The 144179-nt window shown below is 42.8% G+C and overlaps 1 protein-coding gene across 2 annotated transcripts; it reads right to left on the bottom strand.

Annotated features, from left to right (window-relative positions):
- Positions 1–27271: 27271 nt before the first annotated feature.
- KCNU1 (potassium calcium-activated channel subfamily U member 1) lies at positions 27272–130385 on the bottom strand. Of its 2 annotated transcripts, XM_083480374.1 has the most exons (27): positions 130135–130385; positions 127123–127218; positions 123278–123339; positions 118868–118958; positions 114394–114505; positions 113282–113357; positions 110898–110973; positions 110608–110778; positions 109079–109170; positions 106331–106441; positions 104846–104951; positions 103206–103288; positions 100887–100956; positions 100348–100500; positions 98373–98485; positions 97804–97872; positions 96069–96155; positions 81329–81438; positions 76369–76474; positions 54313–54412; positions 47531–47755; positions 45120–45294; positions 36253–36339; positions 34736–34857; positions 31192–31392; positions 27943–28047; positions 27272–27482 (listed from the first exon to the last, which is right to left on the bottom strand). In XM_083480374.1, exons 1-27 carry the CDS (start codon positions 130315–130317, stop codon positions 27450–27452), a joined length of 3015 nt encoding a protein of 1004 aa, XP_083336500.1. In that variant the 5' UTR covers positions 130318–130385; the 3' UTR covers positions 27272–27449. The 2 variants fall into 2 exon arrangements, with proteins under 2 accessions (XP_083336500.1, XP_083336499.1); XM_083480373.1 differs by having other exon boundaries at positions 27272–28047; positions 130135–130361.
- Positions 130386–144179: the final 13794 nt, after the last annotated feature.

Below are 144179 nucleotides of genomic sequence, written 5' to 3'. Positions count from 1 at the left end.
AGGCGCTGTGGTTTAGACCACAGCGCCACCCGTGTCCCTTAAACCCTCATTAAATTAATGCAGAGGTAGCAACATGGTCTCTCCAGGAGTTGTTGGACTGCAATGCCCATCTTTCCAGACCATGGTCTTGGGTTAATGAGGTGTTGGAGTTCAGAGTATCTGGTGTATTTGTGTATTAGGAGTGATAGCATCTTTCCTCTGAAAGTCAGTTGAATACCAAATTGAGCAGACTCTTGTGTGAACCCAGGACAAACTGGGGACCAGTCATAGTATGGGAGCCCCTACATGTGCTACTTGATTCTTGCACTTTTAAAATGATGTCTTTTCACATCAAAGGAGGGCAGTGGTGTACCTGATTATGGCTACCATCTCAATGGTGCATGCATAGGGCTTGCTTAAGCTCAGTGCCGCCAATGAATCATGCCAAAGGATAGAATTACTTGCTTGTCCCTGTGCCCATAGATGCCAGAAACCTTTTGTGGCAATTCTGGCTGAATCATGTACTCCTATTATGGCTCTTGATTGTGTGTGATTGTCGGGTCTCTAATGGGATGGCAACATCTGAATCTGGTTTCTGGGAGGCAGAGAGAAAGGAGAATATTAACATAGCCAGTCAGAGTACATCGTTCAAGATTAGGGTTTGGTTTTGTGAGTGGTTCTGACACCTAAAGCAAGAGCCAGATGGCTTTGTTCTTATCCCATATGAGTAAAAAGAAGAAGAAGAAATGAATTACTTGAGTTCATTTATGTGGAAATCACTGCAGTCCTGCTAGACATGAACTCGGGAAGGCACCAGCCAACACTGGCTGATTTGATTTCAATATTTATTAGAATAGACAAATCTCCTTCCTCCTTTTCTGGTTTGCTATTTTACAAGTTCACATGGATATTTCATGTAGAATACTGGTCATCTAGACTCACTGGGTTTTTTATGAGGGGAGGGCTGTAGTTTAGTATTAGATAACATGTCTTGTGTGCAGGAAGTTCCAAATTCAACCTTAGCATCTCCAGGTAGTGCTGGCAGAGAGTTCCTGGCTGAAACCCTGGAGAGCTGCTGCCAGCCAATAATAATAATAATAATAATAATAATAATAATAATAATAATAATAATAATTTATTATTTGTACCCTGACATCTGGCTGGGTTTCCCCAGCCACTCTGGGCGGCTTCCACAGAGACCAAAAATACACTAAAATATCACACATTAAAAACTTCCCTGAATAGGGCTGCCTTAAGATGTCTTCTGAATGTCAGGTAGTTGTTTAGTTGTCAGGCAGAATGATGGGGGTGGAGATGCTCCTTCAGGAATACTGGGCCGAGGCCATTTAGGGCTTTAAATGTCAACACCAACACCTTGAATTGTGCTCGGAAGCGTACTGGGAGCCAATGTAGGTCTTTCAAGACCGGTGTTATGTGGTCTCGGCTTCCGCCCCCAGTCACCAGTCTATCTGCCACATTCTGAATTAGTTGTATTTTCCGGGTCACCTTCAAAGGTAGCCCCACCTTCAAAGGTAGCCCCACGTAGAGCGCATTGCAGTAGTCTAAGTGGGAGATATGTAGATATGTAGATAATACTGAGCTGGAGGGACCAATGGTCTGATTCAGTAAAAGAAATGTAAAGGTAAAGGACCCCTGGATGGTTAAGTCCAGTTAAAGGCGGCTATGGGGTTGTGGCGCTCATCTCGCTTTCAGGCCGAGGGAGCCGGCATTTGTCCACAGACAGCTTTCCGGGTCATGGGGCCAGCATGACTAAACCACTTCTGGTGCAACTGGACACTGTGACGGAAGCCAGAGCACACAGAAACGCCATTTACCTTCCCACCACAGCGGTACCTATTTATTTACTTGCACTGGCATGCTTTCAAACTGCTAGGTAGGCAGGAGCTGATGCAGAGCAACGGGAGCTCACCCCGTCATGGGGATTCGAACCACTGACCTTCTGGTTGGCAAGCCCAAGAGGCTCAGTGGTTTGGAACACAGCGCCATCCTCTGATTCAGTATAAGTATACTGATTCAGTAAAAGGCTGCTTCTTATGTTTCTCTGGTGTAGTTGGATAATTAGACCAGCAAATTTGGAATTAAGGCAACTGTTGTGCTCCAGGTTTTTGCTCTTGTATCCTGTGACATTTTAACCACATGGCGTACTCAGAACCTGGAGTAGTACAGGACAGGGTGGTCTACTTATTTTTTGCTTTTTTGCCCCCCCCCCCCCGACTCCCCAGTGCATAGTTTTGAGTTAGTGGGGTTTATCATCTGCAGACTGATTACAGAAATGTTAATCAATTACTCAATGGAAGGTTTTTGGTTTTTGGTTGTTGTTGAACAATTGATCAATCGATTGATCAAGTTTGAATGTTGGTAAGGCAATGTATCTGAAGCAAGAAGTATGTCCGGCTACAGTTGCTCTTGTGTGCTTTTAACAAATATATCCTCTCACTTACAATAATTCCCCAGCCACTCTGGGCGGCTTCCAACAAAATATTAAAAATACAATCAATCAATCAATCAATCAATCAATCAATACACAATCAGACATAAAAACTTCCCTAAACAGGGCTGCCTTCAGATGTCTTCTAAAAGTCTGATAGTTGTTTATTTCCCTGACGTCTGATGGGAGAGTGTTCCACAGGGAGGGTGCCACTACCAAGAAGGCCTTCTGCCTGGTTCCCTGTAACCTCACTTCTCACAGGGAGGGAACCGCCAGAAGACCCTCAGTGCTGGACCTCGGTGGGGCCTAGCGAAGGGGGACCAGTGGGGTGGGAAGGAGTGGTTGAGGTTTGAGGTGACTGGAGTAGCTAGATCTTGGTTGTGCAGAAAAACCTGCCTGGTGGAGAAGAACAAGGCTCCTCTTTTCAGATTGGTGAAGGGGTTTTTTTACAATGCCCACCTCTAGTGTCTCACATCCAAAACACACACACACATTGAAAAGGAAAGGGGACCTTGGATCTGTGACTTTCTGCCTCTTCCCCTCCACCCTCTTCAGGGTGGACAGGGAGGCGGATAGTCTAGACTGCTACTGCATGGGAGGGATGGGACATAGTGGTGATTGCTTTGGAGTCACTTTGACTCCAATTCCATGTGCTCCGATTTCCCCCGAGATTTCAGGGATCGGATTCACGCACACCCCAATCCTAGGTTCCTGCATTTCTGTACTGGTCATCTTTCTATCTGCCAGAGACTCACTCTGAATTTGTGTATTAACCATAGCAGCCCACTGCTTCCAGTTCTTCTCCATTTGTGGTCTCACCCTGCCCATTTATCAGAACCTGCTGAAATAGGCCAGTTCAGGTAACTAACATTATCTGTCAACAGATGAGCTGCAGCCAGAGGAATTTTGAACACATCTCTTTTTGCAGGGAAGAGCTACCCTCCCTAATCTCAAGCCTTCCCCATAAATGTGCAAGTGTTTGTGCTTGAACTGGCACAGCCGTCTTGTGCTGAAACCTTCCTTTCATCACCCCATATTAAGCTGAAAGTGCTGCCTCTTTGGTTATGTACACAGCGCATTCCAGATCCTGTCACCAGGATGACTGATGTGTCAGCCTTCTCAGAGGCCCGGCAGCACCTGAGGGGCACAGCAAAGCCGGCTTTTCAGCTAAGAGCACACACAGCTATTTTTTAAAGCCATCGGGGAACTTTCCCGGCCTCCTTTGGCCCCATTCTTCTCCGCCCCAGAACCTGAATGAGTACTTCTTTCAGTAATGGGTTTTTTCCACCTGGTTGACTTGATGAAAGGTTTATGAGTTGACATTATGCGCAAGCAGAACAAAGCAAACGGAGAGAGGAGTGTGAGTGTGTTTGTGTGTTGGGTGGCAGAGGGCGCCGGATGCAGCTGCTGAGAACTTTATTGCAAACTGGGGGCAATAAATCCATTGGATGTTTGCTGCTGACCAAAGGGAGATGCTGTTTCATTTCCCAAGGAACTGGAGAGCTGACATATTTAAGATCTTCATATCAGCAATGTGCACCCAAAGGTCTCGCTAACTCCCAGCTGAGATGAGCCTGGGGAAGAAAGAAAAAAAAGTGGACTGCTCATTTGGAACTGCAATGAGATTTGGTACATTTTTTTTAAGAAACCCAATACCATTATTGTTCATTTGTGTGTGTGTGTGTTTCTACTGTGATACCCAAATCACTGGATAAGAATGGGAAAACCAAATAGTAATTCATCAAACACTAATACAAGCATTTAAAAAAATATTTCTGGTCCCCTGTAGTTACCGCTACCAAGCAGAGGAATACAACAGAGAGAAGTGGCCAAACAGTTCTCACTCTTCTCAGTGGTGAAATTAATAGAGGGAGAACAAAACACTGATAGCACCATCAGAAAGGTCCTGCCCCAGACCTACATTGATCTAATCTTCTAAAAGGATGGAGTCCAAAGCAGAGCCTTTGCAGTTGATCTCACTGACTGGGGAGGAACATGCTGAAGAAGGAATAATAATAATAATAATAATAATAATAATAATAATAATAATAATAATTTATTTATACCCCGCCAATCTGGCTGAGTTTCCCCAGCCACTCTGGGAGGCTTCCAATTGAGTGTTAAAAACAATACAGCATTAAATATTAAAAACTTCCCTAAACAGGGCTGCCTTCAGATGTCTTTTAAAGATAAGATAGCAGCTTATTTCCTTCACATCTGAAGGGAGGGTGTTCCACAGGGAGGGCGCCACTACTGAGAAGGCCCTCTGTCTGGTTCCCTGTAACCCCACTTTCAGGTATGTGGTTCCTTGACCAGTTAGGACTCTTAATTTAGGCTGAAACTAATTGAACACCAGTAGGGACCATAGAGAAGGCTGATCGCTGAAGAATTGATGCTTTTGAATTATGGTGCTGGAGGAGACTCTTGAGAGTCCCATGGACTGCAAGAAGATCAAACCTATCCATTCTGAAGGAAATCAGCCCTGAGTGCTCACTGCAAGGACAGATCCTGAAGCTGAGGCTCCAATACTTTGGCCACCTCATGAGAAGAGAAGACTCCCTGGAAAAGACCCTGATGTTGGGAAAGATGGAGGACACAAGGAGAAGGGGACAACAGAGGACGAGATGGTTGGACAGTGTTCTCGAAGCTACCAGCATGAGTTTGACCAAACTGCAGGAGGCAATGGAAGACAGGTGTGCCTGGCGTGCTCTGGTCCATGGGGTTATGAAGAGTCAGTCACGACTAAATGACTAAACAACAACAACAACAAAGGGATGAGCAAGAATATTTATTTATTTCATTAAATTTAGTTGATAGTAAAAGGGCCTAAATGCCCCTAGAAACCTGCACCACTTGGTGCTTCAAAACCAAACATTATTCTAGGGCAGCTTCATGCTGCAATACCCCAGCACCACCACTATATAGCTCGCCAAAATGTATATAAGACATAGGGTAGCCACATATACATCGCCAAATGAGCGGGGACAAAAGCAGTCACATATTTGCGTAACATTTGCATATGCTAAAGTAAAGTTACAGGTTTAAAAACAATTACTGTAATATAAATAGAAATGCAACATATTAGGGAAGAAGACAGTGACCAGGTGACATGCCTGCCAGCTCAGTTTGTTGCCCAGTTGCTAAACACAGATGGACCATGTCAAGGTTTTCCTTCTTATACAGGTAGTTCTTTTTATCTTTAAAGTGGACTAGGAATGGGTGAATCTGTTGATTTTGCTTTCTCTGTTTCTCATTTTTCCCAATCTTAAAACTCAGTTCTCCATGCTTCCGTATCAGTTTACATTTTTTTAACGCTCTCATGGAAATTCATCAGCATTTTAGTGTGACCCCCCCCAAAAAAAACCCCTAACAATTCTCCCCGTGTGTATTTCTTCTAGGGATGTGGGATAAATGCACTTCACTTCACATGTAAAGATGAACCTACCTAATTGTTTTGCAAGAAATGTTTTATGTTCAGCAAAATCACATACAACCATGTATGTATTAAGATAAATTCACACTAAAATGCTGGTGAGTTTTCATGAGGACTTTTTAAATAAAAAAGTGCACACATATGTGGAAATGTGGAGAACTGAACTTAAAGGTGGAAAAATGAGAAAATGAGGGCAATTGAAACTCACAGATTCACTCAGCCATAGCTGTCAGCTGTCATCCATACTGGGCAGCATTCCCACCTTCCTCTGCTTACGGGAAAGCAGAACTGACTATAACATGGGAGTTTCATAAAAGGTGGACACCCAGGAAGGCTGCAGAGTGCAGGTCACCAAAGAGATGATTTGTACAATGAAAGAAACGACACATGCCACACAGGCAGATTATTGTAATTTGTTCTACGCAAGGCTGCCCTTGAAGCTGACCCAGAAACTCCAGGGGGTGCAGAACGCCATGGTGAGGCTCCTTACGAGGTCCTCGCCGCGGGGCCACATTCATCCAGTGCTACACCAGCTGCACTGGCTCCTGGTGGAGTACAAGGTCAGGTTTAAAGTGCTGGTTTTAACCTTTAAAGCCCTATACAGCCTAGGAGCCTTGTACTTATGGGATCGCCTCTCCTGGTATGCCCCGTGGAGGACCTTATGGTCCACAAACAATAATACTTTTGAGGTCCCAGGCCTCAAGGAGGTTAGACTGGCCTCGACCAGGGCCAGAGCCTTTTCAGCCCTGGCCCCAGTCTGGTGGAATGCTCTGTCACAAGAGACCAGGGCCCTGTGGGATTTGACATCTTTCTGCAGGGCCTGCAAGACGGAGCTTTTCCGTCAGGTCTTTGGCCGGGGTCCAGTCTAACCCCCTTCTGTCTATGGGACACTGTATGTAAGTGGCCTCTTTGGCTATTTCTATCGGCCCATATGGACCAGCACAAGTGGCCAGGCCTGGAGAAATTTTCATTCCTTACCCCTACGGTTATGATTAGTGGGTTCCCACTTAATTTCATTTTTATTTTAAATGTGATTCGAATTGTATTTTAAACTAATCGTTTGATTTTGTGTTTTTAATGTATTTCATATATTTGGTGTTAGCCGCCCTGAGCCCAGTCTTGGTCGGGGAGGGCAGGGTATAAATAAATTTTATTATTATTATTAATTTAGGGCAGCACAACCAGTTCCCCTGCACAGTGTACTGTGCCAAGGGGACACCTTCCTGCCTCCTTCCCAAAGCCTAGAAATTGTTTGCTTTGGGAAGGAGATGGGAGGGCTCTGACAGGGTTCTAGCAGTCTCCCTCCTCCTTCCTAAAGCCTAGCTAGCAGTTACCCAGCTTTGAAAAGGAGTCAGGAGGGCTCTAGGACCCTACCAGAGCCCTCTTGCCTCCTTCCCAAAGCCTGGTGCCTGGCCTTAGGAAGATGGCGTAAGGGATTGGTGGGGCATCAATTTTTGGCCTTGTACAGGGCACCATATTACCAAAGTTTGCCCCAGCTTACAAACACCCACTGCCCACTGCAAAAGTGAAGCAAGCATGGCAAGACTCTGCACAATACCCACAAATATTTCACCAAAAATTCTCTCTCCTTTGAATGTTATTTTTCCTCATTAATTGATGGAGAGCACTTGAAATAAAACACAGTACAGATTTTTTATTGGCACAGCACTCATTTGTATGAGCATGCCACACTGCTTGTGTTTTCCATACGTGGGGAAAGACTATTGAGAATGTCCTGCGCGACAGTTATTTCTCCAAAACAATCACGACCGCAAGGATAAAATGCTTCTATTTTAAACTCTAATCCATTACTTCTGCATAACTCTTGCAAAGCAGATGTCCTCGAAATGTCAGAGTGGAGCAACATGCTCAAGGGATTAAGGGAGTTCCACTTTGTAAATGACACTGCTGAGTTGCAACTGATGCCCCGGATGGTTGAAAGCAACAAGGAATGGCGGCAATGTCTCAGGGTGGTTGGACGGTTAATTTAGAGAAAGAAGTACTCAGAGGTCCTGGATGCCCTCAACCTCTTCCGTTGATTCTGTGCTCTGGGAACTGAGCCTACAAATAATGTTCCCAAAATGAAATGAACTTTTGTTTGTTTTTACACTGATTCCACTGTCAACACCACTCTATTTCTCGGGAGCTGTCCTCATTTGCGATTTGGGTATATGATTCTAACAAAGGCTGTACTTGTTCATTAGGGGAAAGGTGCATAATTCCCACTACATCCGCATGTAACTGTGGGTATCCTATATTTGAATGCATCCCTTTGAGCAAAGCTGCCTCTGCTCACAGGAAACTGGGGTATCAAGGAGGAAGGCTCCAAACTGATGTTCTAAGTTTCCTGAAATAAGGGCCTGACAATTTATGTATTTGTTACAAAAATGTGATCGTCTGTTGTTCACCCTGAAGTTTCACAGAGTCTAAGCAATAATAATAGTAATAATAATAATAGTAATAGTAATAATAATAATAATAATAATAATAATAATAATAATAACAACAACAACTCATAATTACTTGCTAACAGTCCTTATGGCAGCAACATTGTAAGAAAAAGTAATGGGTTAACCAAAGGCTGGAGCAAAGGAAAAGATATTAACTGCTGGAAAGCCATCATATTTCATGGAAAGTTACCCTCCTTGGGGAGGGCATTTCAAAACTGCAGAGGTACAATGGAAAAGGCCCAGCCATTGATGACTATCCACCTCACTTTTGATGGTGGAGGGACATTGGCAAATGTTGTTAAGGGTTTATGTTAATCCCAACAAAAGAACAATGGCAAGAGAAACTGACGAACTATGCAGAAATGGCAAAACTGACAGACAGAATACGAGAAAAAGAAAACAGGGACTTTGAAAAAGACTGGGAACCTTTTACATTATACTTGCAGAAACAAAAAAAGAGCATTGACTTTATGGGAGGATAGATACAGAACATTTAAAACAATAAAGAAATGACATAGTGGACTGGTTGAAACAGCAGTATATGATAAAGGGATAACAAACCAGAAATGGGAGCTGGGAGAAGCCCAGGAGGGATGGGGATGAAGAATTGAAACATGTATGTTACTGATATATTTGTTAAAATAGAAAATAAAGGTTTTTTTAAGGGTTTATTCTGATAGGTTCCTGTGTCAATTGATAATCCTTAATTTAGGGGTGGGTATGAGTAAATCTGTCAATTTCAGTTTATCTCACTTTCTTGGTTTTGCAATCTTAAATTCAGTTTTCCACCTTTTCACAATATTGTGCTATGCTTTTTAAAGGCCTAATGAAAAGTCATCAACGACTTTTTCCTAATATAATGCATTTGTGTGTTATTTTCACCACTATATGCATTTTTATGAACACTTTAGCCTAGTAAATGTATGTTTGCACACATTACGAGGGTGTGGAACTGCATTACAAAAATCAGGAAAGTGCAAATTTTGTTTTGTTTTGTTTTGCATACACTTTCAGAAGGTCAAACCAGGTAGGATCACCTTAAAATGCAAAGTGAATTGAATTTCTTGCCCTTCCCTAGTTACAGGGGAGTGAATATTTGTGCTCCGTGCATATTTGTTGTCAATAAAGAAATGTGCATGCCCTTTCGGGTTACATGTATAAAACTCCACAATACCTTTATTAGGCCCAACCAATAGGTCAACAGAATTATGTGGAAGCTGCCACATTCCCTAGTATTCTTTATCTAGCTAGATTTATTTTTTCTATTTAACAAGGTTATTAAACCACTGAATCAACAAAAAAACTTCAAGCAGTTTTCAAAAAAAAGACAAAATATTTATTTTTAAAATACATATAAACAGAAAAGTTAAAAACAAGTTGACATAAAATGTATCAAAATATAATAAAACCAGCCATTTTAGAACAAATATGCATAATAAAATGACATTTTTAAATTGCATGTCTGGATGTGTTGTCGAAACAGAAACAGGAGACGCCAAAAACAATACAGTGAAGGAGCTTGCCTGATATTGATGGGTACAACATTAATAGATGATAAGTAAATCAAGATAGGTCATTTTCATCTGAGACAATTGTCTTGGGCCTCACATAGGGAGGACACCAAATCAACTTCAGCAAAGGTGCTTTGTTGTCAACTCTCCCCACCCCAATCAATTAACTTGAGCTCCATAAAACTAGTGGCTAGAAAAACTCCCACTTTATTGTGAGTGGCCCTGTCCTTTTTCTCCAATAGCAAACTGATGGCTGCAGCTGCGGGAAGTGCTAATGGCTGCCTCCCAGCTGAACCATAGTCAGACCTGCCCACATGCTTTCCAGGCTCTCTGTTCCCCAAGCCGCCAAATTCTGGTTGGCCAACAGACTCAGAAAAGAGGAAGGAAGGTAGGGAATAGTCCAAAATAGATGCTATGAGCAGAAAGAAGAGACGGACCCCTTAGAACTGTTCTCTCTATTTTATCTGCTGCTTGTGTCCAATTGTGAAGGAGAAAGAGCATTTTCCAGAATTATCCATTGCTAAAAATAAATTAAGGTCAATAATGCTGCAGCCCAGACTGTCATCTGTTCTCCACATAATGGGAACTTCGGAAATAAATGTCTTTGTATAATCTCATATTTGCCTCCAATTTGCTGCCAAGAAAAGTGGGGGAAAGAACATGGTGTGCCTTTTGCAATAATCTGAGTGTGGTTTTTTGTCATTGTGTGCAAACATTATCTTCAACTTCATTGCTGTTTAGCTGACTTGATGAAACATGGAAAGAGGATCTGATCTGCAGAAAGGCTGTGTTCTGACTAGGGCCAGAAGGAGCCTGCACCAGAATGGAAGTTTCCCGGTCTCAGCCAACATTGATCTATCTAGCTCAGTATTACCCATACTGATTTGGTAGTGGCTTACCAGAATTTATGGCGTATGTCTCTTCCAGCCCTGTTGGGACTGAGCCTGGAACCTTCTGCATGCTACACCACTGAGCTGCAGTCCTTCTAGTAGTTACCACCTGGTGCAAATTACAGCTTTTGTCTAACATGGCCCTTAATTTCTCCATATTTCATTTAGGATGCCTAAGTTTGGTTCTCATTGCAAGAAGACTGAATCACCGTTCACTCAACTCCAGAATTCACTCGGAACCCATGGACAGAATTGGTGTTCCCCATCTTTGATTTTCCCAAACTCTGACCCACCTTCCTTTTGGTAAGCAGTCTGAATAGCTCACCTGTTGAATGGCAGAAACAAATTAGACCAGTTGCTGCTTCCTGACATCACCTTTCAATGGTGAGTTGATGGTGCAAACAAAGCATTTGTTTGCTGTCTGCAAACACTCTGGGGAGCATCTGCCTTTGCTGGAGCTGTCAATCAAAATTGTGTGCATGTTTCTTGGAATGGTTTTCAAAGGAAAGGGATGAGTTCAACCTGCAGCTCTATCACTGATGTGTCTATAATGTGATTTCCCCCTCTTTCCTCTCCCTCTCCCTCCACCATGGGGGCCAACTTACAGAACTTAACTTTAGACCTACTTAAAACAAATAAAGTTACATTCACTTAGTTGCATAATTTCTTATACTTGTCCCAACATAAGTATCTTAGATTACAAATATTTTGCATCTTGAGCTAAAAATCCAAGCTCCAACTCATCTCTGTTCCAGCCTCCATTAGACTGAGGTCGTTTACTGGAGAGGAGAGATTCACACATTCATTCTCTTCAATAACTTGAAACATAGACAGTACTCCATCTAAGATGGATGCCTGTAGATTGCACAATCCTTTGCATGTGATTTAAACATCTTGTGACTTAGCCACAGATATACAACACCACTTAAGATTAAACCTGTTAGGCTCTCTTCAACTTCAACGGAGATTTCCTGCCATGCTTCACAGTGCAATACAGGTATATTATATATATATTTTCCACTTCAATGTACATTAAACAATTATAATTAACACAAACAGCTCAGTTGACAAAGCCGGCATGCAGGTGGTCCCAGTTTCAGTCTCTGCCATTTCCAATGAAAAAGCTCAGGTAGCAGGTGGTATGAAAATATCTTCCTGTAACCAGCAGAGTGTATTATGCCATGCTAGGTGGATAAATTGTCTGACCCATTCAAAACTTCCTGTGTTCATGTGATGTATAGAGGAGCAGTCTGGGCAAGGATATCTGAGCCAAACCCTTTTGTGAGCTGGAGTATACTCTATAAATGTACGACATCTTCACTACCTTGGCTGACATCTTCTTCCCAGTGACTTTGAGGACAAACCTTTTACCAGGGCAGCCATGCATATGAGTAGTTCTCTCATCATTTTTTTTTTTAAGATTAAAAATAAAAAGGGAGAGGAAAGCTGGATGACAGCACAGAAATAGAATGTGCAGCAGCGGGAAAAGAAGACAAATCTATCCCCTTTCCATCTCGTTGGCATTGTCATAGGTCCATCCTGTTGTAGAACATTTCTGTCTTGTTTTGCTCTGCCGCATCATTTTGCATGAATTCTGTGTGCACCTTTTGCTGGTAACATGAGCATACTATTCAATGTAAAGGTAAAGGGACCCCTGACCATTAGGTCCAGTCTCGGACGACTCTGGGGTTGTGGCACTCATTTCGCTTTACTGGCTGAGGGAGCTGGTGTACAGCTTCTGGGTCATGTGGCCAGCATGACTAAGCCACTTCTGGCGAACCAGAGCAGCACACGGAAACACCCTTTACCTTCCCGCATGAGTGGTACCTATTTATCTACTTGCACTTTGATGTGCTTTCGAACTGCTAGGTTGGCAGGAGCAGGGACCGAACAACGGGAGCTCACCCCATTGCAGGGATTTGAACCGCCGACCTTCTGATCGGCAAGCCCTAGGCTCTGTGGTTTAGACCACAGAGCCACCTGCGTTCAATGTATGCATCCATAAAATGAATGTATCTTTTATGCAAAATGCATATCTTTTATGCACACAGTTTATGCAATGTCAAATCTTGCTGCATAATCTGGCAAGTTTGGGAACAAGGCTGGGTTAGTTCACTGTGGAATCAGACCAAACAAACCCTTCTCCCACTCAATGGCAGGAGAAAAATGAAAATCTGAGCATTTTCTAAATCATTTCCCTAGGTGCCAGGACTCAACCAAGAGCTAATTGACCCTGTACATGGAACATGTAGCTTGCTGCGTTCCACTGGCAGGGGGTATCGCTTCATTAGCAGGCAACAGAGTGTCTTTGATTCCTCTTTATCTTGTGCTACAGTTAAGTCCCCAGAACTGACCGATTCAAATTATAATTGCTGTTATTAAAACTATAAACTCTGAGGCCATTAAAATCAAGAGAAGGGGAAGCTGTAGAAGGAGACTGATTAACCCTTTGCTCTTCTAATTGCTCCTGTAGATCACTTGCTATTCCCAAATGCAACCTAGTCAGAAAATCACCACCACCAGTGGCAGACAGGCTGAACAACTGCAACACAGGAAGGGTGCTTCACAGGAAGAGTCATAGACCATCTAGGGTAGGTATCGGGAAGCAGTGGACAGCACCGAATATAGGGTAGTGCAGGCAGTCCCCCCAAAAAACATTTATTAAAGTACTCTAAAAGGTAAAGGACCCCTGACAGTTAAGTCCAGCCACTAACGACTCTGGGGTTGCAATGCTCATCTAGCTTTACTCACCGAGGAAGCTGGCGTTTGTCTACAGACAGCTTCCGGGTCATGTGGCCAGCATGACTAAGCTGTTTCTGGCGAAACCAGAGCAGCGCACGGAAACGCTGTTTACCTTCTCACCAGAGCGGTACCTATTTATCTACTTGCACTTTTTGCTGTGCTTTCAAACTACTAGGTTGGCAGCCAGTGTTGTGTAGTGGCTAAGAGCGGTAGACTCGTAATCTGGTAAACCGGGTTCGATTCACTGCTCCTCCACATGCAGCTTGCTGGGTGACCTTGGGCTAGTCCCACTTCTCTGAAGTCTCTCAGCCTCACTCACCTCACAGAGTGTTTGTTGTGGGGGCAGAAGGGAAAAGAGATTGTTAGCCGCTTTGAGACTCCTTAAAGGGAGTGAAAAGCGGGATATCAAATCCAAACTCCTCCTCCTCCTCCTCCTCTTCTTCTTCTGGTATAGGGTAGTATAGAAATGAAATGAAAGAATAAATAAATAAATAATATTTTTTTGGGGGGGCCCGCATTTTGTCCTTGTTCAGGCCACCATATTATCAAATGCACAATGCTTCTGTGCATTTCCAAATGTGGCTACTCTACCTCATATAAATGTAGTAGCAGTAGTAGTACCAGTAACAAAAACAACAATTATTACTACTATACAGTGCTTTTAAGAGGTGGGACAACTGAGCACTCCAGGCCCAAGCAATACCGGGAGCAAAAGTAAGATCTCTTGCCCAAATATCCCACAGTCTAGAACAGTGGTTGCATGCTGAGGTCCCCCAAAACACCCCTACCCCAATAACTCACACATCACTCATAAATTTTTGTTTAAGGTTTTTGGCATAATTTTGGCCACAACTTTATTAAACATACAAATTGTGAGTGGTTGCTTAGGCATTGGTTATGACTATCTGTCCCCCCCCCCCCCCGCCTTGGGGACAGCACTGACTCCCGGATTCCAGCGAAAGCCAGTGTGGAGGAACAAGATCAGGGATAACTGGAGCTGCGGCACAGACCCTCAGCTTCTCCCCGCATGCTCCCAGGGGCTTACGCGACCCAAACCCAATTCCAGGGGTTTGGATGAAAGGATGGTAAGCCCCTGAATTCCTTTAACAGAATTCCCGTGCAGCAGCAGCATTGCAGGGGCAGGCCCAGCCAATCCATACCCCTCCACCAACCAATTTAAACCAATGCCTAACCGCCAACCTTACAAGTTGTGACGATTTGCTACGCAGTAGGCAAAAACCAAATGGCACACACTAATCAGCCAAATGGAAAAATTCCTACCAGGCCCCCGCACCAAGGCGGACGACCCCATGACAGGCATAACAAGGTCAAAGCGCAAGCCCAAACAAGGGAGGGCGGGCGGGTGATCTGGTGCCCACAGCGAAAGAGAAAGGAATATGCTGTGAACCTTGTTTAAATAACCTCTGTTCCCACCCCTAAATTGGCAACATCAAATTTGCCCCAGCAACACCACCACCAATCCAAGCCAAGTCCCTTCAGTCTATCCTGCCTGGCAACTACGGGGTGCTTTGCCTGGCCCCATCCGCAACACATGCTCTCCTTTAATGAGAACACGCTTTCCCAACCTTTTTTGGGGGCAGGGGGACCTTGCCCCACCTAAGCATCTCTAAAATCCTAATGCCCCCCACCCCCGGTAACATATAATTCTCATTATTCCAAAAGGGAACTTTTATTCATGTGGAGGAAGCCTAAAAGGCCATTAGACGGCCCAGGGCAGTGGGCCACTCCAGAGCATTGGTGCTTCAAAGAAGATTGGCCTCTCATTTTGTGGATGTTGCTTCTGAAAGATGGATCAAAAGACACTAATTTAGCAGCAGCAGAAGCAGCAGCAGTATTGAGATCCTCTGCATTTAAGACTCCAGCTTGCAGCTCCTCTATGCTGCAATTGCCCATTCCTGCACAATTCAAACTGCTGGTCAAACTTTTGCAGGAGATCAGCAGCTGGTTTGCAGGAGAATATTTGACGGGCGATGAGATTTCTGAGTAAAATGTAATAATCAGTAAACAGTTCCTTAGCATTGTTAACTGTGCAGAGCTCCCTATAAAGAAGATGGGGTTGTGGGATGGGGTTGCTGTGCTGCTGTGAGCTCTTCACATGCCTCTGACCAGGGTCGGATTTAGGTTTGATGTACCTAAGCTACTGAAGGTAATGGGGCCCTTTATATGTCCAGCTGTCCTTTGTCAACAACAAATTGTCGCTTTATTTTGGTGTTGAATATATGCAATATGGTAATTTATGGACCTAATAGGTATCTAAAGCCATTTGCACATAACAAAATATGTATTTTATCAAAGTAATTGTTGAACTGAAATACAATTAAGAAGAAGTATATTAATAGTGATGGGGGGGGCAAGAGAGTGGGACCCTAAGCTATAGCTTGTTTAGCTTATACGTAAATCTGGCACTGCCTCTGACACCCATATGTTCAAAGATTGGATAGAATTCTATCTGCATACCAACATGTGCGTGGAGAACGCCTCTTGGGCCAGGTTGTCGCATTGCACGGATGAGCCTTTGTGCATCCATTGCTATGCATGGAAAACTCTTTCCAATGTACTTTCAATGCACAGATTTGTGCTAGTTGATGTGGCCTGACAACCCCCTCCATACCTTTAACAAAATGAGTTGTCCCCAGCAAAATCACTGTGCAAGCTGAACAGCTTCTGCTCACACAGAGGAACCTTCTCTCCCTCTCCTCACCCTGAGAACCCTCCATCTTCTCTGGGTTTTCTCCAACCTCTGGAGGGGGTTGTGTGAGCCCCCATTGTGTAAGCTCAGCAAAGAGTAAAATTTTAAAGCCTGGAGAGAACAGCTTTCTCAGTGAGAGTAAACTGCAGCAAAATGCTATTTGGCAAAATGTGAATGTTAGTTTTTCCCTCCCAGTGGTGGTGCTTTTCAAGTAACTTGATGGTCTTTTTAAATAAATAAATAAATAATAATAATGGACAAACTATTTGGTAGCAATTTCTCTGGAGAGCCACTGTGTTGCAGTGTAGAGAGGGGGTCCTGCTCAGCCATGAATCTCTTTTTTTGTTGTTGTAAGATATTTATTAAAGTTTCACAAATTATATAGACAAACACAATAATATAAACAAACACAACCAAAAAAACAAATATAATTTCAAACCCTTATTTTCATATAACTTACTTCTCCGACCTCCTCGTACCTCCCCTTTCTGCATTCCAATTTCAAATTTTAATTCAGCATATCCTCACCCTTAATTTTCTCTAATTTTTAACTTTTCTTTTGACTTAATCCTTACAGCTGTAATCAGCTTAATTTCTAAAGCCACATCATTCTAACATTCATTAATTTTACAATGTTTCTTAAGATAATTCTTGAATTTCTTCCAATCTTCTTCCGCCATCTCTTTCCCCTGGTTTCGGATTCTGCCAGTCATTTCTGCCAGTCCCATATAGTCTATCACCTTCATCTACCATTCTTCCAAGGTGGGTAGCTCAGCCATGAATCTCCCTGGGAGTAATAGGAGCAGATAAGCATGTCTAAACCCTTGAGCTCCTAAGGATTGGGGTTGGAATGATAACAATGAAAAAGTAAAATAAAGAAAAAAGATACATAAAATAAAAATAAAATATCTCAATAGTTTGTCATCTGAAAGGCCACCAGCCCCTGTGTAGACCTGCAAGCAAACTTAGAACTTATGTATCACCACTATCGTAAGTTCACTACGCCACTCTTCAACAGTGTGATGTGATGAGAGCCATCATAGTATAATGGTTATGCTTTGGAGATCAGAGTTCGAATCCCCACTCAGGCATGAAGCTCGCTGGGTCACCTTGGTTCAGTTACTGTCTCTTAACCTAAAGAATTAAATGGGAAGGGGGGAGGGAACCATGTACATCACGCTGAAGGTGGGGTATAGTTGTAACAAATGAATACTACAGGGGAAATCTACCCATGATACTGAACTCTACACAATATCATGGGGCAGTAACCTGAAAATAGGCATTTTCTGCTATTGCCCCTGTACAGTGGTACCTTGGGTTAAGAACTTAATTCATTCTGGAGGTCTGTTCTTAACCTGAAACTGTTCTTAACCTGAAGCACCACTTTAGCTAATGGGGCCTTCTGCTGCCGCTGCTGCATGATTTCTGTTCTCATCCTGAAGCAAAGTTCTTAACCTCAGGTAATATTTCTGGGTTAGTGGAGTCTGTAACCTGAAGTGTATGTAACCTGAAGCGTATGTAACCCGAGGTACCACTGTATTATGGAATGGTCTTCCCATTGCTGTACATGAAGCAGCAACCACCAGTTGTTTCAGATGTCTTGTAGAAGAATCATCTTTGAGTAGGCTTTCTCTGACCCATAAGATTGGAGCACAGATTTAATTTGTTTGAATTCTCCAAATTCTTGTTTTTATATGCTTTAATACTATTGTTTTACTGATTTTGAGTAGTAGTTTAGTATTAATGTTATTTACTGGTTTTTGTGTTTTACACTCTTAAAACATTTTTAAAATAAAGAAAGATCCAAGCTTGCACAAAAAGCTTCAGAATTTGAAACTGGTTCTTAATATTTTGAATGATTTCAAACCCCTCTTCTGAAATTTGACAAATGTCCATATTTCTGTGTTTTATGCTTAAATCTTGTGACATCCCACAGTGTGGAACGTTCAGCCCCTTGGGCGTTCTCTCGGGAAACTTCATAGCAATTTCCCACTTCATCTGGGATAATATTTTGGGTTTTCCAATGGTTGTGAGTATCAAATTTGGCACAGATATCGATGCTAAAACACCTTTCTGCATTTCTTATAATGAAAAGAGGAATGTGAAACAGAATCAAGACATAACCCTAAAAAGAAAGGAAAAAGCTGATTTCACTTTCCCTGCAAGCAGGTGGGTTGTTTGCTGTTGAAAGAAAATTCTAGCACCTTTGAAGAGTTCCCATCACAGGGCGGTTGTAGCTCATGGTATTTCCACAGGAGAGAGACTTCCGTGTAAACAGGGAGACACAACCCCTCCCTAATTACATAATAGCTGTGCCAGATGCAAGCACCCAGGTGGAGTCTTGCTTGAGACAGGTGAGAAGAGAGTGATGACAGAAATGAGATGTAAAGGTATTTTTGAAGAGGTGCCCAACCATAGCAGATCTCATCTCTCATCAGAGGAAAAGAACCCAAAATCATCTGTCACTCAGGGATTAGAACTTGTTCTGGGGGATTTCCAATCTTTCATTCTGACAGTGTGGGTGGCTTTGACTGTTCGCTTGTCAAGGTAGCTTTCTCCCCCTCCCATTTCTTCCCTGGGGTGTGTTTGGCTTGTTATATACAGCAGTTCCAAGGCCTGGAGAGACGTCCTCTTCTGGGCTTGTCATTTCCAATCATAGAGCAAAGAGATGCTGCTGATCCACGGAGGCAGTGTCAGAAAACACATTGCTAATCATCATGAGGTTGCTGTGTACTACAAACCTAATTGGAGACAATGAAGCTTAATGTTAAGAACAGACCCAAGAGCTCCAGACTATGGGGAGCCCAGAAAAATTAATAATTATAATTTGGTCTTTTTATTTTTTATTTTTGTTTTTAATTATGATGTGGACATGTTGATTGGCTGTTTTTATTGGAAAATCAATAAAAATGATGTATTTATTTATTTATTTTAAAAAGAGAACAGCCCCCAGAGTTTTACATCGCAGGGATGTTTGAGTGAGACTTTGGTTGGGGTTTCAAGTGTGTAACATTCCATGCTCAATGAGGACAAGATCCCTCCCACTGCACTGGTGATCACCACTACCACCCAGACTTTGCTTTTCCACTGAACCTTTGAGATATTTGATGTAAAGTGGTACCTTGGTTGTCGAACAGCTTGGCTCCTGAATAAATTGGCTCCCCAACACCACAAACCCAGAAGTGGGTGTTCCAGTTTGCGAATGCTTTTCGGAAGCCGAACGTGACTTCTGCAGCTTCTGATTGCGTGCAGGAAGCTCCTGCAGCCAATCGGAAGCTGCACCTTAGTTCTCAAATTGTTCCAGGAGTCAAACAGGCTCCCGGAATGAATTAAGTTCGACAATCAAGCTACCACTGTATAGTGTTGTTCATTGTATGTGGGTTTTTAACTTCTTTGGGGGTATATTACCCCAACTGTTTTACTGTTGCTTGTTGCATTTTTAATGCTTGTTTTATTTGATGTTGTTTATCATATGGTTTATTTTTTCAAAAAATAAATGTGTCTATATTGTTAACTACTGTGGACACCTTCATTTTAGGAGGGGTGATTGAGTGACTGTGTGTATTATTAACCCTTTCTCAGCTTGCCAATCTCTACTTCATTGCACCCAGCAGCTTTTCTTCAGACGTACAGTGGTACCTCTGGTTACGAACTTAATTCGTTCCGGAGGTCCGTTCTTAACCTGAAACTGTTCTTAACCTGAAGCACCACTTTAGCTAATGGGGCCTCATGCCACCAGAGCACGATTTTTGTTCCCATCCTGAAGCAAAGTTCTTAACCCAAGGTACTATTTCTGGGTTAGTGGAGTCTGTAACCTGAAGCGTATGTAACCTGAAGCGTATGTAACCCGAGGTACCACTGTACTTGTTCTCACTAACATGTGCATAATTAATTGGGAGAGGAGGCTCATTTGCAGAGCACATGGTTTGCATGCAGAAGGTACAATTCCTATAATTTTCATTTAAGAAGATCAGTGCAATGAATACAGGGTGTAATGGAAAAGGATACCATCTTGCATCCCTAAAACCAGAGAATATGGTCACTGCTTCACTCCCCTGCATGGCCTAATTCCTGCTGGTCTTGACATGCTGTCCTTCACTCTTTGCTAGCATTTGAAGTTAATAAAAAGTCATATACCACTTATTCTTCTCTGAGTCTCCTTTATGTGCAAAGGTGTTTCTGCTTTGCAAGAGATAGAAAATGTGGAAACACAGCTTAAGAAAGGTAAAAGCATTATTTGGTCAAGGGCTTTTTTGCATAATACTATTATCACCCTGAGGACTCGGAAATAATCGCGTTATGTGTGTGTGGTGGAGCATCGAAGTGAATGGTCTCATCTTACTTTTTGATGTTGGAAGGATTTAGGTTCTTCGCAGGAACAAGGTAGTTCAGACAGCTGATGGAGTCAGAATGTGCTTGATGGAGCAAAGCATAGGCTGAATAAATGGGATAATTAAAAGTTGTGTGTGATCAAAAACATGGAAAAGATGAGAAAGCTGTTTTTGCAGGACCAAAAAAATAAAAATGGTCTGTGCAGTGAAGGAGAGTTGAAGTGTGGTAGTGCACAGTTTGTTAGTCTTTGTTAGTCCAGCATAATTAAAAGATTAAGGAGCTACACATACATGAACTGCAATGCACTTTTATTCATTACAAAGCTAGTACTCCTTTCTTCCTTGGAATTCAGAGTAGCCTCCATGGGTTCTCCAAGTGATCTCCCATCTTAAACCCGTTGGTTGCATCGTTTGTCTTCACATCATGCCATGTTGACAGTGGAACTGCCCCCAAAGGGCTTGTAAGAGCCACGGCAACCACTGTCTAAACAAAATTCACAATAGCAACCAAAGTACAGGCTAGGCTAACATGGTGAGGTCTGAGGAATTGTACTTTATCAGCACCTACATAACAAATTTCTGTTTGAACACTGGGGGAAAGGTGGTTTCCTTGCAAAATAAGTGCCGATTTGAGGAAAGAGCTCCGAATCACCTGTAAATGGCGAATGACAGCTGTAAAGTAGCAGTGAGGTGCCTTTGGCCTTCCACTTGTTGGACTGCCATAATCCCTCACCACTGGTCATGGTGGTTGGGACTGATGGGAGTTGTAGTCCATCAACATCTGGGGGGGGGGGCAAAGGTTTTTCCAGTCCCGATTTAAAGGATCCCATTGACCAAAAGAATAATGATTGTACATTGTTAATGCTAAAAATATTTGGTGAGGCTCTCTATCTACCTTGTTGCCATTTTCAAATGCTTGTGCATACACCATTAAAAAGAAAAAAAGACTGCAGCATGCAACAGCCGACTAATCCATCAATCATAATCCTGGAGCTGCCAGAAGTCATGTAACTGCTTAAAGAATTTAGCAGCCCTCTGGCACTTATAGGGGGAGGAGGAAAGCCCCATCTAATTAATCACAGGTGAAACAGCTTGGCCTTACTCCAAAAAGCCTTGGAATATCTGCCAAGCTTTGATGGTAATTTTCTTTCTAAATAACCCCCTCAAGAAATTTACGATTAAGTAATTAAAGTGATGAATAAAGAGATACTTAGTAAATGGAAGGAGGTTTTGGGGGGAGAGAATAAAGTTCCAATCCATCTTCTCCCCTCCAGAATGAAATCCATTCCTTCTTTTTACATCTTCATTATGTATAGTATAGTATAGTATAGTATAGTATAGTATAGTATAGTATAGTAATCAGATCCTAATTCCCATAAATGTGTACACTCTAACACTCCCTGTTTACCTTACCTTACCTTAATTTTTTGTTTTCTGGTGATGCCAAAATTGGTGCTTGAACAAACATTATTGTCAGGATGCTGTCAGCGGCTCCCAGCTGGTTGCCCAGGAAAGTATAAAAACAAGGAAATGTTCTTACCGTCCTCTGTTTATTCAGTATTTACAGAGAGAGGCTGCAGAACCCAGCCTCTTGGGTAATGACATTGTCCCAAGTGAATCTCCACCCTCCGTCTCTCTCCGGGTGCTGCTACATACCCTCTGAGCTCTTTGCTCTCCTACTTTTAAGGCTCGCTGGGTTCTGGGAGATGGCGGGTCTGGAATGCTTTCTAAAAACAACATGTCAGCCAGCTGCCAGTCCAGTCCTTCCTCCTCCTTTCCCATTATTTCCCAACTTTCCCCCTCATCTGCTTCTGAGCTGTGACCTCCTGCAAACCCCTGTTGTAAATCTATAATGTCTTCCTCTTCCTCCTCCGTGGAAGGCTCAGGATGGGGAGGCGGTCTCCACCATTCCTCCTCTGCCCAGTCCGACAATTATCTGTCTTGGAAACAAATGCCTTGGAATGTAATGTGAAAATAGCCCTCTTCGTGCATATATGCTAAATGCATATATGCTAAATGCATGGAAAAGAGGGGCTGCTCCCTTTGGGCCCCATGCCAGCTCTGCCCCTGACACCCACATAGGCTGAGCTAAAGTTTGTGGATAGAGTATCTGCATGTGTTGCAAATGCGCAGGCATTCCATGTGACCAGAAACCCTGCATGATCTATGATCTCAACTCGGGATGGAGGAGAAATTCAGTTTGCACTTAAATGTGAATCTATCTGATTTGCACTTTGCAAGTTGTCTTCTTGGAGGTATGCAAAGTCCAAGGAGTCCAGACTTACTGTACATACGTGTCTTACTAAGGCACCCTCCATACTGCCCCATGGGCTCCTTTACATTGTCAGGCCAGGGTACTGAGACCATTTCCTAAAGAGGAGAATTTGTGCTTCGAGCCCCAAAACCCATCCCCCATGGAAATAAAGACACAGTGGAGACAGAATTTAGTTTAAATATTAATAGGCAAATTTTAGACACAACTTTATTGAAATACACACATGTGACTGATTTTGGCTTAGGCATTGGTATCAAACTATATCTGGCTCCTGCCCCACCCTGCAGGAAACCTGCAAGAGTAAACAACCAGCAGGGGGATCTCCGTCAGTGTATATTGACTGGTGCTCACCCCTGGGGTTCCCCTGGGGTCCTGGCATGGCCCTAGCCCCTCTCTGGGCTTCGGATGAGATCCAGAACCCCGGATTCCTTTAACGGAATACCCTACTCATTGGAGGTGCAGGTGATGGCCACACCTCCCCTCCCCACATTCCTCTAAACCAATGCGTAACCGCCAAACCTTACAAAGTTGTGATGATTGCTAAGAGGTAGGCAAAAACCAAGTGGCCACAGCCAATCTGCCACATTGGAAAAAATTTCTACCTGGCCCCCATTCCAAAACAGGCGACCAACCAAAGTCCAAAGCAAGGCCAAACACAACCTAATTAATGGGTGGGTGGGTGAGTGTTTCACGCTGCCAAATAGATACCCCCAACCCCCAACCTTGCCACGCTACTGATTGGCTAAAGGCCATTGGCATAACTGTGGCACCACTGGCTTGGAGTGGGGGCAAGCCTGACCCACAAGCCGGTTAGGGAAGAGTTTCAGGACCGAGCACAACATGGACCCTCTGTTAGGAGGATCTAACTTGCCAATCACTGCTGAGCTTTTTTAAACAACAACAGCACAAACTATGTCAGTTGCACTAAGTTGCCAATGAAATGAATGGGATAAATTCCAGGAAGGGATTACTTCCTCCCATCAAGGGTTGAGTAAGTTCCAGCTCCTCAGTCCCCTCCCTTGACTTGGAGGACAACATCAAGGAAGACCAAGATTGAGGGCAGGAAATCCATCTGAATAATCCAGTCACCATCCAGACAATTTTGTTCCTGATACCAGACTTGTATATCATTTTTGCAGCGTGATTTTTTTTTTTTTAAAAAAAGAAGAAACTTGCTTTGATAGCTTTTCAGGACTGTAATGTGGAATAAAAATATTATTTTAAAAGAAGTCATGACTTAAATCTCATTCATTTCACTGGGCACTCAGCATAACTAATTGATGATGGCATGAGGTTTTTATTTTGTCAAGAAGATATGAAGGAGATCTGGTGCATGTGTGTATATTTCTGGCAACAGCAAAATAACCACTCACATCAACTTCACACAAGGCAGTGCACATTTTATTTGTAGGGTTGTTTTTTGTTTTTGTTTTTGCTTTTGCAACATGGAAATGATTTTCATGGGGAGAAAAAATGTTGCATGTGAAGCAGTGAAAAGGTTGAAAGAGGGAGCGACTCTGAGACCCAATGGGATATTTTTTGAATGACATGGTACAAAGCTGAAATAACTTTGGGGATCATCTAGCCATCGCTTCCCTTCCAAATGAAATGAAGCCTGAGGATAGTTTGCTCACCTTGCCTACCCCAACGGAATCCCTGAGGTGAAAAGCTCTCAAAGACATTACGATGACTGTCACTAGTGCTTAATTAGAGATGAGTGATGATCGGAGATGTTTTCCCTTCACATATTCAGAATGGCTGTGGAAAAGATATGGATGATTAGGATCATGGACAAAGGGCATAGCAAAGGGGTGACCTTGATCTCTTGGGCCTGAATTAAACAGGAATCCAGGTAACAAAAATCCAACGGCTGTGTTGGAAAATTTAAAGGATTAATTATCTTACATGGGAATTATTTGGAAATGGAAGTTAACAGTAACAGACTTTACCAATCAGGTGTCTTCCAGATGTTTTGGACTAGGGTGCCCTGAGGTCCTTGGAGGAAAACCAGGGGGAGATGCCATTAATAAAGGGGGAATGCTGTCACAGGAAGGGTTGTGTCCCCTACTCTTGAGATTTTGTTGGCATCCATCTGTCTCGGAAGACTATGGAAAAGTGCACCCATGGAGCTGAAGTCAAACCACTGGAGAGTTACAGGGCCTGCTGTGGCTGGAGAAACTGATATGGGAGAGACATGTTTTGTTGCAGCTGAGGCAGATGAAGTCACCCAGTTTTGCTGCTACAGGTGCACCAGGGCACTTCCACTCTTTGCATTCCTCCTCTGGTCACCACTGTGGATTCACAACCTGTCTGTCTTGAGATTTAGTCTCAATATTTTCTTTGAAAAGGGGTCCATTTGCAAAGCAGGGGGAGACCTTGGCCTGAACCCTTGGAAAGATGAGGTTATGACCTATTGCTTGTCCATTAGATGTGTGAGTTGGGATGGGGGAGAATTTTGATTCAATCTGCATTTACATGTGAACCTATGTAATTCACTGTAATTTTCAAAACCATACAAGAACCGAAACACAATTGTGCTTCAAAATTGGCACATTCCTGAATTCTGCAACACAGTTCTCCAGTCAACTGATGTGCAAAAAAATCTGTATACTGGTAGAAAAATGTGCATAAAATGCGTAAATAAATGAAAATAACATAAAAAATGCATTTTTGGATAAATTGCATTGCAAAGCATGTATATTGGACTAAATTGCGTCAGACAGGTGTATCTGGAGAAATTCTCACTAAAATGCTGGTGAATTTATAATGACTTACCCCCATAATTCTCAAACTGATGTGAAAGTGTGGAGAACTAAACTGAAGATTGGAAAAATGAGAAACGGAGAGAAATAGAAATTGACATGTTTAGCCATCCCTGAAAAATAAGGCCTCTTCTTACACTCTCCAGCTTAGTCTCTGCTACGTCCAATATCTCTGTGAAATTCCACGGTGAAAGTCATGCTATTTATTTGAAACAAAGTCTAGTGCTTCCCCTTTTAAAGAGAAAGCAGCGCAGACCTTTGTCTCCAGCCTCAGGGATCACTTAATTGGCTCCCCCGTAAAAATGCAGTGAGCTCAGTTGCCTGATAATGATTATAAATGACAGAGACTATCAGATTTACCTTGGGACATCTCCAGGGAGTTTGCAGTTAGTTTAGTCTGAACTCTGCGTCAGCTGTTCAAGCTTCTTTCTTCTCAGTATGTGGTGGCTGGACTCAAGCTGCAGTCTTTCAAACCTAATTAGTGTTAAGGGAAGGAGGGGAACCCACAAACCCTCCTTTTCCTCCCCCCCCCCCAATCGGTTTTGCAGAACAAGGCCAGAGATTTATTCAAGGTACAAGCAACTTACATATTTGGAGGGATCTTGATATTACATAACAAAGGACTTCATCTGTGCTTGCAGATTTGAGACTTTAGAAGGGCAGCTAACATTCTTGGGCCTGAAGACTAAAAACACTCTGCTGGCAACAGGATAAGCAGGGACTGGGAGATGGCATCACTCTTCAGCTTATGGGGATGCAAATCGCCCCTTCCTGACTCGTGAGATGATCAACAGGAGGAACAGTGAGGAGGTGATGTGCTTCCAGGCCAGGGGTTAACCAACCCTTCACAGACCTTGTGAAATGCACTGGTGCACCAGAAAACACACACAAACTCCTAATGTCCTTGTTGTTCCATTCTGGCCTTGCAGAGAAGGGAGCATCTGGAGCAAGCAATTTGACCCAACAAAGGCTAGAGGCAGACTGAGGCCCTTTGAACCTCAGTGTCCAGTCCAACTCTCTGGCCTGTAGAGGGGCCTCCTGCCTGGTTCACCAGCAGGACCAGCAAGGTAGAGTGGGGGGTATTTGGTTCCTTGGGTCCATGGAAAGCGTCCCAGCTGTGGCTCTATGGGCTCAGGTGCAGTGATTGACAGAGAGCTCATTGTTCTCTTCAGGAGAAGTGCCTGGGAGCAGCAGAATGCAAGGAGAATGCAAGCGGACTCCAATCACACTCCCTTCATGAAATGTGAGGTCTCCCCAGAAGCCCCTGGAACAATCACATGGGTTTGTAGTAAAGCTCCGCTCGCCCCCTACTGCCCCTCCATCACCTGTCTTTGCTCTCCGGCCAGACCAGGTTTCTTGAGCAGGTTGGCGAGGGTTTTACTTTTCAAAAACACAGGCCGAAATAACACCGGTAGGGCTGCCACCACTCCCTTTTGTTCAGGGGAACCCAGAGACACAATCCAGGGAGAAGTGTGTGTCCCATTAACCTGGCAATTCCCCCCTCTACAAGCTGAATCCACAGACTTGCAGACAGAAATTCTCACGGTAGAGCGTAACTAAGCGGAAGGCTTGGATTTAGCTATTCCCTCGGAAAAGGCACAAATATCAAATAGGTTCTACTATAAAAGTTTATTTTAAAAGAATAACAGAATTTTGGATTTGGATCCTGGTATGCTTAACCTTAAATCATACCCCAGGGTAAAGGATGGAAGTGGGGAGAAATGGTTGCAGACACTTCATAAAGAACAAAGTATTTATTTGAAGGGAGATGCTGGCATATTTCATGATAAAAACACTTGGTCTGGCAGCAAAGCATCCTTTCGTCTGACTGTTCGAATGGACTTTACCACAGCTGTCAGGTCATTTACTAAAGTGTTGAATGGGACAAGGCAAAAGAACTGATCAGAGGCGTAGATCTCAAAATTGGTAGGTGGCCGAGCAATCACAAATCTGTTTTTAGAAAAAAAGAGTCAGCAATATCACAATTTGAAAAACTACACACTCAAAGGAGCAATTGTTTTTTGGACATATATATTAAGGGGTTTTGAATGTGTTTTTAAAAACTTGCATAATGGTGCAAAAGATCTGCATAAAATGGGAAGGGCTTAATGGGAAAGAGAAAATTTAATTCTTACTTGTGTAATAATACCCTAAAATGTATCATACATACATGATACAATCTTTTAATGCAGTAGTACAGTATTCCCATTTTGCATTTTTATGTTGTGAACCGCCCTGTGATCTTTCGATGAAGGGAGGTATACAATTAATAATAATAATAATAATAATAATAATAATAATAATAATAGGACCAATACTGATCCATGAAAATGTGAACTATTTTCTTATTTGTTTTGAAACTGACACACTCAAACGGAGCTGCATCTGTACATTTCAATTTGCAATATACTTTCCTATTTTCAACCAGACTGGTCTCATCTTTCTGACGGTAGAGGCCAAAGCAAAGGATTCCAAGCAACTCAAGTGCTAGATTGTAGATATCCCCAAAGAAGAGCTGTGAAGAGGGAGAAAGTGACAATATTGTCTTAATGCCGTATCAACATTCCTTGATAAGATTAATTTAATTGATAAGTCTGTTTGTACCTTCTTGGGTTGGTGGCTTTGTGGGCGGGCCCTGGGCTTCCCCTGTGAACTGGCCTATTGCAGTCCACATTGTCTTTCTGCCACCAAATTGGCCGATGGCAGCAGGAATGTAGAGGGCGTTTCCCCTGGGCATAGTGCCAACTGACCAGTAGTGGCGCTTGGCACTGCGCCCATGGCAAGGATAAATGCCTGGCCTGCAGGGCCTTTCAGCCTCTCCCTTGCTGTGTATGTCCCATAAACTGCTGGTTGAAGGCCCTGGTTTAAAATAGTAGTTTCCAAACTTATTACTCTCCTTGGCAGGGGAGGAAGCTAGAGCTAACTCTGAAACTCTCCTCATCCACTCTCCTTCCTCATTTATAAAGCATCCATCTCCCTCACCCAAAAAATGTGGAACACATAGATTAAGAATCATTTGTTATTCTGGTTTAAAATAAAATAAAATAAAATTCAGAGGCCTTTCTCCTGGGCATTGTCGGCCAATTGGTGACAAAGAAGGATAGAACTTTTTTCATGTATGCTACAACAGCAGCAAGAATACTCATCGCAAAGTATTGGAAGACGCAAGATTTACCCACTCTGGAAGAATGGCAGATGAAAGTGATGGACTATATGACATTGGCCGAGATGACAGGCAGAATCCGTGACCAACGAAAAGAGACGGTGGAAGAAGAATGGAGAAAATTTAAAAGCTATCTTAAGGACTACTATAAACTTAATGAATGTTAAAATGTTGTGGTTTCCAGAAACAAAGGGGTACAGGGATACAAGGTTAGAATATAAAAGAGGACTAACATGATAGAGATTGGAAAGTAACAATTGGGAGTTGCTAGTTGAATTATGGACATTGGGATGCAGAGAGGGGGGGTATGGGGAAGTCCAAGAAAAGAGGTTTATGAAAATAGGTTTGAAACTATACGTGTATGTTTGTCATTTTAAGTGTTTGTTTGTCTTTCTTAAAAAATTTGTAAAACCAATAAAAATTTTATAGAAAAAAATAAATAAAATAAAATAAAATAAAATTCTTAATTTTGTATGAATTCATATGCATGTGCATTTTTACCACAGGTTCCAGTCAGGATTGTGGTGGCCTCACATATAATGCATTGGTCAATGGGGTCAGGTAGCTGTCGAGTTCACCGGTGCCTCCACTGGCAAAGTTGGATCCAGACGCACACCTGAAGTATGCAGCCTTTCTCAACCTGTGGGTCCCCAGATGTTGTTGAACTACAACTCCCATCACCCCTAGCTAGGAAGGCCAGAGCTCAGGGATGATGAGAGTTGTAGTCCAACAACATCTGGGGACCCACAGGTTGAGAACTGCTGCTTTAGAGGGAGTGAACCTTGTAGAGAACAGGTGACCTGCCAAAGTCCTGAATCCAGGAACCACCCACTCTTAGGCTGTCAGGATTCAATCCCAGTATATTGGCCCTCATCCATGCCACAACTGCTTCCAAGCCCTGGCCTAGGTCCTACACCCCTGCTTAAATGATGCACAGAAATAGAGCTGAGTACAGTAGCAGAAAGAGGGACGCGGGTGGCGCTGTGGGTTAAGCCACAGAGCCTAGGGCTTGCTGATCAGAAGGTTGGTGGTTCAAATCCCCGCGATGGGGTGAGCTCCCGTTGCTCGGTCCCTGCTCCTGCCAATCTAGCAGTTCGAAAGCATGAAGTTCAAGTAGATAAATAGGTACCGCTCCGGCAGGAAGGTAAACAGCGTTTCCGTGCTCTGCTCTGGTTCTCCAGAAGAAGCTTAATCATGCTGGCCACATGACCCGGAAGCGATACGCTGGCTCCCTCGGCCAATAAAGCGAGATGAGCGTCGCAACCCCAGAGTCGTCCGCGAATGGACCGAATGGTCAGGTGTCCCTTTACCTTTACAGTAGCAGAGTTGGCAGCATGGGCACACAGAGCGGCAGCCATGCCATGCACTCTGGGGGGAGGGGCTCTGCCATGTGGGGGAGGGGCAATCCGCTGTGCGGGGGCAGGGTGATTCTCCATGCTTGGCAGCGGGGCGATGCTCTGTGCGCAGCGGCAGCACAATCCTTCTCGCATGGCTGCAGAGGTGAGATCCCTCGGGGGCGATGGGGCAAGTCGGGGGGTGCCTTTCTGTCACCCCATTCAGAGATGGCACCCCCCGCATCCCCCTTCCTACGCCCCTGGCTGAGTGTCACATTGTCTACAAACTGGTAATATCTAGCACCAGATCCCCTGATGACCACTTCCCCAGGGCTTCATACAGATCACGCCTTTCCAAACTGAGCTTCATTTGGATGAAACAAAATAATAAAAATTCCTTCCAGTAGCACCTTAGAGACCAACTAAGTTTGTCACTGGCATGAGCTTTTGTGTGCATGCACACTTCTTCAGATACCTTCATTTGGATGGTACACAGCATGTTTTTGAAGAATGGCAGATGTAGTGGCTGCACTTGAAAAGTGAGTCCGGTGGGCACAACAGAAACATCCACTGCATTAAAAATTCATATTGATTTGTAATTGTGCTTTTAATGCTTTTATTTCTTATATAGTACAATAAAATTTGATACTTAAGAAATAAAAGAAGCAATAAAAATACAACTAAGAATCACACAACAACTAGCAGTGCATTACAATTGCTACCACTAGCAGAAAAATCATTAGGGGGTCCACCAGGATCATCAGCATATTTTTTTTTTTTTAAAAAGGAACCAAAGATATAGATGTTAAAAGGCATTGGCACCAACATGGTAAGGATGGATGGATCAGACCAATTCTTATTCCATCCAATTTCACACCTTCTCAGCATGTTCTAAGCTGAGGTTCATCTGCCTTTGTCCCATTGTCTTCACTGACTTAAGCACTTCTTGTTGCTTCAAATGGACCTTTTTAAATGAGGTTATTGATATGAATGCTGATACAAAGCTCATGCATGTGATTCAAAACAGTCTATGGATTGCAAATCCAAGAAAACAGTAAACACAGCTGCCTATCTTCCTAATTTACTTGCTCATGATGTTTTGAAGCACATCAATGAGACTTAAAAGAGGTAGCTTGAAGGAAATGAGCTAAATACAACTCACCAGTCGTCCGTCTGCTACACTTGGAGAATCTGTCAGTGCTAAAAGTGCCAGTTTACACCTGTTCCTCGATCCAAAGTGCACCACATTGCTAGTACTGCCACTCAGTGAAGCCTCCTCTGCCAAATATTCTTCCAGTTCTGGACTGGTCCCCCCAGTCACCAGTGACTGCAGTAAAGCCAACACATGGTGATTATGGTAGGTCTGCAATGAAAATGTACAGAAGACAAACATTCATTTCTACCAGATGATACAAAAGACAGCAAATCCAATTGGACTTGATAGGGCACAACACAATTTGAGTGCACTTGCAATGCATTTTCCAGCAGGAATGAATAGCAGGGAAGGTTGTGGTGGACAGCCTCTCTGCCAGGTAATATATATGGCAGGATTAGGACTGCAGGATTAGGACCTCTGAACAATTTTGAGGGAATCTTGGGAAATTTCATCAAGCAAAGTTTGATTGCTACTCTAACTGATATCTCTTGAGTGTGCAAGGCATGCTGTATTGGCCATCAGCTTAATGTATGTGAGGATTCTGAATCCTCACTGGTCTGACACTGGAAATCTCCATATTATTGTGGAGATGTATGAGCAAGAAAATAGAGGATCAGCATGGAGACCAGTATAGGGCCACAAACTATTACATTCAGATGACTGGGTGACTATGATTATTTCCGAAAAATAAGGGGACACCAAATCTCTCATGACAGCCTTAAGCAGGGCCTTAAGCAGGCTTCCTCAACCTCAGCCCTCCAGATGTTTTGACACTACAATTCCCATTATCCCTGACCACTGGACCTGCTAGCTAGGGATCATGGGAATTGTAGGCCAAAAACATCTGGAGGACTGAGGTTGAGGAAGCCTGGCCTTAAGATTAGAAAATCAAGAACCAGCAAAGTACCCCAACCTCTTAAAGGTATTTAGGGAATCTGAAGGGATGATTCATATGACATGCAGATGGTAGCATTATTTATGAGTGTTATTTATTCATTTCAGAGAGGATGTACATGTTGGTGAAGTCCTTTCCTTTCAACCTGGCTTAGGTAAAGGTAAAAATAGAGGACCCCTGGATGGTAAAGTCCAGTCAAAGGCGACTATGGGGTTGCAGTGCTCATCTCGCTTTCAGGCTGAGGGAGCTGGCATTTGTCCACAGACAGCTTTCTGGATCATGTGGGCAGCATGACGAAACCGCTTCTGGTGCAACGGAACACCGTGACGGAAACCAGAGTGCACAGAAATGCCGTTTGCCTTCCCGCCACAGCGGTACCTATTCATCTACTTGTGCTGATATGCTTTCGAACTGCTAGGTTGGCAGGAGCTGGGACCTGACATATTGTTATTAGGATAGTAAAGTAAATACCATAAAACCTGCCAAGCATTTAAATAACTGAATGGTCCTTGCAAACTTACAGGCCATGCTGGTGAATTGCACTTCAATTTTACTTGAGCCTTTTCTGCCTTTTTGAGGAGGGATTTTTTCAGAATTATCATGTTCTCTTGGCCAAGCTTATCTAGCTCAGAGGGAATCAACATTTTACATACTTTGCTGAGCTCTTTAACATATCAGGGCTAAACTTTTTTGACATCAAAAGGATTTCATTTACATACTTGGCTTAATTAATCGGATTTATGTGTCACCTGCATTTTATTTGCTGAGTTATACACTGTTTGAGTTTGCAGAGTGAAAAGAAAGACAACTAAAGAGAACTGAGAGAACATCCCTGCAGTAAATGTGAGTACATTCAAGAGAACTTTCAGTCTCATTGAAAAGGATCGCACTCCTGCAAAAATCCTAATTCACCTAGACATTACTGATATGCTTAGGCACTGTACATTGATTAAACAGGGTAACAACAACAAAATCAGTATTGATGTAATTGAATGCATGATTACATCAATATTATTTTGGTGGTGTTTTACCCATGCTCAAGAAGTGCATATGCACAACTGTAAAAAACTGTGCGCACACCAGTGTTCAAGATTAGTTTTGGGCAGTCTTTGGGCCCTGAAAATGTTAAGAAATTGCACATGCTCTAATTCCAGAATGAACTTTAGAAATTCCTCCACCTAACACCACAATTCAGGAGTAGAATGCAAGACAGAGGCAAGTTATGAAACAGTTAAGCAATGAAATGGGTGAAATCTACTCAAACCTGGCTTTAAGATTTTTAATAATATGGATAATTAGTTACATATTCACACAACTTTGTTATCTAGTGCTAACTATCATTAGTACAACATTAGGTAAAGGTAAAGGTACCCCTGCCCGTACGGGCCAGTCGTGTCTGACTCTAAGGTTGTGCGCCCATCTCACTTAAGAGGCCGGGGGCCAGTGCTCTCCGGAGACACTTCCGGGTCACGTGGCTAGCGTGACGAAGCTGCTCTGGCAAGCCAGCACCAGCGCAGCACACGGAAATGCTGTTTACCTTCCCGCTATAAAGCGGTACCTATTTATCTACTTGCACCTAGGGGTGCTTTCGAACTGCTAGGTGGGCAGGAGCTGGGACTGAAAGACGGGAGCTCACCCCGCCGCGGGGATTCGAACCGCCGACCATGCGATCGGCAAGCCCTAGGCACTGAGGTTTTACCCACAGCACCACCTGCGTCCCTAGTACAACATTAGTCTATCTCTAAAGTCAAATTAGGATGGATTTGTATGGTATTCTGAGTGAGTGAATTTGCATTTCTTATTGTGTCCAACTCCATTCCAAAGTTCATTCCAGGATTCTAGAGATGTCACCAGGTTGTCCTTGCATCCTCTAGGACCTTTCAGGAACCAAAGAAAACTATCCTACACCATGTGAAAATCTTATAGCCACACAAGTAAAGACCTAACATTATACAGAGGCTCTCTGAGCTGCTCTAGACTTCGATGTACACATCCAGAGGTTTTGACTATTGCAGAAGAAGCTGTCCATTGCTGAACATGGTAGAGGTCTGGCCTTATATACTTACAGGAATACACTGCACCCTGGGCCCATTCTAGAAATAGTTCTGCCAAAATAAACCCTGCTCCTATAAACCCTAGTGATACATTCCACCAAATTTCAGAAAAGTAATTCCTGGCTTTAATCCGAAATAAATGCATGTTTTAGGTTAGAAGTGCATAATACATTTTGTAAACAAAGCAAACATGGACAGCAAGTCAAACTAGTTTCTGCCCATAGTAGAACTTTGCTGGAAGAGGTTAACAATTCAGTGGAGAATCATGCTGTTGAATAGTGGGTAGACATGGCTGAGGACACAGCGATTTCTCCAAAGCAGCTCTTTATTTTGTAAGCTGGAACAGAACTGAACAGCAAACAGCTCAGCCGGCCTGCTTTTATAGGCGGCCGGCTGTCAACATTGTAGCAACAACAACCCAGGGTTTCCCGCCTAAAATAACTGACGTGGACCTGAGTGAAAACTATCTATAGTATCCCCCTGCTGGCCCAGGGTGAGAACTTTAGTACATAACACATGCTTAACCATTTCTACCCAGCAGTCTTCTAGAGATGGGCGATTTAATATGAGACTCAAGTTGGAAGGTCTTGAAGGGACTTACAGTGCACATTACAGCATCCAAAAAGCTGTCAGAAAATACTGTTCCTCTGGATATCTGTTGCATTCCATAAACAGATTCACTTGTGTTGCTCTGTTCAAAGAATTGTGCATTGGAGGCGATCTCTGAAAGAGGACAAAGCAATAGCAGAAGCTCAGCCGCTTGCAAACATCAAGGTTGTATATAATCAATAGAAATTATCATAATTAAACTCAACAATTTCCTGTGCTGTAAAATAATGGAAATAATGTGAGAGAAAGGAAGGAGTGGTTGCTTTAATGGACTTGTATGACCAAATTATTTACTGAGGCCAGGAGTAGAGATCAGTCAAGAAATGAGCTCTTTTCACAATAAATAATGGTGATGGTTATCAGTAAGCAAGCAAGCTAGATGCATTTATAACTTGGTGGCACTTGATTAATTATATTATGATAGATCAGAAGTCTTTTGGGCTTTGTGACAAGGCTGAGTACTAAGACTCACCTGGTTTGCGAAAACAAACAAGTCAACATTTAATTACATTTCCCCTACCACACATGCCCATATTTATATTAATACAGTGGAAGACGCAGGCCAACAATATTTGGGAAGCAATATTTGGAAAGTAAGTAAAGTTACTTAAGTAAAAATAGTTAAAATAAGAAAGATGTTCTCAGTTGAGATAATCATTACTGGGGCAGAAAAGCCACCATAAAGTGACTTTTTAAATCTGCATTTTTCATATAAGAACATTGTGAATGTTTCTGATATCTCAGGAGACCTTGACTATTCCAAATCCCTCACTGCTGGGCCTCCACTGCCCCCAGCCTTCCCAGAAACCAAATCCCTCAATTATTGCATTTCATCCCTTTCTTTTCCCCAAAGGCGATCTTCCTTGAGCAGCAACTGAATGTGGAGAGTGAAGGGCTGCTCCTCAGGTCTTGAATGGACCCCTACACCTGCACAGCCCAAAAGTATCTTGAGGACCCAGTTGTTGCTGGGGAAAGTAACTATTTGGGGAAAGGATGGAGGAATATTTCAACAGACTGAGCTTCTGTATAAGCCTAACCCAAATGCAAAGTGGTTTTGGCTTGGAACATAAAAAGTTTGTTATTTCCAAAGTGGAGGTGCTGTTTTCAACCACCTCCAATTCTGAAATCCAGCCACATCAGTAGTTTTAATCATTACAAACTGTCAAAAGATCCAAGAACGGTGACTGAAAGGAATAGATGCTCACCAAAACTTAAAAGCACTTCCAAATCCTCCAGAAACATCCATGTGGATGTTGCAGGGATGAAAAAAAAAGTTTTGCTTTAGTTTCATGCTGAGTCTTTGTAACACTTTGTTACATATATTCTCCTTATAAGCTATTGAGACTTCTTCAAAGCCTGTGAATTAACATTTAAGTCAAATCTTTTTTATGTTCCTTGGACACGGCATGCTGTCATTTTCTGTCTTTGAATTCTAAAGAGGTTTCAGGAGTAAATAAATAATGCATCAGGCATAACACTGGTGAAATTTGTTCCCAAAGAAGAACTTACTCAGCTCAGTGATGATGGGAGTCCGCTTGGAAAGGATGGGCGCTGATGTACTATCAATTGTTCCCTGACTGATTTCCATTCGAGTAACTTTCAGTAACAATGCAGGCAAAAGAAAGAAGAGAAAGTCAGCGATCAAAGAGCTAAATTTTGAGACTGCCCAAAAGTGCTTATTGTATATTACTGTAACTATAAAATACACTTCTGTTTTTTGCATGCTGTTCTTCCAAGCTTCATTATCTTGAAAGATTTGAGATATCTACTTGAAAGCTCTTCCTGAAGCTGTTTATTGTCATCAGATATCAGTCAGTCAAACCAGTGGTCCTGAAGCTGTAAATGAAGTCAATCCTAAATTCTGTAATTCCTCTTCTCTACTAGCCTTCCAGAGAGGGTACAAAGTAATAAGATCCCTGATGGATCAGACCAAAGCCCATCTAGTCCCACATTGGTTGTATCCAACCATGTTCTACTCACAGTACATCTAGTGAAATTAATGAACCAAAGTTTGTCATATCAATTAGCTTCAATGGAGTAGGACTAATGTTGGATACAACCAAGAGTGGACAACTGGATTCCTATAGGAAGCCCCCAAGCAAGACCTGGGTGCAACAACAGTTTTCCCATGCATAATTTCCTAGTGACTGCTATGTAGAGGTATAATGCCTCCAATAGTGGCGGCATCTTTTTTATATGGGTTCAGCTGATGTGTTGCTTCAGTGCTGCTTAGATCCTGTGTGCTTTGCAATTTTTCTCCTAACTGTTTTAGTTATCCCTCCGTGTTGCCTTGAGCATATGGGAAAGCTGCTCAACAAATAGATTTAGCAAGACATCAGTTGAATTTATCTTAGTTATATTAATTGTTCAATGAAGACCAAAGCCAGTCTGCAAGAGACATCTTTCAGCAGTGTGTGTACGTACGCCAGTATGCTTGTGTGTATTGTCAGCACCCATCTATCTCAAGAGACAATGGAGTGTGCCTCAGTCCAAAGCTGTAGCCATTTAAGGGTTGTGAGTCATCCCAGAGCCATCCCCACCACCCTGCCTGTAAAAAAGTGACTTTTTCTCATGTAGGCCAGCAGTATTCTTCCCAATTGCTCACTTAGACCTCGATCTGCACTTTACATTTTAGGGTGCTAAAAGTTTTAAGAGGAAACCCTTATTCCCCTCACAAAGCTATGATACAAAAAGGGATTTAATATCAATCTCTTTTCCCAGGGAACTCTGGGAATTGTGGCTCTCTGAGCATAACAGGGGTCTCTTAACAACTCTCAGCACTATTAACAAACTACACTTCCCATGATTTTTTGGCACAATATTTATTTATATGCAGTGTGAACACAAGACTTTAGACATAAACTTGCTGGCTCCCATTTCCTATGTTTCTGGTCAGTGACTACAAAGGCAATAGAATAACCTGTGGGAACTAGGAGTGTTGGTCTTCATTTCAAATTACATACACACACCTGAAAAAAGACTCAATTTATGATATAAGAACAGTTTCAGTTTAAAGGATTGGTACAATCTGTTTGTAGATTGTGACATAAAAAATACACAGTCCTGTTTATTTGCTTGCAGACAAAGTAAAATAAAGCAAGAATTAACCCCCACCATTTCTCGATTTAAACCCAGGAAAGCATTTCGTGTATTTTCTTCTCCCACCCATATGCTAATGAAGAAAACAAGGTCACACTACCAAGGTGGAAATAAATTGGATTAAAAATGGAATTGGCTGTATAAGCAGGAATTTGGGTGGTATTAAACTTGTTGGTGGGATATTTTTGTCACGAGATAAAGGAATTATAAAATAGATTTCGGAGTGCACATAGACGAATACAATCCTACAGGATTCAAGGGGGGCACACCTTTGTGCAGCAGTTAATCCAATTTCAAAGTCAATGAGGCCTATAGTAGTCACTCAGCAAGTTGTTTAAAAAAAAAAACAGACCGGGAAGATGAAAATGTTTTCAAAGTGCTATAAGAGGCACCTATCTAAGACAATGAAATCTTCAATGTCTTAGAGAGCAGATCCACCCTGTTGAATATTATCAATTAAGTATCATATACCTTATCTGTAGGTACTTTACTGTAGGTATTTTACTGACTTCATTTCAGTTATTTGAGAATATCTAGGTAATAGACCAATGTCACACTCTGGTGCAATGATAGGACAAAACATCACTGCTAATACAAATAGGCCGAACGACTGAAACTGGAAAGTTATGGGGGCAGTATAATTAATTTGCCATATTGCTAAAGGAAGGTTTGTGCAACTGAGTTGTTCGATATCTTTTTTGAGGTTTTACTCAAAATGGCCACTGCCCTGTATTCCAGCCACAGCCTCCAAACCATCTTCAATGCTAGGTAGCAGCCAGGTTCTGCTGCCTATGAAGGTATGTGAGCTTGGCAGGACCCTCACAGCGTCCTGTAGGCGGATTTGCAAGACCTGGCAGAAGCCAGATGCTGCCTTTGCCAACTAAGGGCATGGCGCAAGCTGGACAAGGCAGTCCCACAACAGAGGGCCAGGCGGCAAAATGTGATAATAGAGTGCATTACATTCATATAACATGAAGGGGACCAGAGCATGGATTACTATGTCCAAGCTATCTTTAATCAGGGAATGGCTAACCAAAACTGGAAACAGTCACTCTAGACCAGTATTGGTAGCAGCTCTCCAGGGTCTTGCACTTTCTCTGCCACTGGATTATTTTAACCTGCTGTGCCAGAAATTGAACTTGGGACATTCCGCATGTGAAGCATATGCTAAACCACAGTTCCTCCCATAGGAGGGGGCAGATAGAAAAGGCCTGAAAAAAGGGGCAAAATGCAGCAAGTGAAAGAAGGATAGAGAAAGAAGTTGTTACACGAGGAGGACAACGTTCCTGCCACTCTCCACCTGGCCTAGGGTGGGGCCTGACAATGCCATATAAGAACTGCTGCTGTGGCTGCTGTTCAGCAAGGACCTGGGTATTCTGAGGGAAGTTTTGTTGGGAGTTTTTGCTGATGTTACTGATATTAACTTTTTGTATTTTTATTTCTACAGTCGTACCTCCGCTTACGTATCCCTCTGGATTTGTAAACTTTGGGATGCGAACGTAGCAAACCCGGAAGTATTTTTCTGGGTTTCATCACGTGCGAATGCGCAGAAGTGCTAAACCATGCCATGCACATGTGCAGAAGCGGCTTGCAAATTCCTTGGGATGCAGCCGGACCCCTGGAATGGATCCCCTTCTCAACCAAAGATACCACTGTATGTGGAAATTGTTCAGTTTGGTTATGTAGTTTTTAATGCATTTTATTTATTTTTATGAATACTTTGCTATGTTTGTAATTATGTAAATCTTTTCATATTGTGAGCCGCCTTGAGCATTATTTTAACTGTGGAAAGGTGGCACACAAATAAAAAATGATGACGACGATGATGAACGTAGTAGGGGCCAAGATGCGGCAAAGTCACCTGGAATCGGGGAAGAGAATCTGAGGCTATTGCCCACTTTGTCACCTACAATCTATCTTTTTGGCTGCTACCATCTCCATCTCCACTATTTGATGGACACTTCTCTGATTTCTAGATTAATGGTCCTTTCTTCTCACACAGCATAAGATTTAATGGAGGGAGAGAGAAAATCGCAAGGCATTATTTTGACTGAATGTGGCTATGATGATAAGGAAAACTGTGTATTAAGATTTCAGTGACATGGTTAAAGTGGTTATGGTGGGGGAGGGCATTTGACTGTGTTTGTGTGTCTGTGTGTGTGACACTCCATTGCTCATGCTTTTATGGAAGGTAATTCTAAAAAAATATATGTTTTAAAGGGGGGGAGGAGGAGGAGTGCCCTATTGAGGTTATTGGAGGCCATCGGTGGAGCTGGATCTTGACTTCTGTCCTTGGCCCCTTTTACCCCAAACTTGGGAGAGTGTTTGCACAAAAGCCAGATGAAGAAGAAGAAGAAGAAGAAGAAGAAGAAGAAGAAGAAGAAGAAGAAGACGACGACAACGATGGAGACAGAATGGTGATGCATCACATTTCAGAAACAAGGCCAGGTAAGTGAGACAGGTAACTATCCATGGTGGAAAACATGCCTTGGATGCAAAAGGCCTCAGGATTGATCCTTGTCATCCCCAGCTGAGTCTCAGGGGATGGAAAAGACCCTTCTCTGCCTGAGACCCTGGAGAGCTTCTGCCAGGTTGACGAGACAATCCTTGGCTACATACACAAATCATCTGACCAGATATTAGGAAGCTCCTTTAATAAGGAAGCTCCATACAACTCCAAAAACTGGTGGAGAAAATCAAATGAGAATTCCAGCAGTGCACCTATTCAGATGAGACAGTTTTTGATTTTAATATGAAGGTAGCCATGCCCTGGCTACAGTTTCCTTATGTCAATATTTTTGCTCCCCAGGAGTACACAGCCCTATACCTGAAATCTCTCATCTTGGCAGGCTGCTATTACAAAAGATTACCTAATTGCACATTTCTACTGTATGTTTGGATTGTAGCAGCATATTAAGCTGTCAGGCTTAATTATTGTTGTATGTTTAGATTATGCCACAGATTATTTAGTTCAGTACCTAGGTTTGCCAACCTGTTTGTGATGGAACATGACAGGATACTAATTACAGCAATGCTGAGAAATCTATCCCCCCCCCCCCATGGGAAACAATGTCATGTTTCCACCCCTATTAGGAGAGTTTCATATCCCTGTATTTAGATAACAGAAGGTTATCAGCTAACTGAGCCATATAAGATCTCCAATGAATGAAGTGTGTCTGCCTGAGCTCATTGTGAGTTCTGAAAGGTTTTTACACTGATGAAAAATCTTTAAAGAAAAAGATTTTATAAAGAACTTCAAAACATCAAACAATATTTGCACAACAAAAAAAAGATGGTATGAAAGCACAGAACATTTAACAAAAATCTCAGTGTAGCAGCTGAAATAAGTACAAGCACATTTTGAAAGCTTACTATGAATTCCTAAGGAAGTGGAGTTAGTCTTTCATTAGACATCCTAGTCATATGATCCCTCTGAGCTTTCCCAGTGAGGAAGAGAAGAAGCCTCATTGATGTGAGGGACTGAGTCAGGTGTGGGGAAGCTGTGGCTCTTCAGAACTACAACTCCCATCATCCCTGGCCATTGGAGTTGTAGATCGGTAACCTCTGGAGGTTCCCCACCCCCCACCCCAAAGGTTCCCCACAGCTGGGCTAGAATGTCATTGAGTTTCTCTGAACTGGGATCTAATATTTATACCCTTAAAACCATGAGCTTTGCTAATGATACCTAAGTTGAAAAATACCTTTGACACGCATTTTTTAACAACTGAGTTATTTGCATTACAAGCTATGACAAGAAGATGAATATAAGCTTCATTTGTATAGGTAAAGGACCCCTGGATGGTTAAGTCCAGTCAAAGGCAACTATGGGGTTGCAGCACTTATCTTACTTTCAGGCTGAGGTAGCTGACTTTTGTCCACAGACAGCTTTCTGGGTCATGTGGGCAGCATGATTAAACTGCTTCTGGCACAACAGAACACCGTGACAGAAACCAGAGCACACGGAAACACCGTTTATCTTCCTGCTGCAGCGATACCTATTTATCTACTGGTGTGCTTTTGAACTGCTAGGTTGGCAGGGGCTGGGACAGAGCAACGGGAGCTCACTCTGTCGGTGGGATTCGAACCGCTGACCTTCTGACTGGCAAGCCCAAGAGGCTCAGTGGTTTAGACCACACGTCCCTGATTCTATTACCCTGTTTGTTTGAACTTTCAAAATATCCTTATTCCAATTTTTGTCTTTTGAAGTTACCACTGAACAACAAACTGTGTGAAGCTCAGCTTATCACTAAACAATTTCTTGGCTTTAGGTAAGGTCTGTGCCCTACCTGTGATTCTCTCAATATATCTTTTTAAGCTCCAAAGTTATTTCCACTGTACCTTCATTGTATCCTGTAAGCAAGCGACATTAATAATACTAGCTGAGACCTAACTAGTTCAGGACCAGGTTATCTCCAAGACCAAATTTCCCTGAATACTCTTCCCAGTCCATTCCTTTCTGTTGGAGGAGAAAACTGTTAAAGATAAAAGTTTAATGTGCATAAAATGTACATAAAATGTTATGATTGTATGCACTAAAGAGGGTAGAGTTTTCAGTTTGAGTATTTAGGCTAACTGATGACTCATCCCTGGAAACCCAATCAGCAATCTCTCTCAGCAGAAGATAAAACCAGAGACAACCAACCACTCAGCTGAGCGTTCTTGAACAAGCAAGTTCCATGCATAGGATATCTTTCTGGGGCCAGAGAGAGGAAAGTTTTTGAACTGTATGAAGAACTTAAAGAAAGCTGGATCATGTTACCAAATAGTTTGTTTAAGAGCAATGTGTTACTTTGTATTTGCAACATTTATGTGACTAGTTTATAACAGTTGGCAGCAAAACATTTTCTTGCGGTGGAGAGCTCATTCATTTCTACCCTGCACAAGGTCCAGATCAGGGATTCCACTTGCAACAACCCTGACAAAAACTGTGTGTGCCACACAACCTGCCCTGCACCTCATAAGCTAGCCTACTGACCCTACTCCAATGCAGAAGAGTCGACTTCCAGTCAGGTTGGCCTCTGCATTGTGAAATGGAGGGAAATAGCATTTTGTCCTTCATCTTAGGCAACAATATGCCTTTGGCCAGCCCTGGAGACAGAATGCTGGGACAGGTGGATGGACTTTTGATTTGGACCTATTCCTCTTATTCTCTGTACCGTACTCCCTTTCTGTTCCATTTTCCTCCCAGCCAGTATGGAGCCTAGCAGGTGGGAAAAGATCTTTGACATTTTTTTTAAAATCACATCTTCTGCTAATGTAGAAATGGTTAAGGCATGCCCTCATTTGAAGGCACAAGTCTAGCACCACCACTGGTTGTTTTTGGCCCCAGAGACATCCAGATTGTAAGTGTGAAGATGTTTCTTGAACAACTGAGCTTCCTCTTCGATGCAACACACTCTGAACCCCTTAAAATCCCCATTCCTGCTTAGTTATTACCATCTTTTTTTTTAAAAAAAATGCAGACCCATCATTTCCTGATTACACACACACACACACACACACACACACACACACACACACGACTTATTCAAGGGAGTTACATTATGAGTCTACATCACATTCATGACAAAAAAAATGCATTTTTGGCAAAGTTTTTGATGTGAAACAAAGAGACTTTATCTACTGTTGCAAAGTTTAAAATAACAACTGAATGGGAACAGCAGGGTGGCAGTATGTCAAAACAACTCAGAAACTGGTCTGTCAGCAGCTGAGAAGAATTGTGTTTAAAAGGCAAGTTTTTAATTGTCTTTATTTTTTTATTTTATTTTTTAAAAAACAGATGAGAAACTTCTCAGCCTTACTAAAAAGCACATTAACAGTACAATCCTATGCATATTTACTCTGTTGAATGGGAAAATATCCACTGAAGGCTGCAATACCATACCCATTTTTCTTGGAGTAAGCCCCATTTAACTAAATAGGATTTACTTCAGAGTAGCCATGCATAGGAGTGCACCACTGATCTAATTTCCAGCTCCTAGAACTTTGCTGGATTCAACACTCAAGAATTGAGTCTGCTGCATTTATTCCCCATCATCTATCACAGTTAACCTTCTCTGTGGGAGACTTTATGGAATATTTTTTTGACAGGAAAATGTCACCTCATGACAATTTTTCTCTGTCATTGCACAGTTAAAGCTTTCTTATGAAGGTGCCCGCACACACTGTCAGTCTTATCGCCTGACTTACAGTACAAAGTGACTTCAAAACTGTGGTAAATTATCCACATGATCATGTGACGATGCCTTCAGAAACAAGTTTCTTCCTTTACCTAGGAAAATAACTACTACTTCCAAGTTATTGGGCTCCCTATTAGATAATATTCCTCCAGAAGTGGAGCTGATTTCTGCTAGCGCAATAGAGTGTTCAGTTCTTTGCCTTCACCCATGCACACCCTAAATATATTCAGTGCCGAATATATGTAAAGCTAAACAAGCTATAGGGACGCGGGTGGCGCTGTGGGTTAAACCACAGAGCCTAGGGCTTGCAGATCAGAAGGTTGGCGGTTCGAATCCTCGCGATGGGGTGAGCTCCCGTTGCTCGGTCCCTGCTCCTGCCAACCTAGCAGTTCGAAAGCACATCAAAGTGCAAGTAGATAAATAGGTACCGCTCTGGCGGGATGGTAAGCGGCGTTTCCTTGCGCTGCTCTGGTTCGCCAGAAGCGGCTTAGTCATGCTGGCCACATGACCCGGAAGCTGTACGCCGGCTCCCTCGGCCAATAAAGTGAGATGAGCGCCGCAACCCCAGAGTCGGTCATGACTAGATCTAATGGTCAGGGGTCCCTTTACCTTTAAACAAGCTATAGCTTAGGGCTCCACTCTCTTGGAGGCCCCACAAAAAATTAAAGGGAAAAACACCTGGATGTACATTTCCAAAATATAAGATAAAAACAAATAAAACAAAACCTACATACAGCAACAGTGTTTTGTGTTGTATAGGCTCCTATGATGTAAGTAATGGGCCTCACCTGCTAGCCTGCTCCCTAAAATATCACTGGTTTGCTCATTTCTATATATAGGGTGCCTACATTCTGCATGTGCAAATGGCTTTAGATATCTATTAGGTCCATAAATTACCATACAGCATATATCCAACACAAAAAACAGCGACAATTTGTTGTTGACAAAGCACAGCTGGATATATAAAGGGCCCCATTACCTTCAGTAGCTTAGGACCTCATCAAACCTAAATCTGGCCCTGAATATATTCTAGGGGGTCCCCTAACCCTCTGGAGCTGATGCGGGGAGAAGTCCATGCATCCTCTTTCCCTTTCTTACCTAATGATGAATTTGCTTTAAAATGTAAGGAACGGATGTTCAGAGTAGCCAGGATAGATTTTGTATCCACCAGGATTTGATCACCAGGACCTCTCGCATGGGCTGAGAGAATGGCACACATGCTACAAAACTGGATGTTGGCTGCTTTGAGATCAGCACAGGAAAGTGCACTGCCCTGGTAAAGAAAAAAGAAAAGGAGTGGAAGTCATGAGGGTCAAAGGACTGGCAAGACTTAAAAATCCAAGCTTCAGCTGAAACATCATCATCATTTGAATTTATATACCACCCTATACCAGAGGGTCTCAGGGCAGTTCACATAATAAAATCAAAATATAAAACCACAACATACCTAATAAAAATAAAAACAACAGCCCAATACCCTCCCCAAAGAAACACATTTTAAAAGGGCATAGGGTATAAACTGGATCAACCAAAGGCCTGGTTAAAAAGGAACGTTTTTGCCTGGCACCTAAAGGTGTATAACGAAGGCGCCAGGCAAACATGTATTCAGAAGCTTCGGTGTTTGTTCAAGAGAAACTTGAATCCCATAAAGGCAGGTAAGTCCCATTTCAGGGACACTGACTAAAACACATCTCTTATTTTCTGTTGAATATATGAAGAAAAAGGTGATGCTTCAGAACAAGGGGCAGATTTCAGATTAAGAAGGCTCTATCAGGAGGCCATCAGAACCTGAACAGGAAAGCCAAAAAGTAGAGAGCTTCTGCACAGAAGCAGGGCATTAATTGTAAAAAGAATTTCCTAAGGTGTGCTCCACTGATACTCTCAAGAGGAAGTCAAATGATGTTTCTCTTGGAATGAAAACCCAGGTTCCAAAGGAGAACCCAGCAGCTGTTGTACAAGGTGGTTGGGAATAACATGTTCCAAGGTTTTCTTTCTTCAGAGGCAAATCTTCTCAGACGTGATGAACAATCATAGCCAGGCCAGTGTGTGATCAGTTTTGTAATACAGTGGTGCCTTGCAAGACAAAATTAATCCGTTCCGCGAGTCTCTTCGCCTTGCGGTTTTTTTGTCTTGCGAAGCACGGCTATTAGCGGCTTAGCGGCTATTAATGGCTTAGCGGCTATTAGCGGCTTAGCAGCTTAGCGGCTATTAACGGCTTAGCAGCTTAGCGGCTTTAAGAAAAAGGAAACAAACTCGCAAGAACTCGCAAGATGTTTCGTCTTGCAAAGCAAGCCCATAGGGAAATTCGTCTTGGGGAACGACTCAAAAAAAAGGAAAACTCTTTTGTCTTGCACGTTTTTCGTCTTGCGAGGCATTCGTCCTGCGAGGTACCACTGTACTGACTTTTGTTCATCTCATCCAAAGGGGATCTTGGATAGGAAAGCTGTTCAGGTTGCAGCTGCTGGCTACATCTTTCCTATGCAAGATCTTCCTTCAAATTACACCAACCAGTGCTGTCAGTTAAATGAGAAAGTGACCATGCATTAGATTGGCTGAAATCGCTCATCACATCCAAAGAAAAGTAGCTGCCTAAATGGAATAATCCCATAAACCAGGAGTGGGGATCAAATTAGGCCTGACGGGTGTCCACACTCACTCATCTCACACTTGATGTGATATCAGGTGTGGAGCAGGTAGAGTTAAGTCTCCAAGGGAAAAATAATTTCTTGGCAAGTGGAGCTTACTGAAAACACTGATTGGCTCACTGGTGCTGACAGCAAGCTCCTCTGAAGTCAGGTGCAGGCTAGATTCAACCCACTCCTGAAAATGAATGTTTCCTTTTTGCAGACAGCTCTGATGATCTGCAGAGGAAATATATCTATTCGCAGGAATGTTCTGAATCCAAACTGTGCCTGCAAAATAACAAAGCTGGGCTCACTGTCAGAGCAAATCAGTGCTGACCGTGAGTCCTTTTTCCATTGTCATGTGACAGCATAATGACATAAAATGATTGGCAGGTGACCAGACACACCCATTTGTCAAAAATAACTCACAGACAGTAGGCCAGTTTTCTTTCTGACCCTTGGGTTAAAAAGGCTTACCCACCCTTACAATAAAGTAGATGTTGGGAAACATTAAGGCAATAAATAGAGAAGGTTTGTTTCATCTATTCATGCTGACCATGATGGGAAAGCACTCTGTTTATGTATTGCTAACTTGTTTGTTTCTTCATTTTTGACAAGGCTTTTACTCCCAAAGGCATAGCCTCCTTAAATTACGCCATGTGAACATGTTAACTCCTTTTGATCACTTTTTTCAACTCAATCCTAAATGCCCACAAAGAGAAGATATTATATGATTAATAATGTCAGGGATGTTTATATTTTGATGATCCAGTATCATTAGAGTTGCTCTGAGGAAGTTTTGAGTTCCATGATTTTAACATACGTAAATGCATTTTTAAGATGAGAATATTGGGGAGGGGTACGATATGTAAAGAATATGTATACCCTCAGTAAGAATAGTTTGGGGAAATTTTGGATGAATTCCCATTCTCTGTGGAGATAGTCAAGTGATCCAAGAAAGACAATATCCTTCAGCTCACTGAGTGTGAAGTTACTGGCTCGCAGAGGCATCACAAAGTTCCGCAGTCCGATCAGCGCAGAGGTAGCATCTCCAAAAACACAGACTACAATGTGATCACGCATATCATTGGATTGCCCCTTGCGTCGCTTCTAAACAGGACAAAACAGAACTATATGAAGAAATGAAACATTATTTTAGAAAAATAGTTAAAGGGAAAGGGGGCAATTCTCATGTTGGGAAAGGGATCCTTGACATAATGTCATATGTGCTGCTTTCAGATTTTGGTGGGCCCTTCAATATGATGCTTGCTCATTGCTGTCACAGCGACAACTACCCATTCATTATGACTGCAATTAATCCAAAATGCGGCAGCTAGACTGGTGACTGGGAGTGGCCGCCAAGACCATATAACACCGGTCCTGAAAGATCTTCATTGGCTCCCAGTACATTTCCGAGCACAATTCAAAGTGTTGGTGCTGACCTTTAAAGCCCTAAACACCCTCGGACCTGTATACCTGAAGGAGCGTCTCCACCCCCATCATTCTGCCTGGACACTGAGATCCAGCGCCGAGGGCCTTCTGGCGGTTCCCTCACTGCGAGAAGTGAGGTTACAAGGAACCAGGCAGAGGGCCTTCTCCGTAGTGGCGTCTGCCCTGTGGAATGCCCCCCCACCAGATGTCAAGGCAATAAACAACAACTTTACTTTTAAAAGACAACCGAAGGCGGCCCTGTTTAATGAAGTTTTTAATGTCTGATGCTGTATTGTTTTTAATATTCGGTTGGAAGCTGCCCAGAGTGGCTGGGGAAACCCATCCAGATGGACAGGGTATAAATAATAAATAATTATATATTATATTATTATATTATTTACCTTCTCCCCTTGGACTCAGTTCATACCATTATCGAGAGGGAGGGGAGCAAAGGGAGTGACTATCAAGAGTCTTTGGTTCCTTCTCCTTCCACCTAGTCCTACCAGTTTTCTTGGAAAGGGTAGGCGAAAGGATAGTGACAGCAAGGGAAAGCAAGAGAGGTCATGCCTGATGATACAGAGACATGATTTTAGCCAAGTTCACCACAAAGACTGGTGGTTGAAACAAACTGAGAAGGGGGGATACCAATTTAATTTCCCTGTCCAAATCTGAAGTTCAGAATGTATCACACTATCTCAAAATGTCTTTTTTCGCTTATGGGGGGGAAACCTCCTCCCCCTCCCCCTCCCTCTCCCCCCTCCCCTCCCCCTCCCAAGATCAGAATTACAAGTGTGATATTCTAGGATTTCAACTTCTGTAGTTTGAAAGGTGGATTTCAGTTTAAATTACACAGAAATTTTGGCACTTCTCTTCTTTAAAATACCAGTGATTCATAGGAAATCAAATTCATTCAGCTGATCAGCCACCCATAAGCAATTATCTGGGCAATGTACATTTAAAAAACCAGCAACGAAGAAACAAAAACCTATTCAAAATCAGTGTTATGATAAAACAAGTTAAGAAGCAGCAAATAAGGCAATTTTGAAATCAAAATAAATCACTTTAATGCAGAGATCAAGAAATTAAAACACTGCAGTACCAATTTGAACAGAAAGCTGAAATAATTAAAATATCACAGAGCTAAATAGCCATATGTTGCCTTTTTAAAAATAAATGTTAACATTTTAAAAGTCCTGCGGGCAGGGTGTGTGTCTTTCCCTGGTACTGAAAAGCCATTAAAGTAGGCAACAGTTAAGCCTCTCTGGGAAGGACATTTCACAACTGAGGAGCCACTGCTGGAAAGGCCCTTTCTGTTGTTGCCTAGAAGAAAGACATCATTTGATGATCTGAAGGCTTGGATAGGCAGTCTTTCAGATACAGGCAGAGCAATCCTATCAAAAGCTGACCAAATTTATGTCAGGTGAAATTAAACTGGAGTAATTTACACCTATTCCAGACATTTTTCAGGGGCTGGGCAACTGCCATGTGAACTCGCCTGAGTCTGGCACCCTGTTTGCCAGCATGGCATCCACCAGATTGCCAGGTCATGTGACTGAACTGAAAGAGGCTGTGAACAGGTGTCAGTCTTTCCTTGTCCCATCACACCCTTTCATACCACTTTTGGGGGACTTACATGAGCATATGTTCTGCCAGCTGAGCCCTGGCTAAACTGGGATGAGAGTTACACTGGCTCAACTGGGACAGTTGGATATCTGCCTATTCTAAATTCACTCATTGTGGTGGATCTTGGGTTTGTGTTGGACTTTTAGGCCCCATACCAAGAAGAACTTCAACGATGGGGGTGGACACTTTGTGTCTGGTACAGAAATATATGTTGTGCCTAGCACTGGTCTAGCATACACACACACTTTCACAATTCCTCCCCCTTTTCAGTGATGGCTCAGACCGGGTGGAATGCTCTGGCCCATGAGACTAGGGCCCTGCAGGACTTGATCTCCTTCCACAGGGCCTATAAAACAGAGCTATTCCACCTGGCCTTCAATTTGTATTAGCCTGATGCTCTATTCCCTTTTCCCCTTTCCTCTTCTATGAAGAAACCCTTTCTGGAACCCCACATTTAAATTATTCCCTGATCTCCTTGCTGACCCCAGTAGGACCAACTTGGCTAGTTAGCCCTGGTGATCATTTGATGTCTATGACTGGGTTGTTGTTTTTTTCTTTCCCCAAAATGACCCTGAATTTTTGAATTTTATTGATATTGATGCTGCATTTTATGTTGTATTTTATGCTGTTTTATGCTGTTTTTAAGTCACATTTTAATCAATGTTTTATATTTGCTGTTAGCCGCCCTGAGCCCGGTTTTTAAACTGGAAAGGGCGGGGTATAAATATATTATTATTATTATTATTATTATTATTATTATTATTATTATTATTGGAATTTTTCAATGAGAGATGTCCAGCAACATTTCTCAACAGCCCACTAAGCATGCCAATGAGAATAATGTTATGTCATGCAACTCAGCAGTATTCCTGGGGTAGATGCTACAATAGGAAGGATGCTATGACATGAGACAGTGTCATTCCTATGGGGCATTCATTCCACGAACAACAACAAACTACTTAGGGAAGCCAAACTGCCACCTCTTATGGTAACAAGGCTTTTTTGGGTGGGTGGGATGCATAGGTCTGATTCAACCTGTGGAATCAGTGCAACTGGAAATCAGCACAGGACGCCTTGTGGTTGGCAGCTGCCACTGGGCAAAACTCTTAGGTGAATGAGCATTCAGCCATGGCCATGTTCTTCACTGGTCATGAATGTATTCTGCAGATTAAGGACTTCACTGACACTAAGATCAATGAGTTTCACACTTAACTGAACACCACCAACATCCCAGTGGCAATGCCCTTTGAAAAGCACAAGGTACCCTGAGGCCTGCTAGCATAATTAAGCAATTCATAGGCTAACCAACAAAAATTGGTGTCCCTTCTTTGAGATCTGCTGTACTTCTCGATTTCAATACCATACTGCATCATACAACACAGCTCATTTTGGGATGTTTCCATCAATTAATGGAATATTTCCATGATTGGTACATAGTATATGCTAGGGACGTGCATCAGGTCTGTGGAAATCTAGCTAGGGAGCGTCTTTCCTTTCTTTTAAAAAAAACCCCTCCCCCCCAAAAAACCCCAGCAACGGAGGTTCTTTTTTAAAAAGGTAAAATGCTCTGCTTTGACAAAAGGGAACTGGAACTCTTCCAAATTCTACTGCTACCTCTTGGAGGTCTACAAGGCCTATATTGAAGGCCATAAGCAACACCAGAAGGGAAAGGTAAGTGCGAAGTAGCAAAGTTTTTATTTTTAAAAAACAAAATATGCTGTACATGCAAGGCTACACACCACTTGGCTATCTCTTGGTTATATTATGGTAGAAAGTGAATCACTTTTGCTTCTTGCACACACACACACACACACACACACACACACACAAACAAACAAAATGTTAGTCTGCAATTTGGCAGGCTTCATTCACTCTGGAGGGGTTCCTGTCCCTGTAAATTTCATCCACTTTGGCCAAAGGGTAAAAGGTTATAGCTTTTTTTATATTCTCTGTCATAGTGAATGGGGGAACATTCATTTTATATGGAGCAGCTCAGAACCCAAAATACAGATCTCAGTGGAGAGAGCACAGGGTGACTCAGAAACAGATTAGGTTTTTTTAAAAATAAAAATGCACAGATACAGATACAAGCCAAATCATGGAGACTATACAAACCCCAAGTATATGTCCACATTCCCAATCAAGAGCTGCCGAACTATTACATTCATAAAACACTCTCTTCACAATGGTTTTTTTCTTTTCTTCAGAGGGCAATAAAAGACTCGTGTCATGGGAACTTTGCTGATGAGTGATTAGAATCATAGCCAAATTAAATGATCATCTTAACTAATTGGATTAGTCTAAATTGAATAATGAAACCTCAAGCTGTATTTAGTGGAACGTGCCTTAAATCCAATTATTAGTCTGTCAAGTGGTGCTAAACAATGGAAATGATCCATTCTATAGACCTTTTAATAGGAACTATTGAACAACAACCTAGCCAGACTAGGATATGAGATGGTGAGGGGAAAGGCAGTTGGCGTCTGGGGGGGGGGAGGGGGAGAGAAGCACACATTGTAAGTGTGGTAGAAATCATTTGAACAGACATTTGCTGACCTGAACTAAAGGTCCCTCTTCTTTTTTAATTTATTTTTTATTAAAAGATTTTCATGAATAACAAAGGTACATATAACGTCTCTGTTTTCAATTCATAGACTCCTTTCTACATGTCAGCTACATTTGGTGTGAGACATTGTTATCATAGGCATTGTGAGGTTGGGGGGGGGAGACGTGGGGAGAGAGGAGGGAGACAGAAGAGGCGCTAAGGATGCTTCTTAAAAATAAAATTAAAAAAATTCCACTTTAGTTCATTTCCATATTGACTAGTTTTGTTTCTGAAATGAAACCAATGATTTAGGAATTCTCAAATGTTTTTCTTTAAATTTCAAAATTTGAACAGAGTACTGTGCATGGGTAGTTTGATGGTGCTTCCACTTCCTTCCTGATCCCCCCCCCCTTTATTGGATGTCCTCTGGGTTATCAACAGGCATTTGTGCCTTGAGAAAACTGGTTGTACTCAAGATTACCTTTTGTGTTGTATTTCATTAATCTGGAGAAGACTGAAGTATTACCCAAAGCAGCACATAAAACAAATCTTCATATACCGTACCTCCCATCTCCAGTGGGCCTTCGCCCTCCCATGAATGTGTTAGGATCTGATGCTATCTTTGTAGACATTGCAACATGCTTGGGAAGATGTGCAAATCAGTAAAGATGTGCAACTTAGTTTACAACCATAATCCATTCAGGAGGTCCGGTTGTAAACCTAAGGCACGCTTTCGTCAATGAGGCCTCCCCCCCAAAATTGGTTGTAATATATTAAAAAATGGGTTGTAATCCCAAAAAAGGGACACGCACTTCCGGGTTTGACGTGGTTGTAATCCAAAACAGTTGTAATCCAAAGTGGTTGCAAACCAAGGTACCACTGTACTTGATGATATGACTGTGTGGTCTTTCCAATTTCCCTGAGTTTTTTAAATGATAACTATTGTCATGCTCCTGGATTCTGACTGTCAGTTGGTTAAAAAAATCTCTTGTTTTTAAAATCATGGAGAAGAAATGAATAGGCAGGCACCTTCGCTATGTTGTTTCCGGTACCTGCTAAGCCAGGCATGTAATTTTAACATGGGATCTTATTTTTATTGTGCTTTTAAAAAAAAACACCTGACCATACTTACATTTTGCTAAATTTTAGGTCAGCTTATTGAAGATTTGATTTTCTCAGTATGCTTTGATGAATATTTTATATTGTTTTATGTAAACCTCTTAGATGTTTTTGGTGATTACGCAGAATAGAAATCCTGATAGTTAATAAATAAATAAATAGATCCAGCCCAAGTGTGCTGAATGATTCCTGACAGCTAAGTGTAAGTGCCATTTTAATTTCCAACAATACCCAAGATGTAAAGTCATTTAGGAGCATTGTTGGAAATTTAAATGATGGCTCAATCTAGCTCAGTGGTTCTCAACCTTCGGGTCCCCAGATGTTGTTGGACTACAACTCCCATCATCCCTGAGCTCTGGCCTTGCTAGCTAGGGGTGATGGGAGTTGTAGTTCAACAACATCCGGGGTCCCACAGGTTGAGAAAGGCTGATCTAGCTCCCCAGCTAGATATTGGAGAAGGGGCCTGGCTCAGTGGTAGAACACCTGCTTTGCATCCAAAAGGTTCAATCCTTTGCATTTCCAGATAGGGCTGGAAGAGAGCATTTTTTTAAAAAATGCTGCAGAGCGACTGCAAATCAGTGTAGACAATACTGAGCTACGTGGACCAATGATCTGATGTGGTAATAAGGTAGCTTCCCCTGTTCCTATGCACTCAGAGTATGGCTGAGGGTGCTACCAATGCTTATTGCTGCCTGCCCGCCAGAGTCCAACAAGTCCAACAATGACGGGGCACTTTCCCCACGCAACCCCTTCACACTTGGGGCTGGACATGGTGCCTTAGGAACTGCATTAATAACTCTTATTTGGCAGGCAAAGCTTTTCCCCAACATGAGGCTGCCTCCAGCTTCCCTTTCCAAATCTGTGCATGCCATGCAGGTGTTAGTGGCACAGGCAGCTGGCTAGAAACAAGTTAATAAGCTAACAGCCACCCTACATATAGTGCACCTACCAAGAGGGCCTTGTCAAAAGGAACAGCTTTACACCAATGGAACATTCCTGAAGAGTCTAGAGTGGTTTCTTCGTGTTCATCATCCAAGATTTCTGAAGGTCTGGATGAACAAAAAGGGACAAAATAACAGGTGATGTAATAATACTAGCAATAGCAACATCAGCAACATGGCACCATCTACTGTATGTGCATGACACTGTGCAAAGAATGTGAAGGCTCCGTTCTTTCCACCCAAAGGGCTTACTATCTGGAAATGGGCAAAAGGGGAGAAAGAGGGAGGAGAAGGTAATGGAGGAAGGGCTCAACAGGATCCTACTGGCACAATGGGGCTTTCCCCTTTCTCCCCTTGTGTTGCCCTGGGCGTGCCTCCCCCAAATCTGCTGGAGAACCCCAGAACAGCATCCAGAGAGAGGAAAGCAGGATAATTTCATCTAGAAATGCTTGCTGCAAGAACAATCAGAAGAGCATGTTGTTGCATCCCTCCAACAATTATGGTTAAAGTGTTGACATGCTGTCTGACAGACACGGTGTTGCTTGTCTGTGGTCACTGATTTATTTTTGAGCCTTCCACTCATCCAAGAAAGCAGCTGCAGGTTTCAAAATGACCAAAAACATGTACACATTATGTGCATATCGGTGTTTACTTTTGCAAGTAGGCAGCAGGGTGCAAGGCAATGGGTCCAGCAAATCATATTGATGCCACTAAGGGTGATGCTGTAGGAAAGAAATGTGATCTGGCTAGCATCACATTGACCTCATCCATAAGGACTTCTCCAGAAAAGCAGCTTCACTGATAAATGGGATAATCACAACTCAGAGCTGTTCTAGGGAAATAACATGTTGGATTGTATCTTGTATTTTCCTCCATCTTACTCGCTTCCTCGGAAAACAGATGTAGTGGCAGAACTGGTAAAAAAGGTAAAAGGGTAAAGGACCCCTGGACGGATTAAGTCCAGTCAAAGGTGACTATGGGGTGCAACGCTCATATCGCTTTCAGGCTGAGGGAGCCGGTGTTTGTCCACAGACAGCTTTCTGGGTCATGTGGGCAGCAGGACTAAACCGCTTCTGGCAGAACAGGACACCTGACAAGTGCCAGAAAGCATGGAAACATTCCCACCACAGTGGTACCTATTTAAAAACTTGCACTGGTGTGCTTTCAAACTGCTAGGTTGGCAGAAGCTGGAACAAAGCAATGGGAGCTCACCCCATCATGCAAATTCGAACTGCTGACCCAAAGATCAGCAAGCCCAAGAGGCTCAGTGGTTTAGACCACAGAGCAACCCATATCCTGACTGAAGTGGTATTCAGACTTGAAATGTTGCATCATACCTTGAACATAGGTATCGGATCCCATTCCAGTATCTCAGTGTTTGACCAAGCTATTGCATCACAAACCAGCATAAGTACAGACTGGTCCATCTATCTTAGTAGCAGCAGCTCTCCAGGGTCTGAGTCCCCCCCCCCCAAGTTCTGCTATCTGAGAACCTTCAGAAATAAACCAATGGGATGCCAACCACTTGGGTGAAACAAAAGGCTTCTCTTTGCTTAGTCAATGAAGTGGCAAACAGGGTGTTGTGCAAAACAAGGGAAATTTTCCTATGCTTCAAATGTCATGCAGGAGAGGGACTGAACATGTGGCAAGAACCACATGGGTGGAATGGCTGAAGCAAATATGAGGCAGAAGTAGGAGAAATAATGCCCCTCCAGTAATATTTAGTAATGGACCACTGCCCAGTGGTAAAGCATGAGCTTGGTTTCCAAAAGTGCACTGTTTCAATCCTCATCACCTCCAGTTTAAAAGGATCAGGTAGCAGTAGGGATACAGGAGGCATTTAGTTCAGTTCACACTGCAAGGCAAACCTATCTACTTTGCACTTTCTGATGAAATATGGGAACCAAAATGTAGCTTATCTGTTGAAATTTGCAGCTCTCCATATTTCATGATGGAATTTTCTAATCAATTAATGTGTACTGAAATACAGTTGTACCTTGGATCCCTAACACCTTGTGAGTCGAACATTTTGGCTCCTGAACACCGCAAACCCGGAAGTGAGTGTTCTGGTTTGCGAACGTTCTTTGGAACCCAAATGTCCAACACGGCTTCCAATTGGCTGCAGGAAACTCCACTGTACATATATTTGGAAATCAGAAGCTGCACTTTGGTTTCTGGACGTTTTGGAAGTCGAACTGATTTCCAGAACAGATTCTGTTCAACTTCCGAGATACCACTGTACACATATTATGGGAAAGTGAGCATCAAAATAAATATATCTGTGAAAATAAGTTGCAAAAAAATGCATTATGATGGGGGAAACTGAGCGCAAAAATTGTGTATTGGACAAAACTGCATACCAAAATTTGCACATTATGGGGAATGCACTCTGAAATGTTGATGAATTTTCATCAGGGCTCTTAAAAAAAATAAATGGGTTGCAAACGGATGTGGATATGTCGATAACAGAATTTACAATGGGAAATACAAGAAACTGGGAGAAACTGTAATTGATGGATTTGTCCATCCTTTGGTAGCAGGTTCCTTGAAACCCCTCTGCCAAAGAACTTGAGAACTGCTTTCAGTCCAAGAAGAAAGTGCTGGGCTAGACGGACAAATATCATGACCTATGTTCCTAAGAGCTATAATTCAAGCATTCAAAAGAATAAACAAAGGGCTTAAACCTGGAAGAAGAAGTGGGCCCATGCATGCCAGCCACGCCCCAAATATTCCTGAGCGTGTCTGCTGCACCTTTCCCAGAAGGTCTGATGGGAGTGTGTAAACACATTTGGCTAAACACACTTACAAGTTTCCTTGTGGTCAAGAACCCTGGTTTCCTGACCACAGGAAGGAGTGTAAGCACTTACAAGACCCATTCAGACCTTTCTACTCAAAGTACAAATATTGGAGGGGGGAGGTTAAACCAGTACGCTCAGCACATGTGACCCTCTCCCCAGTTTCAGTCCAAATGTGTTTATTTGAAAGCCTGAATGGGGTTATGGTTGCAACCTTATCCATGTTTAGCTGAAAGTAAACATTTCAGGTAATCATTTCATTTATCATTGTGAAGCTCAGTTCCAAATAAATATACATAGGGCTGAGGCTGCGTGTTTCATTTCTAGAAGAGGGCATGCAGATACACAGAGTGCCTTGTTGCCTTAAATGATTTCCAGGGTTTACAAATGCCCTTTCATCGTGAAACCAGCTCAGAGTTATACAAGCTGAGCCCTTAACGGCACCAGAAATTAATGACAGCTCTTTGCCAAATACCCTTCCAGCCATTAATGAATAGCTGGTGCTAGAATGTGTGTCTGGGTTCAAGTTTACAAAGCAAAAAGCAAAACACAGTAGAGGGGCATGTTCTTTGTCATTTCAAATAAGCTTCTTTAAAGGGAAACACATACAAAGCTGCCTTATGTTGAGTCAGACCATTGTTTACACTGATGGGCAGCAGGTTTCCAGGGTTTGAGGCAAGGGACATCCTAGACCTTCCTGGCGGTGCGGAGGATTGAAACTGGGAATTTCTACACGCAAAGCAGGTGCCCTACAACTGAATGATGGCCCTTGTCCATAGCTCAGTCGTAGATTGTATCGTACCCATAGCTGACAGGATGCTCAGATGGCCACTCCAAATTTCCCAACCCATTTTCAGCTTGAGAAACTTGAGGGCTGCTGCCAACCAGAACAGGAAATGTGAGGCTAGGTGAACAGTCTGCATGTAGAGCAGAGACTCTACAACGGAGCTACAGCCCTTCCCCAAATATCAGATACTAGTGGATAATATGGGAGAATATGTTAGCAGTGTATCTCAGTCCTTCCATGCCAAGAATAGACATTTCTGTCCATTAGTCATATGGCACCTCCCCAGCATTTGAAACCTCCTCCCTCCTGCCTGGATGATGGATCGGTCAGGTGGTGATTAAATTGTGTTTTGGCAAGAGGGAAGATATCTTGTTGCAAGCTCTTTTAACTCAGCCCAGCTCAGCAAATCAATCAGTGCACACTTTTCCATCATCATAAAACCATGATCTATGTACACAAGCTGTCACAGATGATATCTCCCTTCACTCAAAATGTTATAGGAAGCATCTATGCCCCGAAGGAAACACCTGTCAGAGCCCTGGGTAGGGAAATAAAAAGGCAAGACTGCTTGAAACGCACTTCATCAAAAAGGCACCCTTCTCCAGATATCATTGCGGGGGTGGGGGGGTGGGGAGGGGGCGAATGCTCATCTATCTCTCTGTGTCTTAACTAATGTTCCCTTCTGCCATATTCTCAGCAAATGATGTGAGATTTTCAGGAATCTACTTTTCTTGGGAGAGCAGTGAATCATTCTGGTGATTCCCCAGTATCTGCACTGAGGATCTCCAGGAAAACGAAGCAGGAAGAAGGTAGGCTTAGCAGAAGTACACACACAGATACAGGGCACAAGGGGATAACTGATGGCCTGGTCTTCCAAGGAAATTTCACAAGCCTGGATCTGGTTTTGTTAAAGCCTAAGATTGTCTTTGAAATCTAGCTCTTAAAATAGGAAGCTAGGAAACTGCCTTCTACCAAGCAGTGCCAGCTCTAGGTCCTTGGGCAAGGCGTGACCATTCACTTTCTTCCTTTCTTGGGACAAAATCCACACAGTTGCCCACAAAGTTATGGCAAAGCTAGTGCAGGAGACTGCTCCATTTTCCTGACTCTTGACTAGGGATTGGCAAATCTGTTGATTTCAGTTTCTCTTATTTTCTCATTATTCTGCTCCTAAGATCAGTTTTTTTCAGTTTCCCTTAAAAAACAACCCATCAGAATTTTAACATGCATTTCTCTTCAAACTGACAGTTTTTCCAGACATTTTCACTAATTTACTCTCTTTCTGCCTGTTATTTTCAAGAATGGATCCATTTTTAGGTGCCTCCTCTGGATTTTTATTTACATTAGTTACTTGGAGAACCACATTGCAAAATTCAGAGAAGTGCGAATTTCAAAAGATGGTTATGTTTCAGTTCACATACTGTTTCACTGTGTGAAACATTAGCTTTACATTAAAATTTATGTATTCTGAATTTATTCCTCATCCCTGCTCCTAACACTGCTCAGAAGGAGCAAGTGAAAAGGCAGAAACTTCAAGGAGCAGCAGCACCGGCAAGCCCAGCTGACCCTTATCTGGACAGGAATAGCCAAATTTTCGTTGTGTATGTTCTGATAAACTCTAGGTAATACTACTGTCTTATATGTGGGGCTGCCTCTGAAGATGGTTCAGAAACTTCAGCTGGTGCAGAATTCAGCAGCCTGCTTGCTCACCAGGGCAAGATGATTTGAGCATATAATGCCAATGGTGTCCCAACTTCACAGGCTGCCAAATAGTTTCTGAGCCAAATTCAAAGTGCTGGGTTTGACCAGCTCAGGACAGGACCACAATACCTCAAGGACATCAAGCAAAAACTTTCAAGCCTTTGACCTTTAACAATCCTTTCCTTTTAGAAGTGGATGAGATGTTTTTAATGTACAGTGGTGCCTCGCAAGATGAAAAGAATCCGTTCTGTGATTCTCTTCGTCTAGTGGTTTTTTCGTCTTGCGAAGCAAGCCCACTGACGGATTTAGCGGCTTTTAGCAGCTTATCTGCTGATCGGATCAGCTGATAAGCAGCTCAGCGGGTTAGAAAAGGGGGGGAGGAGGGAAAAAAACCAGCAGGAACTCGCAAGACATTGTCGTCTTGCGAAGCAAGCCCATAGGAGATTCGTTTTGCGAAGCACCTCCAAAACGGAAAACTCTTTCGTCTAGCGAGTTTTCTGTCTTGCAAGGCATTCGTCTTGCGAGGCACCACTGTATTTCTCTTTCCTCTTGGTTTTAATGTATCTATGTGGGGATTCTTGTATGTTTCTTTGGTTGTTACTTGCTTTGGGAAAGATAAAGTGACTGGTAAATTGAATAAATAGTGATGAGGTGGGATTGAGAGCCCATATATGTTCGACAGAACTGGGATACCCATGTTCAAACTCCTGTTTTGTTGTGAAGTTTATTGAGTGATGGTGGAACAGTTAGTCTTCCTCAGCCTAACCTGCCCTACAGTATCCTTGAATAGATAGAATAAGGAGAGATGGTAATATTCGACCCTGACCTCCTGTAAGCAAAAGTATATGATAAATAACAGGGCATCAGAGAGCCACCAGATGCAAACAAGGAGTGGGCCTCTGAACCATTCATAGTTGTAGAAGAGAGGGTTTTGTGATGGTTTTTCACCCTACCACTCCTCACAAAAGTTCACCATCCTCTGTACAACATGCAGTAATGTTTAAAGATCTTTTTCAGAAGAGCATATAGGGGAAGTGAATGTGTAGAAATACTCTTCACTTAAGCCTAAAGAAGTTTCCCTTGTCACTTCAGTGCTAGGGGTTTTTTTGTTTTTGTTTTTTTGAATCCATTGCCTTTTCTGCCACCTCTCACCATTGCCACAAATTAATGCCACTTGATTTAGAACAACTCAGCAAAGTGTTTTGCTACCCACTGTGCGAAACTTAATAAATTAGCACATATATAAAGGCGCTGTTTGTAATTGAAAAAGGATAATTATTTAGAGCATTCCAACCCCTAATCAGCAAAAAGCCTCTGTGGGCAGGTAAAATCAATCACAAAACCAGCTGCAATAATCTACTAGTGATTATAACCACCAAATCAACACTGCCTCTTTGTAGGAAGACTGAAACCTAGTGAAGACCATATGCTTCTATCTGCCTTGGGTGAGCTACAGCAAGCTTAAGCTTATCATGACTTCCTTTCTCTTTCACACTAAAGACAACCAAGACATTCCCTCTTACAGTGTTCGTGATGAAATGGGAGTTCAAAGGAAGGGATTGATATCAGTAGTCTTGGGGCTATTCTCTACCATTTATTGGTGAGTTGCCTACCTTCCTTCCTTCCAGATGTTGCAGAATTTCAACCCCATCAGCCCCAACAACTGGAGGCAGGAGCAGCTCACCAGTGCCATGGAGCCACAACAAAGCTCTCTTGCCAGCAGTGTCGCTACCACATACTGGGAGAGGTAAGGCAAAACAAGTTTGGGGCTGCAAGGCTGCACTTACAGAACCAATCTAATGCTCCTACCAGAATCACTACAGGGCTCCATTACCTTGTGTCTCTCCCTCCTGTTATGTGGCAGCGATGCCACAGATGGGAAGCTCTTGCTGCCCCTCTGACCCACCAGGGAAGCCACTCCTATCTGGATGGCTATAGGTTCCCCATCCCTGGTTTGCAAAAACTAGGTGCAGGTTGTGTATTCTTTTCATAGGGGCAAAGACTGTGACACTGTGATGTAGCACAGAAACTAGGCAAGCTAATTGGGATTAATACTGAAAAGAAGGAAAAGAAAGAGAGAGAGAGGGTGGAGTTGGTAGAAAATTACTGTTGCTCTAATAGGAGATGAGAAGGGTGCAAGGGATGTGGCAGGCTGTGCAATAAACACTATGGGCCTGAATCTATCCTGGCTGTGAGTCTTGCAAGACCTGCTCCCTGCCTTACTGCTCTTTCTCCACCCGGCCTTGACTGACTCCAGCTACAAAAGCTGAGGCTGCTGAAAAGACTCTTGGGCCAAAGCCTTGTTTAGGGGTGTTTCTTGTGTGGGGAAGAGTGTTGCTGTTTTTGACATTATTTCTGTAATTATATTAGATCCTATAATGTATGTGGAAATTGTTTGATTTGGTTGTGTACTTTCTATGTTTTATTTATTGTTGATGAATAGTTTTGTTATGAGCGTAATTATGTATTTTATTCATGCTGTAAGCTGTTTTGAGCATGATTTTAACTATGGGAAGGTGGAATACAAATAAAATTATGTATGTATTATGTATGTAATAGGAATACAAATGATAGCCAGGGACAATGTGGGTGGGTGGGGAGTCTGGGCACAAGAAGAAAAGGCAGACAATGAAGAGGGAAGCAGCAATGTTGCAGTGTGGATATTTATAGGGCTGGCATACATCTGGAATTTCCTGGACATATCCAGAATACAGCAGTTGGAAACAGTGTCTGGGCAAAAAAATCACTGAAATGTCCAGATTTTCACTTTTTAAAATATGGCAACACTAATAGGGCTACCGTAGATCCAGATTTTCCCAGACATCACCAGGATTTCAAAGGCGGAATTGAGGTCCAAGAGGAATTATCGAAAGGTGGCGCTTTGTCCTGGATTTTAGGGAAGTCAAATTGTGGGGTTTTTGGCGGGTTTGTAAAGAAAAGCTCAACAACTTTGGCGGCTTCCTTAAAAAAGCTTGACGACTTCTGGGGTTGTCTTGGTTTTTACTTTTTGAAATATGGCAACCCTAAACCCTAGATATTTACCTATTTCAGAAAGGAGAGAGGGTGACATCAAGTCATCTCTACTGACAGCATGTCATTTATGAGACATTTCTGACAGCTTCTCTATGTATTTGCACGGCTAGTTAGTAGGTTAATTTAATTAAAATTTTGCTTGTCAACAGGGTGGTGGATAGTGCTCATTACAGGGGTTGGGGGGTTGGGTGGGGGCAGCTTGGAGAAGCTGTTCTCAGTGGGACCTCCCCCTCCCCCTGTCCTCTCCCTCCTCAGTTTGTTGCAGTTCCCTATTCACTGGCCTCTTCCTCTGGGCCCAGATGGCTCCAATTCAGAGAGAGGGGGAGAGAGAGATCCATGTCCACACTTTGCTTCCCAGGCATTGGACAAGCAGACGTGTGGTTGAGCCCAGAGATTGAGAGATAAATAGAGAGGGTGGGGGGAACAAGGGGAACTCATTCATCTTACTGATTTTGCCCCTGGAGAGGTCAAATGACAAGGGAGGGAGGAATGGGGCTCCCGGCACTTGTGGTAGAGCCCCTATTGAAAGGTGCCCAGCTATGTCAGTCACATATGTGAGCACCTGAATGCGACAGCAGCCTTTTACCTTTTACCACTTTTCATTGAGCTATTAATGTAATAAGGAGGCTAAAGCCCCTTTATACATGTGGGAGGATAAGACTCTGCTTTAAAGGAGGAATAAAATTGAGAGTTGTGCAATTGTCCAGACTAAACTGCTAATCTTGAACTAAAGGGTTCAAGATTTGGTCCTACCGAAAGGCTTTATGTTTTGTTCTCCCAATCTAAATCGAGAATGCAGCCAGCTGCAATCCTTGGAGCCTGGGTCTCCTTATTAATCCCCTTCATACCTGTTTAACTCGAGTTCCCAGTCCAGCAATTAAATAAGGATCATTATGATGTGATTTATGGTATATGTGTAAATGTTAGAAATTAGTGTGGGTAATTAAAATATAAAGTGTGCACTGCCAGGAGGTTGAACCATTCTCCATGTCCTTAGCACAGAATAAGGAGCTGGCCAGATTATAAATAGACAAGTTTGCACAAGTTCACAGGGCAAAACCAATTAGCCAACTCATCTTTATGCACTTGGAGGAGGCAGGGTGGGTTCAGATAACCAGTTTATCCACAGCACGTGATTATTTGTTGGAGAGATCCTACCTAGATATTTAGCTGTTGAGATCCCCTATATTGCTATATATGGGCTTTGAAGTTACATGGGAGGCTCTTGCATGCCCTACATCACATCACATTCCTTTTTCCACCCCATTGCTTTGTTTTCTAAACTTCTCATTGTATGCTAAGGCAGGACATAGAAATACAAGGTGTTCCCATGTACATATATAACCCTACAGGCTGGAAGTCATGGAAATCCATACAATTGTCGGAATCAACATGCAATGGATTCTGTGGTCTTAATTTGGGGGGACGGGGCAGGGGTGTTAAACCACGTTTGCCAAATCCATGGTATAATCCAGAGGCCATCAGTGCAACTTGCAACATAATTTGACCAGGCTTTGGGTTGTATCAAATGCTAGTCTTACCCAAGGTATACCCAGCGAAGTTAAGGGACATGACTATTTAAGGTCCATAAATTCCAGTGTGTCTGCTCTAAGCAGAACTTACCGTATTTTTCGTCCCATAGGACGCTCCGTCCCATAGGATGCACCTAGTTTTTTGGGTTTCCTTTATTTCCCCCCAAAAAGCAGGTTGGGGAAACCGAACCAGGTCGAGGAACAGCGGGATGGCGGCGCTGTGCCTCCCTGCTGTCCCCCGAGCTTGTGGGGCTGGCCCATGTCTGCCCGGCGCGAGGGGCGCTCTGCATCAGGGTGCCCCGCCCGCCGGACGGCAGGCTGCTATCCGCAGCGTGGGGATACTCCTGCAAGGCTCCCCACGCAACCATCATTTGAAACCAGCACTTCTCTGAATTTTGCAGTGCCGTACGCTAGCCATATAATGTGTACAAAAATGCATTTACCAGGGTGAAGTGTGCAGGTATCATCCAGGATAACATTAAAAAGGCATTACAAATGCATTAAACATTAAAATGCATTATAAGATTGCTTTGTAAAAATGTGTTCATTAGGCAAAAGTGCACATAAAACCATGTGCCTATTAGGAGAAATGTTGATAAACGCGGGGACTTAAAAAAATAAATCCAAACTGATGTTGAAATGTGGATGACTGAATTTAAGATTGGGAGGGGGGGGGACAAGAACCTGAGAGAAACCAAAATTGACAGATTTTGCCCATTCCTAGCGGCTGCAGAGAGACATATAAATGGCAGAAGAAGCAGAGGCTAAGAGGAAGGAGTCCTGCGGCTCTATCTGACTGAAGCAAAGCAAGGCAAGGCAAACAACAGCAATGGAAAAAGGCTAAGCAAAAAAGCACAGCTAACTGAGCCAAGGCTGAGTCTACTGTATGGCTGAAATAGCCTGAGGCTTGTACTACCCCTCTCCTTACACAAAACAAATTATGGAGGAAGGGGCACCATTAGCGCCCTTCCTACATGCATCAGAGAAAAGAGCCAATGGCACATTTGATCATATCGGCTGCACTACAAATGGCAGTCATGATTTGGCAGACAGATTCCGTCCCAGAAAGAAAGAGGGGTGGGGAAGTGGCAAACCCCAGTTTCTGATGTGCCAGGTGTTGCCTTCTGGCCTGTTTTGCTCGCAATGAAGATTTTCCTCCAGCAAAAAAAGCAGGCAACTTGGATTTCCCAAGAAGCTCTGCTGTGGAGGAAAAGCCAGGTGAGGTCAGAAGTTAAAACCACCCTGTCCCAGCTGACAGGGGGGGGGGGGAGAGGCGGAGGGGAAGCTTTCTTTAATGTAACAACACATTCACCCACCCCTGCCTGTCTCCCTTTCCTGGAGAACAGAGTTTTACACTTGTCCTTCACACAAATAACCCGAGGGTGGGAATTATTCAGAAAGCTCATGTTTGACACCCCATCTGTTCATTTCTGACAGCGATATATAATGTAAAGCTATAAAAACTTGAAAAATAATGCAACATAAAAAGGGATTGACTCGGCTCCAAGAGGCCATAAACGGTAACAAATACCACTGTGTGATTTATTTTGTGCTGTAATCTTTACAGTAAGTCATCTTTCAGACATTTCCTTGTGACAGGTTTTAATAATATTAATGCCCAGAGCAATCCAAATCATCGCCAATAGACATATTTATCAAGCTGCCAATCCAAGTAAATGAAATTCTATAAGCAATAATGTAACATGTTAAAAGGGAGCTAATAAAACAAGTCAGCGGAGAAATATTACTTCAAAGAATTCTCCCTTCTCTCTCTCTAATCCGTCCCTGAATGTTATACAGCCAAAATGCAAATCTTTCCCCCCCTTTCGTGATTTATCGCTCCAAAAATATCAGTGACCTTTCTGCAGACTCCTGCACAGCCTCTCCTACGCATTCATAAAGAGTGCAATGCATTCTCCCAGATTAAGTGAATGCAGGAGTGCTTAGTATTATTACTTTTTCTCTCTCTCCCCACCCTTCCACCGGCACCCCCTGCCTTGCCTTTGGACCAGGATTTCATGGGTATCATCAAAGGGTGAGATCTGAGGTCCTGGAAATTTATTAAAGACTGACATGCTATAACTGTACCTTGGCAACTCAACAGGTATTTATGAGCAATTATCCAGGTGTTAGATAAGTTTCAATTAAGATGGAACACAAGTGTACTTTTTCTAACCTAGGTGTGGTTTCCCCCCCCCCCCATTTAAAAACAAAACAGTTTGGTTTGGTTAAAAGTTTTTGGGTTTTTAAAAACTCAAGATAGAAATCAGTGTGTGCTGCTGTAGCCAACTTTGTATGATTACTATCTTATGCAGCCTTGCCCAATCTGGTGGCTTCTAGAAGTTCTGGGCTATGGCTCTCATCAGCCTTACCAGCACGGTCATAGTCCAAGATATCTGTAGGGCACCAGGTTGGCAAAAGCTGGTCTTAATTAGCAAATGACCCCTCCTCTGCCCAGATTGTAAATGTAATCAAAATGAAATTTGAGACTTGATGGCTTCACCAAAAGGAGAGTAACCAAACATCTGGGGGGGGGGGAAGGTGCCAGCACAGCGGACCCTGGAGTACCCCCCCGGGGGGCAGTGGTTAAAAGTGTGGCACTTACTGGAACAACTTCATGGCAAGTATTGGCACCTTTTTCCTAGAAGAAAAACTTCCTATAACCAAATAAGATTTTCTCCTAGCAGTGCAAGAAACAGCTTGAAGATACACAAGGGGTAATAGTCAACTAAGTTTTATTCAATGTAGACCTGTTGAAATTAATGGACCCAACTTTGTCGTGCTGGTGCATATACCCTGAATAAGGCTTAGTTAAATGCCACCTGTGGAATTTGAGTGGAGGAATTCATCCCAGGGTTAAGTTTCCTGAAAGCCATTAAAAGATTATCCCACAACATTATAATTATCCCTGGAACAAAGAGAAAGTGTTTAATGGTTCAGAGATCAAAAACATATTAGCATTTAATGAATGCTTGTGGTGGGGGATAATTAGAGGTAGTTTGGTAGGCACTCGTGGGGGGGGGATGTCACATGACATGACATGATTTTGTCCATTGTATTTTCGGAAAAGATTTGTAATTATTAATTGGTGGTAATCCTTTGGGTTGTTTTTGTTTTATTGCTTTCTGATATTTTCTAGATATTACCTGTATATAAAAGAATTCCTGAATTTTATTAATTCTTTAGGGTGTTTTAAAAATTGTTATAGAACGGCAATGTGATTTTTGTTGTATGTTTAGGCACTTCTATGGGCTGTAACTTCTTGGGGGGAAAGCAATGACAAACCTAGACAGCATCTTAAAAAGTAGAGACATCACCTTGCCAACAAAGGTCCGTATAGTAAAAGCTATGGTTTTTCCAGTAGTGATGTATGGAAGTGAAAGCTGGACCATAAAGAAGGCTGATCGCCGAAGAATTGATGCCTTTGAATTATGGTGCTGGAGGAGACTCTTGAGAGTCCCATGGACTGCAAGAAGATCAAACCGATCCATTCTGAAGGAAATCAGCCCTGAGTGCTCACTGGAAGGACAGATCCTGAAGCTGAGGCTCCAATACTTTGGCCACCTCATGAGAAGAGAAGACTCCCTGGAGAAGACCCTGATGTTGGGAAAGATGGAGGGCACAAGGAGAAGGGGATGACAGAGGACGAGATGGTTGGACAGTGTTCTTGAAGCTACAAACATGAGTCTGACCAAACTGCGGGAGGCAGTGGAAGACAGAAGTGCCTGGCGTGCTCTGGTCCATGGGGTCACGAAGAGTCGGACACGACTAAACGACTAAACAACAACAACAACAACAACAACAATGGGCTGTAAGCTGCCTTGAGTATAGTACTGTAGAAAATGAGGTATGGGAAATGAAATCACCCTATTACTATTTCCGCTCCTTTTTCCAAGTAGCAGCCAACGAATGGAGGTGATGGCAGAGGGTGGTGTAGAGATACACTTACACAAAGGCGTTGTTTTTTATTACATGTTATGGGTTGGAGTGGGGAAGAGAGACTCTGGCTGCAGTGCTGAAACATCTCCCAATAGCATGTCCAAAATGTAATCTCATGTGCAGGGCAATTCTATATAAATTAACTCTGAATCAAATCCTAGTGAGGTCAGTAGAGCAGGGATGGAGGAAGCTGAGAATGTGCAGTTGTTGCGGAACTACAACTCCCATTATCCCTGATCATTGGTCATGCTGGTTGAGGCTAATGGGAGTCAGAAACCAAAAGAACCAGGTGGGTCACAGGTTCCCCAGCCCTACAGCCGAGCTTATGACAGCACAGGCAGAGTTTATGGTAGAAGTTTCTCTTCCAATTCATAGGAGAAGCAGAGAAAGTTGTGCAGAAACAAGAAAAAAAATCTTTAGAATTGCTGAAGATCTCAACAAGAAAGAGATGTTGTTAGTAAGCAACAATGATGCTCACAAGATGTTAATGGAAACAAACTATAAATCATGAGATACGAAACAACTCAGGTGTTGGACATCAACTCCCATCATCTTGGACCATTGACCATGTTGGCTGGGCTGATGGGCACTGAACTCCAAGAACATCTTGCATGTGCTTGGCTGGCTACCCTTGAACAAAGATTTCTCTCATTCTATTTACATTCCTATTTCCCAACTGACTCTGTCCAGTAGACTCCCTAACTCTCCCTAACTCTTTTGGAATACCGTCAAATGCAGTAACACGCAGTTTCTCACTAACATTCCAGTGGGTGAAGGCATTACACCTAGGGAAGTAATTGTGTATAGAATTGCAGCCTAAGGGAGGTTTCAAAAAGGAGAAGCTGGAAGTTGACCATATCTGGATTTAATGGAAGAGAGGTGTAGCCTTTGATGATTGCTACGGGATCATAATCAGATTGAAATTATAACTTTTAATATTGATGACACTGACCTAAGAGAGAAAGGCTTCTCCTGTATGCACACACCTGTACCTCACAAGTGGGGGACCTCAGGCCTGGGGGGCCAAATGCACCCCTCTAGTCCCAACTATTGGGCTCTCTGGACGTGCAACAAGACATGGTTCCTTCTCAGGCAACACTCCTCACAGCTCTTGGTCAGCACCTTCCTCAAGTGCTTCTGCAATGTGTTCTTGAACCAGGATCATGCCTGTTGCTTGCCTAGATGAAGGCTAGAGCCATGTGTGCATTTCAGAAACACTTGATTTTTGTATCTTGTTGTTTTCATCCATCTATCTTGGGAGACAACGGAAGAGTTCGTTTTCGGAGGTAAAGTCACAGCGCCTGCTGTGTCTGTAGAGACAGATATGGCAGAGACCTGTTTTGTTGCAGCTGGGGACAGGTGAAGGTGTCCAGTTGTGCTGGGGCAGATGCTCTGCATCCCTCCCTGCGTTCCTCCTTCCTCTGTTCGCTGCTGTGGATAGAAGACCTGTCTGTCTGCAAGCATTGCAATCGTTTGCAAGGGTTAATGTCAATATGGCTGGGTTAATGTCAGCCTTCATTTCACATTTGCAGACATCTTCGTAACACAGAATTGGTCTGCCAATAGTCCTAGAGCCTGAAACCTGCTTCCCATTGAGCAAGTCCTTGGGGATCTTGCCATCTTCCATTCTGTGTACATGACCAAGCCAGCATGGACGTTGCTGAGACAGAAGTGTGAACATGCTGGGAATGTGGCTTGGGAGAGCACATATTTGCTTGAGACTCTGTCCTGACATGTGATGCCCAAAATCTTCCTGATGGCATATGGAAGGCATTGAGGCGTTACTCCTGGAGTCTGTAAGTTGCCCACGACTGACTTCCAATAAAGCAGCTTGCTCAACATGCAAGCCTGGTAGACCTTCATCTTGGTATTGGTCATTAGCATCACATCCTCCCGTACCCTTTTGGAGAGGTCAGCCATTGCTGTAACTGTCTTGCCGATGTGCTTGTCCAGCTCAGTGTCGATGAAAAGCTTGCTGGATATGGTGGAGCCCAGGTAGACAAAAGTGTCTACCTTCTGGATAAAAATAAGAGTAACATCTTTTGCACTTGTATGACTCTGATCCCCAGCAATCCCTGATATGTTGTCCTCTGTGGAACAGGGCCTTGGGGCTGAAAAGGCTCCCCATCCTCTCTGTTCCTTGTGGTTATCTGCTGACGTCTTTTTCTCAGAACCCCCGATTCTGAAATTCAGAGACTAGCTATGAAAGAGGGTTCCTGTTCGGTGCCCAAACAAGCCATGGAATTATCTCTCCAGTGAAGTTCACGAGGGATCCACACTGTTGTCCTTTCAGTGCCACGCTAAGACTTCCTTGTTTTCCCCAGGCATTTTAGAATCTCATTATTTCAGTTCTTCTGCTATGGCATGTAGATTCAGCTCCTATATTTCCTGTTTGTCTTTTAGCTGCTGTGATTCAAGTTGTTTTATTGCATCAGTCTTTCCGTATTTCAGTTTTAAGTGAGGTTACATCGCTTAGAGTAATGGGTTTTCTGTTGTATTATTTTGATTGATTTTGGACAACGCCTTGTTTTATGAGCAGGTTTCACATATATTAAATAGTAAACAAATACCTTTGCATAGCTACTGGGTCATTGAGTTTTGCTCCAGGAATTTAGCAAACGAAATAATAATAATAATAATAATAATAATAATAATAATAATAATAATAGTGACATTTCAGCTGAAACCCTGAAGCAAAATGAAAGGCCAAACAATTTGGGGGGAAATCTGAGGACATACAGTTTTGACCTGGAGGGACCTTTATGGGAGTTGTAGTTCAACAACCTCTCGGGAGCCAAATGTTCACCACACCAGCTCTAACTGATTTCGTCTTTACACAATAACAGTTGCGAACGACTCTAGGGTTGCAGCACTCATCTCGCTTTACAGGCCGAGGGAGCCGACATTTGTCCGCAGACAGTTTTTCCGGGTCATGTGGCCAGCATGACTAAGCCGCTTCTGGCGAAACCAAAGCAGCGCACGGAAATGCCGTTTACCTTCCTCCTAGAGCGGTACCTATTTATCTACTTGCACTTTGATGTGATTTTGAACTGCTAGGTTGGCAGGAGCTGGAACTGAACAATGGGAGCTCACCCCTTCGCAGGGATATCGAACTGTCGACCTTCCGATTGGCAAGCCCAGAGGCTCAGTGGTTTACACCACAGTGCCACCCACGTCCTCAATTATAACATAGGAAGCTGCTTTTTATTCACTCCTGTCACCATGAAGTGGCAGAGGCTTCCCAGGGTTTCAGGCAGGAATTGTTGTCCTAGTCCACCATCTACAAAATATTGATTTTCAGTGCACATAAGCACATTATGTAAAGCTGGATGTTATCCAGTGTCCAAAAATGAGCCAGCTTAGATGATACCTGTCCCTTAATTTCAGTGCTGCTGCAATGCTTCTGGAACATCTTATTAGGTTCCTTCTTTGATTTCTTTTAGACAGAGGCTGAAACTCCCCCCCCCCCCCCGGCCGGGAGGGTTTGATATATACTTTTGGTGCTGTTTTAGTCCATCTTTCCACTGCTGCTTTTAAACTGGTGCTGTGCTTTTCATTGATTAGTTTAATGTTCAAATCTTCTTGTGTATTTTTGTGCTGTAAAAATACAGCACTCTGGGTACTGTATGAGCAAAAGAGCAGGCACAACAGCAGTACTGCAAATACTAATACTACTGCAATTAATAGTACTGCAATTAATACCACTGCAATTTTTAGTGGTAATAGGGAAAGGAAATTCTCTTCATCACTAGTCAATCCTAGATTTAGGCTGTAATCTAAACCCATTTTGCACTGAGCTGTAATCAGGGTTTGGATAGGGCGGGTGTGTCCCTCTTCCTAGCCCTAGTCACCTCTGACAGCTTCCACCCATGGAGTGATGCTTGCACCACTCCTCCAGTATGGCACACTGGCTTCTTCACTCCAGATTCACAGGTGGAAGTACCACTAGTGGAATCTCTGCTGATAGCAGCCCACAAAAATTCTTTGGAAGAAGCCACATGCTTTCAATGTATGGTCTAGATGTGACCACATCCTCTGAATGAACAGTGCCAGTGTGCAAATGCACCCACTGCATTCTGTCCAAAATGAAATAGCTAGCTATATATAAATATTTATTGAACTCTAGTACTGAACTGTAAGGAAACCAGTTCCCTATGTTTGGGACAGGCACTCACTGTACAGAACTCTGGCTATGGGGTATGTGATATCACAAGCCTCTTCTTCTTCAGATAAACTTGCAAGTGCTGTTTTCAGATATTTTAAAAGAGCAAGTTGCATGCCTGAACCATGGTGAGAGGGAGAGGTTCACATATAAAGAAGACAAGTCAGTCAACAAACACTATCTTAATTAATGAATAAAGCTACCAAGGGCATTGCAATGGTGCTGGTGGGGAGAAAACACCAGACTCATTCTGCAAAATAAAATAAAAAATCCAGTGAATTACCTTCTAAAGCGATTGAGAGGCATTGCAGTGTACAGGCTACAGTGGTGAACTTGGACTGAAAGGACTCCATTTGAGCCACAAAGCTCACCGAGGGACTTTCAACTGCTCACCATCTCTTAACTGATCCTACTTCACAAGGTTATTGTAAAGATAAAATGTGGGGGAGGAACCATATACACAGCTTGCCACCTTAAATAAGGCTTACAGCCAGCTAAACACCCCACAGAACTTTACCCTAAATATAGTAAATGAATATTGGCATGTTCTGTAATATATGATGCATAAAATATGGTTGCTTAGTGCTGATCTTTTGATGTTAATTGCAATGCTGTCCATATATTTCCAAGCGTCTCTGCCTATGATCACGAGGACTACCAACTTGATGTTTTTCAAAAACTGAAATTATGGAGATTCTCTGGGTTGTGGGGGAAATCAGAATTTAGTTAGGCTTCCTTGCCCTCCACTACTATTCCCCCATTTTTCTGTTCTTTTAAAATTGCTTATTTCTATAGCAGCCTACTGACACAGATCGAAATAACGGAAGGAAATCAGATCTTGTTACGTGTTGCAATCAGTCTATGTTTTATTGTTGATATATTTTTCTGTACTTGATTTGATTTTCTTTCATGCATATAGTATACATTGTGCAATTTGTGGGTTGTTGTTTTTCTTCTTAAGATAACCAAGATCAGAGCTAGGATGAAACATAACCAGCTGAGTGGAGCACTTTATAGAATCACTGGAATGCACCCAAATGGTCATCTAGCTAAAGAATCCTTGGCACATGGTCTTCCAACCTCTGTTTAGCAAAGAATTGAAAGAAACAAGATTTACCAACTATCGAAGAATGGCTGATGAAGATGTTGGACTATATGGAACTTGCCGAACTGACTGGGAGACACTGAGACCAGAGAGAAGAGACAGTGGAAGAAGACTGGAAGAAGTTTAAACAATATTTGGGGAAAAAATATTAATATTTAAATCTTAGAATAGCTTTGGAAGTGGATATAGGCTGTAGGGTTTTTTTTGTTGTTGTTGTTGTTTAGTTTTTAGTCGTGTCCGACTCTTCGTGACCCCATGGACCAGAGCATGCCAGGCACTCCTGTCTTCCACTGCCTCCCGCAGCTTGGTCAAACTTACGTTCGTAGCTTTGAGAACACTGTCCAACCATCTCGTCCTTTGTCATTCCCTTCTCCTTGTGCCCTCAATCTTTCCCAACATCAGGATCTTTTACAGGGAGTCTTCTCTTCTCATGAAGTGGCCAAAGTATTGGAGCCTCAGCTTCATGATCTGTCCTTCCAGTGAGCACTCAGGGCTGATTTCCTTAAGAATGGATAGGTTTGATCTTCTTGCAGTCCATGGGACTCTCAAGAGTCTCCTCCAGCACCATAATTCAAAAGCATCAATTCTTCGGTGATCAGCCTTCTTTATGGTCCAGCTCTCACTTCCATACATCACTACTGGGAAAACCATAGTTTTAACTATACGGACCTTTGTTGGCAAGGTGATGTCTCTGCTTTTTAAGATGCTGTGTAGGGTAGGGTTAGAAGTAGAATATAGTGTATTTTAAAATATTATTTGTAAGGGATAAAATGTGAAGATTTTTAAGGTAAAAGTAAGTGTGATAAAAAATGGTTCAAAATTAAGATATATGTAAACTGCTAAAGATGAGCTAAAATGAAAATCAGATAGGGGGTGACTTGGGGAAGCTCACCTAACAATGTATAGAAAAAATAAGGATAAGTCAAGAATTTGTTTGTATTGTTTGGTTTTCTGTTTATGTTGTTCAATTGTGTTATAAAATTAATTTTTTTGGAAAAAATAAAACAAAAACCTTCAGTGAAGGAGAATCCACCACCTTCCATGGGAGTCCATTCCACTGTTGAACAGCTCTGTCAGAAAGTTGTTCCTGGTGAATCTCCTTGCTTGTAACTTGAAGCCATTGGTTTGGGTCCTACCCTCTGGAGCAGCAGAAAACAAGCTCACTCCATCTTCCATTTGACAGCCCTTCAGATATTTGAAGATGGCTATCATATCACCTCTCAGTCTCCTCTTTAGTAATGTTTGTATTTTGAGTTGCATACCGGTGGGGGCAGGGGAGAACTGTGATCTTTTTGGTGTATAGGGCTTCTAAAGGTCTTAATCTGGCCCTGTACGGGGCAAACCTTTGCTGCGGTAATCTCCTCCTCTGCTGTTTGATGGCAGGAGTTAGTTTCAAGGGCCACGGGAACAATGGCTTTCCTTCAGTGCTTGCCCTCCTCTTGCGAGGGCTATAGAGAACATCTGACAGTGAAAATCCTCTCCTCTTTTAAGTTAAACAGCTGCAAAGATTTCAGCAATCTCTGTAATCCCCAAGGTGTAATCCCACAGTAAGGAAACTCGCTTCTCTTAAATACCTCCCTCTGGCATAATTGACTTTTCATGCACATTTTAATAATGATATTTCAGCAGGTTGAGAGAGTCTCTCTCTCCCCACCTTCTTCAAATTATGCTGCGGACACAGGGGGCGGGGAGAAACTGTATTGTAAACTTAATGACAAATTCCTCTCCTCCTGAACAAATTGGTAGAATGCCCTTGTGCATGTCTGTCTGTGTACACACATACATATAGGAGGGGGCATTTAAGGTGCTCCCCTCCCAATATTTTACCACTTAACTCATTAAAGGAAGATACTAAAACAGTGTCTAAATCAATAAATGAAAATGTCTATTTTACCATTCACTGGGGGAAACGAAACCCTCCTGTGAAATCTGGGGGACAGTGTGGTGTAGTGGTTAGAGTGTTGGACTAGAAGCTGGGAAAACAGGATTCAAAGCCCCACTCAGTCATTAAACTCACTGGGGGACCCTAGGCCAGTGACTGCCTCTCAGCCCAACCTACCTTACAGCTGTGAGGATTAAATGAGGGGGCTAACATTGAGCTCCTTGCAGTATAAATGAAAGCAACCACTTGGTCATGAAGGTAGGGAAGAATAGTCTCCAATTTTTTGCGGCTTGCTACTTGCTTTACTTACCTTTTGAGGTGGCCAAGGGTTTTTCTTCTTCTTTATATGGCTTTATAATAACTATTTTAAAAAGTAACATCTACATCATAGTGATAAAGTTTCTCCAGTAGCTCTCCACTGTTTTCACTTCTGGAAATGCCTTTAGATAGATATCCTGCTATAGTCCATTGTGTCCTATCCAAGGCATTTGAGGAACTGTTGCTTGTGGAAAGGGACACAAGGTTCTTCCCACAGGAACTTAAGTGGGACCTAGTGAGGCAGGTGTTTGGGAATACTGAACTACAGCTCCCATTAACCCAAGAAAGAACGGGCAATGGCCACCAGGGGTGGAGGGTGACGTTCAGCAGCATTTGAAATATCAAAGGTTCCTCACACCTACAGGATGTGCCAAATCCCTTCTGGAATTTTTGGGAGAATTCTCCCCCTAAAAAGCAGTAAGAAAATATCGCCATGGGGGGGGGGTCAGCCTATCATTAGTGAGCCTGACCTTTGCTTCAGAAAGAGGTAGACCTGGCAGAGAGATGTAACCAATGGCAGTTGGGTGAGAACCCCACTTCAAACCAGAATTCAGATTGATCTGGGCTCAGCTCATAATGCGGCACAGAATCCCCAAATTTCAAAATGCCCACCATAAATAGTGACAAACTTCAGCCAGTCAGATCCAGCTGCCCCCTGCATTAGATGTAAAGTGCAAAGAAGGCTTAGACATCATAACTTTAAAAGAAGCATAACCTCCTTTCTCCCATCTCATGCTCACACAAATTCACAAGGAATTCAGACCAGGAAATGGTGCACACATGGTGCACACATAGATCTCCCCAATGTCTTACCTGTTCTCTTCACTGTCAGTCTGCAAGGGGAAATTGAAGAAAGGGAAAAATCCAAGGGAGCGTGAAACTACTAGACTGCTCGAATCCTGCGCTGCTTTCATCTTATCTGAAATAAAAAGCATTAAGAGGCCATTTCTTCTCTGGCTAGTCTTAATTGTTTTTCAATAGCCTAGGGTCAATCAAAGTCATTTTGATAGTGGCAAATAAGTGCATGTAGAAGCATCTCATTACCAGTTTCAGGTTCATGGTAGCCCCTAAGCCAGGCTTACTCAACCTCAGCCCTCCAGATGTTTTTGGCCTACAACCCGCATGATCCCTAGCTAGCAGGACCAGTGGTCAGGGATGATGGGAATTGTAATCTCAAAACATCTGGAGGGCCGAGGTTGAGGAAGCCTGCCGTATGCCAAGTGAAATGGTAATGTTCAACCAATTAGATCATCCCAAGTTGATGTCAACATCAACATGGTTGGGCACTTGCTAAGACCCATGTTCCAGGAAGTGGGCGTACTGGCAAGAGCTCCCTGTACCTTCTCACAATTCCCCCCACCTGCTTGTTCACCTTGTCCTTTCTGGACCAGAGCTGGTGAGCATGCCATTTATGGTACTATGAAGACAAGGAACAGTAGCTACCAATGTCCAGCGGCAAAGGAAGCAGCTCGGGGGCCTGGGGCGGTGCGCCCAGGGGCGGGACGAGCTACCCATAGGGGCAGGGTGAGGGTGGGGTGAGCTGACCACAGGGGCAGGGTGCATCGGGGGCCCTCCAGACTCTGCCTGCCTCCTCCCACTCAGCCGCCCTACAGCTGGGGGGAGGCAGCAGATGGACCGTTTGGGCAGCGCAGAGCCTGCGCGCACCCCAGCCACCACGTCTCTCCCAGGAGGGACATGTGGCTCGGGCGCACTGCAGGCCCTGTGGCGAGTGCCGCCCGGCATTTTGGCACCCCCTCAGTGGTGAGACCCGGGGCAGCCCACCCCCACCCACCCTGGTTCCTCCGCCCCTTTCAATGTCTGGTGCCTTGATGGTTCTCTGTCTGGTAAGCAGGGGCACCAGCTATAGAGGGCAGAAGGGGCTTCAGCCCCCTCAATATTTCTAGGCAGGGGGCTGAACCCCCCCCCCCAGTATTGAGGGGGCTGCCATCTTCTGCCGCCTCCAACAAGCACTGGGCGGGGGCAGGAGGCATGGAGGGTGGTTTTCATCCTCCCTGCTCCCCGCCATGATCTCCAAGCATCTTCTGGGAAGACCCCCCCCCCCATGTTGGCTCCCAATTGGTAAGCCTGCTGGCAGGCAAGGAGGTGATAGCAGTGCTGAGCTTTAGCAGGAGCAGCTAGTGATTCTGGCCTTTAGAAAGAGGTAGACACACTTTGGGAGGGGGCTTCATGGAGATATTCACACTGTTATGACACACCAGATAACAGTGTTGGGTAAAACTTCAGTGATTATAAAGCAGGTAAGAGGGGTTGGCATGGTAGTAGGGCAAGGATCTATTACAGTGGTGCCCCGCAAGACGAATGCCTCGCAAGACGGAAAACTCGCTAGGCGAAAGAGTTTTCCGTTTTGCAGGTGCTTCGCAAAATGAATCTCCTATGGGCTTGCTTCGCAAGACGACCATGTCTTGCGAGTTCCTGCTGGTTTTTTTTCCCTCCCCCCCTTTTTCTAAGCAGCTAAGCGGCTTATCGGCTGATCCGATCAGCAGATAAGCCGCTAAAACCCTCTAAAAGCCGCTAATAGCACTAATCCGCTGATCCTTCAATGGGCTTGCTTCGCAAGACGAAAAAAACCACTAGACGAAGAGAATCACAGAACGGATTCTTTTCGTCTTGCGAGGCACCACTGTATTATTATTATTATTATTATTTTATTTATTAATCTTCATTCATTTCAACTAAAAAAAGAGAAGTTTATATATACAATATTCAATACCAAAGCTGGAACAAAGAAAAAAGAAGGAAGAAGAAGAAGAGAAAGAAAAACAAGTACATAATTTTATACAATTCTTCTGTACAAATATAACAAATTGTCCTTTATGTTCATACAAATAAAATTTCATAAAAAGAACGGAAAAAGGGGGGAAAGAAAAAAGATTTCTATAAATAAACTTTTAAAAGACTTCCAAAAAATTTAATTTACTGTGTCTATTCTTTCCTTTATAACGCACAGCCTCATATTACATTCAGTTATCTTCATATAGCCTAACATAATATTATTTACAGTTTTTGTTTTGCAAGAATCAGTCTAGTTCTGCTAAGAGAATTTCATTCTTATAATGATTTTTTAAGTATTCTTTAAATATAAAAGTTATCAGGAAGAGTAAGAAACGACATGAAACAGAGAGTCAATAAGGAATGGAGAATATTTAAAGGATCAATTATTGATTCCCATCAGCACTTGCTGTTGGAATGGCATCCTGTTCAGTGGTTGGGATTGCACAGTCCAGTCCTGCCTTCACTGGAAGTTGACTAGTGTTAGACCCTGGCTACCATACAGGACAGGCCAGCATCCAGGATCCCACTAGACAATCAGGAGAGACATTCTGGCCTGGCAGGACTCCACCTCAGCTAGGAGCATACTTTGAACCTATCTTTCCAGGCCCCTTATCCCCCCCCCCCTTTACTATTATGATCCTACCCAATACCATAACCACACAGAGTTATTACAGAATAATGAGAACGCTTAACATGATGAAGCACTCATTAAGAGCCAACTGACGTTGAGAGAAAAATCCCTTTCTGCTCCTGTTAATCACTGACCCAAGGAGCTCAGTGAGGCCACTAACATCACAGGTGGGCAGGTGCGATAGCTCACCGGGCAAAAAGTGCCCTATCTACTTGTGGGTGAAGCTTTTAAGCACTTGGCCTTTCCCACGCCATGTGAGCTCCCATGGGATAATACAACTTCTTGTAGACTCTTGCAAGGGCACTGTGGGAAACTTATGCCCCAACTGTCCCAAAGCCACTGAGTCATTGGCCAAAAATGCTCCATTTGCTTGGTGTGTGGAAGAGAACTTACTAGACCTTCAGCGGAAATTGAATGCTGTGGAATTACACGAAACCACACTGGGCTGAGCAGTAGCTTTTTTATTTTATGTAGCCATGGAACTGACACCAAACGTGAACACTATAGAGAAATCACATTCGTCTGAAGATAGGCAAATGTTTACGTTGGGTTTTCTACATTTCCATGTCAGTTTGCTAGACCTCAAGAGACTTCATCAGCATTTTAGTGCAGATTTCTCCTTAAAAACATGCACATTTATTTTGTAAGTTGTTTATCCAACCCTAAATATTATTACAATCAATTTCCTCTAATGTAATGTGTGCTATTTTCACTAATATATGAATTTTTAAATGCACACTTTCTTCTAATATATACATTTGCATAGACATTATGTGGTTGGGGAAATACAGCACAAAATTCAGAGAAAGTGAGAATTTCAAAGGATAGCTGTCTTTCGTTTCACAGATTGGTTTGGGGAAGTGTGAATTCAGTAGGTTCATGTTAAAAGTGAACTGAACTGAATTCCCCCTCCCACCCCTATCTCTCATGAATGTAATGTGTGAACAAGCCCACAGGTGTGCACTTCTGAGATCTCACTGAGGATGTGTGTTCCTGCGAAATCTACCAAGGCAACAAAACAGTCGGGTTAGCAATGGGGCTTGCCTGCCATCTGCTGTTCAAATAAAAGATAGAATGTTTAAGAATAAATCCTTGAACAGACCATGGCCAGTTCAAACACTCTGTGGGAGTAACAGTTCTCAAAGCAGTAAAGCTGGCATTAACTACAGCTTCACATACTCTGGGAGATAAATGTTCCTGTTTGACGAGCCTCTGTGCTCATCTTCATTAACCTAGTAGCCTCCGGATGTTTTGGACTACAACTTCCATCAGCCCCAGCCAGCAAGGATGGGCTTGATGGGAGCTGTGGTTGAAACACAGCTTCAAAAAAGCTGCGTAGAGCACCAGGTTGCTGAGGGCTGTCCTGTGCTGTTTTAGCAACTTAGCACAAGCATGGCTCCCAGTAACAAAGACCCAAGTGGCTACAATTGTGCTCAGCAGTAGCTGGTAAAGCAGCCCAAACAATGAAGCAGCCATCTCCCTTTGCAGTAACCATCAGGAGGAATTCCCATCACTAAACACCAGAAGGTAGTGATTATGGAAGCAGAGGGTGCTTCAGTCAGGGCCATGCAAGCATGTGGTCCTAAAATTGGCTAGCCAATTGGCTCGCTGACAGCAGCCTGGTAAAGGATGGCTAGCCAATTGGCAATCTCATGCCCCTACAACTACTTTCTGATGCCCCTGCACACACTGGACTACAGTGGCAGCTCATGCTTGCCACTAAACAAAAACCCTACTTCAGCGAGGGCACCAAATAGATCTTAGACTTGGAGCCAGGTTCACCTCCCTAGGAAAAGCATTCAAAAAATGGAGAGCCGCTGCTGAAAAGGCCTTTTCTTGTGCTGTCTCCCTCTGTACCTTCCCCCAAATGGAGTCCTCTGAGAAGGGCTTCTGAAGATGGCAAGAGGGTCCAGGCAGCTTCACAGGGGAAAGGGTAGTGGGGTCCTGAGCTATATAAGACTTGACAGGTTAAAATCAGCCCTTTGAATTTGGTATGGAAACCAAGCACAAGCTAGTGTAGATGGACCAGTGTTGTAAGCTTGGTCCTCCTTGTCATAGTTATAAGTCTGGCCACCAAATTAAGCTCCAGCTTCTGAACTATCTTCAAAGTCAGCCCCACAGAGAATGCATTGCAGTAGTCTAGTACTGCTATAAACTGCCTTTTCCCATGCATGTGGTGTTACTAAGCCACACAGCTACGCGCACAAGAGTCTCCTTTCCCCCGTATCTTTGGAGATATACATTTTATATCAAAATAAAATTGATAGATGACGGATTTGAAGGCTAGCTATGCAATCCACCTCTGACTTATACATGGTTAGTCCAGTTTGAAATGTAGGGAGAATTTACCAGAAAGGGAGATTGAGGATTTTCTCGGGACTTTCATTTTGCAACGACACTTTACAATTAGCTCTGGATTCAGAATGTCACTGTGGCATTGTCTACAGTAATACCGCGCCCTAGACAACAAAGGAAAAGAAAAATCATGAATGTAATAGTCAGAACAGTTATTTGTATGTATGCATTTCCTTGTTTATTTGTGCATTGCATTTATATCCTACCCTTTTCTCCAAGGAGCTCAAAGTGGTGTACATGGTCCACCCACCCCACCCCACCCCACCCCACATTTAGTCTCCAAAGCAACCCTGTGGTTAGGCTTACAGGCAGTGACTGGTCCAAGGTCACCCAGTGAGCTCCCAGCCAAGTGGAGATTTCAACTGGTAATTTGAACCACTCTAACCCCACACCTGGGACGCGGGTGGCGCTGTGGGTTAAACCACAAAGCCTAGGACTTGCCAAAGGTTGGCAGTTCGAATCCCTGTGACGGGGTGAGCTCCCATTGTTCGGTCCCTGCTCCTGCCAACCTAGCAGTTCAAAAGCACGTCAAAGTGCAAGTACATAAATAGGTACCACTCCCGCGGGAAGGTAAACGGCATTTCCGTGTGCTGCTCTGGTTTGCCAGAAGCGGCTTAGTCATGCCGGCCACATGACCCGGCCAATAAAGCAAGATGAGTGCCGCAACCCCAGAGTCGGCCATGACTGGAACTAATGGTTAGGGGTCCCTTTACCTTTAACACTGGCTGTCTTTTCTTTTGTTGTTTTGTTTTTGCCTGCTTTTCAACATAGGTTCACAATGCATGATAACATTTTTTAAAAGCAACCATAAAACTCATTGAAAATAGAAAAAGTAAGAATTCTTGAATGCTTCCAGAATATGTGTACCTCAACCTATTTTAATTTTCTTTTTTTTATAATATTTTTATTACTTTTTTTCCAGGTACAGATGTAAAGTCAGATATAAAACAAAATAACAGAAAAAGAAAAAAGAAGAAAAGAAGAATAAAGAAATCCATCTTTCCAATACATTTTTTCATAACCAATCGGACTTCCTCACATCTCCCTCACCCTGCTTTCTTTACAATAAAAATATCAGCAAATTAATTCCTTGTTTCATGTGTTATTAGTACTTTCAAATGGTTATCTTTTGAGTTCAAAATACTTATTATCAATTTGCTTTTGCCCTGAAATAAATACAATGTTATTTAAAACTTTAGTCCTTTCATAGTTATATCTTAGTTTCCAATATCCCAAATCTTATTGCTGGAGCTAGATTTTCCAAATCGTGCAAATTCTTAACATTCATATAACTTATAATGTTTTTGTAAATAATCCTTAAATTTTTTCCAGTCCTCCTCCATTGTCTCTTCTCCCAAGTCTCGGATTCTGCCAGTCATTTCGGCCAGTTCCATATAGTCCATCAATTGCGTATGCCATTCTTCCAGTGTGGGCAAATCTTGTGTCTTCCAGTACTTTGCGATAAGTATTCTTGCTGCTGTTGCTGCATATATAAAAAACGTTCTATCCTTCTTTAACACTTTCTGGTCGACAATGCCCAGGAGGAAGGCCTCTGGTTTCTTGGGAAAGGTATACTTAAATACCTTTTTTAACTCATTGTAGATCATTTTCCAGAAGGCCTTCACTTTTGGACAGGTCCACCAGAGGTGAAAGAATGTCCCTTCAGCCTCCTTACATTTCCAACATTTATTATCAGACAGATGATATATCTTAGCAAGCTTGACTGGGGTCATGTACCACCTGTATATCATTTTCATAATATTTTCTTTCAAGGCATTACATGCCGTGAATTTCATACCAGTGGTCCATAACCTTTCCCAGTCTTCAAACATAATGTTGTACCCAATGTCTTGAGCCCATTTTATCATGGCTGATTTGACTGTCTCATCCTGAGTGTTCCATTTAAGCAGCAAGTTATACATTCTCGAAAGTACCTTAGTCTTTGGTTCTAACAGTTCTGTCTCTAGTTTCGATTTTTCCACCTGGAATCCTGTTTTTTTATCCGACTTAAAGACCTCTTGAATTTGAGCATAATGAAACCAATCTTGCACCTTATTCTTTAGTTTTTCATAGCTCTGTAACCTCCAATTGTCTCCAATTTTTTCTATTATTTCCCCATATTTCAGCCAGCCGGCCTCCATATTGGGTTTTTTTCGGGCCTTGGCCTCCACTGGTGATAACCACCTCGGGGTCTTACCTTCTAATAAGTCTTTGTATTTTGTCCAGACCATAAATATTGCTTTTCTGACAATATGGTTTTTGAACATTTTATGAGTCTTTACCTTGTCGTACCACAAATATGCATGCCCATCCTAAAGAGTTATTAAACCCTTCCAGATCTAGGACATCAGTGTTCTCTAAAAGTAACCAATCTTTCATCCAGCAGAAGGCTGCAGCTTCATAGTATAACCTTAAGTCTGGCAGGGCAAACCCCCCTCTTTCTTTTGCATCAGTTAGTATTTTAAATTTTATTCGGGGCTTTTTGCCCTGCCAAACAAACTTTGAGATATCCTTCTGCCATTTACCAAAACATTCCACTCTGTCCACAATCTGTAGGGTTTGAAACAAAAACAACATCTTTGGCAATACATTCATTTTTACAGCTGCAATTCTACCCAACAAGGAAAGTTTCAGTCTTGACCAAGCTTCTAAATCCTTTTTAACTTCTAACCAACATTTTTCATAATTATCCTTAAATAAATTCAAGTTTTTGGAGGACAAATTGACCCCCAGGTATTTCACTTTTTTAACCACATTTAATTCTGTTTCCTTCTGAAACTCATCTGTTTCTAAAGGTGTCAAGTTTTTTCCCAGAACTTTGGTTTTTTGCTTGTTCAACTTAAATCCCGCCACCCGACCAAACTCATGAATCAGTTCTAAAACTCTTTTTGTACTAGATTCTGGCTCCTGTAGTGTTAAAACCAAATCATCTGCAAAAGCTTTCAATTTATATTGTTTCACTCCGACCTGTATTCCTTGTACCAACCGGTCCTCCCTAATCATACTCAAAAGCACCTCCAGGACTGAAATGAATAAAAGAGGGGATAAAGGGCACCCCTGTCGTGTTCCTTTTTCGATTTTAAACTCTTCTGTCACCACATTGTTCACTATCAATTTAGCTTTTTGTTCTGAATAGATTGCTTCTATACCATTTTCAAACCCCCGTCCCACTCCCATCCCTTCCAAATTTTTCTTCATAAACTTCCAAGAGATGTTGTCAAAGGCCTTCTCCGCATCAATGAAAATTAACACTGCTTTAGTATTGTTAGTTTGCAAAAGTTCCAAAATGTCAATAATGTTCCTAGTGTTGTCAAACAAATGTCTGCCTGGGAGAAAGCCTGCCTGGTCCTTGTGAATTACTTCATTTAACACTTTTTTAAGCCTACTTGCCAAAATATCTGCAAAAATTTTGTAATCCACATTTAGGAGTGAGATGGGACGGTAGTTCTTTAGTTGAGTCTTTTCAGTTTCCGGTTAAGGAATCAATGTGATGAAAGCTTCTTTCCACGTTTCCGGTGCCTTCCTCCCCTCCATGATCAGGTTACAAACCTCCATTAATGGTTGTATCAAGTAGTCTTTTAAAGTCTTATAGTACTTGGAGGTAAGTCCATCTGGGCCTGGAGATTTGCCGAGTTGCATATTCTGGATGGCACTCTCAATTTCCTGTTGTGTTATTCTGTAATTCAAGATTGTTCTCTTTTCTTGAGATAGTTTTGGTAATCCGTTAACTTTTAAAAATTGGTCTATCTCAGTCACTTCCTGAGGCCCTTGCGTATAAAGTTTTTTGAAATATTTCTGGAAGCACTTTCTAATTTCTTCTGGTTTCTGTATATTTCTCCCTTCAACCTCCAGATTGGTAACAAAATTCAATTTTTGTCTCTTTTTCAACTGCCATGCTAGCAGTTTTCCACATTTGTTCGGCGATTCAAATGATCTTTGTTTCATTTGTTTAATTTTCCATTCCACTTCTTGATTTATTAATTTCGCATATTGTGCTTGATGGAACTTAATTTCTCTCAGAATCTCTTTTGATTTTGGTTTTAGTCTCAATTTTTTCTCTCCATCTCTTATCTTCTCTAGTATCTTATCCTTTTTTCCATTCCAGAGTTTTTTCTTGATCGTATTCTGTTGTATCAGAAACCCTCTCATTACTGCTTTACTTGCGTCCCAGATTGTTCTCTTTTCCACCGAAGTGTTCAAATTTATTTCAAAATAGTCTTTTAAGGTTTTTTGGGCCTTCTTCACAATCTCCTGATCTCTTAGTAGAGTGTCATTCATTCTCCATCTGAAGGAGTAAGTCTCAATTCCACTTTCAGAGCGTTATGGTCGGAGCAGGTTTTTGGGCAGATTTCCACTTTTTTAGTCTTAGGTGCCAGCCCTCTAGATGTCCATATTTGGTCGATTCTTGTCCATGACAAGTGAGCCTCAGAAAAGAATTTTCCTTCTTTACCTAAGGGGTTCTTTGTCCTCCAAATGTCAATCAGATCCATACTGTCAGTCAGTTCAAAAAAAGTTTTAGGTAGTCTGCCATCTTTAGTTAAATTTTGGTTTTGTGACTTGTCCATGTAAGTAGAGACCACCCCATTCATATCTCCCATCATAATGATGTTGGTATAGTCCAGATAGTCCAGCATTATCTCATGCAGCTTCTTATAGAATTCCGACTTCCCTTCATTTGGTGCATAGATTCCTACTATCAAAAACTTTTCTCCTTGTGTTTGTATCTCAATTGCCAAAATTCTTCCTTGCTCATCTTTAAACAGAAATTTCGGTGACAGGTTCTCCTTTGCATAAATCACAACGCCTCTTTTCTTTTTTTCTTTTTTTTATATAAATTTTATTTCCAATATACACTCTTTTAAAATCACAGACTTGCCAAAAGAAAAAAGAAAAAAAAGACACAAACACAGAAAAATAAACAAAAATAGACAATAAAACATCAAGACGTAAATACGTTTCTCCAAAAGTACTAATTATCATAACATCATTCTGACTTCCCTCCACCACGATTTAAGCTATATCACATTGATAACCTTCTTGCAATTCTTTCTTTCTATCTTTATCTTTACTTCGCAGATTCTATAGTTCACCTACTGTTATTTTAATGTTACCTAAGTTTTTTTCCATATATGATATAAATTTATTCCAATCATTAATAAAGTTTTTATTGCTCTGATGCCTAATCTTCTGTGTCATTTTTGCTAGCTCAGAGTACTCAAATAGCTTGTTTTGCCATTCACTAATAGTTGGGATTTTAGATGATTTCCAGTTCTGTGCCAACAATAATCTGCCTGCTGCCGTTGCATACTGGAACATGGTTTGGTCTTCTTTCCTAATCTCCTCACCAACCATTCCCAGAAGAAATGCTTCTGGTTTTTTAGGAAATGTGTATTTCAGTATCTTTTTCAATTCATCATAAATAGAGCCCCAGAACCTCTTCACTTCTTCACATGACCACCACATATGATGGAAATCGCCCTCTTTTTTTTTTTACATTTCCAACATCTCTTGTCTCCAATCTTGTACATTTTTCCAAGCTTAACAGGAGTAATATGCCAACGATACATCATTTTTTCCATATTTTCTTGGAGGCTAACGCATGCTGTAAATTTCATATCTTTAGTCCAAAGATTTTCTCATTCATCCCTATTTTTTTGTGTTCATTCCATAGGGCATTAATTTGGTGAACCTGTAGCCACCCTATTGACTTATCCTTTAGTTCTTCATATGATTTAATTCTCCACCCTTTATCCGATTTGGTTAGGAGACCTTCGTAAGTCCATCTTTGGGTTCTCGTGTTTAAATTTTTAAGAGATGAGATATTAACTGGTGATAACCACCAAGGTATGCCCTTTTCCAACAGTCTTTTAGTTCTATTCCATACCTCTAACAACGCTCTTCTAACAATATGGTGGGAGAATCCCTTATGCACCCTTTCTTTATCTTGCCATAAATAGGCGTGCCAGCCAAATCTAACATCAAATCCTTCCAGGTCTAACACATCTCAATTTTCCAAAACTATCCAGTCCTTAACCCAACATAGGCATGCAGCCTCATAATATAATTGCAAATTCGGGACAGCAAACCCCCCTCTTTCTCTCCTGTCTGTGAGCAGTTTAAACTTAATTCTTGCTCTCTTCCCCTGCCAGATAAACCTGGACAGGGTCCTCTGCCATTCCTTAAACATTGTTGTTCCTCTAATTACTGGAATATTCTGAAATAAAAATAGTATTTTTGGAAGGATGTTCATTTTTATGGCCGCCATTCGTCCCTCCCAGGAGAGTTTTAATCTACTCCAGATGTCTAAATCTTTTTTAATCTCGCTCCAGGTTCTATTGTAATTATTTTCCACTAAGTTTATATTTTTTGTAGTTACCCAAATGCCCAAGTACTTCACCTTTTTCACTACCTTAATCCCTGTTTGTTGTTCTAATTGATTTCTTAAGTCTTCAGCCAAATTCTTTGTCAGTATTTTTGTCTTAGATTTATTTAACTTAAACCCAGATAACTTCCCAAACTCCTCAAGCAGTTCTAGGACTTTTTCCACGCTTTTTAATGGTTCTTCTAATGATATTACTAAATCATCGGCGTATGCCTTTAATTTATATTCTTTCACTCCAAGTTTAATTCCTTTTATTTCCGGTGTTTCCCTTATTTTATTCGCAATTATCTCCAGTACCATAATAAACAGGAGGGGGGACAGAGGGCACCCCTGTCTTGTACCTTTTGATATCATAAATGAATCTGTTAAGTTATTATTAATAATTAATTTCGCTCTTTGGCTCGAATAAATTGCTTTGATACCCTCCAAGAAGGGCCCCTCTATCCCTACCCTTTCCATACACTTTACAAGGAAACACCAGGATACATTGTCGAAAGCTTTTTCGGCGTCGACAAATACCAGAGCTGCGGGGATTTCATTTTTAAACTCTAAATATTCAATGATGTTTATTATATTTCTTATATTGTCCTTCAGCTGTCTGCCTGGCAGGAATCCGGCTTGGTCTTTATGAATTGATTTTATCAAATATTTTTTCAGTCTTTTTGCCATAATCTCAGCAAAAATTTTATAGTCGTTATTGAGTAGTGATATCGGCCTATAGTTTTTTACGTCAAGTTTATCCGCCTCCGGTTTTGGTATTAGGGTAATATGGGCCTCTCTCCACGAGTCCGGAATCCTCCCTCCCTGTAAGATGTTATTAAATACGTCACATAAGACAGGTGTTACGTATTCCTCCAGGACTTTATAATATTTTTGTGACAGACCGTCTGGACCTGGGGCTTTTCCTTGTTTCATTTTTTTGATAGCCTCCTTAACCTCATCCGTCATTACTAGTTTATTTAGATGGGATTTTTCATCTTCTGTCAGCCGCTCACCACCATTTTTCTCCAGATATCTTTCTACTTCTATTGTATCTTCCTCCTCCTTTCTTTTGTACAAGGTTTCGTAAAACTGAAGAAACTTTTCCTTTATTTCATTTGGGTCTTCTATTATATGTTCTTCTATTTTAATCTTATTAATCACCATTTGTTTTTTCCTTTTCCTTAGTTGCCATGCTAACAATCTCCCCGTCTTGTTTGCAGATTCAAAGTATTTTTGTTTCATTGATTTTATCCTCCATTCTACCTCTTGCCCTAATAATGTTGAGTATTGAGTTTGCAGCACTTTAAATATTTGTTTCATCTTTTCATCCTCTGGGTTTATTATTAATTTTTCCTCACAATCTTTCAGTTGTTTCACTATTTCTTCCTTTTTTGATTCTCTCAACTTCCTTCTATAACTATTCTGCTGAATCAAAAATCCCCTAAGGACCGCTTTACTTGCTTCCCAGACTATATCAATTTTGGTTCCTTTGTTTAAATTCCATTCAAAATACTCTTTCAGGGTGTTTTTTGCTTTCTCAATAATCTCTTCGTTTTCTAATAGATATTCGTTCATTCTCCACCTTTACTGTCCCAATGATCTACATTTTATTTCCAAAATTATTGGGTTATGATCGGAGAGTGTTCTAGGTTCTATCTCACACTTCCTTGTTCTTAATGATAACTCTCTTGAGATCCAAATCTGATTGATTCTGCCCCAACTTTGATGTGTGTCTGAAAAGTGTGTAAATTGTTTTGTTATTGGGTTTTTATACCTCCAGATATCAATCAAATCTAAATTTTCCTGTAAATCTTTAAAAGATTTTGGAAGTTTCCCTTGGTTCGTCTTTCTCTTTTTTTCACTTCTATCCATTTCGGGGTCAGGGACTCCATTTAGGTCCCCTAAAAGAATTAATTTATGGCTCTCTAATTCTAATAGCATTTGTTCCAATTTTTTAAAGAATTCTACTTTTTTTGTATTGGGGGCATAAACCGTTATTACATTAAATTTTTCTCCTTGATGATTAATTTGAACTCCCAGAATTCTTCCCTCTTCATCCTTACATATTAGTGTCGGTTCCCATTTCTCTTTAACATAGACCACCAGCCCTCTTTTTTTGCTGACATCTGAGTTAATAAATTCCACCCCCAACTTTTTATTAATCAGTACATGTTTGTGTTTTTTGGCTATATGAGTCTCTTGGTAGCATATCACATCATAATTTTTGTTCCTCAAAACTTTCATTATTTTATTCCTTTTGGATTTTTCATTTACACCATTTACATTCCAGGACAAAAACTTCAAAGACATTACTAAAACTAAATTCTAGTCGCTCCTTGTTCTCTTCCTAACCTTCTTCCTCCGCTTCTTTGCCGCTCTCTAATCCCTCTTCATTCCCCTCCCCCTCGCCCTCCCCCCTCCCCTCCCCCAACCTCCCCTCCCCCCTCCCCCTCCCACCCCCACCTCCCTCTCTGTCTCTGGTATTGTCTTCAGCCTTGCCAAGTTCTTTCTCATATCTCCTCATAAATTTTTCCACTTCCTGTTGGTCTGTCAGCTTGAATTTCTTATCCTTGAAGAAAAAAGCAATTCCTTCAGGAAATTCCCATCTATATCGTATCCTGTTTCTTTTCAGGACCGCCACTATTTGTCTATATCCTTCCCTTTTGCGTAGAATTCTAACTGGGATTTCCTTCAGAACAATTATTGGCCTGCCACCAGTTATTAATTTTTTATGATAACTCGTTTTTAATATTAAGTTCTTCATCTCAATTGAGTTAAATATTACTAAACAGTCTCCAAGAGGTCTTTTTGTCCTATTTTGGGATATTCTCATTTTTATTCTGAAGGAATTTTCAATTGTGTATGCGACATCTTCTTCTTTCAGATCTAACCATTTTGCTAACTCTTTAATTATCTTTTCCTTTATATTCTCATTTGTCTCTTCCTCTATCCCTCTAAATTTTAAGTGTAGTTGTTTCTGTCGCATTTCTGTCATAGCAATATTATCCCAGATTTGTTCCTGCGTTTTATTCACCTCTCTCATCTCTTCCTTTATTTTTTCAGTCTCTTTTTTCTGTTCTCTCATATCTTTTTGCAGTTTTTTATTGGTTTCCTCAAATGCTTTTGATTTGACAGATAGTTCCTGAATTTTTATGGAAAGTTCTCCTACCGCTCCTTCTATCCTCCTATCTATCATCTCCTGCATTTCTTCTAGTTTACTTTCTAGATGGCTTTCATTTTGTTTAAACTCCTCTTTGATTTTAAGCCATAAAATATCAAGATCTTTAATTTCCTCTTGTCTAGATGTCTTCCTATCCGTTGGAGTTCCTCCCCCCTTTCTCCCATTTTCCCCCGACATTTTAAATCTTATTTCCACTATATGTGTTGTCACTTGGTCTCTCCCCCTTCGGGGCTCACAATCTCCTTCTCTTCAGATAATCAGACTAAGCCTTCTTAAACATATATGAGGGTTTTTAACACTAGGGGGGGCAATTAAACATTGGGATAGGAACAGCAAGTTATCGTATCTTCCACTTAGTCTTAACGATTTTTAATCAGATGGTCCAGTTCTCTCTTTTTAAAATAGGTAGCTAAGAGGCTTAAAATGCCTTCTCAAGTTTGTTTATGCTTTTTATCTCCTTCTGATCAGTCCGATTTGCTTTCTCTGAGCTTCAGCCACTTGCTGGCCTAATCCGTGTAAAGGAAAATGTTGTAGGTCTTAGTGATAGCTCTCGAACAGGAGAACTTTGTCCATTATTAGGATAGTCCACTTAAACCAATAATAAACAAATGAAACTATTAGGCTTACTATAATAAGTGAAAGCTCACCGGAATCTATTAAGTTGAGAGTCAGTACACCTATTAGGTTGTGAGACCGTTTTAAATTAGCAGTTTAGCCAGTGTTATCATGCTAAGAGTCTGTTTTCCTTCCAGTCTAAGAGGCAGAACCACTTTTAGGCTTTATAATCCAGTTCTGTTTCCTCAGCAAATAAAGAAAAATCCACCAATCTGTCCGTTGCCTTAATTAAATGTAGGAGGAGGAGTATAGAAGTGAGGAGCGAGGGGGGGCAGAGTAGAGGAGGAGAAAGGTCCAGCAGGGGGGGGCGAGGACGCCAGGGAGCAGCAAACAATAAATCCAACTAAGGAGGAAATGGGCGGGGGAAGCGGAGCCCACATAGGCAAGTCTCCTTAGCGTTTAGCACTCTTCGCTTTGTTTTAATTCCTCCACGATTTCTCCCTCGGAGCTCCTATTAAAGTGTCCTTATTTGTCCCTTTATCTCTATGCCGCTGGTCCCCTTCTCCCAACTTTAAGTCCCAAATTTCTTTGCGGCTTTGTCCTCCGTAAAATGAAACAATGTACTTTCAAAACGTTAAAAAGGAAAAACCCATCCAACAAGCTTCTCATCCAACTGGCACCCTCTTTTGTAACTTTATATCTTCTTTTTGGGCCAACTTTATGGCCAATAGTTATTTCAAGTTGTCAAGAATTGCCACAGCATTCAATACTCACTCAGTCCGGCCGTTTGTAGATATTACCCTTTTAAACTGTCTGCGATATAATTGCCTGCGCCATTTTCCGCTCACCGTCGGGTGTATTCCTTTTATAAATCCTTAACCATCCCGGATTCTCTCAGTTTAATTTCCAATTACTCTAAATATCTCAGCACACACTGGAGAATCCTTTCTTATCTGACGAAGGTTTGTTGCACTTCTTGGCAGAAGCTGGAGGCATTGCAGCACGGAGTCGGTACTCTCCCGTTCTTGCGCTCGCGGCTCCACCCTGGGCGTCTTTCCGCTGTAGCGAAAAAACTCCAAGCTGTGCAAAAGCCGCTCCCACGCTGCCGGGAAGCCTATCCCCCAGGGTTCCCCCCTGGGATTTTTGGGGGGCGCAGTGCCCTTGCGACTCCCCCAAGCCTCCGAACTGCTCAGAAAGCCCCTTACGAGGCTTTCCGCGCTTCCTCGCCGTCCGCGATTCAAACCGGGAGTCGGAACTCACAACGCCTCTTTTCTTGACTTTGTCTGATGAAATAAATTCTTGGCCTAGTCTTTTGTTGATTAACACTTTCCTATGGAGCCTAGTCACATGCATTTCCTGCAAGCAAATAATGTCCAATTGTTCTTTTTTCAATATGTGAAAGATCCTTCTTCTTTTTTCCGGGGAATTTCCACCATGCATATTCCAACTAAAAAGCTGCAGAGACATCCTGGATCAATCTATAAGTCCTATAGAGATGTGACTTCCTTTTCGTCCAGACCCGGAGGTGGGACAGGTGTTAATTCAGACAAAGGTGATGGCCAGGCTCCTGCTACTCCTTTCCGAAGGTCCTCTCCATGGTCGTTCAGAAATTTTAGTTGGTCTTCTGCTGTTCTGATTTTAACATTTTTTCCTTTGAAATTAAAAGACAATCCTTGGGGAAACTCCCACCTATAGGGAATTGTGTTGTTTCTCAGTAGTCCTGCTAAATCTTTATATGTAGTTCTTAAGTCCAAAAGTTGTTTCAGAATGTCTCTGTAGATTTCTGCTTTTTTACCTTGAATCACCAATGCTTTTTTGAAATGTAGGCCTAAAATTTTTTCACTTTCTTGCCTAGATCTCAAAATGATCAGGCAATCTCTAGCTCTGTCCTTCCTCACCACTCTTCCCAGTCTAAAAGCGGTGACAATTTTAAAGTCCTTATCTTCTTCTATGCCCCAGAACTTTGATAATTCTGATGTCAAAAAACCAATCAAGTCTTCTTGTTCAAGTTCTGGTACTGCTCGTAATCTAAGATTATTTTCCCGATTTTTCAATTCCACCATAGACAGATAGGCCTGCTGTTCACTGATTTGCCTGCACAATGGCCTTACTTCCCTTCTTACTTCCTCGGCCTTCTTATTAGCTTCTTCTGCTTTTTGATTTGCTTCTACAGCCAATTTCCGATTTTCTGTAGTTGTTTGAAGATTCCCAATTACTTGTGTATTTTGGGAGACTTGTTCAGTCAGCTTGTTGATGGTAGTTGTAACTTGATCAAACTTTGTGTTTAAAGCTGCCAGCTGATCCAAAATTTGTTTAGAAACTGGATCAATCCCTCCTGAAGCCATATCTTTTGGAGCTGGCTCTTGGGCTGGCTGAACAACTTCTCCTTCTTGCAATGTTAATACAGTAGGAACAGATGATCTGCGTGGCTGTACAGTCAATGTTGTTTGTAGCAGTTGCTGAGCAGATTGTTCTGCTTTCGTTTTGGCTGCCCTAGTTTTCCTTGTGCCACTCATTCCACAGCTGTCTATGCGTCAAGGTCAAATTGTAAGTCCCATGGGAAAAATAATCCAGAATGTAAACAACCACCCAGAAGATAGTCCAAATAATATGCAGTTCCCAGAGACTTGTTAGTCCTAAATCCACTAGAGGGAGCTCCCCTGTAATTCAGAGGAAAAAGAAACTTTTTCCACCATTAAACAGCAGCCCAAAAAGAAAAAAGATTAAAGAGGTACCTTCAATGCCCCTTTAAACTTGCAGAGCTTTCCCAAAGTAAAACAAAGTTTCAGTAATGGTGCAAGTAGTAGTCTCTTATTTGTATCCAACAGCGCTCAACAATAGCACTTCCACATTTAGTTACAGTTTCCGCAATTTGACAGCTCTTATTGTCCTGGCAGCCCAACGATTTGGTTATTCAACTTTTGTAATCCACTTAATAGAGGAGAGGTTTCAGTTTAAATCAAATCACTCACCAACGACTTAGTCCTTTCCCCTTCCAAATAAACAAATTCAAACTTGCGTGATTATGACAGCTTCCTTTTATAGTCCTTTTCAAAGCGCTCCCCGCTTGCAAAAGTCTTTGCTTTGATCTTAAGCAGAATCGGAAGGCGGACTTCCTGTTTTCACCTCCCGTTTTCAGCCGAATTTAAAGATTTTTGTCTCAAATAAATTCTTATAATCCTTACTCACGAGTGTAGAGTTTTAGAGCCTGATGTTCCAGGAAGAAAGGACAGCGCTCATCAGCAGCAGCCGCGCGGCTTTGCTTCCGCAGAAAGAGCGATGAACCCACAGCACCGCTCCCCCTTCCACGTTCCGGAGCCCCTTACGAGGCTCCTTCACCGTTTCTGGGGTCGCTCCTGGTGCCCGCCGAGTCCCACGGCCACGGGCTCACTCTGCCCGTGGTTTTTCTTGATGGGTCGTCGCTGTGCCGCAGCGCACGACCCTTTTCCGCGGAGCCCCTCTTCAGAGACCGAAGAGGACCGCCATTGCTGTTTCGCGCCGCCTCCGGAAGTCAACCTATTTTAATTTTCTAAATGCTTCCAGAATAAAGTTTCTGTTTTGGTTTTTAATATATTTCATAAGGCTAGTTGTATGTGGAAAACAGGTGATAATGAAAAAAATGTATCTAGTTGTGTGTGGCAAGGGAGGGGAAAGAGATAGTTCTGAACAGTCTGGACAAAAGTGTCAAGGGAATTTGACTTTTGGGAAAGCGACAGTTAGGGAAATTAGGCCAGGGGGTGGAGAGGAGGGAGAAGGAACGGTGGGTCTTGTGAGGATGAAGAGAATGTTATTATAAATTTGTGAAGTGCATCGGATGAGGGGAGATTGGAATCAAAGTCCTGGGGGTGACTATGGTGGACAAAGATGGAAAGCGAGGGGGACAGAATGCTTTGTAAGGTACAGAGAGATCTGGTAGAAAGGACTGCAATGTTGATTCATTTTATGGGAAAAGATACAGGCCTGTAAGAATGTTATATGGTGGAGAAAATTACTTCATTTCACCTCTCCCAATTCTGGGAATAGTAGTGAAATGTGTGTTGGGGGGGGGGGAGAGAAATGGCGGTCAGGCATGTCATTCAGGAATGTATATCCTTATATGTCTGGTGTGGGAAATCTTTGACCCTCAATATATTGCTGAATTCCTATTCCCATCATCTCTGGCCATTGACCATGCATGCTGGGCTCATAAGAGTTATAGTTCAGCAACATCTGGAAGACCAAAAGTTTCCCACACCTATTATACGTGTTGTGCATGAGTCAAGGCTGTCTTTGTGTTGGGGGAGGATATGTGCATTTTGTTGCATGCTTTCCCTGACAATATGCCTTTTGTAGCATTTTTTTTTTTAAATAATGCAATCACAAAATTTGTGCAAATTTCAAAGGGCAGAATTGTGTGGGTTTGAATATTGTTTGGAAACTGCAAATTAGGTAGGTTCACATTTAAATGTGAGATTCAAACGCATCTGTATTCACCTGTATATATAAACGATGAGAGTTTCCCTTCTTTGGTTGTGAAACACAGCACAAAATAATACTGTTACAAAAAAACACCTGCCCAATGTTTGACATCCACTCCAATGTTTAACAACTTAGAATACAGTTCAAATATGGATGCAAGTAATTAAAGAAATTACCTTCTGAGTTGCGCTGCAGATTTGGCGATGAAAAAGCCCATTGTGTCGAAATGGAGTTTAATAATGGAAGGTGGATTGATCAGGATGCTATTGTAAAACAGTTTGAGAACAACAAGAAATGTCATTTAAGCCTCCCTTAGTTTACTGTTTAAACATTTGTATTAAATCTGTACAGCTGCTACATGCAGAATCAGAGACTAGGAGGTGATGGGGAAAGATGGTCTTTAGGGCAAACGGAGGGTGCAAATGCAGATTTGTCCAGGATAACTTGGAAGAGCTTCCCCAATTTACTGAATTCAGTGTCTCCAACAAAATAACTCCAATATTCTATCCTGGTGACCTACTTCTTCTATGGAAGGCAAATATTTACATGAGCAAAAAAAGAGAAAAAAGTAGAGAAGCCTTGGATGTAGTGCCAAGACCTTAGCAACTAATCTGATTGTTCCATCTGCCGAGTGGGGTGACTACTCAATGAGCCAAACAAAGCAGGCAGAGACTGAATTGGGTTTAAATCAGGGGCAGAAAACCTGTTTCCTCCAAATGTAGTTGGACTCCAACTCTCACCAGGCCCCTGCCAACACCAGGGAAAGATAGGATCTGTAGTCCAGCAAGGGGCGTAAGTACCCCATCTCTACTCTAAGTGAATCTGCTATCACATCCAGAGTTTCACCACTTGAATTCCTTACATAGGCATTAAACATAGAATCATAGAATTATAGACTTGGAAGATACCCTAAGAATCACCTAATCCAACCCCTAAAATGCAGGAACATGCAGCCATCCCATACAGGGATTGAACCTGAAACCTTGGTGCTATCAGCACCATGCTCTAACCAACTGAGCTATCCAGGCTGACATAATGGAGTGGTGTTTTGCCTTTTCAAAAGCTCGCCCACACTTCCGTTTGTGTCACCCCTGAAAAGACCCACTCTTTAGCGATAGATCAGAACAAACGGCAATCCAGGGCAAGTCCCAATTGCAATTTGCTCCAATTAAACTCTAAAAAGCAGTTTTCCCTGGAGGAAAGCAGTGGGACAAGTATGGATAAGCCCCATGGGCTTCTGCTGGAGATAAGAAGAAAAAAGTGTTTGGGAGGGGTTATGTTGGAAGAACAAAGATGCTTTAGATCTGATGCTAGCAGAGTTGGGGCAATTTTGTAATGTACAGCCTCCCCTTGGCATGGCTACTCTGAGGCCCAATGTGGCTCTCTTGTCCCAGTTTATCTATACAGAAGAAGAAGAAGAAGAAGAAGAAGAAGAAGAAGAAGAAGAAGAAGAGGAGGAGGAGGAGGAAGAGGAGGAGGAGGAGGAGGAGGAGGAGGAGGAGGAGGTGGTAGAGGAGTTTGGATTTAATATCCCGCTTTATCACTACCCGAAGGAGTCTCAAAGCGGCTAACATTCTCCTTTCCCTTCCTCCCCTACAACAAACACTCTGTGAGGTGAGTGGGGCTGAGAGACTTCAGAGAAGTGTGACTAGCCCAAGGTCACCCAGCAGCTGCATGTGGAGGAGCGGAGACGCGAACCCGGTTCACCAGATTACGAGACTACCGCTCTTAACCACTACACCACACTGGCTCTCATATTTCTTCCTCTGCTTTTCTGTAGTCTCACAGCAATCTGTCCTGCTCAGGTCCTAGGCAGGTTGCTCTGGCCATGGTGACATTCCAACCCAAAGATTTTACGATATCATAGTTAATCCTTCTAAATGCAAGAAGTTCAGAAGGATAGGTGCCCACCTATTTCCTTGCGTGCCAGATCGAAACTCGATAGCAAGCAGCATGAGATCCAGCTTCAAAAAGCACAATCTAAGAAAGAGATTAGTTTGTGTTATTGACAAAGGAACAAGCAAGTGAAGAAAGGAGGGGAATCTGGGGGATTCAGAGTAGCAACCATTGCTGAAAACTTTATCAGTTCTTAAAACCTGCTGGAGACATTTGCGCAACAGGTAAAACACAATGTGAGTGAGCTGTCCCATGAGCTCTACTTGAGAAAAATGATTATGCATGAGTGAAGAGCGAGACCATGTCATCACACACTAGACCCATCCATTGGCTTCCTTTGCTTACAACACAAACCCCTGGATGGAATGAGGCCCAGAAGCAACAAGACTTCTGAATGCCAGTGGCTGTGAAGCATGAGCAGGGAAGTTGTTGTGCTCATGTCATGTTTGTGGGCTTCCCATAGATATCTGATTTGTCACTGTGGGAACAGAATGCTGGACAAGATGAGTCTGGTGTGACCCAGTAAAGATTTCATGTTCTTACTAATCAACTAAGGCAGTGATGGTGGGAAATCCTGGACTTACTTGGCCACGTCTTTGAAGGACATGTCAATAAAATCGTTGGATAGAAGCTGAGTCATCACTTTATAATCCTGGCCTTCTATTTCATGTAGGTGCTTATTCAAATTGAGCAGTTTCTGTAACAAATATCATCATTGTCATCATCATCTGGCCAACTAACAACATCTAACAACTAAGTTAGATGAAATGCACTCTGCTTTTATAAGTTTGTTGATTGCTTGCTGTTTTAACACTTTGATTTCACTGTCAATTTTTGTTGTTGTTTAACTGCTTCAAGAACATTACTGTACCATTGATATAAATAGATATAACAAACATTTATCTTACTAAACCTTGTTCTAGCCTTGCTGCATTCAAATATATATGACCATACACCCACACACACACACACACTGTATTTTTCAGTGTATAAGGCTATTTTTTCCTAAATTTTTGAAGTTTAAAATAAGGGGTCGTCTTATATACAGATAGTGCATAGTGTATTTTCTTAATTTTTGGATTAAAAAAATAGGGGTCGTCTTATACATGAGGGCATCTTATACACAGAAAAATATGGTGTATATGTGTGTGTATATCTATCTATCTATCTATCTATACACACACACACACACACACACACACACAGTGGTACCTCGGGTTAAGAACTTAATTCGTTCTAGAGGTCCGTTCTTAACCTGAGGTAACACTTTAGCTAATGGGGTCTCCCACTGCCGCTGCGCTGCTGGCACACAATTTGTGTTCTCATCCTGAAGCAAAGTTCTTAACCCGAGGTACTATTTCTGGGTTAGCGGCGTCTGTAACCTGAAGCGTCTGTAACCTGAAGCATACGTAACCCGAGGTACCACTGTATAGTAATATATATTTGACCATATCTAACTATTGCCATATATATTTGATGGTATCTATCACCATCTGTTTTGCCATTTGAAGTACTGAGGGGAAGATTGGCTGGTGTCTCATACCAAGATAGGCTGTGCCCATGTTCCCAGGATATTGAATGTATGAAGCATATTTTATTATAATGTAGTCTGTATAAACAGGTCAGACAGCACCTAATCAATCCAATATTAACAGAACAACCTGGAATTGCTGGCTCTTTTCATGTCAATGTTCTTCTCGAGAATAAGATTGATGCTATTACACTGGCTGTAGCAAAATTCCTCTCAGAGGCAGTAAAAATCAGAAATCAGTATGTATAGGCTAAAGCTCCTCTGTTGCCTAGCAAGGCCAAACTTACACCTTATTAACTGTTGATATATACTATTGTTGCACTGTGTACGTTGAGTCTACGGACAGCAAAAAAGCTGTGTGTGTCTATAGTGATACAGAGATAAAAGGGGGAAAGTGAGGGAGGACAGCAAAGATGTGAGGTGTGTGTGTGTGTGTGTGTGTGTGTGTGTGTGTGTGTGCAATGTAATATACTGTCATATATTATTATATAATCTGGGAGTTGCATTCTGATCTACAGTGGTACCTCGGGTTACATACACTTTAGGTTACAGACGCTTCAGGTTACAGACTCCGCTAACCCAAAAATAGTACCTCGGGTTAAGAACTTTGCTTCAGGATGAGAACAGAAATCATGCTCCAGCGGCGTGCCGGCAGCAGGAGGCCCCATTGGCTAAAGTGGAGCTTCAGGTTAAGAACAGTTTTAGGTTAAGAACGGACCTCCGGAATGAATTAAGTACTTAACCCGAGGTACCACTGTACAAGTAAGTTTGGGAGTGTCAGGTATGGAGAGTCCACTGCAAAAAGCAGACCAAAGAAATTCCTTCTGCATCCCTAGCTGCTATCCAGTTATCTAGAGGGCTGCAGGTTCTATGGAGAATCACCCTAGCCCATAGTGATATCCAAACCTGTAAAATATATATCTGTTATTTATTTGACTGTAAACAGTGGAACAGCTGTACTGATAAATCTGCAGTAAGGAAGGCTCTGGTTAACTCAACACCCATTAAAGAATTGGAAAATGAATTACCTTGGAGTCTTCCCTAATGAACAGACTGGTCAACAGTGTAGTCAAGCCGGGCACCACACAACTCTGTGCTATTAATGCAAGTTTGAGCTCAGCAAAGCAGATTATACTATCCCCTCTCCTCCAGTCCCAGTTGGGGATCTTTGGAAGGTAGACCTGTTTCAGGTGAAAAAGGGGGGAAATGTGGAAGGATGAGAAACAGCAGAATATTAAGTTTCCAATTAAAACAGACAATCAGGAGGACTATGTGGCCACTAAGGAAGTGACACCCACCCTGGAAGGATGTCAAGAAAGGAATGTGGCCCTCAGGCTGGAAACATTTTCCCACCACTGGTTTCTAAGCACATAGTTTTACATTCATTTGCAGCATTTTGTTGGTGTCTGAGTCACTAAGGCATCACATGACACTTTGGAACAACCTCACTTCAACTTGGGGTGGTGCCTGAGACATTCCAAGAATATCTCTGAGTTACCACACTTTGGTTTAGGATTTGGGATTCGTCTGCAGCTGATATACACCACAGATAAATAGACAGCCCCACCTTGTTAGACGACTGGATGATCTGTATTATGACTTTGGTGTTTGGGAAGTGATTCTTGATGGACAGTACCCTGAATGAAAAAGAAAATAGTTGTAGTTCCAGAACCATGAATCCCACCCACAGAATCAGAAGAAATGAATCATGTTCACTAACACATTCTATTTCAAATGTTCTGCTTCTGAGATCCATGCTGAGGGTATTTTAATTTTAAAAAAAATAAAATCATAAGCCAATGTGAAAACTAAACTTATCATTGGAAAAATTAAAAATTGAGAGAAACTAGGATTGACAGACTTCTCCATACTTAATCTTGATACAGTATGTATTATACAGATGACTGAGACCCAGTTTTCACTAATGTATTAAGCCTAAATCTCATTTCAGCCACTCCAGATTGCAGGTAGTGACTTACATAAAGGAATAGCCCTCCATTAAAAATATTCTTCTCAGAGAGTAAGGTTTTAGCAAACAAAATTGGTAGATCAAGAAGATGGCTATGTTCAGAGTTTTCCTTACAAATAAATAGATAGATGCATTCACAACTGTGTAATTCTCCACAAGCAATCTAATGTGATTCACTCCACACACAGGTGTACTAGAACTACAGTGGTACCTCGCAAGACGAATGCCTCGCAAGACAAAAAACTCGCTAGACGAAAGGTTTTTCCGTTTTCGAGTTGCCTCGCAAGACGAATTTCCCTATGGGCTTGCTTCGCAAGACGAAAACGTCTCGCGACTTTGTTTCCTTTTTCTTAAAACCGTTAAAACAAAGGGTGCTTAGCTTGAACAGCTGCAGTTGCGACTTGACTTCGAGGAGCAACTGTTAGCACGTGGTTTTGCAGCCTTTTCTCAGACTTTTGCTCACTTTTGAAGCTTTTCCAAAACTTTTCCAGAACTTCTCTTGCATCCATTTGGTAAGTTAAACTTTTAAAACTTTTTTTGGGGGGGTTGGATTTTGGGTTGGGGTGTTTGGGATTCAAGGACTTGGTGTTGTGGGGGGGTTTGCGATAATCTGGGAGCTTGTGGGGCTTTTTTGGGAATTTTTATGATTTTCTGTGACCATTGGGCCAGTTTGTTTTTTTTTCAATTTTTTTTCCTGAGTTTGAATTTCTGAGTGCTGGCTGGCTGGGGGAACAGCTGGAGAGGTTTCTGCAGGAATCTGGGAGCTTGTGGGGCTGTTTTTGGAATTTTTATGATTTTCTCTGACCATTGGGCCACTCTGCTGTTTTTTTAAAAAAATCTGGATTTGAATTTCTGTGTGGTGGGTGGCTGGGGGAACAGTTGAGGAGGGGGTTCTTCAGCAAGAAGCAAAGAGTGGAAGAGGAGCCTTCTTCGAGTGGTCCCCCAGAGTCTTAGAAAATGTACTGTACACTTTGTTGATTTTTAAATGTTTTTCTGTCATGTTTATAAAGTTGATTTATTTTCCCTTCAATTTTTGAACTGCTCTTTACAGTATGTGTGACTTTAAAGAGCAGTTAATAAACTCTTGTTGTACCAAATTTGGCTTTGTTTGGACTTTTTTTGACCATAGGAACGCATTAATTGATTTTCAATGCATTCCTATGGGATTTCGTGATTCGCAAGACGAAAAATTCGCTAGACGACAAAACTTGCGGAACGAATTAATTTTGTCTTGCGGGGCACCACTGTAGGCCTGTATCTGCTCTACATAACAACATGAAAAATGAATCTGAAAAGCAGAGTTTAGCTCTAGAAAACCTACATATCACCTGGTCTTTCCTGGCTTATTCCTATTCAAAAAATGAAAGAATAAGCAACCTACAAGACAATTTTTTAAGATGGTTTGGGTTTATGGTTTCAAAGCTTTACTAACAGAACTTGTTCCAAAACAGACACAAAACAATCAATGTTACATCCAGAAAGTTGTATAAAATCACATGTTTGTCTAAGTATAGGTTCAGCTTCTTACAAATATAAAATAACTATGATCAGAGTTAAAAACAAAGCTCTGTCCTTCTCATAGCCTGCATTCCAGCCTAAGGCGATGTTCTCCTGAAGAGAAATCATTATCCCATCTTTTGTCCTCTGTGGCTTTCAGAAAAAGAACAACTCTCCTCAAAATGGCTGTTTGCAACTGAATAAGTTTTTCATGTGATCTAAAGTTAAACACCACATGAGAGAGCAGAGCAGAGATACTTTAACAGTTAAACACTAACCCATCAGAGAGCTTTTCTTTAACTCCTATGGCAATTCCCATACCTCTTTAGCAATACGTAGAGAATCATTTTCTATTTCAATGTACAATTAAACTATTATACTTAACACTACCCCCCCAGCAAAAAACCCCCCCTGTCTTACCTCATGATGTTAGTAGTATCCTCGATGTAGGGGTTGGCAGAACATGTGTCAGCCAAGACGAGACATGCTTCAGCTTTCCCCATCTATTTCCCAACAAGAGAAGAGAGGGGAGGCTAGAAGTAAGCTGGCAGCCTAATCTTATTCATATTTACTTTAAAGTAAATCTGTGTTCAGCTGGGCTTAGTCCACCCTTACATCTGAACAGGACTGAAGCCTCACCTTTGTACAAGCACTGCTGTTAATAAAAGTCTGGCTCTAATTTGAGCTGAGCCTGACTCGCAAATAGGAGTTGCTCTCTGCCCTTATCAACCCTCCCACCATCAACTAAGAAAAGGGATTGGGGAAAATGTAATCCTCTCCAATTTGATACTCCATTCACAGGCAGCAGCAAATTGGAAAAGCACATTTTGGTGGTTTTCTTTTCTTTTTCAGGGGAGGACAAAAATATTGAAATTATTTCTCAGGAGTGAAGCCTGAGGTCTTCTCTGCTTTTCTAAATTTCCTCCTTGATTTTAAGCTTCACTGCTGCATCAGAGCTCCTCTCAGTAGCCTCAGGCTGACAACCCCTACAACCTAATGGGAGGGTGTGGTAGCACTTGGGTGTGTGTGTGTGTGTGTGTGTGTGTGTGTGTGTGTGTGTGTGAATGTCTGCTTCCAGACCCTCCCTCCATCAGTTCACATGATCCAAATTCAGCTCAATTGTGCAATACATTAAAGAAACAAACGCTCATATAAAGAGAATGGTAAGTTGCAAGGGCAAATATCTGTAGTGGGCAATTGTGAATGTTTCCCAACAGAATAGGGTAGGAATGGAGAATGTGTGGCATTCTGGAGGTTGCTGGAATCCAACTTCCATTCTTGTTGGATGGGGCTGATGGGAGTTTGAGTGTAACAACATCTGGTGGGCCAAAGATTCCTCATCCTTGGACTAGAAGAAGCTGCCAAATAATGGATGAAACCATTGACCCACCTAGCTAAGCATCTACACTGAATCAGCAGCCACTGCTGCTACAATATAGCTATAATAACTATATACTGTACTGTAAATATTGCCCCTTAGGAACAAATCACATGCTTTGGTTTAGTTTCAGTTTCCACTCTGGCTGTTGACAGTGGTGTGTTTTTTATGCCTAGGCAGGAATCAGAACAAAAGTTATTCCGTGGTTCTGATAAAGTTTTCAACTCTTAGTTACTGGCTGTTCATATAGTTACTACTCAAGCTTTGCAGGATAAATATTGGGGGAAAGTTCTGCTCATTCTGCATTCCTTTTCAACTCTGCCCCAGACTCACAGGGACTTGGGATCAACTCAAAATGGAGTGTTACTTTCCTAGTGCAGGAAGATTATTTCCAACTCAAACTCAGTAAACACCTGCAAATTACAAGCAGGGCTGTCGCTCAGTAGTATAAAATCTGCTTGGCACACAGAAAGTACCACACTCATCTCTGGCATTTCAAAGTTAAGATTGGGAACCTCAACTGCTGCAGTATGGACAACGCTGAACTAGATGAGCAATTGTCTGACTTGGTATAATGCAGCTTCCCATATTTCTATCATTCCTTTGGTTCTGCAAAAGAGAATTCACAGCTAAGGCACTCTCCCATTAGACTCTGTTTGTGAATAAGAGGAGGAAGTCCTACCTGAACTCTCTGCAGATCTTCAGTCTTCATCACAGAACCTTGGAAGAAAGTGGAATATGCAGCATAACATCTGAATATAGTTTCCAGTTCCAGACCTGGATCACTTCTAGATAGGAGAAATGTATGCAGAGAGAATGAAGGTGTCCATCAATTCCTGAGAATGAATATATATATTCATATATATATATATATATATATATATATATATATATATATATGTGTGTGTGTGTGTGTGTGTGTGTGTGTGTGTGTGCCTGTGATTCTGTGTCGATGCTTAGAATTTACTAGTGAACTGGTTAAACCAATTCATTTGTGAAGGTGATAGTCTTGGCTGGCCTCATCAGCATCTTAAAGAGATGTCTTGCCAAAGTGACAACTGATTATGCTTTCAGGAGGGAAGCCTGCCCCGCCACCCCCACTTGGCTGGATGCCAGGTCATCTGATGAAGGAAGACAATAGGACAGAGGAATTTGTTTTTGGTGTTTGAGTTTTGACTGGGTTGGAAGCTAGTGAGAAAGGCTTGACTTTCTAGGCTGTGCTGAATCCAAGTGTATGCCTGGGGGGCTAGGAACCAAATGGGGAGGCAAGGTCTGTTGGAATGTTAATGCTGTGAGACCTTCTATCCTATGCTCAGGTTGTACACGTGTATAAATAAAACCATAAATGCTACAAACATCATGGTCTCAGGTGACCTCCATCCCAAGGAAACTGAACCTTGAGTAAGTACTGGGGCACCCCGGAGTCTCTCACCACTCAGATACTGGGGTATGTGCAACAATATATGCTTGCTTTTTCAGTACCGTTCTAAACATCTGCAGTAGCACCCTTGGAAGAAAGTGTGTGTGTGTGTAGCTGGAGCAACAAGAGTGAAACAAGTACTAAATCAAGTAATAATTTTGCCCATCCTGAAAAGTTCAAACCCATCATTCCCTTTCAGCAAGGCAAGGTCCCATTGAAAATTAACCAAGAGTATTTTGTTTGCATTTCTCAAGTACTTCCAACCCTACCTCTTTCTGTCAGTCACCCAGAAAAGAGATCCTTGCTAAAATAAGTGGAGGGAGTGTCCCCCTATGGTTGGGCCTTTGACCTGTGGCAAAACAGCTAAGGATGTCTCAGGAATTGTGCAGTTGTGTCTTCTTATGAAATGTTACTCAGGTACCAGCTCAGATACTTTATGCATCCATAGGTAAGAGAGTGGTTTTGGCTGTTTCTGTGTTGCTTGCTCAATAAAGTAGTAAGAGATAGGTTTTCCCCCCCGCAATTTCATAGTGACTGTCAGCCCCACTTGCTGAGTGCTTTGCTTTGCTTGCACCTGAAACATTTGGTGCAGCACTAAAGAAGGTTAGCATTATATGTTCATACAATGCAAGGTACTTAAGAATGGTGGTTGTGTTGCTAGTAGATGCAAGAATTAATGCAATTTCCACTCCAGGAATCTGGATGGTATGTATTTTTCCCCCATTGAAATCAATGTGATATACTTACTCTCCCAAAAAGACAATCTCAGTGGCAACCTGCCCTGAGCCTGGGGCTAAAAAGTCCCTTAGGAAAGTAGTCACGCTGTGCAGAGTGATATAACCACAGACCACAATATATCTGCAGGAAGAAGAAATGTCCACAGATCATTTTCTTGTCTGGAAAATGTAGCACAACACTACAAATCAGGAAACTGCAGACCAACGTAGCTGCCACCAAGACAATCCAAATCTATATTGAAGTCTGCTTAGAAGCTTTTGTTAATTAAGCAGTAGATAATTCTTAAGAAAATAATAATACAATAAATATTGCAAATTGAGATGTATGCATGTTCACACACAAATATACCCCACTGAATAAATGAGTCTTACTCCCAAGTAGGCATATAGAAGCTCCTTGTCTAAAATTGATTGATTTTGCTATTTATCTATTTTAAAAGTAATTGTGTTTTATCAACCAATATCTAAGGTACTTTTTTATTTAATGAAGGGACAAAGTAGGTTGAAATCTAAAGTTCTGTACTTCACATTGCTCCACCCTCAAACATCTGCATGTAGTGCTGTCAGGCTGGGACTCAACTATGCTTCAGTGCTTTGCGATTTATATGCTGCACCAGAGCATAGAAAACATTATTTGAAAGCAAGATTCTACTGCCCTAATCTACATTCATTTAGAGAAAACAGCATTTCTTGTTCAAATAGCAGGGGTAAAAAGATTTCCCTTGCTCCATTCCTTTAGCGTTCTGTTGGTTTGATCCACCCTGTTTTGCATTCCCCATGAATCCCACTCTATTTCTGCTTGCTGTGATATTTACTCAGATTTTGATTTTTCAAAAAGTGCACCTGCAGATTGGTAAAACACTACACAAAAATAATCTTGATGAAATTATATGTTTTCATTCATATAATGTATGGCTTTTTATTCATATGATGTTGCGTCTAATGATATAATCATTATATCACATATTTAGAGAGCAATCCTATAGTCCTTGGAAAGATGTCACAGAACCCAAGAGATACTGCAGATCTGTCAATGTGCCCTGCATAGAAGGAGGTCTATCCTTGCAGACTACTCCATCGTGGGGGTGAAAACCTCCTCCACATTTGTCAATCCATGCAGGGGCAGAGGAAGGCGGGTGGTGGGGGTGGGTTGCCCCGGGTGTCACCACTGAGGGAGGTGACAAAATGCCGGGTGGCACTCACCGCGGGGCCTGCAGCACGCCCGAGCCACGCGTCTCTCCTGGGAGTGACGTGGTGGCTTGGGCACCTGCAGGCTCCATGCTGCCCAAACAGTCTGCCCACCACCTCCCCCTCAGCTGTAGGGAGGCAGGCAGACTCCTCAGAGGCCCCGCGGAGTCTCCTGCCCCAGCTCGCTCCACCCCGCAGGTGGCTGCCCCTGCCCCTGGGTGCAGGGCATGTACGTCACTCCAGACGCCCGATCGGCTTGCTTTGCCGCTGAATCCACTGTCAGTTCCAAGGATGATAAGAACAAAAACGGATCATTTCATTCCAGGGTGGATTGGGAAAGGCTTTAGAGCCACTGGATCCACAGCTCTCTCACTCTCCTTACGTGATTCCATCACAAGTTGGAAATGCAGCAGCCCTGGAATTGGCATACTGATTTCCTTTCTGTTTGGGAGCAATGGGAGGAAAAATTGGTGGGGAGAGGCACTAAAAGATAAAAATATGGAAAAATGCACACACACACCCTTTTGCTTCTGCCCCATTGGTCTGAGCTCAGCATGGCTTTGGATTTCACCATTCATGTCCCTAGGATTGTATCCCAGTAGTGCAGCTCTATCCTAGCAACATTTTGTTTATACATCTCTATTTTGCCTCAGTTTGACTTTATTTATTTATTTATAAAATCTCTTTAGAATTCAAGAAAAAACACCCACGTGTGGTTAGGAAAGGGCATTGGGAAGGCAAAACGATGCTCACGGGAAACCTAAAATTCTCTAAGGAAGAGATGGATGGGCTGGAGGGAGAGAACAACTAAACTTAAATGTGGACTAAGTGCTTTTGGAATGCAAGTTGTTTTATTGCACTCTTACATTTCAGATAAAAAATGTATAATAAAACCGTATACAAAGAAAAAGATTATGGTTTTCCCTCCTCTCCATTTACAACAGACACCTATGCTGTATGGAAGAAGAGTAGAGCGGGATGCTTAAGAAGACACAAGTGTGCAAAGACACCCCACTATGTGCCCTAAATTGCTATTCTTTTGACATCTACCCTTCACCAGCAGGTTCCAGAGTGAATTATAACCATTTAACATTCAATATTAAAACATCTAGAGCAGGTTACAGTCACAGGAAGAGGGTAGGTCCTGAAGACACCTATGTCATGTGTGAAAGTCCAGGGAAAGGAGATGTGCCTTCAGCAGATGTACAGTATAAAGAGGGCACCAGACACAACCTCTGTGGGGAGGGAATTCCACAACCTAGGAGCTGCCGCAGAAAATGCCCAATCCCTGGCCACAACTCCCCAAACTTATGAGGGTGGTGGAACAACCTAGAAGCACCCACAGAGAAGGAGGAGTTCTTTCAGATATTTGGGGTCTGAGTCATTTAGGGCTTTATAATTAAGGGGAGTGCCAGGAACTGGGCTCAGAAATGAACCGGCAACCAATACTCACAATCTCTTACTCAACAGCAGCCAGTATGATCAGGCAATACCAATCACATTAAACTTTCTCATTCTGAGCTGTTGTTGTTTTAGCAATTAAAATAAAGGAGAACTTGAATCTACTCACTTTCTGCCTTTCACAGCCACGTAGGAACCCTTGTGTAGTTTAGTGCTTCCAACAATGTCTACCATTTCAGGCACCAAATTTGCAAAAAGCATCTAGGACAATGGAAATATACAAGCTCAGTTAAATGAAATGCCGGGATGAAAATTCTTAAGTAAATAAATAGGAAACCCAAGGACGTTTGAGGAAGAAAAAATAAATGTCAGCACTGAGGCTATTATTCACCATACATTTAGAAGTCTTGGGAAGAGCTGCAGCTCGGTGGTATAACATCTGCTTTGTATGCAGGAAGCTCTGGGTTCAACCTTCAGGTATCACAGACTGGCTGGATGCTGAGAAGTGGTGGGAGGCACCAGTTGGGGGACCCCCAAGGGAACCCCATGGGGAAGAAGGCTCAGAGCCAGGGGATTGGTGGTGGGACGATGATGCGTGCTCAGAGGGAGAAGAAGGAGCAGATTGGGAGGTGGAAGTGTCAGAAGTAGAAGTGGTAACAGGATTTAGTGAGGAGGAAGAGACTTTGGCAGAGAGCAGTTCAAACTCCAAGGCTGCAGCAGAGACTGGAGAGAAGGTTGGCCGAGAGGCAGCGTTGAGATAGGCTGTGGAAGAAACCAGGGAATTTCCCCTCTTCCTGCAACCAGCTCTCCTCCCCCTTGGTCTCCTAGGACATGCAGAGAAATGAAAAGAGCAGAGCAGAGATTGGTTGTGTATAGATGGAGTTTGCAGCTGCTTGGGAAAGACCCTGGAGAGGAGGAGCCTTAGGGCAGGCTTCCTCAACCTCAGCCCTCCAGATGTTTTGAGACTACAATTCCCATCATCCCTGACCATTGGCCCTGCTAGCTAGGGATCATGGGAGTTGTAGGCCAAAAACATCTGGAGGGCTGAGGTTGAGGAAGCCTGCCTTAGAGAGTGGTGGGAAGGTGGGGAGCTTCAGTCCTCACAGCTACCTCGTTGGAGTAAGGCCTATTGGGAAGAGTTGCTGGGATCACAAGGTCTGTACTGTTTTGGTTTCTTTGAAATTAAAGGGACAGACACTGTTTCAACCTATGCTTGACTCTGACTCCTGGCATCAGGTAGGGTGGGAAGAGACTCCTGCCTGAAACTCTGGTGGGTCACTGCCAGTCAGTGAAGACAATGCTGAGTTGGTCTGATTCAAAAGAAGACTGTTTCCTGCTCTTCCTAGTACACATAAGATGTCATTGACCTGACACACTTAATGGACTGAAATTTCTCAGACAGAAATTCTGACTAAGGTTTTGAGGAAATGGGGGGAGGGAACTTTCCTCTTGAACTCTTTGAGAATCTCAGTCCTCCCCTTGAGATTATTCAGCAATGTGGCCTCCTCCATCATGTCATCTGTCAGTTTGGCAAATGAGTTACTATAGTGGTTTATGCACTTGGGAATTGCTACTTAAAGGTGCCAATGAAAAAAGGCTGTTCTGTAATGCATCAAATTAGGTAGAACTAAAGATCTCAGATACAGGATTCTGAAGAAGACCGTAGAGCAGATTTGAAAGGGCTAAGAAATTTCTTACCAAGCCAGCAATGATGAAAATAATGATGAATGAACGCCCTAAGGAGGTTTTTACCACCACATCGCCATATCCAACTGTAGACATGGTTACCATGATCATGTATAAGCAATCAAAGTAAGTCAGGCTTTGGGAATTTTTAGTATGTGCCCAGGGATCACCAGAATTTTCGATCTGTGCAAGAAACAAAAATAATAATGAATAAATTAATTAAAATAGAAGAAAAAAAAATGTTGTGTAAAAAAATAATTTCACCTAAAAGCCTGAGCCATTGCAGCCATTGCTTTACGTACCCAATGAAGAAATCCTGCAGCTGTGAGACAAGTGCTGACAGATACAGCTAGGAGTTTGGACAGCTTGACTGCAGTGCTAAAGCGGCAAGGGAAGACATGACCTGAGTGCCAAAGTGCCAAAGTCATCTCTACTTATTCCTCCTAACATTACTCAGATGGGTAGAATCCCACTTGGGCACTGTACCACTATCATAAGTAATTCAACTGGAGATAAATATAGATCCATTCATGAATTATGCTTTACATTCTGACATTTGGCCTGTGGTTCACACAAAGTGACTAACCACCAATAATCACAACATACTGTATGTATGAATTTCCCAACAAAATACCACTTTCCTCTTTATCTTAATTTCTCTCCAGATTTCAGAGTTCCAGGTTTTCTGCTATTGCATCCGAAATGGCACTAACGCATTAGATTTTTTTTTTTTTACTGCTCTGTTTCAATTTTCATATGTTGTACACAGCACATTTTGCCATAGCTTTCAGTTCCTGCAGTTCATTTTTTATCTCCCCATCCATTGCATTTTAAGTAACCTGCAGTTGTGTTTTGATGAAAAACTACAAAAAAGCAATGAATACAACTGCATGTGCTCTTGAATAAAGACACTTTTTGTGTGTGGTGTTTTACCAATGCACAGTAGGACTCCCAAAGGACATGCAGGACATGTAACAAAATGTTGCAGTGCAGCGTATGCAGGGTTCTAGCAAGCCAGCCATACCCACTTCCAGGATATACCATTCCATCCTTACCCCCAGGTTATGCATCCATTCCCCAGTCAGCTAGGATTCTGTGATCACTGAGCATGTTTAGTCCTCAATGGACCGTTTAGGGTTCCCCCCTAAAGTTGTTGTTGTTTCCCAAATCATAAAGCTTTCCCTGACCCTCTGATGCATGGATGATGCCCTTTTGACTACATAAGAAACCACACTCAGTTAGAAAGCCAGTGTAGTGATTAGAGTGTTGGGATAAAGCCTGAGAGACCGGGGATCAAATCCCCACTGAAAATTTGTTGGCTGATCTTGGACCAGTCTCAGGCTTGTGCCAGTCCCAGGAGCCATCCATGCTCATCTTCAACATGCTGCTTTTAATCTAATTTGATTCTAGATTCTTGCTATCCAGGTGAACCAAGAAGGAAATGGGGATTGTGATATTGGCATAGACCTATGTGCAATGCCATTGGGCACATGTGTGTTTAAACACACACCTGTAGCCAGGACAAACTGCAGTGTAATGCAGAAGTCACCTGCAATGAGCTTTGAGCTTTTATTTTTGGAATGAGACCAGTTTCCCAAGAAGCACTTTTGAGGGGCAAAATATACATCAGATCTGGACTGTGTGCGGACTACATAGAAGGTAGTCTCCATTGATACTGAGAATTAAATGTTGTGTGTATACAACATGTTGTGTGTATACAGCCTCAGCTAACGAGTTCTCTATACAGCTAACGAGTTCTCTATACAGGATTCATGGTGATGTCAGGAGGACATTCCACAAGCACAGTGTGGAATTTAATTGGATCCACAGAACTCCAAGGATGAAACACTCTAACTGGCCCCTGACTGCTAGAGAAATTAGAATCATAGAATTGTAGAATTGTAGAGTTGGAAGGGACATCAAGGGTCATCTAGCCCAACCCCCTACAATCTGCAGGAGACTCAGCTAAAGCATCCATGACAGATGGCCATCCAACCCCTGCTTACAAACTTCCAAGGAGGGAGGGAGGGAGGGAGGAGGAAGTAGGAGTCCTTAGTCTAACCTCCACTGATTTATCTTTGGTTTTGTGCTGTCTCTCCAGTGCCGGATTTACGTATAAGCTAAACAAGCTATAGCTTAGGGGCCCACTCCCTTGGGGCCCCCAAAAAATTTAAAGGAAGAAAACCCTGGATGTACATTTCCAAAATATAAGATAAAAATAAAATAAAATAAAACCTACATACAGGAACAGTGTTTTGTGTTGTGTAGGCTCCTCTTTGTTATGTGCAAATCGTTTTAGATACCTCTTAAGTCCTTAAATTAAAATTAATTAAATTAAATTAAATTAAGTCCTTAAATTAAGTCCTGACCTAATGGTCAGGGGTCCCTTTACCTTTTAAGTCCTTAAATTACCATATGGCATATATTCAACAACAACAAAAAACCCAGCGACAATTTGTTATTGACAAAGGACAGCTGGACATATAAAGGGCCCCATTACCTTCAGTAACTCCAGCCCTGTGTCTCTCCCAACCAAAAGCTGTCTGAATCACAATCCTGTGTGCAAAACTCCACACTAAGCAATTGACTTGCTGCCCAGGCTATCAAAATCCCAAGGTGGGGAAGGAGGGACAGAAGGGAAATCTATTGCTTATGAGAAAGGTGGTACGATGCGAGTCTGACTTACGCAGTCGTCGTAATCTGGAGAAACTGTAAAATTTTGGGAAGTTCCATCAGTCTGAGTGCTCGCAAGAAACGTAAACCTATAGGAAAGGATGCAGAGTGAGGCTTTGTGAGCGGGGGAAAATGTCCTTGTATTGGTGAGCATTTGTACATAACCCCTGTTATTATCTGGTCTGCTACGCTTAGGTTGAAAGCCTAAGCTTCCTTACCTAGGTGTAAGTCCCACTGAACTCAGTGAGGTGGACAACTAGAGTATAGTAATGGTTCCTGATGGAAACAGGGTTTTGAGGAGAAGAGTTGGTAGTATTTGATGGTCAGCATGCATGTACTGAGTATTTGGTAGTATTTCATAGCTAATTACATTGTCATTTAGCAGTATGTGCATCAGTTCCTTTCGTATCCTGAAATACAAGGTCAATTGGGCTGATTTTCAGAAAGTTCACATATTTCTGTGTTGCGCTGCACTATTAAAAAGGCATCCAAAGTTGGAGCAGGGAAAGCCTAAGCTTTTGAGTAACCCGGGGCTTCAGTTGTCCCTCACACAGGGGTGTTCCAAGGTGGGGGCGGGGTGTGTCTGCTCCAGGTGCCATTCCAAAGGGGGGGTGTCACCCTGGGGTGACAAAATGGCACGCACCCCTCTGAATGTGCACCACACACCCCAGGACGTGTGCCACGCCCCCACAGATGACATGCCACACCCACTGGGATGCATGCCACACCCCCTGGGACGTGCAATGCTCTGGGTACCGGAGCAGGTTGCTTCGCCTCCTCCCTCAAATCCTGTGGTTTTTCCCTACTGAAAAACAAAACCAAACAGATTGAGGAAATGCTCAGAGCTTGACAGGGAAGGGGGAATATTTAGGTTTGATGGGCAGATCTAACTTTTAACCACAACAATTATGTTCTCAGAGCACTCCAGTTACAGCAATTTGTGGAAAGGAGAACTCTACTATATCCCTCATGGGGACAGAAGCTTGCTCCAGTCAATCGTCCTTGGGGTAAGAGGGTCCTTGGTGTGTGAGTGAGAGAGACTGAGTGGTATTTTCCCTACCTCAGTCTTTCTTGGGAATTTATGCTGTTTTCTATGCAAGTTAATGGAAATATTGGTGTACTCACCAAGCCAGTTTCTTCCTAAATAGAAAGAGATACAGACCGGAGTAATGGTGAAGAAGTCCACAATGGAATTGAGTTCAACCCAGAAGGTCAACTTGTCACTTGCTGCAAAGAACTAGAAAAACTGCACAAAATCAGATGACACAAGGACCATATCTGTCTAGCTGTCTTTCCGCCCACCCACTCATCCAATATCCATCCTCCCAAACTAGCTATGTACACCATTTCAGGGAGGGTGACTGGGTGAAGTTGCTGTTCAAAGCCTTTCTTCTTGCCTGCTTGCCAGCTGATGATCACCCACCATTTCGCTTCAGATATTAGCCCTTCATATGAAAAGCTAGTACAGAGAAGGTTATTATACTGAATCCTGCATCCTTGACCTATCCTCTACTTTTTATACAGTGGTACCTCAGGTTAAGAACTTAATTCATTCTCAAGGTCCGTTCTTAACCTGAAACTGTTCTTAACCTGAAACTGTTCTTAACCTGAAGCACCACTTTAGCTAATGGGGCCTCCTGCTGCCACTGTGCAATTTCTGTTCTCATTCTGAAGCAAAGTTCTTAACCCGAGGTACTATTTCTGGGTTAGTGGTGTAACCTGAAGCTTCTGTAACCTGAAGTGTATGTAACCCAAGGTACCACTGTATATGCTGGAAGCTGCCCAGAGTGGCAGGGACAACCTAGTCAGATGGGCAGTGTCAGAGAGCAGACTGAGGATTACAACTCTGAAGAGGAATGGTGAGAACCTCCCCCTCTTCCTGCTCTTTACCAGGATCCTGAAGCTGCTCAGGAACAGTGGAACAGTATAGATTTAGAGAATTGGTTTGCAGAGGGACACGGTTCGGAAAACAGCAGCTGGGCAGAGCTGAGTGTGAAACAGTTAGAAGAAGCAGAATAGGAAGAGAGAGAGAGATAACTGACTCCCCTTCTCTAGAGAGTGCCCAGCCTATCTCTCCAAAGGCAAGGAGAGCTGATAAGGTTGCTATGCAGAAGGCTCAATGGTTGCGAGATCAGGTTGCAAGAAGGGGAAGTGACGGTGACTTGCGGGGGGGGGGGGGAGGAGGAGGAAAACTTAATTGGGAGCACCTTAGCTCCGAGAATGGCTGCTGTGTTCTTTTGCTGTGATCATTAAACACTCTTAAACTGGTAAGGGTCTCTAAATGCTTTGTTCTGCTGCTGCTCGTCTAAAGGGGGGAGGAAGCCATTCTCCAAAGCCTGACAGGTGGGGTACAAATAATAAAATTCTTATGATGATCATTATTTCCAGCTTGGAATGGGGGAGAAATTGAATGCATTTTCATTTTTCCACCATTTATTTATTTATTTATTTATTTATTTATTTCCATAAAGCTTTTTCCTGATTCAACAAGATAAAGGGGAAAGGGAGAGAGGGAGAAGAAAGAAAAAAAGAAAGAAAGAAAGAGAAAGAGAAAGAGAAAGAGAAAGAGAAAGAAAAGAAAAGAAAAGAAAAGAAAAGAAAAGAAAAGAAAAGAAAAGAAAAGAAAAGAAAAGAAAAGAAAAGAAAAAGGGTTTCCAATTCTCCCCTTGTTATTTATATAAAAAGAATTATTCCAATGGATTTTTATTGTTTATGGTTAATGGCCATCACAATACAATATAAGCACAAATCACACAGCTTCAGAATGAAAGACGTTGCATGCACTGGAACAAGACAAATCTACAATTTCCAGATTTTTTTTTATTATTATTAAAAAAAAACATTCCTTCTGGTCAGCATCCTTAGGGTTTGACAGTTGCACTATCCATAAAGGTTGCCCTTTTTTGCTGCTTGAGCAAAAAGTGCCACCATATAACTGATGCATTTATCAACATCTGCCACCAGCCATTTAATCTAAAAAACATCTGGTTGACCTAAGGTGGTCTGAAAATGGGGAGATAAATTTTGGGAAAGAAAAGAAAAGGCGTTTCCGATTCTCCCCCTGTAAGTTATATAAAAAGAATTATTCAAAGCATTTGCCCCACAATAACATCAAACTATTCTACTTTCTACAAACCAGTATTATCTCAATCTCCCAGCCCAAATATTGCTCATTCATTTTCTTTTTCACACAAAAAGTCCAGAAGTGGTTCCTCATCTATGGAAAGCTAATTGGAAATTTACGGCATGTTTTACATTAAGGGAGAACCTCTAAAAGATGCTATATTGATTGTATTTAACCCCCTGTAAGCTTTCCAAAATGTACAAAATGTTCCAAATACATGTTGGAGATGTGGAGAACCGGGTGGAACTCTCCTCCACATGTGGTGGGTGTGTAAAAAGATTAAGACCTTTTGGAATGATATATATATAGAGAGAGAGCTCAAAACAATGTTAAATGCATCTTTTCTGAAGAAACCAGAATCATTTTTATTGGACATTCCAGGTCCAGACATTGTTAGGAAGATAAGAAAAGTCTTTCTGTGTGTCACCACTGCCACAAGGATACTTATAGCAAAACATTGGAAGAATGACAAAATTCCCACTAAATCTGAAAGCTAGTAGATCTAAATCTAGTAGCTTTCTAAATTAGTAGCTTTCGTAAATCTAAAGCGAGTAGACTATGCTGAATTAGACAGTCTCTCAGAAAAGATCAAAGATAAGTCAAAACAGGAGTTCATTTCAAACTGGGAACCTCTAAGGAGATATTTAAAGGATAATTGTTGCAATCTGAAATTGGTAGCAGCCTTTGAGTAACCTCTGCAAGTAATATAGGTTAAAAGGGAGAAAACAGATTTATATATGTATGAAAATTATTATTTCATGTCTAATATATTGAGGCAATAGGTTTATTAGAGTGGAAAAATTGGGAAAGGATGAGAAGTCAAAATATGTACTAAATATAGTGTAAAGGTAAAGGGACCCCTGACAGTTAGGTCCAGTCGTAGAAGACTCTGGGGTTGCGGCGCTCATCTCACTTTACTGGCAGAGAGAGCTGGCGTACAACTTCTGGGTCATGTAGCCAGCATGACTAAGCTGCTTCTGGCAAACCAGAGCAGTGCATGGAAACGCAGTTTACCTTCCTGCTAGAGTGGTACCTATTTATCTACTTGCACTGCATGCTTTCAAACTGTCCATTCTTTTGTTGGATTTTCATTTTGACAAAACTGACATATGCAAAATAAGGAAGATATGTCTTTGATAGGGGACGCGGGTTGCGCTGTGGGTTAAACCACAGAGCCTAGGACTTGCCGATCTGAAGGTCAGTGGTTCAAATCCCCGTGATGGGGTGAGCTCCCGTTGCTCGGTCCCTGTTCTTCCAACCTAGCAGTACCCTAGGTATGGCACTCCAAACTGTAACTTTATGTTGCAGGTTCAGTTTGTTATTTCAGTTAGTGATGTGTGAGGTTCATTGTGGCTTACATTGGGGATTGGCTCAGATATAAGCTGGACTACTTTCCCACCAGGGATGCGGGTGGCACTGTGGGTTAAACCACTGATCCTAGGGCTTGCTGATCAGAAGGTCGGCGGTTTGAATCCCTGCGACGGGGTGAGCTCCCGTTGCTTGGTCCCTGTTCTTCCAACCTAGCAGTTCTAAAGCACGTCAAAGTGCAAGTAGATAAATAGGTACCACTCTGGCGGGAAGGTAAACGGCATTTCCGTGCGCTGCTCTGGTTCGCCAGAAGTGGCTTAGTCATGCTGGCCACATGACCTGGAAGCTGTAAGCCGGCTTCCTCGGCCAATAAAGCGAGATGAGCGCCGCAACCCCAGAGTCGGTCACGACTGGACCTAATGGTCAGGGGTCCCTTTACCTTTACCTTTATGTCTTTGGTGTACAGATGCAAGTTTGAACAATAAAGCATATATATATATGTGTGTGTGTGTGTGTGTGTGTGTGTGTGTGTGTGTGTGTGTGTATATATATATATATATATATATATATATATATATATATAGCCAAAGGGGGTTCCCAATTATACAGAGGCTGGCTTCATTTGCACAGGTTCTTTCACATGAGCTGTGGATGAACTGGGCTCCTGATCACATTGATGAGGTTCTAGGTCAGCTGTCCCTTTGCAGGGCAGCCTCTGTTATTTCTTTCCTCTGGGTGGGATGAGACCAGCAGCACCTCCTGGTCACTGAGAGGCCGCAGCAGAGGCAGCTTGGGTGGGCAACTGCTGGGGAGGCAGAATACCTGGCCTCCAAGGAGCAGGCTGCAGATGTCACTGCCACCAGAGTGGCAGAAGCAGAATCTATTGCCCCTGTGGATCTGACCACCTGAGGCAGTCACTTCACCCTGCTTCATGGGTGGGCCAGCCCTGCTGACAGATGTCTCCCATCATGCATTTCATGACGTGACTTTTCACCAGCCACCTGGGGGGGGGGAGTTTAGTACTTCACCTGCTACTGAGAGTGTTGGGGCAGTGTTGGGGGAGATATATCTCCTCAGTTTAGCCATATGTTGTTCTAACAACTGCACATTCCTTTATTCATGGCCATGACTTTCCCTATTAATTTATAAAAGAAAAATATTTCTTACCCTCAATCCAAAGTAAAAGAGGAAGAATAAATTGAAGAAGAGGTCAACAAAAACTGTCTGGTCTTCAAATGAGAGACAGAACTGTTTAACACTGGAGAAGAGAGGGAAAGGGGTTCATTATTGTTTACAGGCCGATATGGATTCCCGTGTCAGTGTGGTTTAATGGTTAGATTCTTGGACTGAGACCAGGGAGACCAGAGTTCGATGTAAATAATAATAATAATAATAATAATAATAATAATAATAATAATTTATTATACCCCGCCCATCTGGCTGGGCTTCCCCAGCCACTCTGGGCAGCTTCCAACAAAATATTAAAAGGTTAAAATACATAACCGTGAGCTCATTGGATGAAATTTGGGATAGAAATAAATATTGTGGGACATGTTTGTTTGTTTGTCTGTTTGTTCCTCTGCTCTCTTTGGATTTGGATGCCACTTCATATACTATCGCCAAACTCAGCATGAGGGTTCCTGAGGTGAAGAGGTGGTAGTATTTGCCAATGTTTGGATTTAGGGCACCATTTTGAAACAAGATGATGGACTGAAACCTGATTTTAGCATGACTTCACCAGCCTTCTGGCATAGATTCGACCACATCTCAATATACTGTCACCACAACCAATTCAAGCATTCCAGAGGTGGGGGTGGCAATCTTTGTCAATGATAGGATGCCAGGCACCATTTTGATTCAAGTTGGCAGAACAAAATATGACTTTAGCATGATTTCACCCATTTTTTTGGTCATAGGTTCGTCACCATCTGGAGCCAGAACCAGCACTAACACTTATTCTAGGAGTGAAGCTAGCAAAAAAACATGGAAGACTCCTTTTTCTGGGCAAAGGACATTCAGCGGGAAGCCAGAAACTGAGAAGGGGCACCTCAGAAAGTGCTGTACTCTCCTTCATTGGGAGTTTTTAAACAGAGGCTAGATGGCCACCTAGCAGGGATCCCTTAGCTCTGATTTCTACATTGCAGGGGTTGAAATAGATGACCCTTGATATCACTTCCAACTATAATTCCATGATTCTATGATATATATTGTAGGGCAATGGAGGGGGAGTGCTGTTTTGCTTTAAGTCAATCCATCTGAAACAGTTAAGTTACTAGGAGACAGGGCAGGTGCCTGAGATAAGCTGAAGTTCCTGGCTCTGTATAAAGAGTAAGAAGCTTTCTGTAATTTAGATTAGGTAAAGAGAGAGGTGGATTTTGGGGGTTCATCACAGGAGGAATCATAGAATCATAGAGTTGGAAGAGACCACAAGGGCCATCGAGTCCAACCCCCTGCAAAGCAGGAAACACCATCAGAGCACTCCTGACATATGGTTGTCAAGCCTCTGCTTAAAGACCTCCAAAGTAGGAGACTCCACCACACTCCTTGGCAGCAAATTCCACTGTCGAACAGCTCTTACTGTCAGGAAGTTCTTCCTAATGTTTAGGTGGAATCTTCTTTCTTGTAGTTTGGATCCATTGCTCCGTGTCCGCTTCTCTGGAGCAGCAGAAAACAACCTTTCTCCCTCCTCTATGTGACATCCTTTTATATATTTGAACATGGCTATCATATCACCCCTTAACCTCCTCTTCTCCAGGCTAAACTTGCCCAGCGCCCTTAGCCGTTCCTCATAAGGCATCGTTTCCAGGCCTTTGACCATTTTGGTTGCCCTCCTCTGGACACGTTCCAGTTTGTCAGTGTCCTTCTTGAACTGTGGTGCCCAGAACTGGACACAGTACTCCAGGTGAGGTCTGACCAGAGCAGAATACAGTGGCAAGAATACAGTGGCAGAATACAGAGGAGCTGGAGTTGTTGTTGTTGTTGCTGCTGCTGCTGCTACTGCACTAATTTTAACCAAAGATGAGGCCAACATGCCCTAGTTCCTTTTCAAATTAATATAAGCCAGGCTATTGAATAGGGCACCACACAGCAGCCAGTGTAGAGTCATGAGCGATTGGAGACATGGGCAATGAATGGTCCTTGTTTTGATAATGGAAGTCTGAGTGGAATGCTATGCTGTGGTTAATCTGGCCCATTTCATGACACTCATCACAACATTGACCTTTTTTCATGGGAACAATGGAACTATAATATGCTGTATCTAGTCTCTAGGATTTGAGGAAGGGTTGGGGAAATACTCATCTGGAGATGACAGAGATCAAACCAGGGACCTTTTGTTTGCAAAGCATATGTGACATATGCCTGACTCTCTTCCTTCAACCAGTATAGACTGGTGCAAGATTTGTCATTAAAAGCAAATTTGGGTTTAATGAGATATTCAGAACTGGCAGCAACTGAGCAAAACCACCCTCATGCTGCATCACCATGCTATGTCCCCTCCCAAATATCAACAAGTTGAATTTCACATTCCATTTGGCACCTTTGACAGTTTCCACATTTTGTGTTTTTGACAAGTGCAGAATGACAGAATGAAATTGCCAAAGCCATTTTGATTTGTGCTTTTCAATATGATGTTGCTGTTTCCAACCCAGAAAAAAAATAAATCCCACTTTTCAATATGTAGCCTGTACCCTATATCTTTTAGTGGGACCATATGCTTTAGTTGCAAGTATCTAACAGATACAGTAGCTGTTTTCTCACCATTTATTGCCCAGCTGCTCATGTGGGTCCTCAATTTGGAGCATTAGCGACTTTGATAGAATACCTTGTATTTTAAATTTCTGAATAAAGTGTGGAATATAGTACTTTAATCTGAATGTGAAAGCCGAAACATACACACTGTGCAAACACACCACATAGTGCCGCTACTGTCTCCTCTGTGTTTGTTACCAGTAAGTTCCAAAGATCAATTCAAAGTACTGAGGTTGTTGCTTTAATTAAAACCCTACATGGCCTAGAACAAGAGTATCACTGTCTACTCACATATGAGCCTGTCTGAGCAAGAGTAACCACCAGCTCAGTGGTTAAACACATGTAAGGAGGCTGCTGTTGCAATTAGGTTCTGATTGCAGGTTCCTCATGGGCACCTCGTTGGCCATGTGAGAACAGTGTCCTAGACTGGATGAGACTGAGTCAGAAGAGCTCTTCTTCTGTTGTTATGCTTCGCATGCAAAAGGCCCAATTCCCGGGCATCGGGAAGGGCCGTTACTTTGTGGCAGAGCATTTGCTTTTAATAATAATAATGATGATGATAATAATAATAATAATAATAATAATAATAATAATAATAATAATAATAATTTTTATTATTTATACCCTGCCCTCCCCAGCCAAGACCGGGCTCAGGGCGGCTAACAACCAATAAAAAACAAGTTGATTGAAATGCAACTTAAAAAAACAAGATTAAAATACAACATTAAAATGCAGCCTCATCACAGGAGGAGAAAGGAAAAAGAAAGAGGAGGTGGGAATCAAATTAGCTCCAAGCCAAAGGCCAGGCAGAACAACTCTTTCTTATAGGCCCTGCAGAAAGAAATCAGATCCTGCAGGGCCCTGGTCTCATGAGACAGAGCGTTCCACCAGGTCGGAGCCAGAGTTGAAAAGGCCCTGGCTCTGGTTGAAGCCAATCTAACTTCCTTAGGGCCTGGGACCACTAGGGTGTTGCTATTCATGGACCTTGAGGCTCTCCGTGGGGCATACCGGGAGAGGCAGTCCCGTAGGTACGAGGGTCCTAGGCCGTGAAGGGCTTTAAAGGTCAAAACCATGCATGCAGCAGACCCTTGGTTCAGTCCCTGGCATCTCCAGGTAGGACCAGGAGAGATCCAGCCATTGTGGACAAGACTTAGCTAGATGGTCTAATGGTCTGGCTCAGAAACATAGGGAGCTGCCTTGTACCATTTCTGGACAGGGCTGGGAAAGACTCTTGTCTGAAACACTGGAAAACTGGCTGCCAACCATTGTCTGAACTATGGCAATCCAGGTGTGTCAATGGTTCTGACTGGTATAAGGAGCTTCCTATGAGGGCTGAGATCAGCCTGAATCCTGCTGCAGGTTCCTCTAATATCAGAAATATGACAAATAGTTGGGGGGAGAAGGCATTTTCTGTGTCCCCAAGGGAAGACCACCTGGCTCCATGTTTTGCTCACCTTTCAACCTCTGCTCACCGCAAAGATAGATATTTGGGGGCATTTTGCCTCCAAATATAATTCTAGTGAGCATTTCTTGGAGTGCGCCTTCCCAATATAATTTGTGCATTTGATTTTTAATGTGATTGATGGATTACTGAGAGTTTCAATATGAATTTTAACATTGTCTTATTATTATTATTTTATTTTTATTATGTTATATTTTATATTTTACTATTATTATCCTTCCCTGTTGCTTGTGTTTTTGCCATATTGGTGATTTCAAGAGAAAAGAGGATACAAATATTTTCAATAGCTATATCACTTGGTGTTTTTTTTAAAAAAACAACAAATTAAAAATACACTTTAGGATAGATTTCTGAATTATAATTACCTTTGACAATTGATGAAGTAAATGATGAGTGATCCAATGCTAAACAGGAACACCAGTATGACCTAAAACAGTGATAACTGATATGAAAATCCAGCTGATTCTAAATCATGCCATTCAAATATCAAGATGCGAAACCATTTTACTATCTTCTTGAAACAAGGATGGGGACTCTGTAGCCCTTCAGATTCACTTGGACTCTAACTCCCATTATCCCTGGGTGTTGCCTATGCTAGCTGTGGCTGGTGAAAAATAAGTCCAACAATAACTGGAGTGCACAAGTTCCCCATCCTTCCCTTTAAACTTCACTAAAATGTTGGGTGGATGTACAATTTATGGCTTTCATGTACAGATTACTGGACACTTTATTTTGTGACGATACACCGTCTCTTTCCAAGCATATGTTCCTCACACAGTTCGTACTATGCAGGAACAGGACAAATGGATTAATCTGTATCAAGCACTGTTTGTTTATATATATATATATATATATATATATATATATGCAGGTTTTGGTGTCTTCGGGTGTCTTCCCGTGTAAGAGTTGGGGTGTCTAGGCGACGTTTCGACGAGGTCTCACTCGTCATCTTCAGGCTGGTGCTTTCGGCTTCTTGTTACTGGAACAGAGCAGGATCTCAGTGTTTGAGTTCCTATAAATACTGTTGAGGGGGTGTGGTGTATAGCCTCCGACGTTCTGGGCAGAGAGGAAGTTCCCAGGTTAGTGTGACTTTTCTTCTTTTGTTCCTTAATTATTGTTCCTGCCCAGAACGTCGGAGGCTATACACCACACCCCCTCAACAGTATTTATAGGAACTCAAACACTGAGATCCTGCTCTGTTCCAGTAACAAGAAGCCGAAAGCACCAGCCTGAAGATGACGAGTGAGACCTCGTCGAAACGTCGCCTAGACACCCCAACTCTTACACGGGAAGACACCCGAAGACACCAAAACCTGCATTCCTGTACCCGTGAAAATCTACGAAAGCATATATATATATATATATATATATATATATATATATATATATATTTCAGCACATGGAATTAAACATGTCCAGGAATGTACACAGATGTCACAACATAAATTATTATTATTTGCAACCATCATCAGATAAAATCTTAGGGTAACATAAAGCAACCCTCAATTTTACACAGTGCATTCAATTTTTACACAGCGCACATAGAATAATAGAATTGTAGAATTGGAAGGGACACCAACGGCCATCTAGTCCAACCCCCATAAATGCAGGAATCTCAACACATGGTCCCCCATCCAGTTTGAAACCATAGCAGACCCTGCTTAGCTTGGCAAATGTGCTAGCAGTTTCATTGCCACACTTTATATGAATTTGGGATTTGCAACTTCCCCTGGTTCCATTTTTTTTTAAAAAAACTGTTTCTCTGTTTCACTTTGCCCTGCTCTCCACTCCTCCTGAATCTTGATTTTAAAACTATAATTTCTAAAACTAATTCAGGAATTGTAGCATGTCCAGGTTGCACATGTTTGCATTCATAAAACTCTGGGGAGGGGAAGGTTGATGTGATTGACAGCATGACTGCAATTGAAGTTGGAAGTGGTGCACTAATCACTGACTCTGTCCAGAATATGAGGCATCTACTAGGAGGGAAAAACTGGTGTGAATGCTCTGGTACACTACTCTGATCTTAAAATGCTATTACTCAGAATACAAGCCAATTCCACTGAAATCAATGGAGCTTACCTCCAAGCAAATGCTATTTAAGACCAGAAGTGGTCGGCTTCAATCCAAAGAACATTTAGTTGGAAGTAAAATCTATGAGGCTTAGGACTGGAATGTAAGTTTGTGATCTTTTGGGAGGGCGCAATCTGTCCATATATTGCAGTACATTGTCGTTATAGGCCTTGAACTCTTGACAACAGAGATTTTGGTGGCGCATGCTGGGCTTAGGGTCTGCATTTGAGTTTCCATATCATGTAATGCTGATCTCAAAGCAGAGGAAGTCAAATATTGCTTGGCTTGGAAATAAGCTGAGCTATTTTTTAGGGTTTGGTGCGAAAGTAAAGGTAAAGGTAAAGGGACCCCTGACTATTAGGTCCAGTCGCAGATGACTCTGGGGTTGCGGCGCTCATCTCACTTTACTGGCCAAGGGAGCCAGCGTACAGCTTCTGGGTCATGTGGCCAGCATGACTAAGCCACTTCTGGCAAACCACAGCAGTGCATGGAAACGCCATTCACCTTCCCGCTAAAGCGGTACCTATTTATCTACTTGCATTTTGATGTGCTTTCAAACAGCTAGGTTGGCAGGAACAGGACCGAGCAACGGGAGCTCACCCCGTCGTGGGGATTCAAACCACCGACCTTCTGATCAGCAAGCCCTAGGCTCAGTGGTTTAACCCACAGTGCCACCCACATCCCCGGTGGGAAAGTAGTCCAGCTTATATCTGAGCCAATCCCCAATGTAAGCCACAATGAACCTCACGCATCACTAACTGCCTGCAACATAAAGTTACTGTGTGGAGTGCCATACCCAGGGTTGATGTTTTTGAGCTATTTTTATGGAAAATCGGCAAAAACAACACAGCCGACATGGGTTGCCATATGTCTGGATTTTCCCAGACATTTTGACGAATTCCGCCCGGACACGGCTTCCAACTGCAGTATTCTGGGTAGGGTTTTTGTTAGGATATTTCTGTTCCACCTTAAAAGGGAGCAGGCTGTGAATCACAGAGTCTGCGTATTTCCTGTTCACAGGATGTTTATGTTTCCTATTGCTTTCGTTTGTCTCTCTCTGCTGGAGACACTGACACAGGCAGTCATGTCTTTCTTTGTTCTACGTCCATTGAATAAAACTTGTAAATAATGCTCTCCTGAGTGCAACTTTTGGCTGTGCATTATCTGCTGATAAAGAGTGTGCATCGGCTCTAGAATGTTCTGGAGCTCATGTCGCTATTTTTTTCTCCTAACGTTCTTTTTTTTTGTACTTTGGAAAACCTTGAGATTTTATTGAATCTGCCAGTACCTTCTGATTTTGCATGAGTGGTGTTGTTTTGTGGTGCCTGAACGCAAGGAATGTGTATGGGGGCGGTTATCATCTTGCAGCCCTGCCTCCTCTCCTCCTGCAGTATCATGTGTGATTATTTGTAGTACTTCTTCATGTCCCTCCTCCTCAAGAGGTCTGGAATGTGGCAGCATGAGAACAGGCCTTCTCTGCAGTGGCTCCCCATCTGTGGAATGCTCTTCAGAGGGAAGCTCACCTGGTGCCTTCATTATACACCTTTAGGCGCCAGGCAAAAACATTCCTTTTTAACCAGGCCTTTGGTTGATTTGATTGACATCCTATGCCCTTTTAAAATGTGTTTTTTTGTGGGGGCAGCTATTGGGTTGTTGTTCTTATTTTTATTATGTAGTTTGTGGTTTTATAGCTTGATTTTATTATGTGAACCGCCTTGAGACCCCCGGGTATAGGGTGGTATATAAATTCAATTAATAATAATAATAATACAGTGGTACCTCGCAAGACGAATGCCTCGCAAGACGAAAAACGCGCAAGACGAAAGAGTTTTCCGTTTTTTGAGTCGTTCCGCAAGACGAATTTCCCTATGGGCTTGCTTCGCAAGACGAAACGTCTTGCGAGTTCTTGTGAGTTTGTTTCCTTTTTCTTAAAGCCGCTAAGCCGTTAATAGCCGCTAAGCTGCTAAGCCGCTAAGTCGTTAATAGCCGCTAAGCCGCTAATAGGGTTGCTTCGCAAGACGAAAAAACTGCAAGACGAAGAGACTTGCGGAACGGATTAATTTCGTCTTGCGAGGCACCACTGTAATAATAATAATACTTCCCTTCCCAATGCATACATATTAATTAAACAACTCACCAGTATACGTCCCACAACAGTCTGAGCAGAGATCATCCTGACCACCCAAACCTGAAAGTGTCTCTTCCATAGATTTAACCTAGGCATCCTTTGAGTCTGTTAAGGGGAAAAGAAAGGAGCTGAGTCCTTGAAATGGGCCACAATCCACATTGCTGTGCTACAGGCAAGCAGGGTGCTCTCATCTCTCAGATTATTGCTGTATGCCCCCTGCTACTTCTCCACATCCCCACTTCTCCACACAAGTGAGATCTGCACAGCGGTCTCTGTAAAAGCATGAGAACACTGCCTGGGTGTTTAAATAGGGACAGAATCTTTTGAAGAAACTGGGAGGGGGAAAAAAACTAAGCACACACCTGCTCATTTTAATCCTGCTGGTGAGCAAGGCAGATCTCTTATTGGAGCGCCAAGCCCGAATATTAAATAACAGACACAGGTGTAAAAGAGGGTGAGAGAAGTGTGGTTTCTGGAAATATTGGAAACCCCTCAGCGTGTTGGTGTGTTAACAATAAAAACAAATAGAGAAAAATTACGCAAATCCCACTAACACCCCCCAATTCGCCATTATTATTTATTGTGGTTCTAGAAGTTCTATTAAATGCAATTAGGCAAAATAAGCAAATCAAAGGGGTTATGTTGGGGGTAAACGAATACAAAATTAAGGCCTTCGCAGATGACGTGGTGTTGACTGTGGAAGAACCGACAGATAGCATAAAAGAAATCCTAAATGAGATGGAACAATTTGGAGATTTGGCAGGATTCAGATTGAATAAGAGAAAGACTAAAATGATAGTAAAAAATATGGACCGAGATAAAACTGAATTACTACAACAAAGAACGGAGATTGAAGTAGTAAAGAGGATCAAGTATTTAGGAATTTGGCTTTCCGATAAGAACATAGATTTATATCAATATAATTATATCCCGGTTTGGAAAGGCGTAAAAAGAGACTTAGAGATCTGGGCCAGAATGAAATTATCACTCTGGGGAAGAATATCGATGGTAAAAATGATGATACTTCCCAAACTGCTATTCTTATTCCAAACTATACCCATAATTAAAGGTACAAAATTTTTTAAAGAGTGGCAAAAGGCAATTTCGAGATATGTCTGGGAAGGGAAGAAGCCTAGAATTAAATTTAAGTTATTAACGGACTTAAAAGAAAGAGGCGGCTTCGCCCTTCCAGACATGAGACTTTACTACGAAGCAGCATGCCTGTGCTGGATAAAAGAATGGGTAAAGTTGGAAGACAGGGAATTATTAGATCTCGAAGGTTTTAACAACAAAGCTGGGTGGCATGCGTATCTATGGAGCGATAAGAAGAGGGTAGAAAAAGGCTTTACAAATCATATTTTCAGAGGTGCTTTATTAGAGGTCTGGGAGAGATACAAAAATATATTAGAACCAAAAATTCCCCATTGGTTATCCCCGTTAGAGATGATGTGTATAAAGAAAGTAAATATGAGAGAGAAGTGGGGAAATTATGGAGAAATGGTTTGTAATGAAGGAGGGAAGTGGAAACTTAAACCCTATGACCAAATTAAGGCCTTAACCTATGATTGGTTACACTATTTCCAGATAAACGAAATGTTTAAAAAGGAGTTGAAGGAAAGGAATTATGTAGTGAAAGAATCAATCTTTCAAAAAGAGATAATAAATAATGAGCATAAAAATCTGTCAAAAATGTATAAAATATTGCTGGAGTGGTACATGAAGGATGAGGAGGTGAAGGCGGTGATGGTTCAATGGGAAAGAGATTTTGGTTATAATGTTCATTCAGAGGATTGGGAAAGGCTCTGGAAAGAGAATATAAAATTCACAGCTTGCACGTTACTGAGGGAAAACATGATGAAAATGCTTTACAGATGGTATCTGTCACCTATGAAACTAGCAAAGATGTACAAGGTGGACAACAAATGCTGGAAATGTAAAGATAAAGAAGGGACCTTCTTCCACCAGTGGTGGGAGTGTAAAAAAGTTAAATGCTTCTGGGAAGAGATTTATAACGAGCTGAAAAAGATGTTGAAGTACACCTTTGTGAAAAAACCAGAAGCATTCTTATTAGGTATTGTTGGGAAGGATGTGAGAAGAAGGGACTGTAAACTTTTTCAATATGCGGTGACAGCTGCCAGAATCGTGCTAGCTCAGATGTGGAAACAGGAGGAAGTCCCAACAGTAGAGGAGTGGAGAGCAAAATTGATAGAATACGCCGAACTGGATAAATTAACAGGGAAAATTAGATATACTAAAGATCAAAAATTTATAAAGGATTGGGAGAAATTTGTGTGTTATCTGGAAATTAACTATGGTGTTAAAACAACGCTAGCGGGATTTAAAGAGGCTTTGTAAAGCACTAATAAATATTGCAAAGCAGAGAGGATAAAGAAGGGAGGGATAAGTGGCAATATGGAAGATAGATGAAATGTGTATTAAAAGGATAACCACGATCGATCGTCAGCGACGCTGAAGGAAGTCAAAAAACGGATATGATGGTTGTATAATGAATGTATTTCCTCTTCTTGGAAATGTTTTATATATGTTCTTTTTTCTTTTTCTTTTTTGTTAACTTTTCTTTTTTCTTTTGAAAACCTTAATAAACATTTAAAAAAAAAAAAAAACATACAACGAACAACTGGATAGCAATCATGAGCAGCAGAACTAGATAATTCACAGCCAGTCCCAGCTTTCAGTTTCTTCAATTTGTTTACATTTTTCTTAGCCTTTTAGGTTATATTTCCCAAAGCCATGCTCATGAGCTGTTTACTGTTGCACACGTATGTTGTTATATGTTGTCAGAACATCACACAAGATAAATTGAAAGGTATATTTGAGTACAATCGCACCAATATTTTATCCCTGATGTGTGGTTGGGGGGCGAGAAAGCAGCCCCCACCCCAAAGAACCAAGATACCTCCCCAAGGATGGCTCTTAGTAACCAGCTGTAACTAGTTCCATCTGCTGTATATTGTCCAGGCATGGAAACCCTCCTTACTCAGCATCCAATTGTGTGTTTACCTTCAATCCAGTAAATTTAAACAAGGACTTCAATGTGTATTCAACTACTCTGAACATCAAGATGAGGAGGATGCCTCCCACAAAAATGGACAGACAGGCGGACATAAAGGCCAGTTGAACATATTCGGTGCAGTGGCTCCCAATTTCCTCATCCCAGCTTCCACCCACTTCATGATAATGCATATCTCATTCCTCTGCTGTCTCTTCTGCTTTTTTCCTATTGTTCGCTTGGGATGTTCTAAGAAATACCCTTCCTTTCTAGAATCTTTGTGATGTCACTGCCAACATATGATGTCATTCATAGAGCGAGCTGTAGACATCAGCTATGTTTATGGAATACCAGCTGAACAAGGAACAATGTGGATTACACAAAGAAAGTTGCCTCAGCTGCTGCTTCCTACTTAGCCCCGAAAGGGTGACTGGGTAAACCCACACTGTCCCAGGGTGGATGGATGAGACACCACAGCAATCAAGGTGTGGTGGTCTCACTTGGCTGGAATGAGCCTTTTTGGGCCAGACCCATCCCCTTTCTGATTGAGCCACTAAGGTATAAACATCTTCTCTTCTCCTCCTTCAGGAGGAAGTCTGTCAAGGCTTCCTCCTCCATTAGAGTGAGCCCAACGTATCTCCATGTGAGACTCAGGGGAGTGGAATGTTCTCCTCAAGAGGGACCCATAGTAACTTTGGTAAACAACACCAACTGACAAATGGAATATGGGAAGAATTAACCCCAGCACTCCTTTCACAATCCTTCAGCAACTCTCAGATCCGTTAGAAGTAAATAAAAAGAGTTGACAGATCTCCTATGTCACCAGGGGCATAGTGTGGGTTGCCTGTGCCCAGCATGGGGAAGTGTTGTGCCCCCCTAGTGGACTGGGAAACTGGGGTAGAGGTGCATACCAGGCAATCACATTGGTGTTGACAGTTGTGCTGCTCCTTCCTCCCTTGTCCCACCCCAACCCAGAGGCTCCTCGCAGCCAATGAATAATGCTGCCACCTGGACAATGAGGCAGCTGGAACCCCTCACAGGAGAGGCGAAGAAGCGAGCAGGGAAGTGTGACTTACGGGGTCCCTCAACCCTGCATTAAGTCTCTATTTGGGTATGTCTACACAGGTAAGGGACGCGGGTGGCACTGTGGGTTAAACCACAGAGCCTAGGACTTGCAGATCAGAAGGTCAGTGGTTCGAATCCCCGCAATGGGGTGAGTTCCCGTTGCTCGGTCCCTGCTCCTGCCAACCTAGCAGTTCGAAAGCACGTCAAAGTGCAAGTAGATAAATAGCTACTGCCCCGGTGGGAAGGTAAACGGCGGTTCCGTGCACTGCTCTGGTTCGCCAGAAGTGGCTTAGGCATGCTGGCCACATGACCCGGAAGCTGTACGCCGGCTCCCTTGGCCAATAAAGCGAGATGAGCACCGCAACCCCAGAGTCGGTCACGGCTGGACCTAATGGTCAGGGGTCCCTTTACCTTTACCTTTACACAGGTAGGACTTAGATGCACTCATTCAATGGATTCAGTCTCTGTAAGAGTGTAAGAGAGAAGCTCAGGTAAGGTTAAGGGAACAGGTGGTGAGTGGGCTGCACAGATTGCAAAAGCTCCTTCTCAATGCTTCCTCCCTGCCACTCCCCCTGACCACCACCTGCCTCCCCCCTGCTCCCACAACTGGCTCCTTCACAAGAGCAGGGAAGCTACAGCAGCCTCCACAGCAGCAGCTGATTTTTCTCCTCCTTCCTCTGTGCTTCTTTCTCGCTGCTAGCTCCCTCCCCACCCACCACCCTTCCATGGCCCTCCTCTGGACCAGGCAGCCCCTCCACTGTCCTCCACCCCCACTTGCAGTTGCCTTGAGACCCCTGCACTGCACTGGGCAAACTCACCAGCAGCAAAACAAAACACAGCTGCTCTTGCAAAGTGGCACATGGCTAGGGTGCAGGGCCAGCATGAGGAGGCAACAGGCATTCCTCCCAAAACTGTGCCCCCCCAAATGTGCCCGGGCCCACCACCCCGGTAGCTCCCACCATGCCACAACAAGCCCCCTGTGTGTCACAACAAGTTTGAGTCTCAGGCTAGGCCTTGGGCAGAGGGGACAGACAATGGAGACATAAAGGATGATGCACTATATTCTACATTTCGCTTGATACAGCGGAACATCCCTCTTTCCTTCTTCCCCTGCTTCAAGCCTCACTTCTGCAGCTGCTGGAATCAGATGGAGCTAGTTATCTCAGCCGTTCACTCCCCATTGGAATATAATTTCATCAAAATCTCTAGGGTTCATAGAGAGGTTTTTAAAAAATCTTTTATGAAACCAATGGATGAATAATAACGCAATCAGGTTTCTCTTCATGCAATCAGAACAGTTGAGTGGGGAAATGGTGATTTTTGTCTGAAAAGGGGACACATGCCCAGGAAAACCAAGTAGCAAAACAGTTCCCTAGCATGAGGGCTGATGGGCAAAGAATGCAATATTTTGTGGCCTTTAAATATAGCTATTACTGAATGCACCTCCTCCCCACTGCGAAAGCCAAAGGGGGCCAGTTCAAGTCAGTGTTACCGTGTGAATAAAGCAATGTGCCAACAGTAGCCATTTTGTAACTTTGGCAATGTGACTCTTCTTCTTTATATTTCCACATGTGAGTCCTTTCCAGCTGACCCAGCACAATTATCATCAACTCTCCATTGTGGAATACCCTCATGCTCAAGCCAACATCTGCTGAAAAGCAAGTTTCTAGAATTAGATTGTATGCATGCAAATACACGGGTGGTCCCCACCCCTAGAAGCAAGACGTGACTGGGATTCAACGTCACAACTTTATTAACTATCAAGGCACTGAGAGAAAATGAATCTAGGGAACTGTAGGAAGCCTAACATGATGAAGGTGCTTTGAGAACTCCCCAGCCCATCATCTGGGCAACCCAATCCTGGCTCAGGGTCCCAGATTTAGATGGTTAATGGATTAGTACCCCTCTATGTCTGCTTGGGACGAGGGTGGTGCTGTGGGTAAAACCTCAGTGCCTAGGACTTGCTGATCGCAAGGTCGGCAGTTCGAATCCCCGTGGCGGGGTGAGCTTCCGTTATTCGGTCCCAGCTCCTGCCCACCTAGCAGTTTGAAAGCACATAAAAGTGCAAGTAGATAAATAGGTACCGTTTTATAGTGGGAAGGTAAACGGCGTTCCGTGTGCGGCGCTGGTGCTGGCTCACCAGCTGCAGCTTCGTCATGCTGGCCATGTGGCCCGGAAGTGTCTTCGGACGGCGCCGGCTCCCGGCCTCTTGAGTGAGATGAGCGCGCAACCCTAGAGTCGGTCACGGGCAGGGGTACCTTTACCTTTACCTTTATGTCTGCTCACTTAAAATCAAGCTGAGGTGGGCATCCAAGAGTTGTATCCCAGCATTTCGAAGGAAGCCTGTTCTAGTGCTCAAGGTCTTTTTCTTCTGTTCCTGGTGAGGAGTCGGGGTAGATTGAATGAACATCCCTTCACTGAGATGTTGCCCTTGGGTGCTCATCAGGGGTGCTAAGCTAAACTCCTTCCCTGCTCATACTATGTGCCACAAGAGCTTAAGCTGGGCTAACCTCTGCCCACCTGCAGAGCACAAGGTCGGACAGGCCCCTATGTGGATCCTTGATAAATAAATCACATCCTTCAGTAGAAAGGTGGACACCACCATCTCTATAAAGATGAGTCAGTGAGTGGTGGATCTGCTCATATGCAATGTATGCACGCCCGTCTAACCTTCTGATTCTCCATGGGGCACTGCAGTAAAAACTGTCATCCTAGGGTTCTAGATTCAGGTAGATAGCCGTGTTGGTCTGACGCAGTCAATACACACACACACACACACACACACACACACCCCTCTGGTTACATACTTAATTCATTCCAGAGGACCGTTCTTAACCTGAAACTGTTCTTAACCTGAAGCACCGCTTTATCTAATGGGGCATCCTGCTGCTGCCGCGCCACTGCCGTGCGATTTCTGTTCTCATCCTGAAGCAAAGTTCTGAACCAGACGTACTATTTCTGGGTTAGCGGAGTCCATAACCTGAAGCATAAGTAACCTGAAGCTTATGTAACCCGAGGTACCACTGTATATATAATCCAGTAGCACCTTAGAGACCAACTAAGTTTGTTCTTGGGACGCAGGTGGCGCCGTGGTCTAAACCCCTGAGCCTCTCGGGCTTGCTGATCAGGAGGTCAGCGGTTCACATTCCTGTGACGGGGTGAGCTCCCATTGCTCGGTCCCAGCTCCTGCCAACCCAGCAGTTTGAAAGCATGCCAGTGCAAGTAGATAAATAGGTATCACTCTGGCGGGAAGGTAAACAGCATTTCCGTGCTCTGATCGGGTTTTGGTGTTCTGTTGCACCAGAAGCAGCTTAGTTATGTTGGCCACATGACCCGGAAAAACTGTCTGCAGAGCAGACAAACGCTGGCTCCCTCAGCCTGTAAAGCGAGATGAGTGCCGCAACCCCAGAGTCGTTTGCGACTGGACTTAACTGTCAGGGGTCCTTTACCTTTTTAAGTTTGTTCTTGGTATAAGCTTTTGTGTGCATGCACACGAAAGCTTATACCAAGAACAAACTTAGTTGGTCTCTAAGGTGCTATTGGACAATTGTTATATTTTTTAAAAATATTTTGTCATCCTTGGGGACTGAAAGGTCTGGTTATTGATAACATGGACAGTAAACTGATTATTGTTGTTGTTTGATTTCTATACCACCCTTTATCAAAAGATCCCAAGGAGGTGTACTGTCAGGGAACTGACATCGGAGCAGAGGGGAGAGGCGGTACTTCTCGATTCTGCAGAAGAGGGAACGAGTAAGGGTAGAGAGAGAGAGTCATCTGGGGAAGAATGTCCAGGTGACACCAGGAAGAAGGAAGAGGGGGAAAGCATCTTGGAGGAGAGGCTCTGAGACTCTGGCACTGAAGGCAGTGAAGAGAGTGGAGGGCCACCCCTAGGCACGCCCACTCTGCGCAGAAGGGTTTCGCGCAGAGAGAGGAGGCGGAGATTATCCGTCAAGGAGCTTCTATGCTGGAGGAAGTTTAGAAGCCGCCCACTCACGGATTCGTCCAGCGATTGAGCAGCAGCAGCACCTAGGCTGCTCAGTCAGGGGAAGACACCACTAACTTCTAAGCAGTTTGGAACAGCTGGAGGTTTACACACAAGCAACCCCATTTCCCGTGACATGTACAATATTAAGAACATACTTTATGGAATATTAAAAAGCATAATACAGAGCATAATGATAAATAGCATACTAATAATAACAGCAATGGCCTCCCTCACACGAATATAACAGGCCATGGATTATTTAATAGCCAAAGGCCTGGTGGATCATGGCACCAGTTGATCATGATCACAGCAGAACCTCACCACCGAATCCTAGAAGGCAGTAGATCAGATGTTAAGCGACTGCAACAACTGGGAGGGGGCGAAGAATCATGGAATGTTAAACTCCTCATTACCTTAGACAAGGTGTAGTAAAATATTGCGCAAATCTTTATCCTCCTTTTAGACAGCATAGAAGTGGCCAAATGTACCCAAATGACGAGACACAGAGCATGGCCTCAGAAAGCAATCCTAAGGCTCGGGCAACTTCACGCAGTTGATAGCGTTTCTTACAGAAAGAGGTGAGGCACGGAAATATTGCCCAGGATGAAAGGAGGGATATTCCCCGACCTTGTTTCAGACAGATTCCACCTGCCTGCACTTTTTAAGTTTGGATTGTTGACTGTAGATCCTAATGTTATATTAATAAATATAACCTTAAACCAAATGTCCTGTCTCTCAAGTCACCTTGAGAGTGGGCAGGTAATAAGACATTAATTCTGAAGAAAGAAAGAAAGAAAGAAAGAAAGAAAGAAAGAAAGAAAGAAAGAAAGAAAGAATTTTATTATTTCGGTCACAGACCAGTTCCAGCCCACATACAATATCAAGGAAGTCAAAGGGATACATTTGAATTTGCAATTAGGTACAACAGGGACAATACAGATATAGCAACAGTTAAAAAATGTAGTCTTTGTTATACAGTGGTGCCCCGCAAGACGAAATTAATTCGTTCCGCAATTTTTCTCGTCTAGCGAATTTTTCGTCTTGCGAAGCACGAAATCCCATAGGAATGCATTGAAAATCAATTAATGCGTTCCTATGGTCAAAAAAAGTCCAAACAAAGCCAAATTTGGTACAACAACAGTTTATTAACTGCTCTTTAAAGTCACACATACTGTAAAGAGCAGTTCAAAAATTGAAGGGAAAATAAATTAACTTTATAAACAAAACATGTCTTTGTTTTTAGACAAAGAAAACAAAGTCGCGAGACGTTTTCGTGTTGCGAAGCAAGCCCATAGGGAAATTCGTCTTGCGAGGCAAATCGAAAACGGAAAAACCTTTCGTCTAGCGAGTTTTTTGTCTTGCGAGGCATTCGTCTTGCAAGGTACCACTGTATTTGCATAGTCTCTGTTTTCAGATAACACTCATCACAGCAAGCGTAATCCTCCAAATCTTTCAGCTGTATCTCCCCCACAATCAGGTCACACTTCCTCCTATCTCTTAATGTTGTAGTGGTCTGCTTATTCAACCACCAGTATCCGTAGCTTTCCCGATAACGTGCCTTTTAATGCCAATGCAAGCACATAAATGGGCACCATTCTTGGTTTATAGTCACAGCCATCATCGGCAGCTTGTTTTGGTGAAGGCAGGCTGATATATAGGGCTCACCATTGGATGGCAGCATTCTCCTGCCTTTAAAAGGAAGTGCCACCAGCATTCACTTCTTAGTGCAAACAAGTCAGTCACAAATCACAAATTTGTACAGCAAAAACACAAACAGGAAGGGTGTAGAGGGAAATGTGCGTGATTTATTAGAGACACTGCTACTCCTACTCTGATTTCAAGCTGCAAGGTTGTATTTACTGCAGAGTTGGTGATGCGCGGAGGGATGTGTCGCAGTTGACTTTGCATTTACTTCAGTATATAAAAGACAATCAGTAGTTAGCAATCTTTCCAGAAATGAACTGCTGCTTGTATAATCATTGATTTCAGTACATGCAAATGGAAATTGTCCATTAAGTAACAAGGACAGTTTGTTGTTGTTGTTTTTTAAAAAAGTTAACTCACAGATAAACTGTATTTGGCAGCCACACATTTAAAGCACCCCACCTCTGCCCCAAGGAAATCCTGGTAACTGTAGTTTAACCCTCCCAGAGCTGCAATTCACTGCACCCTTAAAAAATATTGTATCCAGGATTCTGGGAAGGGGGATGAGTGATTCAATTGCAGTTTAAATCTATGGTGTGTGTTTACAGTGGTGCCTCGCAAGACGAAATTAATCCATTCCGCGAGTCTCTTCGTCTTGCGGTTTTTTTGTCTTGCGAAGCACGGCTATTAGCGGCTTAGCGGCTATTAACGGCTTAGCGGCTTAGCGGCTTTAAGAAAAAGGAAACAAACTCGCAAGAACTCGCAAGACGTTTCGTCTTGCGAAGCAAGCCCATAGGGAAATTCGTCTTGCGGAACGACTCAAAAAACGGAAAACTCTTTCGTCTAGCAAGTTTTTCGTCTTGCGAGGCATTTGTCTTGCGAGGTACCACTGTAGCCTTTGTTTTGTTCCTATTAGACTCAAACTCTATCTCACAAATGTGATTGAAGGTACGTAGGTTGTAAGAAATACGGAACTAAGGCTGGAAAGGGCTTTTTCGTGTTTTCATTATTCTTAAGCTGAATCCAGGAAGCGTTTTATTCCATTTTCCTGGCATTCCCTTACCTGATATTTTCCATTTTTTGTGTGAACTTCCACACAAGGAAAATGCCACTTCTGGAAACCTAGTGGAATCTGCTGGAGGTTTAGCACTCATTTCCATGTTAATTGTTTACAGAGGTGAGGGATCTATTTGCAACCCAGTTCACTTTGAGTTTTGTGTTGCAATTTCATGTGTTGAAATTTGGGGCAGTATCCTGGCATACAATTCCCCCTCCTACCCCCACCCCTGCTACTTATCGTTTAGTGTGACTTGGTGGTATATCAATGAAAAAGTCGCAGATCCATAAGGTAACAGTTACTGCAGTGTAAGGGGAACATTATAAAACGGTGCTAGCATTATAACATGGAAAACTAAACCAATAAACCCCACATCCACTAGTGCCAACCATATGGGGGGGTGCCCCGGACATGATTTCTGAGCTCCCCAGGTGCCACTGAGGCATGCACAACCTGACATCATGTCATTGTGTGGTGTGACATCATAATGTCATGTTGCGCATCACTGGGCATCCATAATCTGGGGCCCAAGTTGGAGCCCCTGCCCAGGCGAGGACAAATATTGTCCTCCAGGCCTCCCTAGTCTTTGGGACTTTCCCCAGGCATCTCCTTTCCCCTGCCATTATTCCCAGGCCTGTGGCAGAATGTGTGTTTGTGTACCTGGTGGCTAAATGGAGGTGAAGCCAAGGAGGTTGCAGTGATGGAAACAAGGAGTTCTTCAACTTCATAATGATGATGATTAATGTTGATAACACTGCAGAAATGGGACGTGGGTGGGGCTGTGGTCTAACCACAGAGCCTAGGGCTTGCCAATCAGAAGGTCAGCAGTTCGAATCCCCGTGACAGGGTGAGCTCCCATTGCTCAGTCCCAGCTCCTGCCAACCTAGCAGTTTGAAAGCACGTCAAGTGCAAGTAGATAAATAGGTACTGCTCCGGTGGGAAGGTAAACGGCGTTTCCGTGCGCTGCTCTGGTTCACCAGAAGAGGCTTAGTGATGCTGGCCACATGACCCGGAAGTTGTCTGTAGACCAACACTGGCTCCTCGGCCTATAGAGCAAGATAAGTGCCGCAACCCCAGAGTTGTCCGTGACTGGACCTAATGGTCAGGGGTCCCTTTACCTTTACTTTAACATTGCAGAAATAGTGTTACAAACATGTTGTGATGTGTTTGAATGGTATGGGTGTAGCTAGCCCTAGGTTGTATGCGCACAGCAGTTTATTTTGTTTCCCCCCATGTCTCCCTAATTGTTACTTTCTACATTATCTCAGAGCTTTCACACGTAAGAGCCACTTCTGAAAATCTAGCAGAATATGGTGGAAGTTTAGTGCTCATTTCCATGTTAATTGGTTCCAGAAATAATCCGTTTTCCAACCACATTAACCCACAAAATTGGAGAAGTAAAGTGACGAAATTTGGGGCAGTACGTCGGCACACAGTTCTTTTCTGCCATTTTCATGGGGGCAGAGAAGCATGCATGTGCGAAAAGGGTGGGGGAGTAGTGACGTTGTCCAATCCCGCTGTGGCGCACTGCATCTACTGGTGTGAATGAAGTTTACCATGACATGCTGGTATACTGGTCAAAAAGCCACAGGTCCACAAAGCAATAGGTACTGCAGTGTGAAAGGATTGTTAGAAAAGGGGACCAAAAGTTACCATCACAACCAGGAAAACCAACACAATATTTCCCATGTTTGAATGCACCCCTGTTGAGACATTCTTAAGTTCTGTTTGCGGAAGCAGGTGTGCACACTCATTCTCACCCCTCCTCCCCCTTGTTGTCCCCAATTGCAGTGGTGTTCCATCCTTTGTTAGCATCTGGAGTGTCCGCATGCATGCGTACAGAAGGCAAGACTGCAGTAGTCCTGTGCTGCCAGCCGTGGCAGAGCTCAGTGGAGGGAGAAGCCAGCCAGCCGAGTCTCAGAGGGTACCTGCCTGGAGGCAGAGGCCAGATACAAGGTCCAGTCCAGTCCTAAGGTCAGGAGTATCTCAGTTCACGTAGTCAGACAATCCAGGGGTCAAGAAAGACAAGGGTCCTAGACAGGCCCAGACGGGGGTGGGTGGTGAACCATATGGGCCACTTGGCCTGGGCCTCCGATTCCAAAGGGGCCCTCGGTCAGCATATTCACAATCACAGGGGATGCACTGTCTTTATATGCAGATACGGTTCAAGCCTTGAAATAAAATAATTTGTCAGCATAACTTTTGTGAAAATTATTTATATACTCACTTATTTATAAGACTTCAGTTATCCCCAGGGTAAAGAAAAGGGGGGCACATTATCTACCTGGCCCGGGCCTCTGCCTGGCTCTGGTCCTAGACACTGGCAGAGGAAGGCAGGTGCGGGGGGTGCGGTGCGCACCGGGTGTCAGCCGTGAAGGTGGGTGACATCACCGCATCACACCCACACCCACACTTGCTGCACGGGCAGTGGGCCACTAGGGACGATGCTGCCGCGGGCAACTAGTGGTGCCCACCGACACTCGCCGCATGAGCAGCAGGCGGCTAGGGACACTCACCTCGCGGGCGGCGCGGCACTCCCCCACACTTGCTGTGCAGGCGGCTAGGGACTCTTGCCGTGAGGGCTGGCTAGCCCCCCCCCCCCCGCTCCTGGTGCCAGAGCAGGCATCTCCGCCCCGGTCCTAGATCACAAGAAGCAAGAAGCAGCAAGGTCTGGTCAGGAACAACAAATGTTGTTTCCAGCAACTGACTGAGGCTGGAAATCCTGCTTAAGAAAGCTGGAGCCAACAGGGTCTCCTCAGGAGCAAGAAGGCAGATCAGCAGCAGGTGGAGTCACTTCCCCCTCTGCTCCTTTAGGCTGCTGCTCAGCAGGTGAAGCTGACTCCTGTCCCATGACAAAGACCAGGAGCTGGGTGTGGAGGGTGAACAAAACCCACCAGGCCAGCCCAAGCCTTGCTGCCGCCGGGCAGATATGGGGCACAGAGGCTCCATAGGGCCGCACTGTGCTGCCTGCCCACCCACACAGGGAGGAGCCCAGCCGGCTAGCATGGCTCTTGGCAGACACATCCCCCCCCCCCAACACTGGCTGGGTGGCCAGTCAGTGAGGGGGGCAGAGACACGATGGCCAGACCAGGCTTTGTGGCCCATAGACCCCGAGAGGAAGGTGGGGATCTCTGCACTGGGACACCTGGCTTGTGCCCCCTCAAAATAATGTACTTGGGGCTATGGCCCCACTTGCCTTCCCCATACTATGCCCCTGCCCAATTGTGGGCAGGAGTCTAGAGTCAAATGTGCTGGCAACCCTCCCTTCAAATTCTTTCTGCTCCAGGGTTAGGATGGAAGGCCCTGTGTCTCTACTACAGTTAGAATGCCTAGGTAGGGCTACAGGGAAGACAACAGATAAGTAAAAGCTATCTCACTCAAACGCATACACAATTCCACAAAGATGTTCTTCAGTTTTTAGGCACAGTATTTATTTTAGCCATTACCTGGATTCATAGGGAAAGCAGTGTCAGCTGTTATATAATGTGGTATAGCCAATGTGGTGCCTTCCAGTTGTCGTTGGACAACCATTCCCACTATCCCTGGCCGGCCATGGGCCATGCTGATTTGGGCAGATGGGAGTGGTAGTCCAACAGGAGCTAGAGGATACCACATTGGCCACCCCAGTGTAGCCCAATGCTCTGTGTTATCTCCTCTGCCACTGAATTATTTCTGATCCAGTCTTTCAAAGGCTGGTCTTCCTCTGCTAAATAGAGATTTGGGGTAATCTTTGTGTAGGCATAAATGCTATTTGAGTATCCTAGTCTGGTGTGCATGCTCTTCATCCTTCCTTGGCTGTATTTAACCTACATTTCTGCAGCTTACAGCAAAGCAGGGAATTTTCCTTTCCAGATACACGTTATAAGAAAATGAAAGACCCCAAGGCCCGAGTTTCCCCTGTATAGTAAGCAAAAGGCTCACAGCACAAACCCAGAGAAACTTATTACTAGTTAAAAGTGAATTGGGTTTAACAGCAGTTGATGGAAAGGTAGCTCTATAATTTTAGTTACCATGCTTCACAATGCCCCAGGCTGTCAGCGACAGTGGCAAGGGTTGCACCAGAAGATGGAAGGGTGAGGTGAGACAGGAGAGCTCCTTTTCCATCCATTCCCAGATCTCCGATTCACCCATAGGCACCGACTCCTGGGGAGCCAAGGCAGTTTTGGGCACCCCAATTGTTTTCCAGGGGGCTGGAACCCCTCAGTGTTCAGAGGGCATCTGGCTCCTCCCCCTGACTCCTCGTGACATGACATCGGGCCCAGGGGCGAACGAAGGCGTCGTGACACCCGGGGTGGGGCGTTGCTACGTAGGGCGCATGTGTGGCATCTCTACGTACAATGCATGTGCTGTATGTAGCGATGCTGCACATGAGTTGTACATAGTGGTTTGCTGGCGGCGCAGCTCCAGCACCGTACGGACAGTGCTGGGATCCTCTGCTTGTGGCTGCAGCAGCGCAACGGCTCCTTGTGCTGCTGCCGTGGGGCGAGCCCCCATGGGGTGCCTTCTTGTCACCCCCCCCAGGCATGGCACCCAGGGAGACCCACCCGACCCAGCACCCCCGTTGCAATGCCACTGGGAACATGGTTCTACAGGTATCAGTAGAGGAGGACACATGTACAGATACTGCTGCCATAAGAGCTGTGTGCGCTATCCAAACCTTCAGAGCCCTTAACCCAAGGTACAGAACAAGAAAAATGATGTCTTGAGAGAATGCTGTGGTTTAAAGTAGAATAAGGGCAATCCTGACTGAAAATGTTAGTTAATTATTTTTTCTTCCCCCTCTCATGTTTTGGAGGTGCCAGTTTGCCCCCTCTTGCCCACTCATCCATCAAATGGCAAAAAAATAATAAAAATGACTGAAATTTTCAGCTCAGCTCAGCTGAAAATTTTACTACTACTACTACTACTACACAATAATAACATCATTCCCAGTTTCTGTTAGAACCTTCTTATTATTCTCCATCCTCTTTGGCACTCAGATTAAAATAAACACCTACCCTTAGCATCCTTCCATATATTCATAAAAGTCATGTGGCTAAGCACTTTCCTTTCAAGTCACTTAAGAAAGAAAAAAGACACCTGAACTTTCTAGATTAGAAAATAAAGAGGTTAGCCCGAAGTTTGGAAGCAAATAACCCAGTCGGCTCTGTTCCTTCCCAGTTTCCAGTTTAATAAACATGCATCTATATCTAATGGGCAGTCTGTCAGTTCTCTTTAATAGAAATCACCTACTTCTCTAATAATCATTAAACAAATTGACAGCGTAATAGCCAGGGCATCTCATCTTAATGCCACCAGCTCCAAGAGGAAAATTTCTTGTTAATATCTTTTCCGAGAGGCCATTACTCCGGTTAATGCAGGCAAGGCTCCTGATATGACACAACATCAAAGGCATTGGTGTGGGGAATTTATAGTGTTATATATATATATATTCTCATTCATGTTTCATATTCTCCTTGTGAAGATGATGATATTTCCTGCCAAAGAAGGACAAACAGGCGCTCTTATAACTCTCCACCAGGCTGTAACAATGATACCAATCAAAGAATGCCATCCCAGAAATCTCATTACATTAACAGTTGTCACGTATTATGTTCGGTGAGTGTACAAACCATTTTCCTGTGTACACAAATAGTCAAGTTGTGCAGTCATTGTACACATGAATTGCTATATGGGTATACACTGTAGTTGCCGTGTAGAAATCAACCAGTGTACGCATTTTCACACAAACACTTGGTAGAAACAAAACAAAAAAGGACTCAGTTGACACAGCCTGAATTTGGGACAAAAACTGCCATTATTGAACTCACTGAATGCAGACAAATACATCTTGTCTTTAGTGAATGCATAAGTAAGCACATGCGCATGAATGCAAAGTCACATATTATTGGGCAATCCGTTCTCCCCTCTGTATATGTTTAACCAAGGAGCAAAACCACATTTTAAAAATAATAATCAACCAATGGAAGCCAGTCTATTGCAGAGTAGAAATATACAACAGAAACTAAAGACATTGGTATTGATCTCAGACAAAAGCACGGACATTTATCTTAACATGTGCATGAGGAGCAGAGGCATGTTCACCAGCTATGTCCTCTGATACTGAAACTTTCCCTTCAGAGGTAGCCTGTCCCATTTATCCACCTGAGGCTAAACCCTTGCTTACCAGGGTGATGTGGGTTTGTGGTGGCAGCTTCTGGGTTCCACAACCACTTCTCCTCACTTCTGTGCCTTATGGACAGGACAGCCCCGAGCCCCTTGGTCATACTTCAACATCCACACATTCAATGGAATGCCTAAAA

The sequence above is a fragment of the Podarcis liolepis genome (assembly GCF_965112155.1).
Source record: "Podarcis liolepis genome assembly, chromosome: 16".
In the NCBI taxonomy this organism is placed as follows: Eukaryota; Metazoa; Chordata; class Lepidosauria; order Squamata; family Lacertidae; genus Podarcis; species Podarcis liolepis.
The sequence above is the reverse complement of the archived record's forward strand: the minus strand, read 5'-3'. Positions and strand labels throughout refer to the sequence as shown.

Coding starts and splice junctions, on each gene's coding strand:
- KCNU1 (XM_083480373.1), bottom strand. CDS start 130,317: ATGCATTATCATGAAGTGGGTGGAAGCTGGGATGAGGAAATTGGGAGC. Junction 100,501..100,886: donor TCATCCAGTCGTCTAACAAG/GTGGGGCTGTCT, acceptor CACCTGAAACAG/GTCTACCTTCCAAAGATCCC. Junction 45,295..47,530: donor CCAAACTATTCTTACTGAGG/GTATACATATTC, acceptor TTTCTTTACCAG/GGCAGTGCACTTTCCTGTGC.